This window comes from Sorex fumeus, unplaced genomic scaffold (assembly GCF_029834395.1).
Source record: "Sorex fumeus unplaced genomic scaffold, SorFum_2.1 ptg000014l, whole genome shotgun sequence".
Lineage (NCBI taxonomy): Eukaryota > Metazoa > Chordata > Mammalia > Eulipotyphla > Soricidae > Sorex > Sorex fumeus.
In genome coordinates, this window is record NW_026606071.1 from 25,602,555 (window position 1) to 25,746,733 (window position 144,179).

The window sequence follows — 144,179 nt, forward strand, 5'->3', positions numbered from 1 at the left end:
AAAAGGAAAGTCTCTTCCATATATCATGTTGTGAAAGTGAAACTAGATCACTGACACTATACACTAATAGCACTGTAGCACTGTAGCACTGTCCTCCCACTGTTCACCCTTTACTTAAGTGGGCACCAGTAACGTCTCCATTGTGAGACTTGTTACTGTTTTTGGCATATCGAATACGCCACGGGGATCTTGCCAGGCTCTGCTGTGCGAGCGGGATACTCTTGGTAGCTTGCCAGGCTCTCCGAGAGCGACAGAGGAATCGAATCTGGGTGGGTTGCATGCAAGGCAAATGCTCTACCCACTGTGCTCTCGCTCCAGCCCTACACTAAAATTAACTCAAAATGAATTAAAGACCTGTACTCTACATTATAAAATACATAGAAAAATACATAAGTGATAAGATTCCAGAATCTTGGAATCAGGGATGTGTTTGGAGACTCAATAGGCAAGAGAGATGAAAGTGAGAATAAATAAATAAGACTATATCAAATTAAAAAACTTTACACAGCAAAATAAATTACCACAAAAGCAAGAAGGAAAAAACTGGATGAGCTTTTGATTGAACAGCTTCATTTCCAGTGATTACTTAGTCTCGCTAATTTTAACTTGATACTGTTAATTTCATGTCTCTACTTCTCCCACACAAGCTGGCCCATTTTCAAAATTTAATCCTGAGTTACATACTACAATGCAAAAATCTTGCCACAGGCTGAAATTCATGGCATATACTTTCAGTTCATTAATCTTAGTGCCTCAAAATGAATAAAATGAAAACAAACAGGCAAAACCCCCCAAAACAAAAAGGAAACTGAGCCATTTGGTAGAAGATAACTGCACATCATACATCTGGCAAGGAGATAAGATACAAAATATATAAAGAATTCAAACAGCAGAATAGCAAGCAACCAAACATTGGTCAAGGGCTAGGGGTATAGTTCAGCAGTAGATTACTTACTTGTCTTACATGTGTGAGGCTATGGGTTTGGTTCCTAGCACTAGGGGTGAAGGGGAAAAAAAGTGGGGGAGAGGGACAAAACCACTAAACCAAAACTCCAACAGAGAGATCAGACACATTAAAAAAGTGTTCAACAGTTCCTCACGCCCTACCAAGGTCACCAGTTGTCCCCCACGAGTGGCTCTCCGGCAAGGCCACGGCCCCAGAAGCACAAGGACTTAATGCAGAAACCAGCAGCTTGGAGCAGAAAAGCAAACGGACTATGCGTTAATCCACACCATCATGCCGGGAGGGGAAAGGGTGTTGCTCCCCTCCGCCCTCTCCTCTCTGGAAAGAAAGATGGTGGCCACATGGGAACCTTGTGGAGAGCAGGTATGACCCGGGGGTTTGGGGGTGACGAAAACCTCATGGGAAGGGGGGCGTTCCGGCCCGTTCCTCACGCCCTACCGAGGTCACCAGTTGCCCCCCACGAGCGGCTCTCCAGCACGGCCACGACTCCAGAGCACAGAAACCAGTCTCTTAATTATCTGACTTTTAGTAGAACTACTTCCAGGGTTAATAAGTAAAATAGTAGAAATCCAAAACTGCGCAGCCACAATAGCGGCCGTGCGACAACATTTAATTCTTGAATCCAGCTGTAGAAAGCAAATCATTTCACAACGCTTTTTCAGCATGTCTGATGGGGGGGGGGGAACTCTAAATAATAATGGTGCATCTTTTATCGAAACAATGTATCTAGTCAAAGTAGATAGAGTGTTAACTAGAATTCATCTGCCTCACAGGTATTGGGAGGGGTGGGAAGTGGGGTTTTATCGGGGTTCTTCATGGTAAAAAATAAGTACTGGTAAAGGGAAATGTGTTTGATATTTGCATGACTGAGTCCTAAACCTGAAAGCTTTGTAACTTTCCCACAGTGATTCCATAAATAAACAAATTATAAAAAAATAAAATAAAATACACATAAGTAAAAAAAAAGTTCAACAGTTTCTACTGGTGAAAAAAATACAAATCAAAACTACAATGAGGTTCTACTTCATATCTGTGAGAATGTCCTACATTAAAAAAAAAAATCAGAAACTACCAGTATTGGTTAGGATTTGGAGTGAAAGAAACTCTGCTATATACTGATGGGACTACTGATGAGCTAGAGCTACTTTGGAAATTAAAATGGAAAGGGCAAAGATGTAATATAGCAAGAGAGCACTTGCCTTGCGTATGTCAGGTGCTGGGTTTGATCCATGCTTCCATAAAATAAGATAAACAAAACAAAACACATGAGGAATTTGAAAAAATAAAAAGGAAAATATCTATGTCATAATACTACTGCTTTGTGTCAAAGGAGACATTAATTTGAAAGTATATTTGCACCCCTAAGTACACAGCAGCTAAGTACTAATAACAGCTCAAACACTGACTCCACCTAAAAGTCCATCAATAGATGATTAGAAGGCCGGAGGCATAGTACAGCAGCAAAGGCAGCTGCTTGCATGCAGATGACTTTGGTTTGTCTCCCAGCACCTCAGTTCCCTGAGGACATCCAGGAATGATCCCTGAATGCAGAATCAGAACTAAGCCCTGTGCACAACTGGGTGTGGCTCCAAACTCCCCCCTCTCAAAAAAAAAAAAATCAAATTGTGCCCTTTGGAACACAATGGATGTATCTTGATGTGATTATGGTAGTCGAGTGAGCAAGGCAAACAATTAATTTTTGGCTTCATTTACATGTGCGAAATGAATGACTAAATAAACTGATAAAACCCAGGAAAATGAACAACTAACTTGGTGAAAACTCTGGTTGCTACTAGAGGAAAAGGGCAAAGGAGTAGAATGGAACTGGTTGTTGGTGGTATGGTAAGTACTAGATACACAGTGGTATAAAGTAAAAATCCTCAACTTCTGTAATGTTGTGAACCACTGATAAATCAATAAGAAAATAAAGGATAAGAGACTATTTGATTTTGTTTATGTAGCATTGCTTTTGGTCACAAGGAGAATGCAGCTATATGAAGCTTACCATTTATTACTCAAAATAGAAATGAAAGCAAACCGAATTTTGCTGATCAGCTCTTCAGTCCTGACTCAGTGAACATGGGAAGATCTGAAAGCTTCAAAGAAGCCTGTGTCTCTTTCATGTCACCTGAAACCAAGCAGACAAGACAGCAGAGAGCATGGCCATGCTGAAATCAGACTCCAGCAGAAGGCTGTATCTTGGTGGAACCACCATTACTCAGACTGTAATACACAAACTCAATGTGCATTTAGAGTAATAAGGCTTAGGGGAATCTTTTCATGCTAACCAAAAATTACATAATAAAAAATCACTGGTGATATGGGCTATTTCCCCACAAAGGTATTGAGAATCCTTTGAACCTTTCCAAACCCCAAAGTACCAAGCAACCAAGGTTGAAATGAGGTTTCCTATATACCAAATGAGAGATTAAAATGAAAAACAAAGTTGAGAAAAAGTAAAATTAAAATTGCTGTATCCCCAAGTTTGTGAATGGAAAGCTACATGCTCTAGGAAATACGAAAAAACTAGTGTATTAAAGTGGCAGAATCAGATAAACAAAGCTACTCTAAAACATAGTGTAAGAATCAGAAATGAATGATGGCTATTTAAAATCAAAAGTCAATTGAATGTCTATTTAAAAATAGAACAGCAAACAATGTCAACTGAATGATAACTTTTTCAAAGTGGTGCCAGGGAACAAACCCAGAGCTTTATACATGCAAAGCATGTGCTCTACCACAAGCCACAACTCTGTCTCTGAAAGGATAGCTTTTTAATTACAAATGTATTTTTTAAAAAGTTGTTAGAGGAAGAACACTCTGCAATTGAAATATGACTTAAGGCATAACACAACAGTTTGTAGTAAAAGAAATTCAAAAGTTTTTTTTGATAGATACATATATTCGATTCTATTTATTTATTTAAAAAAATTATTAGTGAAACACCATGAGGTACAGTTGTAGACTTACAAATTTTTGTGCTTGGGTTTCAGTTATACAATGATTGAGTACCCATCCCTCCACCAATGCCCATTCTCCACCACCACTAATCCCAGTATCCCTCCCACCCCTCACCTCCCCCATCCCACCCTGCCTCTGTGGCAGGGCATTCCTTTTTGTTCTCTCTCTCCTTTTGGGTGCTGTGGTTTGCAAAAGAGGCATTGAGTGGCAATCATGTTTGGTCTACAGTCTAATTTCAGCATGCATCTCCCATCCTGGGAGGATCCTCCCAACACCCTTTATTTGGTGCTCCCTTCTCTATCTGAGCTGCCTCATCCCCTAGCGTGTGCAGCTGGCCTCCAAGCCATGGAGTAAACCTCCTGGTACTTATTTCAGCTATTCTTGGGTGTTAGTCTCCTATTTTGTTACTTTATGTTCCCCAGATGAATGCAATCTTTCTATGTCTATCCCTCTCTTTCTGACTCATTTCACTTAGCATACTTTCCATGTAGTACCACTTGTATGTAAATTTCATGACTTCATCTTTTTTAACAGCTACATAGTACTCCATTGTGTAGAGGTATCAAAGTATCTTTAACCAGTCATCTGCTCTGGGGCACTCAGGTTTTTTCCAGATTCTGGCTATTATAAACAGTGCTGCAATGAACAAACAAGTACAGATGTCACTTCGACTATACTTTTTGCCTCTCTGGGATATATTCCCAGGAGTGGTATTGCTGGGTCAAATAGGAGCTCAATTTCTAATTTTTGGAGAATTGTCCATACTGTTTTCCAAAAGGGCTGAACCAGTCAGCATTCCCACCAGCAGTGGAGGAGGGTCCCTTTCTTGCCACATCTGCGCCAACACCGGTTGCTTTCATTCTTTTGGATGTGGGCCAGTCTCTGTGGTGTGAGATGATATCCCATTGTTGTTTTGATCTTCATCAGAAATTCAAAAGTTTTAAAATCTATATTTAGTATTGCTGAATTAATGAAGTAGAATTTGAAACACCTAAAAAATTAATTTTTCCTTGTTCAGGTGTTACTGACAATAATATTTTAGTCCAAAGAATCATTATAATGTTCATTAAAAGTTTACAGAGCTTTTCCTAGTCACCAGATACTATTCCAAGTATTTTACATGAATCAATTTACTTAACCCTCACAAAATTCTTGGGGTTAATTATTAATTACCCCCCTCTGTGGCTTAACAATAATGAATTCAGCTATCTTTTTTTCCACTGTTGAATTTAATTACTTAGAACAATGCCTATGTAAATATTCTGTTAAATATTGAGTATACAAATTTTTACTGAGTGAATACTTTTTAATTTTATCTAGAAGAAAATGAAATACAGGGCCATTTAAGAGTACTTCCCCAAAGACACCTAGCTAACAGTGGCTGAGTTGGCCCTAAGTACCAAAGCAAAAAATATAAACATCCTTTAACTTATCAATAACGCAACAGACATACGTAGGTACACAAAGATGTACCTGGGATTATATACTCACACGTTATATGTGATGACAAAAATAAAATGAACAAATGTAAGTATTAATCCATAGGTTGAATAAATTAAGATACTCTGCTTTATTGAACGATTTTTCAATTAAAAAAATCAAATGACAAATATGAAATCCAGAATTTGGGACTCGATATATATACATATGTACTTATATATTTATATGCTTATGTATTCACTATAGAGTATATACCTCTCACACTGAGGTCCCTGGTTCTGGCACCACAAAATAAATAAGCCATAAAAATTTTATAATTTTAACTACTTGCTCAACAAACATTTTATTGTAAAGCACTGTTGTAGATGTTAAGAATAAAGAAACCAAAGGAGACAGAAGTTTCTGCCCTAGAGTAGTCAGACAGATAGTAAACTAAGTAGTAGATAGTTAATCAGCTGGATAAGGGTAACTTCCCCTCAATCAGTGCTGAAGAAACACCAAACATTCATTCATTCTTTCAATCAGGAACCAATACTGAGTACCTATTATATAAAGGCTCGAGGCCCTCCCGTTGATCGTCGATTTGCTCGAGCGGGCCCAGTAACGTCTCCATTGGAGACTTTGTTGTTACTGTGTCTGGCATATCGAATACTCTCGGTAGCTTGCCGGGCTCTCCGAGAGGGGCGGAGGAATCGAACTCGGGTCGGCCATGTTGGCTGCTTGTAAGGCGAATGCCCTACCCGCTGTGCTATCGCTCCAGCCCACCTATTATATATCAGTCAGCAAAACGCAACTGTGCTGTAAGGAGTTCATGGTTCAATAAAGGATCCAATAAATGGTGACAATGTACTGTTAAAAGAAATGATGCACACATATGAAACATTTTAAATAGTGAACTAGATGTAGGAATATTAGGATCTTCTGGTGTTGTTACAGAGAAACAAAGGATTTCACTTGCTTCCTGATCCAGAAATTTTTGATGATATCTCTTGAGATTACGGGACATCTTACCAAATAAGGACATTCATTATGTAATAACTCATTTTAACTAAAAATAAACAAACCAAGATAATAAACTGGAATAGTAACCACCTAATCCTGAAGTCAGGCAAGTTGAAAATTTACTTGTGAAGTGTATTGAGAGCTGGAGAGATAGTACAATAAGACCCAGATTCCATCCTCAGTGCTGTATATAGTGTCCCAAGTTCAGCCAAGAATGATCTCTGGAGGCTGGAACTATACTAAAGCGGGTAAGGCATTTGCCTTGCACGAGGCTGACCCGGGTTCAATCTCCAGCATCTCATATGGTCCCCCGAGCATCACCAGGAGTAATACCTGAGTGCAGAGCCAGGAGTAATCCATATACAAAAAAAAAAAAATCACACACACACTGTCCTCTCTGTTCATTGATTTGCTCAAGTGGGCCCAGTAACGTCTCCATTTTGAGACTTGTAGTTACTGTGTTTGGCATATTGAATTTGTCATGGGTAGCTTGCCAGGCTTTGCTGCGCTGGCAAGATACTCTCGGTAGCTTGCTGGGCTCTCAGAGAGGGGCGGAAGAATCGAACTTGGCTCGGCCGGGCTGGCTGCGCGCAAGGCAAACGCCCTAACGCTGTGCTATCGCTCAAAAAATGATCTCTGAACAGAGCCAAGAATTAAGCCCTGAGCATAGCCAGGTATGGCCTAAAACCAAAGGAATAAAAAGAAAAACACATCAAGGGATCCGGGAGATAGTTCAAAGGACCAGAGTACATACTTTGTATGCAGGATGCCCAAGTTCAATCCCCAGAAACATGATTCTCTAAGTATCACAAAATGTGACTATTGCACCCTGCCTCCCACCAGCAAATGAAAAAATATATATTGAGCACCTATTGAATGTGAGAGAATAGTTGTAGGTGTTTGAGACATATGAATAAAAAACAACAAAAAATATAGTTTTTTTTTTTTTTAACTAGTATTGTGTTGGGGCTGCGTGCAAGGCAAACGCCCTACCCGCTGTGCTATTGCTCCAGCACAGCGGTAGGGTGTTTGCCTTACAAGTGGCCAACTATGGCCGGCCCGGGTTCAATTCCTCCGCCCCTCTCGGAGAGCCGGCAAGCTACCAGGAGTATCTTGCCCGCACGGCAGAGCCTGGCAAGCTACCTGTGACGTATTGGACATGCCAAACACAGTAACAACAAGTCTCATGATGGAGACGTTACTGGGCCCGCTCGAGCAAATCGATGAGCAACGGGAGGACCGTGATACCGTGATACTGTGATTGTGTTGGGGAAGGAAGGCAGTCAGCAAAATAGTAAAATAGAGACTATCCTTGAAGGTAATAGTTGGCGTAAAAAATTACTAACAAAATAAGAAAATTCCAGGAAATTGAGATGTTTATTGGGTGGCTGAGGTGGGTGTCACAGTACAATTGTATGTGAGTGTGTGTATTTGTATGTAGTGTCATCAATGGAGCCCAGGATTTCACATAGGCCAGATGTGTTTTCTACCATGAGCTAGTTACAGGACCTCCTGTTGTCAAGTTAAGTAGTATAGTTATGTAGTATTGTTATAGCCATGTAGTATAGTTAAGGTCTCTCTGAGAAAGTGACATTTTCCTTTCTTGTGTTTACCCTCATTTCCTCCGGATTGGATTCCCTAATGAGATGAGAGAATAGCGCCTCTGCCTCATAGTGTCCTTTCTAGGAAAAATAGAAGACAATCCAAATGCAAGAGTATAGCATTGTTTAAATGGGCCTCAAGTTCAGGAGAGTGATTTGAAAATCTAGTTTTGAGAATTGTCAGCACAGTACCTTCAACCACGAGTCTGAAGCACAAAGGGATGAACAAAAAGAGAAAGGAGAGGGGAGACTGAAGATTTTTAGCATATCTGAGAGCAGAAACAATGCATTGCTACATCCCCCATTTCTAGAGGAGCACATGGCACAAAGTAGGTGTCTAACAGCTATTTTTACAATAAATGTCACAAATATGTCACAATGAATGTCACACATACTTTTACAAACATGTCATATTGACCTTGGGTTAGGTAAAAAGGAAAATCAAGTTTTAAGGGGCAATGGACTAGAACAAGCATGGTTTATGGATCCTAAATTTGCAGTGATGGTGAAAATTAGATTCAAGAGCAGAAGAGAAAAAAAAAATAAATAACAGGAAAAGGAAGTTGTGGTTAGAGAAAAGCTCTCAGATATCACTTACTTGTTGAAACCTTTTCTAGCCTTCTCTAGAGATCTTCTTTTCCTGGACCTCTCTCAAGACACCCATCTCCCTATCTTATTTATCTTATATACTTGTCGTTATAGCCATGTGCTCTCCTCTATTTTCATTTCCCTAATATTGACCATGCTTTCTAACTGAAAACTTGAATCCAAATGGGGGTAATTTTCAAACTCCACAAACAAAAAGATGCTTTAAGGTTGATATTTCTCAATCATGATGAAGATGCTAGAGCAGAATATATGGAATTAGGGGCCCAGATTTTCAACTCTAGCGTATGTCAGGAGTATAATGAATTGTAGCACTGTGGCACTGTCCTCTTGTTCATCGATTTCCTCGAGCGGGCACCAGTAAGTTCTCAACAAATTGTGAGACTTGTTGTTACTGTTTTTGGCATATCAAATACGTCATGGGTAGCTTGCCAGGCTTTGCCATGCAGGAAAGATACTCTCAGTAGCTTGCCGGGCTCTCCAAGAGGGGCGAAGGAATCGAACACGGGTCGGATGCATGCAAGGCCAGCCCCTAGTTATTTACTCCAGCCCCTAGTTATCTACAAGTTATTTACTCCAGCCCCTAGTTATTTACTAGTTTAATGAATTAAACTAGTTTAATGAATTATACTCAGATGAGTGGATAAGTGAATGAGTGAACCAAATGAGGTGGGAAGAGAGGCCTGGAAAGGAGAATATTTTTTAAATTTTTATTAGTGAAACACCATGAGGGACAGTTGTAGACTTACAAATTTTTGTGCCTAGGTTTCAGTTATACAATGATCCAGTACCCATCCCTCCACTAGTACCCATTCTCCACCACCACTAATCCCAGTATCCCTCCCACCCCAATCTCACCCTGCCTCTGTGGCAGGGCACTCCCTTGGAAAGGAGAATATTTGACTTAATGACTCAAGGTCACTGGTCTGACAGTAAAGGAGAAGGCCTGCAACCAGAAAGCCCAGCAACTAGTAAAACAATATAAGTCCATGTATTTATGCTTTCTATTGAGAAAGGAAGGCCATGAGGAATTTTTAGAATTAAAAACATGTTAATTAGGGGGTTGATAAATGCAGGCTATGAATAAATAATTCCAAAACTTTGGTATCATATATAGGGTAAGGGTAAGAAGATGAGCAAGAAGATGAGCAAGAAGCAGAGGAGCTCAGTTTTTAAAATGCATTTTGCACAAAGATGGAAAAGACTAATGCAAAAGGATGAGATTTTAGTGCCAAAGAAGTGGTTCTAGGGTGGCACACATACCTTGCTTGTGGAAGGCGCTGGGTTTGATTCCAGGCACCATAAGTGCCCCAGCCCCAAGAGCTGTTGGGTATGGCCCCCATAACTAACAATCACAGCAACAAAAACATAAGAGCCAAGTGAAAGCTAGGCAACTTTTATTAACACCCATTATATGCTAAACACAGCTCTGAGGACACTTCACAAGAAAGGTCTTATTTTTATTTTATTTAATTGATTTATTTTTTTTGCTTTTTGGGTCACACCCGGCGATGCACAGGGGTCACTCCTGGCTCTGCACTCAGGAGTTACTCCTGGCGGTGCTCAGGGGACCATATGGGATACTGGGAATCGAACCTGGGTCGGCCGCATGCAAGGCAAATGCCCTACCGGCTGTGCTATTGCTCCAGCCCCCATGGTCTTATTTTTAATATTTAAATTTTGGGTGAGCCACACCAGGCAGTGCTCAGTACTTACTCCTGGCCCTGTGCTTGGGATGCCATATGGCAGCTTGGGATGGAACCTGGATAGTCCTTATGCATGGCAACTGCCCTGCCCACTGTACTACCTCTCTCAGGTGCTATTATCATCTTGATTTTACAGATGGGAAAACAGAAGCACAAGAGTCAACAGTTTGCCTAGTCATATAACCGAGTCTGAATTCAAATCCCCAATTATTAAGAAGCTATATTTAGGACCATGCAGATATTATTTAGCCAATAAAGATGTGATCAGAAACTCTATATTCATTGTTCAGGTTACTAGGGATAGGAGGGGAGGGGAAGAACTGATGACAAACAAGATAGTCACTGAGACTCTACACAGACCTTATTTGGACATTAAATAATTAGTTGGCTCTTCATATCCTAGAATTCAATCACCCTAAGATTGAAAATACAAGCTAGGTAGATAGGTCTACCATGGTTGTATCTGTACTGAATGAATAAACATAAGCCTATATTTTTGTCAGGATTACCTAGACAATACACTGTAACAATTATTTACAAGGTATTTACAATGTATTAAGTATTATAAACAATAGATGTGATTTAATGTGGGAAGAGATGCCTAGATTTATACAAAAACTACAGGATTTATGAGACTGAAGCACGCTCAGATTTGGTTCTATGACTGGGTCCAATTCCCTTAGTAACAGAAGGAATCACAGGTTTAATGATGAATCAAGGGAAAAGGAGAGAAAAGGGGGTATGGTAGCACGGTAGCACAGTCCTCCCATTGTTCATCAATTTGCTCGAGCGGGCACCAGTAAAGTCTCCATCGTAAGACTTGTTGTTACTGTGTTTGGCATATCAAATACATCACGGGTAGCTTGCCAGGCTTTGCCATGCGGGAAAGATACTCTCGGTAGCTTGCCGGGCTCTCTGAGAGGGGTGGAGGAATCAAACCCGGCTTGGCCAGGCTGGCAGTGTGCAAAGCAAAAGCCCTACTGCCGTGCTATCGCTCTAGCCCAATATAGATTTTCTTTTTTTTAACCACATTCAGCAGTGCTCAAGAGCTTACTTCTGGCTTGGAGCTCAGGGATCACTCCTGGTGGTATTCAGGGGATCATATCTGGTGCTGGGATTGAATAGGGTGAGACACGTGCAGGGCAAATGTCCTACCTCCTGCACTATAGCTTTGACTCCTGAAATAAAAAGTTTTATATAGCTGGAATGCAGTGAACTAGAAGTACATTGGGGAGGGTGAGAAGAAAGACAAACCTTTAATGATGCAAGTCCTGCTGTCTGTGATAAGGAGCTTCCACTGTGTTCCCAGAGGGAAACCACTGAAAGAATTCAAGTAGGCAATGACTTCATCAGATTTGTACTGTTTAAAGATTGCTCCGGTTACAATTTGCTACACTGCAGCAAACGGGGCCAAGAGTCATTTTAGAGGACAGGTTGGTGGTTATTACAGGACTTGAAGCAAAGGGTGAAGACAGCTTAAATCAGGGAAAGGGATGGAAGGGTGACCACAGGAACTGGGGCAGGTCCACTGTGCATTGCAAAATGTTTAAGAGGTGGGAAGGCCCTTGTTTAGCCAAAGGCTGTGCCAGGTTTTAGAGGAAATATAATACAGTTTGAGTTTGAGATGCCCCCATCATGCAAATGAAAGAGTAGCAAGGTAGTTGAAAATGAGGGAAGGAGAGATAGTACAGCTGGTAGGGCTCTTGCTTTGCACGCAGTAGACGTGGATTCAATCTGTGCCGACCCATATGATCCCCTGAGCATTGCCAGGTGGTAATTCAGAACCAGGAGCAACAATGTAAATGCAAAGCCAGGAGCAAACCCATATGATCCCCTGAGCATTGCCAGGTGGTAATTCAGAACCAGGAGCAACAATGTAAATGCAAAGCCAGGAGCAATCCCCGAGCATCCCCAGGTGTGACCCCCATACAAAACAAAACAAAGAAAACAGAAGATGAATCTTGAGTGCGAGAGCAAGCTCTAAGCTTGAGGTATGGAGGTAGAAGTTTTGGAGGGCGGGTCTTTGAAGGAGCAAGAGGAAGATGAGACAATCTAGCAAGTATGAGGGGCTCAAGGGTCAGGGGCTTTCAGCTCAGCCCAAAGCTAATATTTAAGAGCTGAAGAAAGCGGTAGTACAGTGGGTAGGGTGCTTGCTTTGCTTGAGGCTGACCTAGGTTGGATCTCTGGCACTGCCAGAATTCCACTAAGCCAAGACCCCTGAGCACCGAGGGAAGAGCAAGTCCTGAGCTCAGATGGGCGTGGCCCTACAACAAAAGAAAACAACAACAAAATGAGGAAGAAGAAAGAAAAAAAAAGGGAGTTGAATAAAAGAATAAAGGCGGTTAGGGAGGGGTTAAGAGGAAACTAGAGGGCCTAAGAGGAAATCTTTGCTGAGCAAAGCAAAGGAACTAGTGTCAAATGCTGGGATGCACTCTTCAAAGATGAGGACTAGAGCTGACGGTGCCAGGCCGGAGGCTCTTCAGGCCAGTGGCAGGAGCAGCAGCAACTGGACCGGAGAATTGAGGAGTGGGGCACGAAAACATGGGGATAGAGACACAAGGAGTAGGAGTATGTTTTTCCCTTAGGATGGAAAATGTGGTTAACGAGGGACCTAAGGAGAATAGCAACTGTGTTTTCTTTCTTCCTTGCTTAAAGCAAGGAGAGCGTGACCGTGTTTAGACACTCGAGGGAAGAAGGCGAGGTGGAGTTCAATCAAAGAACGGGGTGTGCTGGATGTGCGTCTCTGCCCCCCCCCCCCACCCCCCAGTTCAGAGCGGGAGATTTAGAGTACCAGGCTAGAACAGTTGCTACCTGGCCGGGCAGAGGCGGAGCTCACATTGCAGCCCCGGGGCAGCTTCCTAAAGGTGAGCTTTGCACGGCTGGGACCGACGAGAAAAAGACGCCAGAGCCTGGCAGTCCCGGGGGACCTCTGCTGAGCTCGGCAGAAGTGAAGCACTAGCAGAGACAGTCTCGAGGCGCCCCTGAGCTCGGTTTCCGCAGTTTGGAGGCGAGGAAGCCACAGCGTGCGGGCGGGAGTGGGTGGTCACGCAATGCAAACCCCGCAGAAAGCAGAGAAAGCGAGACGGGATGGGGCGGGGGGTGGGGGGGGAAAGGCGGGAGGGTGGCGCGGGGGGGGGGAGTGAAGGGGGTGTCGAGAGGGCCCCAGAGCAACCTCAGCCAAGTGCTCGGAAGCCTACCCTCCCCCACCGCCGAGGCTTTAAGATGCAACGCACCGGCTGCCCGCGCTGCAGGGCTGAATCCCACGTGGTGTCCCAAGTCCCCAGAGCTCTGTCCCCGAAATAGCAGCGCTCGGCCGGCGGCTAGCTGGCGTCTCCTGGCTTCTCCGGAGCCCCGAACCGTCGCACGCAGGCTGCACGCACAGTCCCTCGACCGCCCCGCGGCTACCACCCCCCGACCCCCAGGCCCTCCCGGGGTGGGGGGGGGGGGGGGAAGCGCCGCCGCCGCCGCCCCGCGCGCGCCCCGCCCAAACCCTCGAGGCGGCGACAGGGGTCGCGACCGCCCTTCCCCACCGGCTTCCAGAATTCTAAGTCCCACAGTCCGCGACGCCGCTCTGCAAGTCCTGGCAACGTTTGAAAAGTTGCGGAGCGCCGTTCCTTTACCGCCGCAGGGGCAGGCAGGCCGGCCCCGGGTGGGGACCGGGGCGGGGGTTTCCAGCCCAGCCGTCGTCCCCCACGACCTCGGGACTTCCCCACTGGGCTACACACCAAGCCCGCTTCCTCCTCCTAGTTTCCGCTGCCGAGTCTCGCACGGCCAGGACGCGCGGTGGGACTTCACACCAACTCCTCCCCGCGCCCCAGCTCGGTCCAGTCCCCCGCTCGGGCGGCCAGCCGGCCGCGGATCCTCCCCCTGGCTGAAGCCCGGGTGCCGCGCCCGAAGGCGCCCGAAAGCCCTTCGGCAAGTTCCGTCTCGGGCGCGGGCGGGGGGGGCGGGGTGTGCCGAGCGCCTCCGAAGCGGCGCTCGGCTGTTTCCGTACGCGGCCGCTGCGCACTCGGCACTGGGCGGCGCTGGCTGGCTCCCTGGCTGCGGCTCCTCAGTCGGCGGCGGCTGCTGCTGCCTGTGGCCCGGGCGGCTGGGAGAAGCGGAGTGTTGGTGAGTGACGCGGCGGAGGTGTAGTTTGACGCGGTGTGTTACGTGGGGGAGAGAATAAAACTCCAGCGAGATCCGGGCCGCGAACGAAAGCAGTGACGGAGGAGCTGGTACCACCGGTAAGAGGAGCAAGGAGGAGGAGGCAGGAGCCCGAGAGAGCCGTGGGGGGGACGGAGGGGGGACCAGGGAGGCGCCGGACAGCCGCGCTCGGGGCCTTCCCCCTCACAGGAGGGGCCGCGGCAAAGATGGAGCCTCCGCCCGAGCCCCACAACATCGCCGCCGCTCGCAGCGAACAAAGAATAATGGCGGCGGACTGGAGCCAGCGGCGGCCGGGGCGGCAGCGACTCTGCCTGCAGCCAGCGGCGGCGCTCATGGCGGGGGGCGGCGGGCGGGCGGGCGGGGTGGGAGCCGGCGGCCGGGGGTGTGCGTGTGTGTGCGCGCGTGTGTGTGTGTTGTGTGTGTGTTGTGTGTGTGTGTGCGCGCGCGCGTGTGTTTGTGTGTGTGTGTGTGTGTGTGTGTGCGCGGCCAGTCGGCCGCGGAGAGCTGGCGCCCGCCTTCCCGCCGCCGGGGCCGGGGCCGGGGCTGGGGCCGGGCGCGGAGCCGGGAGCCGGGAGCCGGGAGCGCGGAGCCGCCCCGGGGGAGGCCGCCCGCCGCCCGCCGCCCGCCGCCCGCCGGCCCGGCCCGGGCTCAGCCCCCCGCGCCGCCCGCCTCCTCGCGTCTCCCACCCGGCCAGGGCCGGGGCCGAGGTCCCGGGCCGCGGCGCCCGGGTGCCCCGCGGGGGGTGGAGGAGGAAAGGAAAGAGACGGTCGAGGGCAGAGGAGGTGAAGGTGCCTCTGCTGCCGCCGCTTGTCGCTGCCGCCGCCTGGCCGCTGCTGCCGCCTTGCCGCCGGCCGCCTCGGTGTCTGCCGTGCCCGCCGGGCGCGGGGGAAGCGCTGCAACGTCCCGGCCGCTCGGCGCTCCCTTCTCTCTTTTGTGCAATAAAGTTCGAACCCCAAGGTTTCCTCTCGTACTGGTATTTTTATTCCTTGAACTCCCGGGTCCCGCGGCTCCCATCCCACCGGGGGAGGGTGGGGGTGGCGGCTGGAGGGTGGAGGGAAAAAGAAAAGAAAAGGGGAGGAAAAAAAAAAGCTCTCTTTTCGGTTCTTTGCGACTTCGTGGAAATAATGGTATGAACTCCTGCTTTCCCCACCCCCCTCCCAATCCCCCCTTCCAGGATCTTTTTTTTTTTTTTTGGTCTCTTTCCCTCGCCCTCTTTTTTTTAAATTATTATTTAAAAGTCAGTTGAGCACGGCATGGCAGTGCAGCGGGGGAGGGCAAAAGGGTGCTAAGGGAAAAACATACTCGTAATAACTTTTTGAAAGGAAAAAAAAACTGTTGGGATCTTCTGAAAGGGAAGCTGGTGTTTGAAGACGGTTTCGGTTTTTAATCCCTTTTTTTTTAAGGTAATAATAATCACTTGAAGTCTATCCGAAACACCCCGTTAGGACTAAAATTTGCTGATACACTTTCGTTTTTATATCACTTTTTTTTTTTTTGGCTACCCGTGTCAACGGCGTTTGGGTTTTATGGTTTTCCCTCTGACTGCTTCACCCCAATCCACTACCACCTTCCCCCCAATTTCTGTTTAAACTTAAATGAAATGTTCTTATTCGAAAATAGGCTTTTAGGAGAATCCATTATTTGTCTTGAATGCATTAGGCAACTCCATCTGAGAGTGACAATAATTTAAGCCACAGGTTTAAATTGGCACATTAAAGACTGTAAGACAGTTTTTTAAGGACCTCGAATATGACCTCTGAGGTTTATCTTAGCGTTTTTTATTTTTTAAGAAGTCAATTGAAATTCTAGCTGCAGCTCTGCCTTCTAAAGGGTTAGTATGAGAGATACCTTTTGCGTTGAAATTGTTAACATGCAGGCCCACTTCCTGATGTAAATGTAAAACCAAAAACAGTTATTGTAGGTGGTGCAAAGGATGAACGAACGGGCTATTTTAGAAATACTTTTTGTCAGTGTGATAGTTGTAATGGATACATACAAGATTCTTCTTAGAAATGGTAACAGAAACATCTTCTGGCCTTTCTGTATTTAAGTCACTTTTCGAAATCTACTTTGCTGGGTGTTTTTCAAGTCATTGCTTTGTCATTACTGAGAGGCTTTGTAAAACCATGTAATAGCATTTTCCCATAAGAATTGGAGAGATGCAAATAAAATTTTTAAAAATGAATTGGAGAAATTATTTTATTTCCAAACACTGTGGAAATTATGGTATTGATAGAAAATTACTTTTTTTGTTCTGTTTTTTTTTTAACTTAAAGATTTTCCTTAAGGCAGCATTAGCAGCAGTTGAATAGGATTTTTTTTCCTCCTTAGAATATATGAATGACCGAAAATTTTCAAAAACTCGTAATGGGTTCCTCCAGTTTTAATCAAAAGATCTTTGAAGCTTTGTTTTATTTATAGATTCATAAACTGCTTCTTAGCAGTCCCAAGGAAGGACTTTCAAACTTTTTAAAATTAATACTTGAATACTTAAATATTGGGAGCCTACTAAATTTATACTTCTTTTCTTTCATGGCCGTCAATAAAAAAGAAATCTACCTGACCTTTTTTTTTTTTAACAGACCTGTATTCTGGAAGGAAATAAATCTTTGATACAAATTGACTGGAAAATTTTTAAAGGACACTTCTTAAATCCTGATACTACCCCTTTTGAATGATATCTTTCCCCCCAGATAACAGCCTAAGAAAAAAAATGATGTGATTTATAAATGGCATCTTTATCTGTTTTCTGAAAAATTTCTTGGTTAGAAATGATTAATGAAAACTTTAATTTCTTCACAACTATATTTTAAGAGGGCTTTATTATGATTATAGTAACAGTGTATCTTCATTTAAAAAAATCTTGCCTTTTAACCACAGAGAAAGTTACTGTAACTTAATGCTGCATTGTATCAAAATTCTTGTTTTTATTTACTGCTAGATATAGTCAGCTTGCTACAGTTTTGTAAACAAACATTCTTGATGTTACTTTCACTAATGGCTTCTTTAGTGAAAAGTTTGAACTAAAACCTGTGCAGAAGGATATAGCCGAATTAGCAAGGGTGGGGGGGGGGGGAAATGCAAGGATTTTTTCCCCCCTTAGGTGTGAGCTCACAGCTACTGCAGCATCACTTTAGACAACATTTGTAGTAATTTATAGTAATTGAAATAAATCAGTTACTACTAACCCACAGAATGCAGTTGGAGGACAGAGCATTTGGATTTTGGTTATAGACCTCGAATCCTACAGTTGCTCCTACTGTCATGTGCCACTCAGAATTTCGTGCCTACCAGAAATTTTTAGTCTCTGGGCTTCACTTTCCATTACTATGGATATTATCATCTACTTTATAGGGCTGTGAGATAATGGAGTCTCCCTGTGGATTCAGTTAGTGATAGTTATTCATGGGGAAACTTCATTTAGATTTCCTAGCTAGGGAGCTTGGAAAAAATTCTCCCTATCTCATTTCTTTGGTCATAAATGTACAATGCATAACTCAGAATTGTGGGAATCATATAAATCCAGCTTCTTAAATAAGTACATAAGAATGACATGCATTTCACAAGTTCTGACAAATGTTTCCTATTCAAAGAATTATACTGTGTTTAATACACTGGGTTAGAAGTTTCAGTGGTCCAGATATGATTTATGCTGTTATTTTTATCCTCAAGAAAACTTTTGGTGGGGGCGTAGAGATAGCACAGCGGGTAGGGTGTTTGCCTTGCACGCGGCTGACTTGGGTTCGATCCCCGGCATCCCGTATGGTCCCCCAAGCACTGTCAGGAGGGAGTAATTCCTGAGTGCAGAGCCAGGAATAACTAACCCCTGAGCATCTCTGGGTGTGACCTTAAAAAAAAAAAAGAAAAAACTTTAGGGGCACAACAAATAGAAATTATGTCATAAGACAGCAGTTAAGGGAAAGAGTTCCCATACTTGACCAACGGAAAGATTACTTCTTTCAATTTTATTTCTAATTATCATACTGTCCATAATTCATTTTTTAATAAGTAAATTATTAGGGGTTGGGCCACAGTGGTTATAGTTAGGGCTTGCTCCTGGCCGAGTGCTCAGGGGTCACTCTTAGAGGTTGGGGGTGGGCATGGGGGGATGGTAGAAGCATGCATATGTAATGCAAGGGGTAGAGCCAAGTAGGCTGCATTCCAAGCAAGTCCTTTGCATCCAGTAGTATCACTCTGACTCAAATTGATAATTTAAAACAAAACATACTACAGCAAAAATTAATGTTTTCCCCTCAGTCACACAAGTGTTTCCAATTTCTTACTTTCCTTTGTCTATAAATAAGCACATGTGCATATGTACGAGTTATACTCCACCCCTCTTTTTTTTGGGTGATGGTGGCAGATCCTCCAGTACTCTTGAGTTCTCCCAGCTCAGTTCTGGGGAAGAGGTGAAGTTGGTAGAGGTACTTGGGGGATCTCTCTTGGGATTCCTGCTCTAGCCAGTTAAACAAGCTCCCCAGCATTTCCCCTCTTGTTAATGTAGCTGATAGCATGCTGTATATCTGTAGTCCACTGTTCACTGTCTTCCCGTTTTTCATTGATTTGCTCGAGCGGGCACCAGTAACGTCTCACAACAAATTGTGAGACTTGTTACTGTTTTTGGCGTATCGAATACATCACGAGTAGCTTGTCAGGTTTTGCCGTGCGGGCGAGATATATATGATCCTATATTTTGCTTCTCCCCTTTTATATAGTTTACCAGTTGTATTGGGTTCTGAAAGAACTTTGAAAAAATTGAGGCATTTGGTCATATATTTGGTACCTGTATTAACCAATTAGTTCTATTTTGTTATATCTATTCTTTTAGTTCATAGCCACACTTAACCCCAGGCATTATGCTCAGGAATTAGTCCTGTTGATGCTTGGGGACTATACAGGATGCTAGGGATTGAACCTGGGTTGGCCTTGTGCGAGGTCAGTGCCTTATCCTCTGCACTTTTGCTCTGGCCCCAGTTTTATTTAAAAAAAAAAATTTTTTTTTTTTAGGTCACACCTGGCAATGCACAGGGGTTACTCTTGGCTCTGCACTCAGGCTCTGGCAGTGCTCAGAGATGCTGGGAATTGAACCCAGGTTGGCCCAGTGCAAGGCAAACGCCCTACCCACTGTGCTCCAGCCTCCTAAAAATTTTTTTTTGGTGCCACACCTGTCTGTGCTCAGGGGCATACTTTTGGCTTTGTGCCTAGGGATCACTCCTGGCAGGGCTCAGGAGACCATATGTGGTGTTGGAGGTTCAACTAGGGTCAGCAGTATATAAGGAGTGCTACTGGTGTACTATCTCTTTAACTCCAAGTTTTAAATCTTATATAACTTAATTTTACGTTTGGTTTTTGGACCACACCTGACCATACTGAGAGGTTACTTCTGGTTCTGCACTTGGGAATTACTCCTGTCAATGCTGAGAAATCAGAAGGGATGTGGGGGATCCAGCCCTGGTAGATTGTAAGACAACTTTTGCTCAGGCCTTTGATCTTCTAACTCTAAACTAAGGTCATCTACATTGCTTTAAGACTTCATTTAAATGAGAAATACTAGTTTTTGACCGGAAGTTAGGTACTTGAACTGCCTCATTGTCTTTTTAGCTCTGGTTTTAAAAGTTCTACATACAATCTTGTGCTTGAAGAGGCTGGTAAGCTGAGGAAGAATGAACACACAAAGTGATGTATTATTCATTCCTGTTGTTGATTGCCATCCTTATATAAAGCCCTGAACACAGTACTTCCTTCCATTGTTGTATTTCAACCAGAAAGCTTACTTTGTTTTTTGGCCATTTTTTTCTGCAGTGCTGGGGGAGGAGTACTGCTCCCTTCCTGGTGCTCACTCCCTGCCTTACTCAGAGAATCTTGCAGTACTGGGCATTGAACCAGCGTTGAACCAACTCCCAGCTTGCAAAACATGCTTTCCGGACCTTGGAGCCCTTTCCCTAGCGCCCTTAACTTCACTTTCTGAAGGAGGAAAACATCTCTTATAGTTAAGTGCTGTGGGGGGAAGGGGAAGGGTGTTGCAAAGTATTTCTCAGGTGACCCAGGAGCCAGTTCCAGTGATCTTCAGGGACTGGGTCTGATGGGTCAGTGCTTGTGCTGGGAGCTATCAAGACCATACCCTGCATTGCTGGGCAAGAGGGACAGTTGATGCTGGGATGGAACTCAAACTGTGCACTGCTGAGCTATCACTTAGGGCCCCCAGTCCTTTATTTAAAAACAAAACAAGAAAACCCGACAAGTCTCATGAAATAGTAGTAAAATATTGAGATTGCTGAGATTATAGATGTAGATAGATTTTATTGTGAAATTTCTTGGTTCAGTTGAACTGAGTCTTCAGCTAGGGCTTAAATTGCAGTGCTTCCCCCTCCCCCTTTTTTTCCTTTTCTAAGCATCATTAACTAGCATATATTTTGGGGGTGAGAGTGGGGGGCACACCTGGCAGTGCTCAGATCTTACTCCTGACCCTGAGGTCAGGAATCCAGTGCCACTGGTGGGGCATCAGGGACTATATCGGATTCTGGAGCTTGAGCCTGTCCCAACTGCATGCAAGGCAAGCCTCCTATTTGCTGTACTAACCCCTTCCCAACTGAAGTATGTTTTAAATATACACTGTATCTTTAAGATATGTATGCTTTGCTTTTAAAAGTTGATTAAGTTTGGAAACTGTTCACACAGAATCCAGCCAGAGACATATAAATCTAGTATGCCCTGGTGGTGTTCAGGGGTTCTTCTTGGATCTGTTCAGGAATAGCCCTCGGTGCTTTTATGCTATACCTCATAAGTATAGTCTAACTGACAATTACATAAGTTAAAGTTTCAAAATAAAATAACAATGTATTTTGAGGACATTCTAATATTTCATATAAAATATTAATGTTTTTACCTGCTCAATGACAAAATGTTTGCAGAACACCTTTGTAGATTTGGTAGGATAATTAAATCCATAAAGACAAGAAATATTCCTTCTAGAACATATCTGAGAACTACCAGGGAGTTAAGTGATTTCTCAGATGTGATGGAATCTAAACTCCCTTTTGGGGTGGAGGTAAAGATGACAGCACAAACAAAACCACCAATCTCATAATGTAAATGTAACTATTTGCTTTCATCAGCAGCATACCCATTTGATCATTACAAGGCTCTCCCTGGGCTTAAGAGATGGTTCCGTGAACTGAAGCACATGCTTTGCTCCAGGTGGCCAGGATTTGATCCCTGGCACGGCATGACTCCCTGAGCACTGGCAGGAGTAACACCTCACTCCCAGCACTAACAGAACCAGGAGTAGCCTCTGGGCACTGCCAGGCATGCCTCTCCCCTCAAGTCAAAAATAAGAGATTACCCCAATTAACTTATTGAAGTTGGAAGGAAAAAAGTGATTAAATTTACCCTCTACATTTTGATTGCTTTGTTTGTTATTGGGCTGCACCCTGCAGTATTCAGGGGTTACTCATGGCTCTGCACTAGGAGTCACTCCTGGTGATGCTCAGGGACCATATGGGATTCGAGGGATTGAAACCAGGTTGGCCATGTGCAAGTGATATACTATCACTCAGGTCCAGTGTAACATTTGAAACATTTGCACATTGGAGTGGCTGGAGTGATAGCATTTGAAACATTTGTGTAACATTTGAAACATTTGTACATTTAAGGGCTGGAGTGATAGCAAAGCGGAAGGGCGTTTGCCTTGCATGCAGCCAGCCTGGCCGAGCCAGGTTCGATTCCTCCGCCCCTCTCAGAGAGCCTGGCAAGCTACCGAGAGTATTCAGTATGCCAAACACAGTAACAAGAAGTCTCACAATGAAGATGTTACTGGGCCCGCTTGAGCAAATCGATGAACAACAGGAGGCCAGTGTTTGTTTGTTTTTGACAGTGTGTACATTGGATAAGAATAGCTATTACTTGTTTATCTTGTTTAGAATATTTCTGTTCTCAGTATATATGCACACACTTGTCTTGTGGTCCTGGGTGCCTTTTTGTTTGTCAGTCTTTTTTTTCTTAGTTCTGCCAGATGTGACCAAAAAATGATTTTGTTATATTTCACCTAGTTTTGCTCACCTGTCTTCTGGGCTACAAAAAAGGGGAGGAGTGTTCATTTTTATTCTTGGTTTTAGTCCAATAGTAAGTGGGGGACTATAATTTACCTTCAGTTATTATCTTTAATTTATGTTTAGTTATTTTTTGTGTATCTAGTACACAAATCTTACCTGTTGTGTGTGTATTTTTGTTGTTGTTGTTGTTTGTTTGAGGGGAAGCACCAAGACTAACACTTGCTAGTACAGGGTGTGCATGGGATACAGTGCCAACAACTGAACTCCTGACTGTGTGCAGCTGTGCACGCCAGCCCTTTTAGCCTCTTTCTGGCCCATCAGTATCAGTGCCCAAGTTGCACCCACCCCCCCACTCTCCACCCCATGAGAAAGGTAAAAAAGGAGATTACTATAAATGAGATGGGTTGTTTCTTTTCAAAAATGAGACACATATGTCAGTTTTCGTCCTGCTTTTGGTTTTGATCTCTGAGGGCAAGCACTAAGATTTGGTAAGAAAGAGGGCTGAAGTAAGGTTATGTTTTCTTTCTTTTTTCTTTTTCTCTAAAAGAAGGGCACTGGTGGAAGGATGGGTATTTGATCATTGTATAACTGAAACCCAAGCACAAAAATTTGTAAGCTACAACTGTACCTCATGGTGTTTCACAAAAAAATCTAAATAAAAAAAAATAAAGTATAGTTGGAGAAAAGTAGGAGGTTAAAATACCAAGTAATGAATGACTTTAGTGTAGGATGAATCTAAAGTTGACCTTTATCAAGCAAAATAAAAGTTACAAAAATGATTAAGATGTAATAAATGTGTTCCTGAAAGAATGAATTTTCTCAGAAACTAAGAGTATTATCAATTTAAGTGTATCAATCTGTGTTTCTGTTTATAAATATAACTCAAATTTTTCTAATTGTAATTTATTTTGGTTTGGGGGCCACACCCAGCAGTTATAGTGCTAATTCCTGGCCCTGTGCTTAGGGAACCATTCTTGAGATGGGGGAGGACCAGATAGGGTGCTAGAGATTGAACAGGGGTCAGCTGCATGCAAGGGAAGTGCCCTACCCATTGTACTATTTTTCTGGCCCCTCAGTTGTTTCTAATTCAGTTATGGCTTAATAACCATGACTATTTCTATAAGTAACAAACAACAAACAAACACTGTCTTCCCATTGTTGATCAATTTGCTCGAGTGGGCCCAGTAGCGTCTCAATCATGAGACTTGTTGTTACTGTGTTTGGCATATGGAATACGTCACAGGGAGCTTGCCAGGGTTTGCCGTGCGGGCGAGATACTCTCGGTAGCTTGCCGGGCTCTCTGAGAGAGGCGGAAGAATGGAACTCGGGTCGGCCATGGTGGCTGTGTGCAAGGCAAACGCCCTACCGCTGTGCTATCGCTCCAGCAAATTCAGAAGTATCTTTTTAAACTGCTATCATTGTAGTGAAAGTTACTGTTTGTTCTGAAATATGTATTCTAAAAGTAATATCATTTTGGTTAAACATACTGTTATTTTCCAATCTATTCAGTTAATGTGAATATTGTACATCAATTTTTGTATAATAAAAAATAAGTTGAATATAGATATAACTATTAAAAATTTAAATCAATAAATGATTTTAGTTGCTATAAAAAATAAGGTGTGGGGCTAGAGCAATAGAACAGCAGGTAGGATGCTTGCCTGTTTGTGACTGACCCAGGTTCAGTGCCCATTATCCCATATGGTCACCAAAGCCTGCTGGAAAGCTTGAGGGGCTAAGGTATGATTCAGAGAGTTAGAATACAGGCCCTAAGGTTGAGCCCTGATACCTCCACACCACAGCATCCTCGATGTGGTCCTAGTGGCTCCAATCATGGAACACACAAGTGAGGAAGCAAGTACAGAGCTAGAACCATCTGGCTCTTGAGCAGTAATGGCTTCCCCACCCCATCTTCCGCAGCACTGCTGGATGTGGGCCCTATACAAAAAAATTAAGCTTGTAGAGCCACAGAACTATTACTGGAGATGGTAAGGCACTCTTCCTTGTGTAGGGCTCATCCAATGTTTGTTCCTCAAGAACATCCCTAGGAGTGATCCCTATGCAGAGTCAGGAGTAGCCATTGATTGAGCTGAGCACCATCAGGTATGACTCCCAACCCCCCAAAATGGATGACCTAAACCTGAGTACGTGACCTCTGCCCTCTACTTTATAGTGGAGAGTATGAAAATAGCATAGGGAAAACATACAGCGTAAGATTGGTTTTTCATGACTGTCTTTAAAAGACTAGAGTTTAAAAGATTTTAAGGAAGAAATGCACCTAGCACCACACAAGGGCTACTCCAAGCTTAGGGCTCAGGGGTCACTGGTGGCTCTACTGGGGACCATATAATTATTGCTGAATAGAATCCAAGCCCGTCTCCTGCAAATCATATGCTCCAGTCTTTCAGCTATCTTCCTAGCTCCTGGCAGATTCATGATTTGAAAACAACTTTATTGAAATACATTTCTCATACCATACATACGGTTCACTCATGGCCAGTACACAATTAAGTGGTTTTAACTTCACAGACTTGGGCCTCTATCACCATCATCAGTTTTTGGTCTTTGTCATTACTGAAGAAGCTTTTGCTGTTTTTGGATCACTCCTAATCTCTCCCATCACCCAGTTCTAGGCAGCTCTTCTACTTTATCTAGATTTGCTTGGTTCTGGACAGTGAACTTATTCATACAGTATGTTTGTTTCTTTGGTGAGCTTTTAAAGTTTTCAAAGTTCACCAGTATATCAGTGTTTCATCCTTTTTTTTATTGCTACATTATATTCCATTTTGTGGATATGAATTATTTTGTGTTTTTATAGACTTTGGGACTTTTATGAATAGAAAATTCATTTATTGGACATGTTTTTATTTCTCCTGGTTTTATGCCTAGGAGTGGAGTTACTAGTTACTGTTACTAGTTACTAGTTACTGTTAACTATAGTTAACTGTTTGAGACTGCCGACTGCCAAAGCTGCTTTACCTTCTACAGTGTATGAGGGCACTTATTTCTCATCTTCACCAACAGTTGCTATTCTTTTTTTCAGTATGACTATCTCAGTTGGGAAGTGGTACCTAATTTGTGACTTCAGTTTGTGTTTCCCCTTTAACTAATGATAATCTAGCATCCTTTTTATGTACTTAGAAGACCATTGCATATTTTTGAAATATCTGTTCAGGTCCTTTGTACAAGCCCATTTTTACTTGTATTTGGGTTGAGAAAGGTGGGATGGGATGAGGGGTGCCTGTGGACCATGCCTGCTAGTGCTTGGAGCCACTCCCTGACTGCTGATTGGACATGGTAGGGGTGGGGTTCCCTTTGTGCCTGAGATCAAGTCTAGGTCTCTTGCCCTGGGTCTTCTCGTTGAGTTATATCTCCACTCCATTTTCTTTTAATCTTTCTTTAGGAGTATGTATGAACCACACACCAGGCATTGCTACAGTTTATTCCTGGTAGTGCTCAGGAAACCATATATGTGCCAGGGATCAACTGGGCTTGGCCACATGCAAGCACCTTAACCCATGTGCTGTTTCTCTGGCTTATCCAGCTCTATTTACTCCATTCTCTGGCTTATCCAGCTCCATTTAGGCATAAAATCAGGAGAAATAAAAACATGTGCAATAAATGAATGTTCTATTCATAAAAGTCTCAAAGTCTATAAATACACAAAATAATTCAGATCCACAAAATGGAATATAATATAGCAATAAAAAAATGAAACACTGATATACTGGTATTCTTAAATTGTAATGGTTCTTTACACAGAAGTTCTTTACTCAGAGAAATTATTTGCCATTGTCTCTCACTCTAGATTGTATTTTCACTTTTTCTTGGTACCTTCTAAAGAACAGAAGGTTTTAATTTTAATGATGTTCTTCAGTTCATCTGTTTTGTTATCTTAATTCTTGATTTTTAAATAAATACTTGCTAAATATTTCTGAAAGCTCAAAGAGAATATTTTAATAAAAACATCAAATGCATTTAATATATAATAAAAATATAAAAATATTAAACATGAAAATTCAAGTGCCTATTTGGATTTACATGTCACCGCCTGTTCTTTATTACGTATTCACATCCTTTACTAGGAGTGATTGATGGAAAGAAGTGAAGTTAAAAAATAAGTATTAGTTAAAACATTTTAATTTGAAATGCTACATTTTGGGAATTTACTGTTTGAGAATTTATTATGATAGTGTGGGTATAGTGCATTACTTTTAAACACTGCTGTATTGGGGGAGAAATTCACACTTTAAAAAATTTTGCCATGTAAGAAATAGTAATTCCATCTTTTTTACAGATGACCAAATTGAACTGTAGAGAATGTAATGATTTAGTTGTTGGTAAAATCTTTTCCGTGGACAAGATGTGAAGTAGATCATAGTCTTTATAACTTGTTTTTACTTGTTTATTTGGTTTGGTTTTTGGGCCACACCCAATGAGGTTCAGGGGTGACTCCTGGGTCTACACTTAGGAATTCTTATTGGTAAACTCTTTTATATTTATAGAAGTCCTTTTCTAGGTAGGTGAGGAAATCTGCTTCGTCCAGGTTTCATAATCTTCTCTATCAGGTCTGCTTCAGTAGACAGATAACCATGAGTAACCTGCTTATGTTTCCCTTTTCCCCCATAATTCATTGTTTTACTATCATTTCAAAGAAGCTTGTGGGTGTAGATCACCATTATTAAATACTTGTTTGGATGGGACTTTAGGTAAACTTACCATAAGACTTACTTCATTCTGGCCCAGCTCTTGCATATTGACTTATAGGTTTAAATGCAGATTTAGTTTTTGAAAGCCAAGGAAATTCAGTTTCAAGACTTAAAAGGTGTTTTGCTTGAGTTTTTATGGACTTCAACAGTTTACTATTATTATCTCCCCTCCCCCATCTCTGCGACACGAGAAACAGCTTGAGAGAGTGTATTAATTCATCAAAACTACAACGCTAGAAATCACTACCAAGTTGGTTAAAAAAGGAAAATAGTTTGGTTTACCTTAGAGCTTGGATATTTCTTTTTGGATTAAAGACCTGAACACAAGTCTTTTACTGAAATTGTATATAAAATCTTTTCTGTTTCCTACATGTATCAGATTGTAAAACAACCATGGCCAGTTTCTAAATATAGTTCTGCGTAATCATTAGTGTGTTGAGTGCTTGGGCTTTTTCTATTAAGCAAAATATATGATTAGCTTGTTGACGAATAGTACGTGTAATTCCATTGCCTACAAGTATTTTTTTGCTCTTTATAATATTGGAGGGTGTAATACTTAGAAATTTCTTAATGCCTTTTGTTCTCCATCTGTGAAGTCAGCTAAAACCAGAATTCCTATCTTATGACTTCTACAATAACGTGCTGTCTTAACTTCAGAAAAACAAATTTTCACTGGTTACTCTGTAAATAATGAGCCAAGTACAGCATTTGAAAATGAAGTTTAAAACATAACTATAAAATAATAATTGTTGTTACAAACTTATTTTAAAAATCACTGACATTTATTTTCCATTTGAAGGTACTATTTCCACATAGTTCCTTTGTTGAGTAAGTGAATTAGTAGGCTATAAATATTAATTTTAAGGAATAAGTTTTGAGGGGAGGTGGGGCTTTGGGCCCACACCATGCTCTGGACCCAGGAATCACTCCTAGTGAGCTTGGGGAGCCATATGGGGTGCTGGAGTTCAAACCCGGGTTGGCTTCATGCAAGGCAATTGGCTACCTTCTGTGCTAGCTCTCTGGCCCCAAGGGAATATTTTTTTATGGGCTCTTTATGGGTGTTTTTTTTTTATTAAGCAGGATTTTATTTTTATTTATTTTTTTATTAAAATGAGTCAGAAAGAGAGGGATAGACATAGAAAGATTGCATTCATCTGGGGGATATAAAGTAACAAAGTATGAGATTAATACCCAAGAATAGCTGAGATCAGCACCAGGAGGATTACTCCATAACTTAGAGGCCAGCCGGGTATCCTAGAGGAAAGGGCAGTTCAGATAGAGAAGGGAGCACCAAATAAAGGATGTTTGGAGGATCCTCCCAGGAGGGGAGATGCATGTTGAAAGTAGACTATGGACTGAACATGTTTGCCACTCAATGCCTCTTTTGCAGACCACAACACCCAAAAGGAGAGAGAGAACACAGGGGATTGCCCTGCCACAGAGACAGGGGGGATGGGGGGATGGGGGTGGGAGGGATATTATCCATGGTGGTGGAAAATTGGCACTGGTGGAGGGATGGGTATCTGATCATTGTATAATTGAAACCAAAGCACAAAAATTGTAAATCTACAACTTTAAAAAAAATAAAATAAAATAAAGGGGAAAAAAATACAAAAAAAAATTTTTTTTTTAATAGTGAGACATCATGAGGTACAGTTGCAGACTTACACATTTTTGTGCTTGGGTTTCAGTTATACAATGATCAAATACCATCCCTCCACCAGTGCCCATTTCCCACCACCGGGGATCCCAGTATCCTTCCCACCCCCCATCCCCCCCCCCCCCCCCAATCCCACCCTGTCTCTGTGGCAGGGCATTTCCCTCTGTTCTCTCTCTCCTTTTGGGTGTTGTGGTTTGCAAAAGAAACATTGAGTGGCAATCATGTTTGGTCTATAGTCTATAAGCAGGATTTTAAATTTGACGAGAATCTCACTCCAGTGAACATACAAATTGCATACCTAAAAAGTATCTGCCAGAGATAGATAATCCTTTTTTTTTGGAGCGATAGCACAGCGGGTAGGGCGTTCGCCTTACAAGCGGCCAACATGGCCGACCTGAGTTCGATTCCTCCGCCCCTCTCGGAGAGCCCGGCAAGCTACCGAGAGTATTCGATATGCCAGACACAGTAACAACAAAGTCTCCAATGGAGACGTTACTGGGCCCGCTCGAGCAAATCGACGATCAACGGGAGGGCCTTTACCTTTACCTTTACCTTTATCTTTAAAAATATTCATTTTCAAAAATCTATTTCGAGAGGGTGCTGGAGTGATAGTATGGCAGATAGGGCACCTGCCTTGCATGCAGCCAGCCTGGGTTTGATCCCCCAGCATCCTATATGGTCCTCCAAGTCAGGCAGGTGCGATTCCTGAGTGCAGAGACAGGAGTAATCCCTGAGCACCACTGGGTGTGGCCCCGGAACCAAAACCAAGCAAACAAAAAATACATTTGGTAGACTTCATTTAGAAATTGATGCAGAAAACTGGGATGAGATGGGATACAGAGTTGTTATTGGAAATAATGCTTGGTCATAGTTTGCTACTTTGCTAAGCAACAGTGTCTCTTGGTGACCAGACCCATGAAGGCTTGTTTCAGAACCTGAATTCTCTTACCTAAAGGAAAACAAAACAAATTCATTTTGCCAGTACTTTCATTTTTTTTTCATTTTAAAATTATTATTTTTAATTAAATCACAGTGAGATACACAATTACAAAGTTGATTATGTTTGGGGTTTCAGTCATATAATGTTCCAACAACCATCCGTTCACCAGTGTTTATTTCCCCTGTCACCCTTTCCAACCCTTCCCTCCTGTCTTCCTCCCCAATCCCCACCTGCCTCTCTAGCAAGCTCTTCTCTCTCCCTCCCTGCCTCTCCCTTTCCTTCTTTCTCCTCTCTTTCTCTGTTTCCCTCCCTCTCTCCCTCCCTCCCTCTCCCTTTACTCCCCATTCTGGGCCTTATGGTTTTCAATACAGATACTGAATGGTTATCAGGTATATCCCTTTACCTACTTTTAACACTCAGTTTCTATCCAAAAATGATCATTTTTCCAACTATTATTTTTATGCTGGTCCCTTCTCAATTCTTTAACTTCCCTTCACCCCCTAGACACTCTTTGGCAAGTTTCTAACCATCAGTCTCCTTTGCCAGTGCTTTTAAATGAAAAACCACTAATGCTTTCTTGAAGGTATTACAGAATCAGTCACGTGTTTTGGGATGCCCGTCATAAATCATGCAGTAAATTTCTATAAATCAGATAGCTTTTTGTTTACTTCATTTCTGTTTATTTTTTGTTGTTTTGATTTTTGGGCCACATCTGGCGGGGCTTGGGGCCATATGGGGTGTTGGGGATTGAACCTGGGTCTGCTGTGTGTGCAAGGCAAGTGCCTTACCAGCTGCCCCACCTTTCCAGCTCTTAATCACTTTATTTTTATTTTGGAGCCAAACCCAGCAGAACTCAAGGACTACTCCCAACTCTGTGCTGGGTGTTGCTCCTTGGGTGTTTGGGGCCCATTTAATGCTAAGCGTAGAGCTCTCTCTGCCACATTCAAGTCAGGTGCCCTATGCCTAGTCCTATTCTCCAGCCCCTCAAGTAGCTTTTTAAAAATAATTAAAAACCCCATTTTCATTTGAAATATGTTGATTTACAGTATTGTTCTCTAGGGTTTTAAGCATACAACTTTCTGGTACTATACCACCAGCTCCTTTCCATCACTGGCTCAGGGTTCCCCCGTCACCCTTCCCAACCATTCCCTTTTTTAAGCTCAGTTCTCTTAGGCCAGTTCTCCGATTTTGATGCCTTTGACCATTTGTTACTCCCTCACTGTTCTTTATATTCTACGTATGCAAGAGATCATTCTGTATCTATTCCCCTCCTTCTAATAGAACCCAGCCAAATAGTTTTTTTTAAAATTCACTTTTGTTGCTTTCCTTAGGATAGTATCTCACAGGATATACTATACTATACTTTCTAAAATACTGTTACTGAAAATAGCCTTCAGATTTCCTGTCGTCACAAAACTGCAATAAATTGTAAGAGTTAACTTAAAATTTCTAAAATTAGAAAATCATATTTGTATTGAAAATAGCTTTATACTGTGTTACTAGATATAGTTGAGTTATGTTGATATTTACTATTAACAAAGAATTTATAAAAGTACATAATCAAATTTCCATGCTTTTTTGTCTTATGAGTAATTCTCATCAAATTCAGAGCATATGGTGTTAAAATCATGTACAACATTCTTATTTTCTCTGATACAGAGGCTAGTGTCTGCAGTATGAATTTGTTCTCTGATAAAGGAGAGAAGCCTTTACAGACGCACAGAGAAGACTGTTTCTGAAAACTGTCAGAATTCACTTCGCTTGGTATTTTAGCTCATTACATTGCCTATTCACTGTGCTTAAAAATTTGAGGATCTCATTTTCTCAAGGTTTGATCGGTCTAAGATTTGTTGGCTTGTTTTGTTTTTGGACCACACCTGACAGTGTTCAGGATTGACTCCTTGCTCTGCGCTCAGGGATCATGATGTCTGGCTGAATCAGGGGACCCTATGGGATGCTGAGATTGATGCTCGGATTAAACCTGAGTCAGCAGTGTGCAAGGCAGGACCCTACCTGCTGTACTATTTTCTCTGACCCATGATCAGTCTAAATTTTCACAGTTGAAGTTGATATGTGTATTGAGTAGAAGTATAGATGTACATTATATATTTGTATGTATAGGTTTGTTTACCCATAAAACATTTGAATGTGCTATTTTCCTATCAGGATTCAGTGAAGACAATGCTGTATTTACACTGAGAGTTGTGTTTTTTTATTAGCATCAGGAACCTGGAGCATTGCTATATATTCAATATTGATTACATACATATCAGTTCTGCCAGAGTGGATATATGATAGAGATAAATGACAAGTACTTCAGGATTAACAGCCAAGGAAAAATTAGAGGAAAAGAGGGAGTACAACATGGTTACTGATTCCCACAAAGTTAGTTACTCTTAAGAAAATGAAATCAAGACATGTTGAGGGTTCAAAAATGTGTTAACAAGACTTTCAAACACACAAAATAGCCCTAAAAAGTAACAGTAGAAAGTCACTAAACAATATCATGTACTGCCCATAAATATTTTGGGACAAATATTCCCCTAAATATTTTGGGTGGTTTGGGTTACACCTGGTGATGTTAGAAGACCATGAAGTGCTGGGGTCAAACCAAGGTAACGAGTATAAGGTAAGCATCTTAACTTTCCAAAAATAGGTCTTTAAAAAGTAAATATCTCTTCTTATATTTTGATCGGTAAGGTGAACTGTGCAGATACAGACATTCAAAATATTTTTCATAAATATGACTGATGGGCTGGAGTGATAGCACAGCGGTAGGGCATTTGCTTTGCACGCTGCCAGCCCGGCTGAACCAGGTTCGATTCTTCCGCCCCTCTCAGAGAGGCTGGCAAGCTACCGAGAGTATCTCGCCTGCACAGCAAAGCCTGGCAAGCGACCTGTGATGTATTTAACATGCGAAAACACAGTAACAACAAGTCTCATGATAGAGACGTTACTGGGCCCACTTGAGCAAATTGAACAACGGGGGGACAGTGACAGTGACGACTGTGATGACAAAGTGGTCATTTAATAAACTTCCATGTGCCCAAATATGCCTTTTGGTATGGTTACTCTGAAGACTTGAAGATTTGGGCTTTCCTTAAATCTTTGACATATTTGACTGGTGAAAGTTCAAAACGAGTTGCCACTTAATTAGATAATAGAGACTGTCTTCTTGACAATAATTAAGGTTGTTGCATTTTTAAAATTCATGGGATATATTTTCTTTATGGATATGTTCTCAGAGATAAAATTGACAGTTTACCTTTCATTCTAGACTATTAAATATATTATAGACTTACAGAATTAAAAATAAAATTAGATGTTGAGAAGTGGGTTTATTTTTTTCTATAAATTTGTATTTATAGAATATTTAGAATGATAAGGATAGGGGTTTGCTGCCTCCCTCCACCCCCCAATTACACACACACACACACACACACACACACACACTTTCTCCTTTTTTCCTCTCACTTTCGGACTATACTGCACTTAATCAGGAACTTTTCCTGGCTCATTACTGAAGGGTTACTCCTGATACAGCTCTCAGAACTTGGCAGTGGTAGGGATTAAACTCAGTTTTCCAGCATGCAGTGCATGTGCTCTAGTCTCTTACTAGGACCCAGGAGTAGGGCATTTCTTCAAGGTCAGAATATTTCAGGGAAGGGGGTGGAAAGAAAGTACAGTGGGTAGGGTGTTTTGTCTTGCATTCCACCAACCTGGGTTTTATTCCTGACATCCATATGGTCCCCCTGAGCACTGGCAGGATTGATTCCTGAGTGTAGAGACAGGAGTAGCCCCCAAGCATCGCTAGGTATGGCCCCAAACCAGAAAATTGTAGGGTAATGAACTGGATGAAACCTAAAATTTAATTTACAATTTGATTTTTTTGTTTGTTTAAGGTTTTTTTCTCTTTTGGTGTTGTGAGTTGGACTGAGGGCCTCACATGTGAGCTATGTGCTCTACCACTGAGCTACATCCTCAGAGATTGGGTTCAGTTCCATACAGGTGCTAAGTTGGTAAATCAAATGCTACCCTATCAGAGGATTTCACTAGTGAGCTTTAAATAAAACTTCAAATCTCTCCAACATTTCTTCCTAGCTTACTTCTAAAACAACGTTTCTAGCCTTTTAACTTGCTTACTTTCTTTCCTGTTCCATTGCACTTGATACACAAATGCAAAGTTTCATTGTTTTATTATCCCCAGTTGCATTTTCAAAGTATGAACAGTGCTTGCATGTGTGCTTAAATATGGTACTTTAATGTAAGTATAATATATAAAGTGTAAAATGTGATTCTGGAGAGATAGTACCGTGGGTAGGATCCTTGCCTTGTGTGTAGCCTACCTGGTTTCAATCCCTAGCTTCCCATGTGGTCCCCTGAAGACTGCCAGGAGTGATTCCTGAGAACAGAGTCAGAAGTAACTCCTGGGCATCACCAGATATGACCCAAAATATTTTTCATTTTTGAAAAATAATTTTTTTTACTTGTGAGATCCCATAGATTAATGATAAGTTTAGTATAATAATTTAGAGTGCTAAAACAATTTATTTAAAAGATTTTTGTTTGTTTTGTTTTTGTTTGGGGGCCACAGTGCTCAAGGCTTACTCCTAGCTCTGTTTTTAGGTATCACTCCTGGCAGGCTAAGTAGACCATTATGCCAGGGGATAAACCCGGGTAAGCAGTATGCAAGGCAGGTGCTCCACCTGGCCCAAGAGACATCATTCTTCTCATTTTACTCTAGCAGTTTCTCACTATTTTCTTTTTATAACATCTTTTATCTTTTCTCCTTCTATACAAAATCTTATGCTGCACACAATAACACTCTGTTTTCTAAAGGCTTACTATAGTTTTAAGTCTTTGCTCATACCATATTTTTCTTAGGAGAAAAGTTTTAAAAACTTACTTTGGTTTTTGGGCCACACCAGGCAGAGCTCAGGGCTTACTTCTGGCTCTGTGCTCGGGTCACTCCTGATAGAATGTTGGGGACCATATGGGGTGATAGAAATTGAAATCTGGTCAGCTGTGTGCAGAACAGGCATCCTATGCACTGTACTATCTCTCCAGCTCCCCAAAATTATCTTTGTTGGGACTGGGGTGATAGTACAGCAGATAGCGTGCTTGCCTTTAACACGGCTGATGTGAGTTCAACCCATGGCCCTCCATGTGGCTCCTGAACCGCTTCAGGAGTGACTCCTGTGTGCAGAGCCAGGAGTAAACCATAATGAGCACTGCCAGTTGTAGCACAAAAACAATTATTTTTCCTCAGATTTATCAAAATCATATTCATTCTTAGGGCAGTTTTGGAATTCTCCCTTTCTCCTGTTTCTTTGGCCTTCTATTTTCCTTCAGATGTCGTTGAAGCACTCATTCAACAATTTTTGGGATGTTTATATGAATATTAAAAATATCTGTTGTCTTACTATATACTTTGTGAAGCATACACTGTTCTGGATACAACCATTACAGGTAATTTTTGGAGGTTTTCTAAGCTGGAAAGGTAAAATGGCTAAACTCTTTGAAAACTAAGTAAAAGAACGATGAAACTTACAATTTACAGCAGTTATGACCAGAACAGTGTAAGTGAATAAGGAACACCTTCCATCATGTGAAAAAATATTGAATAATAATGTGGTTTTGTAGTATTCTAGTTAACTGAAGTTGTATTATGTTCTTTGTTTTGGGGCTATACCCATTGGGTCTTTGGGTTTACACCTCTCTGTGCTCAGAGATCACACCTCAGGATGTTCAGGGTACCATATGCAGTGCCAAGGAAAAAGCTGTGGACAGCCCTGGTTTGGTCCCTGACACTACATATGATTCCCCAAATACTGCCTGGGGTCACTCCTGAGCACAGAGCCTGGAGTAGCCCTGAAACCACTGTCACCCAAACTACCCTCCTCCTCTAACATTTTTTGTTGTTGTTTGTGTTGGGGGCACACCTAGAGCTTATTCTTGTTTCTGTGCTCAGGGATCATTCCTGGTGTTGCTGGGGGGCCATATTTGTTGCTGGGATCAAACCTAGGTTGGCTGTGTGCAAGGCAAGTGCTGACTGTGCTCTCTTGGGTCCTCAAAAATATTTAAAGGAATACAATAGTAAATACGAAATACATGTATATAATGGTAATACCTTTGTGTTTCCCCAATATCAAGAGTCTTAAGAGACACAATTTATTCAGTTCTGTGCATGTCCAAGAATGTAATAGGAGTTTGAAGTTTTTATTAGATGTCTCAAGTTTGTGCAGTTTCAAAATACTATCCATGACTCAGAATATTAAAGTTTTTTGAGACTGTAGTATGTAAAGAGTAAAAGGTGAAAGCCATCATCCTACACAATTCTACCACATCTTCCTCTTTTCATAGTTGCAGAGTTTAGTATATAAATAGGCCTTGACCAATTATTTTTGTACTTTTTTTACCCTTGGTTTGTTTCCTGTCTCTGTATCTCTCTCTCTGTATCTCTCTCTCTCTCTCTCTCTCCCTCTCCCTCTCCCCTCCCCCCCCCCCCCTCTCTCTCTCTCTCTCCCTCTCCCTCTCCCTCTCCCCTCCCCCCTTCTCTTCCTTTACAGTGTTGTTCATAATAGGGGTTCAGGCATACAATGTTGCATCACCAATCCCACCACTTTTGTGACACTCCACCAGTGTCCTCTGGTTTCCTCTCAGCCCTTAGCCTGCCTCCTTCCCAGGCACATTTGGAAGTTTAGGTCTCCTGCTTGCAGTGTTGTGAGTTCTGTGGTGTAGAACATACACACATATCTTACCTAAACCACTTATGTGCTAGTGGCCACCATGTTACTTCACATCCGCCTCCTCTTTCCCTCTAGATTTCTTTCTTTTCCTGTCCTCATTTCTATAATCTAGGGTTCAGGGTAACCTAGGTAATTGCCCCTTTGATACCTTGGGGATTTTGGAGCCACACTTGGTTATTATTAACCACTTGGGGCTATTCTTGGCTCTGCGCTCAGGAGTCACTCTTGACAGTACTCCAGGAACCATATGGGATGCCAGAGATAGAAAACAGGTGCCATACCTGCTGCACTATCTCTCTGGCCCACACTCTCTGGTCCTACATTTTCTTACTGTTTTACCCTTTTTTTTTAATAATGCCATGATATTCTACAATATATTCTATAATTCATAATCATATTCTATAATTCAAAATCTAGCAATTTTTCTTAAAAGCTTTATATCAGAGATAGGCTATAATTTTCTTTGCTGTGATTTTATTTTAGTTGATTTGCCTAAGTGATAGTTGTATCCATTAATTTGGTATTGTAAAAAAGTTCTACGTTAACTATATTTGGATGTATATTTGTGAATTAGCAAATAATGAAAGTTTGACTAGTAGTTTCTTTGTACTGTAGATGTTAATGATGTTAATTATCTGTGGCATATATTTTTTAATTCATGTTTTGGTGGCTTTTGTCATATAAATTTTAAATTATGTATTTGAATCTTCTGTTATTTCCTTTTGTCATCTCTTTTGTGTTTTTTATTGCTAAATTATTTGTCCTCATATAGATGCTTTATTTTTAACTGTCACTTGTAACACATTTTCTTTTTATAGAATCCTGTGAAAGATGGCAAAATATATTGTGACACATTCTGGTGGCATGTAATAATCAAAATGAGCAGTGACAACTTTGACTACCAGTTTCAGAATTACAAAATAAATAACAAATTTTGGAAAAGCACTGAGGTTATTGTATTATTTCTGGAATCTAATTGTTCCATTACTATTAGTTCCTTTTATTAATAAGTGATGACTAGTACACAAGCAAGAATTTGTTGTGAATACTTTGGACACAGTCATTTCCCCAATTATCAGAAATGTCTTTAACCTCTCTGTAGCTCCTGGTACTAGAAGTTAATTGCTCACTTAACTTGTTGCTGTCCAGTGACAGATTATCAATAGATAATACTAAGTTCTTAGCGAAGAAGAGTTCAGATTAAAAAGGCCATCCTTTGTTAACTAAGTAAAATTTGCAATTATAAAATTTTCAAGGTTTGTGTTTAATGGGTGATTATGCTTTTGTAGTGTTGCACAGTACTCATGGGGTGCAAAACAATTTTGTTAGTGTTTGGAACCTCTAACAAGGCCCTGTGGCTGCTTAGCTCATCTTTCAAGCTTGAGACCCACAATGTGGACTTTTAAAACCTGGACTGATTTTGTGTTGCCCATCAGTGAAAGTATCTTACTGTTTTTGTTTCTTCACCTGCAGGAAGGTACTTCCTGACAGGGGGAATCGTACTGTACAAAGCCAGCATCTCATAGAACCTGTCATCAGCTCAATTCTGTTTTTTGCCCTCCCAGCATACCTGATTAATAATAAATTGAAGAAAGTGTAACTTCGCTGCTATTCCTCATCTTATTGTTAGTAAGGGAGATTAATAGAAGAGAATATTCCTTAACTCTAGATGGAGTAATACTCCATTGGGAAGAAATGGCAAGGGAAAAAATTTTTTTCTTCATTTATAAAGGGACTGAAACTTCACAACAGCAAATTTGGACAAATTTGACAACAATTGAAGCTATATTCTAATTAGATACCTGAGTGCATTTGCTAACTAGCCACTGCATACACCTGTTTATGACCTGAAACTTGCCTTTAAAGTCACAGAATGTGAAGCACGGTAGTGCTTGTAACACTCTTCCATATTATTATAGGTGACTAAATGACCATGGAATCTGGAGCAGAAAACCAGCAGAGTGGAGATGCAGCTGTAACAGAAGCTGAAAACCAGCAAATGACAGTTCAAGCCCAGCCACAGATTGCCACATTAGCCCAGGTATCAAATAATCTGTGGAGCGATTATAGTTTTTTGTCTCTTCTAAGAAAAATGTATTTTATTTTTCATTTGGGGGATTGTGGGCCACACCCAGCTGTGTTCAGGCTTTACTCCTGGCTCTGTGTGCAGGGATCCCTTTGGGTGGTGTTTAGGGGACCATAAGTGATGCTGGGTTCAAACTGCCTCTCTGGCCCCAAGCAATTTATTTTAGATGAGATTCAGTTTTATTATAGAGGTATACATAGAATGAACAGATATAATCTTAGAATTTAAAATTTCATATCTTTCTTCATTCCCCTCCTTTTTTTCTCTTCTCCCCCTCCATTCCCTCTCTCCTCTCTTATCTCTCTCCTTTCTCCTCTCCCTCTTTCCTCTCTCTTCCCCCTCTCTCCCCACTTCCTCTCTCCTCTCTGTTTTTGAGTCACATCTGGTGGTGCTTAGGGGTTACTCCTGGCGCTGTACTTGGGAATCACTCCTGGTGACTTAGGTGACCATATGGGATGCCAGGGATTGGATCTTGGTTGGCTGTGTACAAGGCTGTGTACCCTACCTGCTATACTATTTCTCCAGCTTAAAACTTCATCTTACATTCATATATTAGCCTAGTTTTAGAAATGTTAATATTAATTCACTATTATAATGAATACATTTAACATTACAATATCTGTAGTGACATGATTAGCACTGTGGCACTGTCCTCCCGTTGTTCATCAGTTTGCTCGGGCGGACACCAGTAACATCTCCATTGTGAGACTTGTTACTGTTTTTTGGCATATCAAATACGCCACAGGGAGCTTGCCAGGCTCTGCCTTGTGGGTGGAATACTCTCGGTAGCTTGCCGGCCTCTCCAAGAGGGACGGAGGAATTGAACCCGGGTTGGCATTGTGCAAGGCAAATGCCTACCCGCTGTGCTATCATTCTACCCCAGTGACATGATTAAAAATTAAAAGTATTGTAAATGATGTGTATATTTTCTTAAGGGGAAAATACCCTTTTATTGGTTTAAAGACAATTGATTTTAAAACCTTAAATACCTTCATACAGATTTTTTGGGGGGGGATATAGATATATGAAAAGATAAGTTAAAGGAATGCAGTATATTGACAAGTTAATTTCAAGAATAATATTTTTTTATTTTCAGTATATTTTGTTTATCACTATCACTATCATCCCGCTCTTCAATTTGCTCGAGCAGACCCAGTAACGTCTCCATTCGTCCCTGTCACGTGTAAGAGTAGCCCGATGACATATTGGGGGCTCCTTCAGGGTCAGGGGAATGAGGACTATATCATTGTTACTGTTTTTGACATATCGAGTACACCATGGGTAGCTTGTCAGACTCTTGCCATGAGGGCATGATACTCTCGGTAGCTTGCCGGGCTCTCCGAGATGGATGGAGACTTTTTGGGCAGTCTCTAATCCCCTTTACAGGTGTTCCTAGTCAGGCATATAGACAGGTATGATACTCTCAGTAGCCTGCCAGGTTCTCTGAGAGTGAGAACTAGAGAATAAGAGGTCGCACGGCCGCAAATGCGGCCACGCACTTCCAGGAGCTTGGTTTTATAGTCTCTGGATGGCCGTTGATGGGGTTACACGGCAGTTGGTGGGTGTAACTGTCTAACTACTGGAAGGTGGGGGAGCTGGGTGGAGGAGGCCCAGTCCCAAATAAAATATATTTTATTTGTACTGCTTCCAGTATATTTTTAAAAAAACTATTTCATTTTTATTCATAATTCTTTGATTTTTGTTTTTATTGTAAGCATTCTGTCTCTGAGGTTATTTATTTTCTTACATAATTAATGTGCTTTCCCCCAAATATTTCACTTAATTGACAGCTAATTACATATATTTGGAACTTTGGGGCTGGAGCAATGGCACAGCGGGTAGGGCGTTTGCCTTGCATGCTGCCAACATGCCTGAGTTCGATTCCTCTGCCCCTCTCGGAGAGCCCGGCAAGCTACCGAGAGTATCTCGCCCACATGGCAATGCTACCTATGATGTATTCGATATGCCAAACACAGTAACAAGTCTCATAATGTTACTGGGCCTGCTCGAGCTAAATAGATGAACAACAGGAGGACAGTGACAGTGACACTGGTAACTATGAACCCATCAGTTGAGAGTTCATTAATATTACTTTGAAAAGAAGACTCCTAGGAGAAAATTATCCTGGCAGAGGCTCTATAATATCTAGCACCGACTTTTCAAAGAATTTAAGAGCCTTTTTAGTGGAGTTGGAGTGGGTTTTGAAGAGTAACCACTCGTGATTACCATGTAGAGCTGAAATATAAGCCACATCCTTGATCTCTGGCAAAATTAGTGTGCAGTATGTAAACTGCAGTGAGTTTTGTCTTAAGATCACCAGCTTCATCTCCAGCTCTCAGGAATAACGCAAAGCTGAGATCTTTGGGGATGAATTACAGATGAGGCAGGAATAGAACAAAGGAAAAGAGCCAAGATTTTATTAATATGTGGTCAAGTTAATTATGTACAGATTGGAGAAACTTGACTCATCCACGCAATAAGCTATGGTAAAACATAAGTTTTAATTCCAATAGATGTTTGGGTGACAACAACCCTAATAATATCTTCTTTTTGAGTGGCTGAAGGCAGGGCACACCTGGAGGTGCTCAGGGGTTACTCGTGACTCTGCACTCAAAAATCATTCCTGGCAATGCTCAGGGGACCGTATATAATGCTGGGGCTTAAACCCGGGTTGGCTGGATGCAAAGCAAGTGCCCTACCCACTATACTATCTTTCCAACCCCAACTGTCTTCTTATCACAGGTCACACCATTCTTTCTGTCTGGTCTGCTGTGTAGCATCATTGTGGAAAATTCTTTCACCTTTCTTTTGTGGACTTTGTATTCTTGGTGTAATATAGCATGTTTTCCAGTAAATCCGTGAGACTGCGTTGAGTCTTACTTAGGTACAGAATTCAAAAACAAATCATTTGCTTTCAAATTGTGAAGCATTCATCCACAGTTAACTTCTAGTATTATTGAAAAGACAGTCTTTTTCTTAATTTTTATACCAGGTATCTAATAAAAAAATCTTCTATTTATGATGCTTCACTATTTCATTATTTAGACTGGTTTGGGTCAGTTTTCTTCCACTGGGCAGTGTATTCAGTTAGCTCTTCTACAGTAGGAATTATCTTCTCATGAATTCTGGGCAATTTCTTTAAATTATTTGGTTGACAATACTTTTTTCTTTTTCTAGGATTCTTGTGATGCAGTTATTTTAAGTTTAGAACAATTTACTTTTTTTTTTTTTTTTTTTTGCTTTTTGGGAGATTTGCTCAGTTCCCGTTCTATAGCATTTTATAAATTATTGAACTTTATTTCTGTTTTTCTGTTTCCAAGAATTTTTCTTTTTTCCTGAATAGTCCTTTTTGGTTTTAGTAGTAGCACTCTAGCACTGTACTCCTGTTCATTGATTTGCTCGAGCGGGCACCAATAACATCTCCATTGTGAGACAAGTTGTTACTGTTTTTGGCATATCGAATATGCCATGGGGAGCTTGCCAGGCTCTGCTGTTTGGGCAGGATATTCTCGGTAACTTGCTGAGCTCTCTTAGAGGGGTGGAGGATCAAACCCACGTCAGCCGCATGCAAGGCAAATGCCCTACCTGCTGTGCTATTGCTCCAACCCGGTTTTAGTAGTATCTATTTATATTTCACAAAAGCACTATTTTCTCCTTATCTCTGAGAATATTGGTGAGATTTTGAATTCTATTCTTGCAGATATTCTCTATTGTTTCATGTAGACACCCTTGCATTTCTTTTTGATCTCTATCTTATCTAGATTAGAGACTTTCCTCAGATATCTGATAGTTTGTGACTTCCTGCTCAGGTTTGAAAGTAAGGGACAAACTGCTGTATTGAAAGTTCCCACTAACTTTAAGCTGTGAGTTTCACTCTAGTTGTTTGTGGTGAGCACAAGGTCAATATCTTTTAAGTTGTCTTTCACTTGTGGTTGATCTGGTTCCCCAAACTAAGCTTTATTCATGCTCTCTTTGTAGGTAAGAGGCCGGGAAACCAAGTGAAAGCAGAGCTCTGAGATTTAGGATACCCCCTCACACCTTTCCCCACCACCTTCAGTGATGCCTGGTATTAGGTAGTTAAGGGCCCCTCAATCTAGAAAATAAGTCTTGTTTTCTGTCAAGGTAGGGAGTAGCTTGTTCCCCCATGGATGTTATGAAGAGGATCTCATTGCTTCTCATGGCTACGACCAGCCTTATTTTGGGCTTCTCCTTCACTTACGTTCCAGGGTGCCCATATGTCTTGAGCCTTCAAAGGATTTTGTGTTGCAAATCAAACTTTGTCTTTGCCTCATGAATCAGCCTTCTGAGGTGTTCAAGTTCATTACCATTCAACCATCTGCTTTCCAGTCTCTCAAACTCTTTTATTTTTTTCACATTCTTTTATGATCATATGATTATACCTATAAAAACAAAATCAAGTTCACGAAGTTTAATTAGTGATTCAGGAGAGAGCATAATTACATGCATATGTTCATTTTGCCATCTTTATCAGACCACCCTCTGGCACTGGGAATTTTTAAGGATGGACTAACATAAAGGAATGTTAGTACCTGTTTGCGGTTTTTTTTTCACTCCTAAATACATATTTTTGTCACTTGTTCATTCCATCCTTAACATATACAACATGTGCTGTTTCTTTCTTTCTTTTTTCTCTCTTCCTTTTAATTTTTTTGTTTGTTTGTGGTGATGGTGATTCTCAGGGGGTATTCCTGACTCTACTCTCAGGGATCACTCCTGGCTGTGCTCAAAGGACCAGATGCAATGCCAGGAATCCAACACAGATCGGCTGTAAGGCAAGCACCTGCCCACTATACTTTTTCTCTGGTCCATGCTTTTGAAATAAAAATTTTTTATTGCAACTCTTTAACATTAAAAATGAAATTGACAAATCTTAAAATTGTGATTTGATCTTTGAACAGAGAAAAACAGATTTAGCCTGCTCTGTAAAGGAAGATATGTAAAACTAATGAGATGATTCATTTTACTTTTTTTTAACAGAACTTTATGGGAATATAGACTTTTTTTTCTTAAAAAGTAGAGGTTTTGAAATGGGTGTATGTTTCATAATGGGTTTAATTATGACAAATTGAACCATTTTAATAGGCAAATAAATTAAACATCCAGTAGTATGTACTTACTAAAAACAGAATTTTTACTATTATACAGTCATTACAACCACTAAAGGACATTATTAGTATGGAATAACATAAGTGGATTTGAAAGACAAAATGATTCCATACAGTATTTTAAAAATTAAGTGTATTTATATACCTTTAAAAGGGCCATACATTTAAAGCAAAAATAGTAACAATGATGAGCTCAGAATGGTAGTAAAATAAGTAATTTTTATCTCATTTTTGTGTCTGTACTTTATAAACTTATAATCAGTTGCTATTAGAGAGAGTGATTAGGGTAGAAAAATGATTATTCATTGTATTTGCTTGTTATATCCACCCTAGAGGATGTTCAGAGCACATAATAATTACATTAGACATTAAGGGAGCTTTTCTATGAAATTTCTTTGAAATACTCCGAGGAACTTAAGGTTATGCTTTTCAGTTTTTATTGTAGGAAAAAAGAATATCCTTGGGTTCACCAGAGATTCTTGGTTTTATAAACAGACATCCCGCATAACTTCGGTGGGGGTTTTATAGGTCACACTTTGAGAATTAGGTGAAAGCAACATTTGCAACTGTTTTAGTTGAAAATGATTAGTAAAAAGGATTCCAAACTCAAGGATGGAAATTCATAGTTTTAATCTCTATTTTAAAAAGAGGTCTTTGCTCTAAGCTTCAGAATCACATATTTAACTGACTGGTAAACATTTCTGCAAATGTAGATGTCACTTCAATCCGTATTCCACCACTACCTTAAGCCTCTGGAAGCTTTTCCTTCTTGTGCTCTCTGTTTCATTCTCAAATATGAAATATGGCTCACTTTTGATTTCCTCTCTCATCTCTTCCCCAGGTCATTCATAAAGCTCTTCCTGCTCTCCTAAATTTTCATTAAATCACTTCTTATTCCCACCCCTACCAAGAGTAGTACTTTATTTCTGCATTTTTTCTCTTCTCATCCTAGTTAATTACATAGACTTTCTCAGTTTGTTTCCTTGACTCAGTTTTTCTTCTTTCATGCTACCACTAGTGTGTATTAAAATGCAAATCTCATCATATTTTCAGCAGTTGAGATGTCCTTCGTTGTCTTTCCCAATCACTTTTAGGATAAAATGCAAGTTCTTTAATGTGACATAATATGATTTTTTTCATGACTAGCCCAGCCAGTCCCTCATTACTTTTGTTTCTTGATCTCTTGCCAGATCAAGTACTTTATAGAGTAGCACATTTATGTACTCCAGTGGATTTGAACTATTGCACATCCCTGTTTATCTTGGGACCTGTCTTTCTCATTTTTTATAGTTTCAGTTTTGTAATTTTAGTTTCAACTAAAATTCTTGGCACATAAGTCTCCAGTCACTGTTTATAGAGTGAAAAATTAAACTTCTATTCTAAAATGTATTCAAGCATAGGAATAATAAATAACACTTGATATACATGTTTAGTTTTAGAGGCCTTTTAATTGGACAATGATTCATAAAAATTGCCTGTATTGTATCTCAAGGGAAAATGGGGTTTGTTTTTATTTTTTTGTTTCAGGGCCACATCCAACAGTACTCAGGGTTATTCTTGGCTCTGTGCTTGGGAATCACTCCTGGAGGGACTTGGGGGAGCCATTTGGGGTACCAGGGATTGAACCCAGGTCAACCACGTGCAAAGCATGCCCCTTGCCTGCTGGTCCTGAAAATTGGTTTATCTTATACTTTCATTTCTCCTTTTTTCCTTTAAGAGGAAAATAAATTATTAAACTATCAACTGTTCAATTTTTTTAACAATGCTAGAAATTTTCCATTTATAGTAACCATTGAGACTGTTTCAATGAAAAGTCCTATTACTTTAGCTTTAAAAAATTCGCTGTATATTACAAGTTACAGGTTAGTTCTTAGAAGATAATGCATAGCAGGTCAATTTGGTAAATTGAGAACAATTAGATTTAAGAACATGTCTTAAATACAAATGATATTATAAAGAGGCTAGGTAGCATATTTCCTGACTTTGGGCAGTTGTCTTAATTTCTTTGAGTGCTTATTATTTCTGTTTCTGAAATGAAGATACTTCTTACTATACTGACTTGATTTCTTCAATAGGAACATGACAGATTGGCTATGAGCAAAATACAGGTGGGAATGCTTAAAACTCAATTCAATAATGTGCCCTTAGTGTTGAAAAGAATGAGTCAGTATTACATATTTTGATAACATACTGAAGTAATTTTTTCTTTTGCATTTGTGATAAATTAAAAATTATGTGTGTTGTGGGGAGGATGGTTTGGGGTAGGTTTGTAGCTCTTTTGAAAAGAATGTGAAATTTAATCACTAGTTTCACACCAATGAATTTTATTTTTCCCCATATTTGGTTTTCTGGGCCACCCTAGATGTGCTCAGGACTTATTTTTGACTTGTGCTCAGGGATCAATCCTGGTAGTACCATATGTAGTGTCAGGCATTGAACCCTTTGACTTGACTATATACTATCTCTGTGGCCCACCAATGGATATTTATTTAGTGGAAAAATCATCCTGTTACTGCATAAGTAATTACTTCCTACTGCATGAGAGTACTCCTGGGGGAGTTCAGGGACTATATCTGATGGTAATTTTTTCCCCTTGTGTAACACCACAGGTATCTATGCCAGCTGCTCATGCAACATCATCTGCTCCCACGGTAACCTTAGTACAGCTGCCCAATGGGCAAACAGTTCAAGTCCATGGAGTTATTCAGGCAGCCCAGCCATCAGTTATTCAGTCTCCACAAGTCCAGACAGTCCAGGTATGTATATAAAAAGTTCTTCTCTAATTATTGTTTATAACTTTATCTGTTTCACTAGTTAATGGAAATAGGGACCCAAGCTGAGAGTTTATTTTGAATGCCTGTGTCTGTATAGTTCATCTTACACATAGAAACATATACACAAAAAGAGATGCTTATTTTTAAAGGAATTTGTTTGGAGAGAGGACTGCTCCCTCGCAGTGCTTGGGACCCCAGGGATCATTTCCAGCTATTTTTGGCACAGTTAAACTTAGCAATCACATAAGGCATTTGTAAAATTATGTTTTTAGTTTTTAAATTAAGTTATACAGTTTCAAAATAATGCTATATTTGGAAAGTATATGATGAAGTTCAAGCGCTCTATTACACATGGTCTCTTATTCTTTGGTGAGATTGTTCATTTGGGTTGCATTCTCATGGGACTAAAGGTACTGTAGCTTTATTTTTCCTTTTTAATTTCATATTTTTGTTTTGTTTTTGGCCCATACCTAGCACTGCTCAGGGTTACTCCTGGCTCAAGGGCCATATGGGCTGCTAGGGATTGAACTCGAATCAGCTGTGTGCAAAGCAAGCACTGTGCCTGCTGTGCTATCACATCGTACCTACTGTATTATTACTCTGGCCCACTACTGTGGCTCTCGGAAGTTGCCTGCATAATGTGTAGGAAACCTAGCACATAATACATCTTTGCACTGAACTTATTGACAGAAGGAAAGGGGGAAGGACACCTTGAATAGTAAGTAGGCCATAACCCCAGCCTCCATTTCATATTTTTTTGCTTCACAGTCTTCCTGTAAGGACTTAAAAAGAATTTTCTCTGGAACTCAGGTGAGTCCTAGGTCCTAGATTTGAAGAGAACTATTTTTTTTTTTTTAGAAAGGAAGCTGAGAAATTACTCTTTATGTCTTTGTCTTTCTGTATGAAAGTGAAATTTCAAGGTTTCAGTAAAAGTCTTCTTAGAGATCTTCTAGGTCTAGGCCAAGCTTAATATTTACCCAATCCCTTATTCTGTTAATTTCTTTTCCACTTCATTTCTCTCTTCTCCATTTAGTAGTCTAGCATTACTCAAACGCTTCCTGAGAAAGGAAGCTTTGTCACGGCCGGAGAAATAGTACAGTGAGTGGGTAGGGTGTTTGCTTTGCACTCCTCAAACCTCGGTATAATCCCCAGCATCCCATGTGGTCCCCTGAGCACTGCCAGGAGTAATTCCTAACGCAGAGCCAGGAGCAATTCTTGAGCATCACCTGGTATGACAGAAAAGGGAAGGCAAGGAAAGGGAAAGGAAAAGGTATTCTTCCCTGTGGTGTGAACAGTTTTCTAAAACTTTTATCTTGTCCTAGTTCTGCTATAAAAAAGTAGAAAAGCAAGTTTTTACAAATTTTCTGTTGGATTGTTTTCTCCTCCTTGTCTCTCTCATTCCTCTTATTTAAGAAAAAAAATTAATAAATCCAGACCAAAAAACTCCCATTTTTCTCCAGCCACTTATTGAATGCTGTAGTTTTGGTCCCTCTTCATCTTGTCTGTGGTGGTTTTGGTTTTTGCATTCTGATGAAGTGCCTCTTGTGTCTGAAAATGTTTATTAACGTCATCAAATGACGTGTTAGATTTTTTTCATACTGTTGAGACATTGTAACCCACCTCTACTTTATTCTGTCCTTGTGGCTTTGATTTGCTTAGATGCTTAAAGCAGAAAAAGTTTTCATGTGAAATTATCAAATTGTAAGAATTTCTGTACTGCAATTGGTTGGGGATGGACTTTTAAGCCAAGTAAACCAGTGTTGTCCGGATAAAGACCTAGGAATTTGAAATTTTCCTGGAATCATGCTGATTATGATAATGGTCTCCATCCTTTGCGTCAGCTTTTATTTCATTCATTCAATATTTGTTTCCTGTGCTCCATACCATATATATTACTAAATCCCCACTCTTTTCTTCCTCATAATAATAGTTGAAAGAACTTAACCTACAAATTAGGAGACCCAAATTCCAGAAACAGTTTGGTCATTAATAAGTCAAATGACCTCACATTACACTTTACTTTTCCGTTTTTATTTATAGTTAGAGGTCCTTTTATGCAAACGCACAAAACTTATTAGCCACAAAATTTGTGGACATTATAATTTTTGGTTATGACATATGACATTTATTGATTATATTCTTCATTTGAATATTGGTATATGGCCAAATGACTTGGACCTGAGATTCTGTGGCCATTAAAAGAAATACCTATTGATCTTTTTAGGCATAAGTTTTTCTATGAAGATTACCTTGCTTTTAAAATGAAAGCATGAATTCTATAAATACTATAATAAATTCTTTAAAAGGCCTAACCCATGGAAAACCTGTAAACCTTAATGGTCATGTCATTCGATTAACAGTGATTAGCATTAATGACTAAGAAGTAGTTTATATGAACAGAAGTGACCCCCTCATTCTTCTGGATGCAAGAAAATAAATAATCTAGACCATTTCTAATAAGATCTCGGGACTTTTGCTTATATTTTTAATGTTAAGAATATAAAAAGATTTAAGTTGTATTAATATTTCATGTATGGTTTGTCATTAGTGCCATAACTTAAGTGTATAATGTGAGTTATACATCACAGGTTATGCGAGTCACAAAAATAATGGGAGTTACAGCATAAAGTATAAAAGTTAATAGCATCCTTGGCTTTTCTCATTGTTAATCTGGCGTCATTTTAATATAAAGTAATTTAACATGTGAAACAGTATTTGTGAATTATTTTGTCTTGAAGTATTACATCTGTCTTTTCCTGGTTTTGAGGGGGTGGTTGGGGAGGTAGTGTCACACCCAGCTGCTGTGCTCAGGTTTATTCCTGGCAATGCTCAGGGGACCATTTGGGATGCTGGGGATCAAACCCAGCTCAACTATGTGCAAGGTAAAATGCCCTTCATGCTGTACTTTCGCTCTTGCCCCACTTCAGTAAATTTTTATTGATCATATGTTGTGTGCTGGTCATTGTTTTAGGTGCTATGAAAGAGAGCAGTGAATAAATAATACTTTTGTAGTCTCATAAAGCTCATGTTTGGGTGAAGAGAGACAATGAGGAAGTAAAATATGTTAGGTGAGGATCAGTGCGGGGAACATGATTGAAGCAGGAGAAAAGGAATAGGGTGTTACTCTTTATTTCGGGTAACAAAGAAAACAGACTACAAGGCAGTGAAATTAAGTCACACAAATATTAAAACTACATCTAAGGGCCCAGAAGTGATAATGTTTTGTGCATCAAGAAAAAACAAGAAGATTTAGCTCAAATAGTTAACAAGAGGAAGAGTGTCTAGATATGAAATGGTGGGAACAATGATAAAAATCTTGGCAGCATAGAAATTTAGCGGTAATTATGTATATAGTGAAGCATTTGGAAGTCATTTGACTTAAAGATGAGATGCTTTTTGCAAAGATAGGTGTTCAGTATTTCTGATATGGCAAATGCAAAGGATATGTTACCAAATAAATTTTTGGGGAAAAAAATGCATTTCAACTACCCTTTCAGGAAGAAAGTGACATTTTAACTGTGCTGAAGAGTATAATGTTTTAGAAAGCAACTTAAGATGCGGGAAGAACATTTTGAAAAGAAAGTCAGAACTAAGTTTTATTATTTTTTCATTTGTAAGAAAACATGAATTAATTGCTTATAAACTCAGAAATTTTCTGAAATACAAAATGTTAGCATTTTCTCTTGTATACATAATGATTGAAAACTAGAAAAATAAATGCCCTAGATCAGTGTTATCAAAACCTGGTATAACTGGTTGAAGAAAGTATGTTGCATTTAGTAGACAGCAAAAAATGCACTTAATTTCTACGTAATATTAGTTCTCTTTTTTCCACAGAAATAGACTTTGAATCTCACTTTATAAAACTGAGGCTTAGAATCAGGTTTTTAAATAACCTGCAAAATATTAAATGTTTAAATGCCACATATTTAATCCTGTAATACTGTTATGGAAAAGTAAATGTTTGATCTTTCGGTATCTTTGGTGTGTAGGACATACATAACAGTGCCACTCTGTTCTATGCTCAGGGCTTGCTTCCAACCGTGTTGGGAGACTATGTATGCAAAGCATATGCTCAGCCCTTTTGAGCCCTCTCTCTAGCCCTACAGGACTTATCTTTAAGAAATTTATTAATGAAGCTGGAAAAATACAGTATATCAGGTAAGGCACTTGGAACCAGCAACTCCTATGGGCAATCCCTGAGCAAGGCTTGGAGTAATTCCTGAGTACAGAGCCAGGAGTAACCCCTGAGCGTTGCTGGGTGTTACCCAAAAACTTTAAAAAAGTAATTTATAACTATATTTTTTTATGCGTACCTTGCCTAAATATTACCAGCAAATATATGCGTATTTAAACTCTTTTATTCACAAGATCTATAGAACAAAAAATTCTGGAGATCTTTTTTATGTAGATTTATTAAACTTACTCATCTATGACTTGTTGTTATTGTTTTTGGCATATTGAATATGCCACAAGGAGCTTGCCAGGCTCTGCCGTGCAGGCGGGATACTCTTGGTAGCTTGCTGAGCTCTTTGAGAGAGATGGAGGAATCGAACCTGGGTCGGCCACATGCAAGGAAAACGCCCTACCTGCTGTGCTCCCGCTCAAGCAAATCGATGGAACAATGGGAGGACAGTGCTACAGTGCTACTGATCAATGAGTTTAAAAAAAAAAAAACAACTTACCTATGTTATGAATCTGATCTCTCAGGGATTGTACTTATAAGTAGAACTCCTTATACTGTCAGAAAATATTTAATGTTTAGAGGAACTGAACACCAGAGAAGGGGGCTCTGTAAGTAGATTGGATGATGATCTGTGAGACTACAACTAGGTTATAATTCTTTATATGTTTATTTGGGGCGACAGGGGCCTTCCCAGGTGATGTTCGGGAGGTCTGGGGACGCCACTGGCAGTTCTTGTCCATTCAGGCTGTCAGTTCAGCACCAGGGCCCAAGGGTGCAGTGCTGCTTGGGCCCTGCAGTGCCAGGACCACCTAGGTCATATGGTGGTGCTAGGGGCCTTCCGGGCAGCACCCAGTCCTGCTTGCAGGACCATGTGATATAGGGGGTCAAACCTAAATTTGGTTTATACCAAGCTCTCCCGGCCACCATATGCTTTTATCTTTAATCTATTAGATATAAAACTATAATTCTTATTTGCCAGAATTTTATTAATTTGTTTTGTGGTCATAACTAGCAGTCCATGCTCTCTTTACAGAGGACCATGTGAAATTAGGGTCAAACTCTCCTGCCCGTAAGCCTGTGTTCAATCTTTTGACCTCCCTCTCCTGCCACACCAAAAGTATTTCGACTTGATTCCTATTATCTGAGAAAAAAACAGTAATTTTTTGGTTTGGTTTATTTGTTTGTTTGTTTTTGACAGTCCTAGGAATTGATTTTACAGTTCTTAGTTCTTTCTGAATAGCACTCCCAAAGAGGAAATGTTAGATGCTGAGTAGTTCTGAATTTCCTTTTCATTTAAAAAATTACCTTTAAGTCTGTGTATCTTGAACTTTAGAGTGTTTTGAATGGAGTAGGTTGTTTTTGGGTGGGTTTTTTTTTTTTTTCTTTTTGCTGTTTGGGTCACACCTGGCCAGCGATGCACAGGGATTACTCCTGGCTCTGCACTCAGGAATTACTCCTGGTGGTGCTCGGGGGACCATATGGGATGCTGGGAATTGGACCCGGGTCGGCCGTGTGCAAGGCAAATGCCCTACCCGCTGAGCTATCTCTCCAGCCCCTGGTGTAGATTATTATAGGTATATTTTATGAAGCATTCTTAGAATTAGATCCCAAACTTGTTCAAATATGTGTCTGGGCTTCAGAACCTCATCGAGAATATCTTTGGAATTGATTGTGTAACTCTGAATATGCTTTTTTTTCTTTCTGCTGTTGCTACATTTTAACTTGAAATTATCCTACACAGACCCTTTTACCTTGCTTAAATCTAATTCTCACAACAGAATTAAGTGTATTTAGTTTAGTAAAGAGCAGGGGGCTACATTTGAAAAATTTCACAGTATAACTGACGGATATGCTTGCTATGAGAGTTAACGTGTAGCCAAGAAATAGTCTAAAACTACATCTGGGCTTCTCTATCTGACCAGACTGGTTTGAGATTGGAACCAACAGAATTTTGATTTACTGGTAAGAATGTCTAAAACTGATGCCAAATGTTGACAATGACTCCATTATTTCCTAGCTTTGAGACTTGGTGAGTTACTTAATCTCTTTGTGACTTAGTTCTTCCATCTAAAAATGAATCATTATTATAATTGTACTTATTTAGACCCTGATGTTACTGTATTAGCAATATTGAGTGATATAATATAGATGTGTGCTGTAATACAAAGCCTGGCAGCACATGGTAAGTTTTCAGTACTAGTGGCTATTATTATTCCATGTGAAATCTTTATTCAATTTATCTCCACCCCACCCCCCACCCCCTTCCCTTTTGTGTCATACTGTGGTACTCTGGGCTTACTCTTGATTCTGCACTTGGACCCTTCTGGCCGTGCTCAAAGGACTGCATGGGGTGCCAGGGGTCAAATCTGGGTTGGGTGCATGCAAAGAAAGTGCCTTTGCTGCTGTACTATCTCTCCTGGCCATATCTTCATTATTTTTAAGTTCTGAGATTTCTCCTAGTTAAATTGTAGGCGCAAACTGTGAGATATGTTTGTGTGTGGCAGAGGTCTTCTCTAATTTGCTAGGAACAAAAAGCTTGAACACGGTAGGGGTTTACAGATCTTTTTTGTACTATTGTAGACAGTGATGAGGGTTTACACGTAATTAGTAGAAAATATTATATATATATATTAGGTTCAAATACGTAGTCTTCTTTCATGTCAAAAATCACCTTTCAGCTGGGAGTTTGATTCTAACAATATCAGATAATGTTGATACATTCGGATCTACTTAGATGAAGTTCTAAAGAAGATTTAGTTGGATTTAGTTATCACAAAAGTTTAGTTTTGAAGAAGCTTGGGTACTCTCTTATTGGATAAGAGGGAAAGACAAGTGATTGGTATGATTATCTCCCATAAGGACTAATTTTTTCCAATGAATATACAACAACATATCAGTTCCTTTTGTTTTTTACATTTTCTTAAAATTTAAGAAAATAAAAGTATATGCGAATGAAATTTGATAATTAATATTAAAGTTCCTATTTATTTTCAGATTTCAACTATTGCAGAAAGTGAAGATTCACAGGAGTCGGTGGATAGTGTAACAGATTCCCAAAAAAGAAGAGAAATTCTTTCAAGAAGGCCTTCCTACAGGTGTGTAATTTAATAGTTAAAAGTTAAGAAACATGACTCTTAAAATCTAGGCAAATATTAGGTAAAAGACATAAAATATTTTATGTGGAAAAAGTTACTTGCCTTAATTGGCTTATAACCTCCCCTATATCCCAGCAAAAGTTATTTAAGTAATCACACACAAGTGCCCGAGAAATGGAAGAATTAAATAGAAAATGTAGAGAAAGGGCATAAAATACCATGGTAATCCTCCATTATAATCAAACCTCCTCCTTTTGCATTGTTATGAATTCTTGAAACCTAGTCTCTTTTGGTCTTGATTACCTATAACAAGATTTATTGTTTTCCTTGTGAAATGTTTTTGAAGTTGGAGAAGTGATGTTTGGTAATTATAATGATAATTGATTGTGAAAGTGGATTCTTACTGGAGTAATCCAGCTGTATAGTGACTCAAGTATACCCAAAGGAAGTACTTTAAGGGCTCTACCACTTGATTTCATTGGCTTGGCACATTTGCAAATTACTTAACAGAAAAACTTAGAAACAATGTTTTGCAAATGGTGAAACTTGAGAGATAAGTACCCCAGTGAATTGATCAGGAGCTAGTGGTGGGAAAAAATAGATAAATACTTTAAAATATCATAGCAGCCAAGGGAGAAAATAAAAGCAAAACAAATAAGAAGAAATGTTGATGGTTTCCAAACTTGAGTTTAAAATAAACAAGCTTATTTTAAGTATAGGATTTGGGATTGATTCAGAATCATTTGAAAAAGATAATGATGTTTTTTGTCATTGATGAAATATAGTGTATATAAAGCAGTTATTGTATGACTACATTAGTTAAAATATGGAAGGGAATTCATTTTGCTTCTCAGTACACATTTGGAATATTCTTTAGGCTAAGAGAATAACCATAGTGATCTAGAGCGAGGAAACTAAGAGGGGGCTATGGATGTAGCTCAGTACTAGCTTACATGTATGAAATGTGGATTCATCCCCCAACATTGTTCTCCACCTGTGGGGCTGGAGAAATAGTACAATGGGGAAGACGCTTGGCTTGCACACAACTGTCCTGGGCTTGATTCCCCAAACCCTGACAGGAGTGATCCCTAAGCACATAACCAGAAGAAAGCCCTAAGCACATCCAAGTGTGGCCCAAGGCCAACAAAACAAAATGACCATGGGCTTTATGAATAGGAGTACACTTATGTGCAGATCAATTTGTAAGATTTTGTTTGGTTCATTGGGTCAGACCCAGCAGTGCTCTCAAGCTGCTCGCAGTTTGATGCTTGGGGGTTGCTGCTGCCGGTGGAGGACCATCTGGTGTTGGGGACAGAAACTGGACCACCAGGATGCAGAGCATCTACACAGCCCTTTGAGCCATCTCCCTTGCATGAAAAATAGCTTTAGAACATTTTTAAAACCATAGTCTATATCCTGAGTTCTTTATATGGCTCTATAATTGTGTGTGTGTGTGTGTGTGTGTGTGTGTGTGTGTGTGTGTGTGTGTAGATACAGGTGTACTGTTACATAAATAGGCATATGAAGCAAAGCTAACACAAAGACGACCATCCTTATGGATTGGTGATTGGCTGGTTTTTTTTTTGTATCAGACCCTATGGTTCTCAGGGGCTACTGCACATTGCCAGGGTTTGCTGTGATTCACCAGGTGGTGCTGGGAATAAGACCTGGGCTGCTTCCATGCAAAACATATATACTACACCTTTTGAGCTGTCTCCTGCCTTTACAGCTGTATTTTGTTATTTTATGTTGGTTGCAGCATGCATGTCTCCATGGCTCCCATTTGGGTTATGACCTCAGTCTAAAAAATAGTGCTTCGCAGCTGTGTTCGCTGTGATGCAACATCCCCACAGATGTGGACCAAGAGTTGCACACCATATTTGATGGGGTGTGATGTAGAAGGCATTCTATTTTGATAAAAAAATATATATGCAGTATGTGCATACATATGTACATATATTAGCACACAAGAGGCAACCTGTAACAACATGTTAGTATCTCTTATACAAGGACTTAATGGCTCCAGGGTGAGATACAACAATCTTCACACACTCTCCTCTAAGAAAACTTTCTGGATCATTTTTAGTGGATTATTCATAACAACAGGGCTGGAGCAATAGCACAGCGGTAGGGCGTTTGCCTTGCACGCAGCCAACATGGCCGACCTGAGTTCGATTCCTCCGCCCCTCTCAGAGAGCCCGGCAAGCTACCGAGAGTATCTCGCCCACACGGCAGAGCCTGGCAAGCTACCCGTGACGTATTCGATATGCCAAACACAGTAACAACAAGTCTCATGATGGAGTCGTTACTGGGCCTGCTCGAGCAAATTGATGAACAACGGGAGGACTGTGACTGTGATTCATAACAAGCAATACAAAATAACTTATTCAGTATGTGCTTTTGGGGCAGGTTGGGGTGGTGGTAGGAAAAATTTGAAATAATGGTGGTGAGATGGTATAATGGTATTGGGATTGGTGTTGGATTATTGAATGTAATAAATTACTGTGATCAACTTTAAAAAATTAAGAAAATAAATATTTTTTTTTAAAAAAAACAGTGCTCTAGAGAAAGACCAAGAATACAGAAAATTTGGGTAGCAAACCAGCCTGGTAAATCAGCAGTTGGTTGCAAATAGACAGTTTTGACTCATGCCTGTGAATTGGAATCCCTAGGTGAGAAATCCAGGAATTAGTGTTTTAACAGACTTTTCAGTTGCTTCTAACCAGAGCTAACCCAAAGTGTATGCCCAGCCATCAATTTATGAGCTATTTCTCACAAAGAAATAAAGGAGAGAAAAACCATTCTTAAAATCAGCATAAAAATTTATTAAAGTAGAATAGGCAGATATGGACAACAATGTGTAGAAAAACTTGAAAATGATAGTCCTAGGAATTAAAAATAATAGTCTATGGGCCAGAAAAGTAGTACAGAGTTTAAGGTACTTGCTTTGTACACAGCCTACTCCAGTTCAATCCCCAGCACTTAAGAGTACTATAAGAACTGATCCCTGAGCACAGAGCCAGGAGTAAGCCCTGAGCACCACTAGGTGTGGCCTAAAATAAAAACAAAGAAAACCAGCACCCAAACAGTATGTGGTATAAACTAGAGAAGAGTGATGAGAGAGATAGTAAACTGGAAGGGACCTGACTTCCAAATGGAGAATAGAAACCAAACATGGAACTTGAAGAGTTACGAAGAATAGAGGTGTTCTACAGAGAAGCATTTATAGAACTGGGGAGTGAGGTGGGGATTCTCTTAAAAATGTAACAGTATTTCCCATTTTATTATCTTCAAATACAACAGCAGTATTTTAGTTTTTAACCTTTCTTTTTCCCCCTTAGTCACTAACTGTAGATCTGTATTAATGAGCTCACAATTCACGAAGATGTGACAGCAGCATCATAAGGGGCCGAGAGATTGTTCAGAGGTTCAAGGGACAGAGGGTAAAAGCTTTTGCCTTGCACATAGCCAGGCCCAGTTTGATCCCAGGCTTTGCATGTGGTCCCCTAAGCACATAGCCAGGAATAAGCTCTGGGCATTGCTGATGGTTACCACTCCCCTCTGCCCCTTTTCCTTGACCCCCCAGAAAGGATACAGTTGGGTCGACTCTTGAAACAAGTTACTAATTCAAACTGGTTTAAAATTTGAGAGGTCAAAAATAAAAATTTCTTGTTTTAGCCTTTTCACATCTACTTTCTCTGATTATTTTAATTACTTAACATATGGTGGAATTCATTTCTCATTTTTTAATTCCAGTTTGACTTTTTCCAATTTCCACTTTTTCACTATGTAAACATTTAATGTGGTTCCAAAATTCAGAAATGTGTAGCTCTCCTCTCCATACACGTTTACATAATATATATGTACATACAGAACAAACATGTAAACATTCAATAGACATATATGTACTTTTTCTTTCCAACTGTGGTAAATAGTCTCATTAAGCTTCCTGGTTTTGTTTTATTTTCTGTGCCATACCTAGCTCTGCCCTAAGGAATCACCCCTGACCACATCTTGGGGAACCATGTAGGTGCCAGGGATTGAACCTCGGTTCTGCATGCAAGGCAGGCAAGCACCTTACACATGATAACTATCTCTTAAACCCTATTTCTAGTATTGTGCTGTTAACAGAGAACATTTTTATGAGTAATCTTATGTATGTGTTTATTTTTTACTATTGGAAGTATATTGTAAGGTAAATTCTAAGACATAGAGATTGCTTACTCTTCTATAGGTGTGGTCACTTTTTTTCAGTAAGGGTTGTTCCAGTTTCATACTTCCAACAGCAATATATGGAATATTTGATTCTATGTATGATATTCTGAATTTTAACTGTTCAGTTATAAATAAAATTCTGAGGGCCGGAGCGATAGCACAGCGGATAGGGCATTTGCCTTGCACGTGGCCGACCCGGGTTCGATCCCCGGCATCCCATATGTTCCCCAAGCACCGCCAGGAGTAATTCCTGAGTGCAGAGCCAGGAGTGAACCCTGAGCATTGCTGGTTGTGACCCAAAAAGCAAAAAAAAAAATAAAATAATTCTGAATTGTGAAGCTAAAAATTGAGTTTTGGGATTTTGTTTTCACCCCTCAGTTTAAAAAGGTGTATTTGTTGATTTGGGAACTACACTTCGTGGTGCTTAGGGGACCATGCTATTCATGGGATCAAACCCAAATGTTGTCCTCATCCCTGTTAATCTCTTTCTCTGCTTCTCTCCTCAGTGTGGGGAGGAAAAGGAGAGGAAGGAGGTAGGGAGGAAGAAAAGATACGAACTTTTCCAAAGAGGAAAAAGCCAAGAGTACATTTATTAGGTTAAATTGTGGGCCAGTTTTCTGGGTGGAGAATGACTGCTGGTGACAGCTGGATTTTGAATCATTCTTTACAGTTGGGCTAAACAAAATGTTATTTGATTTCGTTTGACCTTGTGTGGTGTCATTTTGATATATATCCCTGATTCATTTTTAGTTTGTTTTTGTAAGTTCTTTTATTTTTAACTTCTGGACTAAAAACTACCAACTTTCTGCCAGTTTTCTGTTTTTTTCCCAGAAATTGTATTTAACCCCTAAATGTTACATTTCACTAACAGAATTTTCTATTTTTCCAGGAAAATTTTAAATGATTTATCTTCTGATGCGCCAGGGGTGCCAAGGATTGAAGAAGAGAAGTCTGAAGAGGAGACTTCAGCACCTGCCATCACCACAGTAACGGTGCCAACTCCGATTTACCAAACTAGCAGTGGACAGTATAGTGAGTAATAGATATTTTTGTTTTGAAAATCAGGAAGAAAAAGAAGTGATCATGTCCCGCTGCAAAGAAATTAAGTACCAACTGTCCTTAGTTCTGGCTGACAGTCTTACGTTTCCTTAGTAGTTCAGTATGCAGAGGTCTGTAATGGACATTTTTCTTCAAGGTTTTTGTTAGGATTAAGAGTATATATATGTGTGTATATGTGTGTGTGTGTGTGTGTGTGTGTGTGTGTGTGTGTGTACACATATATATATATAAATGGAGGCCCAAACACTCTGAAAATTCTAGGTTTCAGTCCTCACAGAAGGTGTTAATAGAAAATGTAAGTTTTTCTTTAACATAAGTTTCTATCTTTATCTTTAGATAAAGAAAGGTCATCTTTTGTGTTTAAGAGCCAAAATGGTCTCATTCATCTTTGTTAATTATTCAGCTTTCCTTCCAATTTCCTTCCGCATTTTAAAATCCCATGAAATGTTATTTTTGAAGGTTTGGATTGAAGGATTGAAGGCTTGGTTGCTATCTTACCAGCATTTCCTTCCAATTTCCTGCCGCATTTTAAAATTCCATGAAATGTTATTTTTGAAGGTTTGGATTGCAGGATTGAAGGCTTGGTTGCTATCTTACCAGCATGTTCATTTATTATTCCTCTTAATAGAAAAGGTGGTGTAACAAATTATGATAATGTAAGCAGGACTGCTACATTAAGAAGATACTTAGCTTTCTGACTTTCAGAAAGAAAATATTTCTTTTGCAAAATTATTGTAGTTTCATTTCTGTGATGTTTTCATCTGACAGGTTTTCTTACCTTTAACCTAGGTCTGTTTAAAAGTATTTCTGAGTTTGCTTTTGTTTGAACAAAGGTATTTTTGTGAATTATACCTTTTTAATACTTGATCCATTTTTATCTAACACATAGGTCTCTCTATTTTGATTTATGGGATCAAATCCAGTGCTGCTGGCTATATAGTATTCCCTTCCTTATTTATAAACTTAAGTATATGTTAAAAATTCCTTCTGCATTATTTATACTTTAATTATATTATTATTCTTTGATTATATGATTATATATCCTGATATAGTTGATATCAGAAATGTAAGAGTTTGTAGTTTTTCAGTTAGTTACAGCTCGGCCTTGGTTTGTATTATTTTAATTTACGTTAACAGGATCTTAAGTAGTAGATATTTTAGCTGTGAAAGCAGAACATTTGGATAAAAATATAAGGAAAGCACTTAAAAATTTTTTTTTAATTAAATCACTGTGAGATAGTTAACAAAGTTGTCCATGATGGTTTTCAGTAGTACAATGTTCAAACACTCATCTCTTCACCAGTGTGTACATTTCCCACCACCAATGTCCCCAATTTTCCTCTTTCCACACCCTCTCCAAACCCCAGTCTGCCTCTACACAGACTTCCTCCCCGCCTCCCCTCTGCCCCCTCTCTCCCCTCTTCTCTCTCTGTCGCTCCCCCCCCCCCCTTTTGGTCATTAAATTTTGCAGTATAGGTACTATAAGGTTAAAGGAAGACACTTTTGACTAAGCTGTTCTTACATTCTATAAGCTTACCTGAGTTCAGTCATCTTTTTCCTACTCCTATTCTTTATTGTCAGAGATGACCACGTGTTGGATATGTGTGTGTGTGTGTGTGTGTGTGTGTGTGTGTGTGTGTGTGTGTTTTAGTTATTTACCAGATAATTTTAATTATTTAACGTGTTCTAAGACACTGAAACATGAATTTTGTTTTCCCACTTTAGCATACTTGAGGGATACAGCAAACTCCATTGTAGCAGTGATTGACTACTACAGTGGTTCTCCTTTGAAATGAAAATGCTCTTTAGGAAAAAGACATCAGATCAAATAGGGAAGCGATATTTAGAAAAGTAGAGTTTTAATTTGGCAGATGACTTTTCCAGCAACTGAGGGGGCCTGTGCAGCCCAGCAGTGCTGGCGGGCAACTCTAAAGTGTTGGTTGGGGCAAAGCCTCTCAGAGGCAGTGTTTGGGACTATGCAGTGCCAGGGATGCATCTGGTCTTCTCACATGCATATTGTGTGTGCCACCCTCTTAGCTAGCTCCCCAGCCCAGATTTTCAAAGTCTGGTTCATTATCTATGTCTTTCATTCTCTGTAGATACATGGACTTGGTTGAACTGATTCAACATACTGTGACTTCAACATTCATATTGTCATTAAGAGTCAATACAGGGGAGGTAGAGAGATAATATAGCGGGTCAGGCAGTGGCCTTGTACACATCCACCCTAGATTTGATCACTTGGCAGTACTCAGGGGACCATTTTTCTTAAGAAATGAATAAAGACTTGTGAAAATTCAAATGGCAGAAGCGTATAGTACTAATAAAAAAGTGAAAATTGGGGTCAGAGAGATTTTATAGGGGTTAAGGTACTTGCTTTCCAATGATGCCAACCCTGGTTCAATTCTAAATACTACGTTTGTTCCCCTGAATACCACCAGAAGTTATCCTTGAGCAGTAGTGGCCCCAAGCACTGTGGATATGACCTCCAAAGCAAAAAAAAAATAAAGTGAAAATCCTTTTCATTCCTCCCTCTGTAAGAGTTTGGTATAAATACTCTCATTGTTTTTCATTCTGCTTATGCATAAATGTGTAACACTTTTATGCAGATGAGAGATTTATATACCACATTCAATTTCTTTAACAATTATATTTCATTGGATAGATACATTTATTTAAACATAACCCTCCCTAGCACATTGTTGAAGAGCTGTATTGTTTAATCAGGGCGTTTTCTTTCCCATGGTTCTTCTGAGTAGCTATAAATGTAATCCTTTCATAAACTTTCTTTTGGGCTACACCCAGTATGCTTAGGGGGCACTCCTGGCACCGCTCACATGACAATAATATGGTGTCAAGGATTGACCAAATGGGTCACATACAAAGCAAGTAAGTATCTTACTCCCTGAGCTATCTTTCTGGCCCTCACAAACTTTTTAAAAGATATTAGTGCTGTCATCAATTATTCATTCTTTGTACCCATTGATAGTTGTTTTTGTTTTTTTTTTTAATTTATTATGGGATCACACCTGGTGGTGCTCAGGACTTATTCCTAGCTTTGTCCTCAGGCATCACTCCTGGTGGGGTCAGGGAACCATATAGGGTGTCGGGGAGTGAACCATATCCTGGTGCGTGCAAAGGCTAACACTCTGTTCACTGTACTCTGGTTCTGGCCCCAGCCACTAGTAGTCTTATTACAAAGTTCTATTTTTAGTCTGAAAAACAAGTTTTAGCTGCAGATGTTGCTCAGTTGTAAAGCACATGTTTATGTATGAGTCTGTCAATTGGATTTTCCAGATAAACAATAAAAAAAATTGGATATGATTTTGAACTTGGTTATTTAGGTTAGATTTTTTTGTTGTTGTTTTTTGTTTGTTTGTTTTTTTCACTAAAATTATAGCCCATGATGTTTTTCTTTATATTGGCTACGCAGAATTTACCTTAATTTTATGCTTTTAAATGAACATTTAAAGAGTTTTCAGTTATTTGACTTCTGTCTTCTTTCCCTGTTTATTTTCTTTAAAGCCCTCTAAAATCTTAGTCATTTATATAAATAATACAAAGAAAAACACATTTGATGGGATCAGACTGCTGTTTTCAGAGATTTTACATAATAGATGATTTCAGTTGATGTTTATAGCAGTTGCGTTTAGTGCCTAGAATCAGGTTGTTTTGGGTAAAATAAATTCTGTGATAAATCTTGGATTGACACCTAGTTTCCTACTTACTTTTCCTCCAGACCTGAGTTTATTGGTTCATAGCCAGAAGAAAGCCATGTGCATTAAGTACAGTGAAGTTTGCTTACATTTCTTTTTTTATGTTCCTTATATCATATTTCTTACTCTGAAGAAATTAATTTACTAACAAGGCAACAGATATCACAATGTTAGCAGTAATATGCTAGAAGAAAGAAAATAAGTGATGTCTTCTCAGAACCAAACAATGTAAAGGAATTTAGGATTTTCTCATTTATCTACTTTCTGCAACAGTTTAAAGATATGAATAAATTTTATTTAGATGTATTTAGTTGCATTTAGATGTATTTAATTAGTTGGTATTTAGATGTGAATTTTCTGAGCAGAAGTCATCTTGAATATACCAAATCTTTTTTGTCAGTGTTACTTGCTATTGAATTTCTCCTATATTATGTGCTGAAAATTGCTCTGCATTGAATTAAAATTTACATTACATAGTTGTATATGATATTAATTACATTTGTAACAGTAAAATCTATTGGGTTTTAGTTGCCATTACGCAGGGAGGAGCAATACAGCTGGCTAACAATGGTACCGATGGGGTACAGGGCCTACAAACGTTAACCATGACCAATGCAGCTGCCACACAACCGGGTACTACCATTCTCCAATATGCACAGACAACTGATGGACAGCAAATCTTAGTACCCAGCAACCAAGTTGTTGTTCAAGGTAAGAGAATTCAGAGTTCACAGGTGTGGTACATTCTTTGAAAGATAAAAATTTTTATAAACACTGAGGAAAAAGTAAGTATGTTACTGCAAATCACTATTAAAATATAGTTACTTTTTCTTCATTTTAGATACGATTTTCCATAAACTCTTCCATTATTCCCGTTGGACTAAAATGTCATGGCATAAAAACAACTATTTTCAGTAAAAATATAATATCTGACCTTTAAGATCTTTAACATTTAGGGGCCAGAGTGATAGTACAGCGGGTAGGGTGTTCGCCTTGCATGCTGCCAATCCAGGTTCTCTTCCCGGCATCCCATATGGTTCCCCACGCACCGCCAGGAGTAATTCCTGAGTGCAAAGCCAGGAGTAACCCCTGAGCGTCACTGGGTATGACCCACAAAGCAAAAAAAAAAAAAAAAAAAACTTTAACATTTAGAGGAAGGAGAAATGAGATAGGTTAGAGAGAAGATCAGGGGTTAGACTCTAGATCGCACTGTATATGTGCTGTGTACATTTACTGCAATAAGATCCAGACTCTGGACTTCAGTTTTTTTCCCCCATATGTCAAAGGGGTTTTGTACTAAGTCACTGATAAGAAATTTTGGAGGTTCAGAATTCTGTTTCTCTGCCTTTTGATTTAAAATAAATTTGTATCTTCTAAGGCTATTAGTTTTTATTTTAAATGAAAGCATCATAATTTGAAAAAAGTCACACCAGTATGTAAGTCTGCTGGTCTGTAGCCGAGAAGGTAGTCGTTTACTCATTGGTCAATAATACAAATTGTTTTTGTTCTGTTTTGTTTTAATTTTTGAATTTTTTTTTTGTTTTTGTTTTAGGAATCTTTGTAGATAGGAGTTAACTATTTTTCTTTGAATTCACTTGAATTATTTTAAAGATGTGATTTAAGGTAGATTGGAATTTTGCATATTTAGAAAATAAAACTGTTTCTAAAAATATTTACATTTACAATACCATGTTTGCCCCTGGTGTAACGACAGTTGTGTCCCTTCACTGTGAATAAAAACTTAATAATTTTAAAACATCAACTAAAGAAAGTCATAATTTATCTAGAGGGACCTATGTAGTTACAGAATATATTCTGTTACTAAACAAATACTATTTGAAAAAGGTAATATTTTGCTTATTAATGGGAGTAAAACACCTTTTTCACTTTACATGCAGGTACTCAAAAATTGTAAAGCAGGATGTCAGTGAATTTGAATTCTGAACGTCAGTTTGAAGATGGTAACATGTTTAGTATATGAATCTTTTACATTCAACCACACATTTCAACATTGAATATAAAAATTGAATGATTTTATAAAGAATTTCAAATTATTTCAGATACTTTAGGTTCCTTATTCTAAGAGGGTCATATTGTTAAATCTTTACTAGAAGAAATTTTGACAGATAGTGATTGTGTTTTTTTTCCCCAAATGATGAATTATTTAATTAAATAATGTAGAACTTTAATTCAGAGAGAAATTAGTTGAGAGAAAAAAAGCTTATTATTTATATTAAAACAGTGTTTCAAATATAATTGGCATCAACAGCTATATTTTCATGCTTAGGTTTTGTTTCGATGGGAAACTTAAACGTAGTTGACTATAATATCTATTTTCTCTTCCATTTTGCTATTTTATGACAAATCATGGTCGTTTTTATGTCGTGGCAAGAGTCTACTTGAATTTTTTTATATGAATTTACCAATAAAGGAAGACATTGAGGACTATGTTCTATCTAGGAAGATCATCCAAGCTGTGCCCTACTTTCCTTTTAGACTTAAGGTTGGTAAGCTTGTTAACAGAATGGAACTGCATTCCAATGAAAGATAATTTTAAGACCCAGCATCAGTTAAAACCTCTCTCAGCCAGAGACTCTATAGAAATATATTAAGTTGGGAATTATTTTTCAGTCATGACCAAAAGAGGGCCTATTCTTTCAACGTCTAAGTCAGGCTCATCTATTCCTTCACCCTGCCCTATATTTCAAATGACGTTGCTGTACATTGTTTAAACAAGTTGCAGCGTTGCAGTTTTTTACCCCATGCTGACTGTTTTTCTTTCCAGCTGCCTCTGGAGATGTACAAACATACCAGATTCGCACGGCCCCTACGAGCACCATTGCCCCCGGAGTTGTTATGGCATCCTCCCCAGCACTTCCTACACAGCCTGCTGAAGAGGCCGCACGAAAGAGAGAGGTTCGCCTAATGAAAAACAGGTACCGGAACTCTGTTTGCTTAGATTTTTATAGGATAAACACATCTAAATATTCCAAACTCGTTTTAACATCTGCAAAAATAGTTTCTTTGCATTGAGGGCTTTTTTTTCCCCTCACCTCTGGTAAAATTGATAAATCTTATTGGAACTGGAGCAGTACTACAGTTTCTTTGCATTGAGGGCTTTTTTTTCCCCTCACCTCTGGTAAAATTGATAAATCTTATTGGAACTGGAGCAGTACTACAGTGGATAGGGCATTTGTCCAGCACAGGGATGACCCAGGTTTGATCCCCAGCACTCTATATGGCTCCCCAACCCTGCCAGGAGTGATCTGTGAGCACCCCAACCCTGCCAGGAATGATCTGTGAGCACCCCAACTCTGCCAGGAGTGATCTGTGAGCACAGAGCCAGGAGTAAGCCCTGAGCATCGCCGGCTGTGGCACAGACACCCCTAAAATAAAAATATATAAAATGATTTTCCTTATTAACAGAGAGAAACCTTGTTAAAACATAATACGTTGCCCTTAGGAGATGACTAATGGGATCATGGATCGCTATCAAATCAAAGAGTCATTTTCTTTTGTATAATTTCCCTGTAAGAGATTTTATGTATAGCTTTGCTATATTTTTCACTATAACCAGTATACTTTAAAAGTTGTGTATCTTCATGAATAGTGTTATTGGAGCAAAAATGGATTTTCCTGTGCTGGTGGGTTCTTGAGAATTGTATGGAAGATTTGCGTACAAAACTCAAAAGATTAAAAGTTAGAGTTTAGGGGCCAGAGCAATAGTACAGTAGGCAGGGCATTTGACCTGCATGTGCTGACCTGGGTTTAATCCCCAGCATCCCTTAAATAACGTGAACAAAGATTTTTTGAAACTAGATTAAGTCTAGTAATAACTTGTTACTGATGAATTTTCATAACATTCTTCAGTAATGGGAATGCCATGTATCAAAAATATATACAATGTAGTCAGAGTAATTCTTGTTTTGTTTTGTTTGGGGGGGTCACACTTGGGGTGCTCAGGGTTATTCCTGGCTTTGTGGTCAGGGATCACACTTGGCAGGCTTAGGGAAGACCATTTGGGATAACTGAAGTTTGCCACTACCAGGCAAATGCCCTTCCTACTGTCTTATTGCTCTGGCTGTGAGCTTAGAATTATTTATTTATTTATTTATTTATTGAATCGCCATGAGATACACTTACAAAGCTTTTGTGATTTTCAGTCATACAATGATTGAACACCCATCCCTCCACCAGTGCACATTTTCCACCACCAGTGTCCCCAGTGTCCCCCTCATCCCACCTCTCACCCTGCCTCTATGGCAGACAATCTTCCCCACACTCTCTCTACTTTTGGGACTGGTAGAGTTATAGGTTGCTCAAATTTTCCCACCACCGTTCAAGTTTGCCTGCCAGAGGCAGATGCTAGGTAATGTATTTTCTATTGCTTATTATCAATATCATGAGAGATTTTGCAGCTGCACGCTTCTGGAATTCTAAAATTGCAAATGGGGTCCAGGGACATCTCTGTAGGGAGCTAATCCATTCTGAGGTTCAAGGCCGTTGATGGTGTCCAGAGCCAGGACCCCAAGCAGGCTGGGAGGCAGGGAGGGACTGTCAAATATCCACTGCCACCATGTGACCTGGAGTCTTAATCCTGGAGCCCGCATACCTGAGTTTTGCTTCTGGAAGCTCGTGACCAAGAGGGTTTCATCTGGAGTAGGCAGAGAGGGCACACCTGCTCTATCTGAGGTGTCCCGGTAGAATTGGCTCGGTAAGGGGTCTGGAGTGATCTCTAGCGAGCTGCTTTCTTCCGGGATTCACTGCTGTGTCTCTGGATCAAGGCCGTTGATGTACTCCGAGCTTGGAATTTTTAAATGGAAATAACCTAAGAGAAAAGTGAAAATAAGGTATATAAATATAGAAGATTTTGAAAATAGTTAAATTATTCTTCTGGTTTTCATAACAAGTTTTTTTTTTTTTAATACTGATGAAGTGGAAAGAAAAGATAATAAACCAGAATAGCTGAATTCAAATCCTGGATCTGTCTCCTTTTGCCATGACTTCATAAGAACATATTCATCTTTTTTAATAGGGTCACATGCAGTGGTGCCTGGGAGAAGAGAGCGCATTCCCAGTGATGTGGCTCAGGCTCAGGCTCAGGCCCGGGCCTAGCCATGTGCTTCTAGGGCTCCAACCCAAGGCCTCCGTCATGCTGGGCATGTGCTTGACTATTGAGCTACACCTCCCCCAGCCCCATAGTAACCTCTGCTTGTGGAGCAGGTTGCACACCTGACAGTGCTCAGAGGGCAAGCCTGCTAGTACCAGGGATGGAGTCTGGGTCTCCTCCATGCAGATCAACTCTAGTCACCCGAACCATTTCCCCAGCTTCCACATTAACTTTTTAATCCTGTTTTCTCCTTTGTAAAACAGGATCCTGACACTTAGCCAGAGAGTCAAACAAATGCTCCAGAAGCTCTTTGTCACTCCAGAGTGCACTGTTACGTTTTTATGCAATTTCATGTCTCAGCTTGTATTCTTAGTTCTTGTAGTGTATTCAGAAATTTTACCAGAGTTTTTTAAAAAATGGCAGAGCCTTCTAGAAAGGTTGAAAGTAAGTTGCAATGTTTTCATTTTGTTTGTGCTCGTTGTCGCTGATTATCTTTAAGTCTTTTAATTACAATAACGAACAGAGTTGGCTTAAAGATAGAGCCTTGCACTTGGGAGGCCCTGGGTTCAGTTCCTGGCACTGTTACACAAAAGAATTCTCATACTCAGCAGAAGAATAAAAGCTGCATTCATTTTAATATTTGAAATATTTTAAAGATGCAAACTAAAGCATGCATTTAGATAAGTTTTTAAATATAAGGATATATTTAACCCTTTCTAAAATTAGAAGCAAGTCTGTTCCATGTTGTGAAATTTAACACAATAGCACTACTAAGGAAACCAGTTCTAAATAGTTACAGCCAAGTAATAAAAAAATAATCTATTGGGACTAAATAGATAATATAGTGAGTCTGTTGCTTGCCGTGCACACAGCAGCCTGGCTTTGATCTCCAGCACCCCGTGTGGTTTCACAAGCCCCATCTTGAGTGATCCCTGAGCAGAGTCAGGAGTACCCTTGAGCACTGCCGGGCCCCTAAAACAAATAAGCAGAAATCCTCTTTATCACAAAAACAACAAAAGGACTTTAGGTTTTATCTATGAGTTTGGTTCTGTGGAATGTGAGTTGTACACCATACTAAAGCAGTGTAACTGAAGTAGGTGAAAGATAGCACGGTAGCTTTTCCCTCAGTACTACTGAGGCCGGCCCAGAGGACTGCCTACTCTTTTGTGTGGAAGTAGTTTGTGAAACCTACTTCATTCGACTAGCAGACCGAGTTTTATTTTTTCCTGATTCACTTGATTCTAACCATTACTCCCTGTCTCCCCTATACAACTGAGTTAGGAGCAGGGCACATGTCAGTTACCACCTTTGCTCACTGAAATCCTCAGAGAAGCTACCTGACTGACCGTGTAATTTTTGGTACAACGCTTTTGATCTCTGGCATCCCATATAGAGACTAGAACCTCACAGAAACTGTGACCACCATAGCGAATTGTTACATCTGAAAAGGTACAGAGTCCCTCCCACCTGCACTGGCAAGTCTTCTATTCTCATTATTTCATTTTACTTTTAATTAAGAAGTATTTGACACTTTTAACTGCTCTCTTCCCCTAAATTTCTTGGAACTCTACTCACCTGGATTTCTGTTTACTATCAAATTTTCACTCTAAAGCTTTTATCCTTGGGCTGGAGAGATAGCACAGCCGGTCGGATGTTTGTCTTGCACGCAGCTGACCCAGGTTCGATTCCCAGCATCCCATATGGTCCCCCGAGCACCGCCAGGAGTAATTCTTGAGTGCAGAGCCAGGATTAACCCCTGTGCATCGCCGGGTGTGTCCCAAAAAGTTAAAAAAAAAAAAAGCTTTCATCCTTATTCATGTATATTTCACACATAATATACATGTTGATACTAGCCTTAATTCTAGATATTTTGGCACTGACCTTTCCCCTGAAATACTGTTAAGATTCTCATTGTATACTAGAAAATACACCTACTTTGTTACATATTATATTCTGTCCAGAAGGAGGTAAAGGCTTTCACTTAGTAAAAGAGTTGTATTTCAGGGAAAAAGGCAAATATTTGGGGAAAAGGGTACATTTTTAGAAATTGCTGGAGCTGAGGTGTTTGCCTGGATCTGACAAGACTCTATTCCTTGTAAGTAACTGTCCCTGCTCTGCCTCTTAAAGCACATAGCAGTACCCTGAAGATATGTAGCTCCAAGAGAAAAATATAGAATGCCTTCCCTAATGTTTATTTTGCTTTTAAAACAAAAAGGAAGCTTCACCCCCACCCCCCACCCCCCCTCAGCTTAGGGTGGGAGGTGGTTTGGGCTGCATAGGTGCTTAGAGCTTACTTGTCTTAGGGATCACTCATGGCAGAGCTTGGGGACCAGATGGGGTGCTAGGTCAACCATGTGCATGGCAAGCACCTTAAGTGCTGCACTATCTCTCCCGCCCCAGAAACAGGCATTTTTAAGATTAGCACTGTAGCACTGTCCTCCTGTTGTTCATCGATTTGCTTGAGCGGGCACCAGTAAGGTCTCACAACAAATTGTGAGACTTGTTACTGTTTTTGGCATCGAATATGCCACAGGTAGCTTGTCAGGCTTTGCCGTGTGGGCAAGATACTCTCGGTAGCTTGCTGGGCTCTCTGGGAAGGGTGGAGGAATCAAACCTAGGTCGCCGCATGCAAGGCAAATGCCCTACCCACTTGAAATTCAGACCAGTAGTGATTTACTTGGCAGTGTATCTCCAGAATTCTTTATTTAAATTTTCTTTGCCATTATAGGTACTTGGGTTAAGAAAAGATAGAAACACTTCTTTCCTGAATGTATTCACTATTAACAACTATCCTTTTTGTGCCTTACATAAGGCTTATCATGAAAAGTTAGCTTAGGGGCTGGAGTGATTGCACAGCGGGTAGGGCGGGTAGGGCGTTTGCCTTGTAGGCGGCCTGACCCGGTTTGATTCCCAGCATCCCATATGGTCCCCTGAGCACCACCAGGAGTTATTCCTGAGTGCATGAACCAGGAGTAACCCCTGTGCATCGCTGGGTGTGACCCAAAAAGCAAAAAAAAAAAAAAGTTAGCTTAAACTGTGATAGCAAAAGGCTGTGAGGGCCAGAGAGGCCTTGCATGTGACGAACACAGCTTCAATCCCCAGCCTTTCATATGGTCCCCTGAGGAGAGAGCCAAAAGCAAGCTGTGAAAACCACTGGGTGTGGCCCACAAACTAAAAAAAAGAAAAGGCCATGATCCCACAGTTCATAGACCTCTTAAATGGCCACTTAATCAAACTGAAGATACCTGGTTAAGATTATTAGAAGTTCAGGTGGTTGCTACTAATTGTGTTGCTGCAATAATAGGGGGAAATCATAAAGTCTTGGGTTTACAAAAATTATTTTCCTCATTTAAATTCTATCTCAGCATCCTTAGACATGTGCTGTGCGTCTCCTCCACCTGCGCACCCGGTCAGAGAAGGAGCACTTCTCAGAGGCATGGAAAGAAGGGTAGTGCTTCTGAGCATCTCTGGTTAAGTGTGGTAAACATCTTATCTACCTTGTATACCACTCGCCAGATCACACACAAAGACAGGCACTGCGTCAGTGGGAGTGAGTGGGAAGGTGGATAAAAAAAATGATGGAAGTAATAAACCCTCAACACTTAAGTTAGAGTTTTAGAGTATAGAAGGATTTTAACAGATGTCTTTAAAAACAGAGCATTCAAAGAAAAGGCGAAATAGAATGAGAGAAAAAGGGGAGGTGGGGAGGAGAGAGGGGGCGGGAAGGAGGAGGAGGAGGAGAGGATGAGACAGAGAGACGGTGGGGGGGAGGCAGGGAGGAGGAGGAAGAGGAGAAGGAGGAGAGAGAGAGAGAGAGAGAGAGAGAGAGAGAGAGAGAGAGAGAGAGAGAGAGAATCGGGTAGGACATGCATCAGACTCTGGTTCTATCTCTGCCATCCTCTATGATCCCCTACCACCACCAGGAGTGATCCCTGAGTGCAGAGCTAGGAGTAAGCCCTGAGCACAACTGGTGTCCCCCTCTCCCAAATAAAACAGAAGGGGAGGGGGGGAGAATATGTCTAACGTATATGTAAGCTCTATTTTAGCCAAGAAGGAGATGAAGTAGCAAAGCAAATAATAAGCTACGAAAGTTTAAGAAGACTACTGAGTTGGGCTGGAGAGATAGCACAGGGGTCAAGGTACTTAACTTTCTCATTGGTGACCTTTGTTTGATCCCCCACACTGCATATGGTTCCCCAAGCATCGCCCGGATTTATCCCTGAATTCAGAACCAGGAGTAAGCCCTGAGTGCTGTCTAGGTTGGCCCAGAAACCAAAAGGAAAATAAAAACCAAAAAGACAGTTACTGAGTTTTTGGGCTGGAGCAATAGCACAGTGGGTAAGTCATTTACCTTGCATGCGGCCAACCTGGGTTCGATTCCTCCGCCCCTCTGGGAGAGCCTGGCAAGCTATCAAGAGTATCTCGCCCACACCGCAAAGCCTGGCAAGCTACCCGTGACGTATTCAGTATGCCAAAAACAGTAACAGTAAGTCTCACAATTTGTTGTGAGACGTTACTGGTGCCTGCTCGAGCAAATAGATGAACAACGGGAGGACAGTGCTATAGTGCTACTGAGTTTCAGGTATGAGCAGACAGATTATCAGAGAAAATGAATTAAAAATGAGTAAAAAAATGCTTTTTAATAAAGTATTATATAAATTGAAATATACCCATTTACTATTTTTTTATCTTTTTATTTTGGAAGAATTTTATACTCTACAAGTTCCATATTCATTATTCTGCATCCCCTTTGCATATTTTATAATTCTTGCATATTTTATAACCAAGCTTCATTTATCAGAACTAAGAAGTTGGACTAGAGATAACTAATCAGGCTAAAGGGCATGCTTCACATGCAGGAGGCCTGCGTTTGATCCCTGGCACCGAATGGTCCCCAAGCACTGCTGGTAGTGGTCCAAAACTCAAAAGAATAAATGTATTTGTACATGCTAGGCATCTGTTCAGCTGCTTGGAGCAGTTTGAATTGCTGTCTTCCTGGCTTCATGACCTTGTTAGTCTTTTTTGCTTGTTTTATTTGTGGGGGTCACACCAGGCAGTTCTCAGGGCTTACTCCTGGCTTTGCTCTAAGGGATCAATCCAGGTGAACTTGCTGGGGGATGGGGGGCGGGTATGGTGTGCTTGCGAGCTAACCTGGGTTGACCTTGTGGAAAGCAAGCACCATACCTACTGTACTGTACTATCATTCCAGTGATTTGGGCAGCTGCAAACACACCACCACCACCACCACCACCACCACCACCACACACACACACCACCACCACCACCATTACTTTTTAAAGAGTGGTAGCTAGGTTTCTTTCAGGAGTACCTTTCAGTTTAGGATTGTGCATGGGTGCGGATGGGTATGCTCAGGACTATTCCTGTATCTTTTCTCAGAAGAGACCCCCAGTGGCGCTTGAGGGGATCAGATGCAGAAGCCAGGGATTAAACTGGGTCAGCCACATGGCAAGGCAAGCAGGTGTACTTGAGAACCTTAAGCCTGTCTTTTTTTAATGACTAGATTGACGTGACAGGTTTTGGAGAACAGAATAAAGGTGTAAGTGTGGTGTGCCCTGCTCATCACAGCAGGAACACGTTACCAGTATGACTCATACTGGTAATGGTGTTCATTTCTAGAGCTTGATTAAAGTTGGTATTCCACTGCTAACTTATAACACTTTGTAGATGCCCTTTTACTTTTTACACTCTGTTTCTTTGAGTAAAAGGAATTCCAATCTGTTTATTTCACTTTGTTCCTTAAAAGTGAGTCTCTAAATTTAACCCTCATTCAAAAGACGGGGGGGTTATAAAAGAATCAGTAGTCATAAGTGAAAAATCACCTAGTATTTAGTATTTTGGGAGGAGATTATGCTGATACCCTTTTTTGCACTTTTGGGCATTTTTTGGTTTCACTTCTCAGCTTTCGTTTTTTTCTTACAGACTCTGGAATTCACCATTTCTTCATTGAATCTTTCTCCCTTTTATTGGGCAACAATATTTATAAATCAAAGAAACAGAAATTGTTATACTCTGATTTTGGAGTTTTTTGCTTACTAGACCACCCTGAAGGATAGAGCTAGAAGGAAGTACGTTAGGTGTTCTAACCTAGTGAATCCTTACGTTACTATAATGTCAGTTCATACTGATATTTCTGCCTCTGTAGCCAGAGATCATTTTAACTTTTCCTTTCTCTTATTTGTAATTTTTTAAAGTAGAAAGTTGTCTTCCCATTAAGTAGTTAATTTATATATTTGCTTAACTATTGTATGCGTAACTCTTGTAGCACTGTTGTCCTGTTTATCGATTTGCTTGAGTGGGCACCAGTAATGTCTCCATTCATCCCTGTTGCGTGCTTTCGTGTGCTAGTGTAGCCCAATGACATCTGCTCGCTCCAGAAACACGAAGTGAGACTTGTTGTTACTGTTTTTGGCATATCGAATACACCCCGGGGAGCTTGCCAGGCTCTGCCGTGCCGACGGGATACTCTCTGTAGCTTGCCAGGCTCTCCAAGAGCAATGGAGGAATCAAACCCAGGTCGGCTGCATGCAAGGCAAATGCCCTACTTGCTGTCCAATCATTCCAGCCCACGTAACTCTCGTATGCATAGCAATTTCCTAACTACTGACTCATACCATAGGAGAAACAGTTTTATCAATGACAGTTCATAACCTTTTTGTATAGTTCATGTACAGTAAAGCATCATTCGAGGGAAAAAAAATTTTTCTGAACTCAGGTGGGCTATACGCAGTCTGGCAACTAAACCTTAGTAATTTGTGGTCACAATACAGGTAAGGGGTTCTAGAGCCACTTAAATCAGAGTCTGACACTGAAGTTCCTTTTCAGTACTCTGTTGCTTCAATTGCCCGTGAAAAATTCCAAGCAATTACTTTTTTGTTATGTTTTGTTCTTTGCAGTGCCCAGGACTTACTCCGGGCTCAGGAATCACTCTGTGATGAGCCTCTGGGGACCATTATGGGTGCTGGGAGCAAACCTGGGTTGGCTGCTTGCTAGGCAACTGCCCTTCCCGATGTACTACATCTCCTATCCACAACCCCACTGCTTTATTTTTTCTTTTTTTTAATGTTTTAGAGGCTTAGGATATTTTTATAATCTGCTGGATTATCTAAATAATTACTTTTAGTTTGGGGTAAAAAAAAATTTTTTTTTTTTGTCTTGGAAAACTGGAACTATTAAGTAACTTGCATCTCCCCACTCAGTCCTTGGTAGTCATCATTCTTTTTGTTCCTGTGAGTTTTACTACTTGAGATACCTCACGTTTCTTTTTTTGTCACTTTTATTCCAGTTAGTGTAGTAGCCTCGAGTCTCATCCATATTGTAGGCTATAATGAAATTTCCTTTTTAAAAAAAACTGGTGACACCTCCTATGGTTCTCAGTGGTGTGGGGCTGACTGTGCTGTGCCCACACTTGTCCGGTAGGGGCCAGACATACAGAGTGCTGCTGGTGCTGAGGATGGGGTGGGAGAAGGAAGAGTAGGAAGTCCTGGGATCATATCCAGGGCCCTGCACATACTAGGCATGTGCTCTATTGCTTGAGCTATCTCATACCATGCTCAGAATTGACTTTTTTTTTTTTGCAACTGAATAATGGCCTATTGTGTTGACAAACCACAGTTTGCTTATCTATTCATCTGTTGGTTCCCCCCCACCCCCCCCTCAAGTGAAGAATACTGCAATAAACATAAATATACAAGTATCTCTAGGTGGTAATTATTTGTGGAATTGTGATGCATGTTTTCTATACTATTTGCTTCATTTTACCAAGGGTAAATGTACCACCAAGTGTAAACCAAGGGCTCAGATTTTTTCACACACTTGCCAGCTTTTTATTTTATTTTATTTTAAATTTTGGTTCTTTGGGATTATTTGGGGTTTTTTGATAGTGGCCATCCTAATGTTGTAAAGTGATGTCTCATTGTGGTTTTGATTTATACTTCTCCAATGATTAGTGATGTTAAATATCTGTTTGCGTGCTTATTATGCAAACAGTTTAACTTGTTGGGTTCTAGAACTTCATATATTCAAGATACTGCTTTCTTCTTTTCTTTTATCATGGGGACCACTTTTGGTGGTACTTAGCAGGCCATGCCGTGTTGGGGGTTGAAACCAAGGTCTCAAACATGGTTATTAATGTTTGCTATATTGATCAGACCTTATCAGACTTACGATTTGCAGATATTTTCTTCTTTTTTCTTTAGGTAGCCTTTTCAATTTAAATAGCCTTTGATTTGAAGTTTTACTTAGTTCCATCAATTTTTGCTTTACTTTCTTATACTTCTGGTTGTATATACAAGAAATCACTGCCAAATTTATTGTCATAAAGGTTTTCCCAAGTTAAGATCTAGAAGTTATTATTGGACTCGGGCCTCCCAAGCAGTACTCACTCAGGCTGTCCAGGGACAATTCCTGGGTTATACCCATTTAGACCAAGTCTCTGATTGAAGCCTCAATTAGAAGCTTCCGTGTTGGGCCCCCCAAAATGGGGTGCTTGGGTGACATATCAATGCCAGATCTCATGCTCGGTCTCACTCATGCAGAAGTACTCGCCCCTGACCCATGTTTCCCCCAGACTCTTCTAAAAGTTTAAATCTTAGATTTAGACCTTTAATGATTTTTGTTGTTGTTGTTCATTTTTGTAACATGATGTAAGGGCCTATTTTCATAGTTGTTTTCATAGATATTCAAGTTTTCCCAAAATTTTTTGTTGAAATAAAAGTTAGTCTTTTATTTTTTTTTAGTGATCTGGAAAAGAGTTTGTGAGCTTTCACGTGATCATTCAGCTCTTTTGTTTGACCGTGTTTATTTTTAAAAATTAATCTTCTATGCTATTTGAAAATTAAAGTTTTGTGTAAGGCAGTTTACAAGTAGTCATTCTGTATGTTTTTTCAAAAGTCTATTAGACTAAAAGATTGTTACTTTGAGCAAATTCTCTAAAATTGTATTGTGACATTACATGGTTTTTTTTTTCTCATTTTACTTGTAGAGAAGCAGCAAGAGAGTGTCGCAGAAAGAAGAAAGAATATGTGAAATGTTTAGAAAACAGAGTGGCAGTGCTTGAAAACCAAAACAAGACACTGATTGAGGAGCTAAAAGCACTTAAGGACCTTTACTGCCACAAATCAGATTAATTTGGGATTTAAATTTTCACCTGTATGGTGGAAAAAAAAGACTGGCTTGGCCACAAACAGAAAGACAAAATAAACATCTTATTTTCTAAACATTTCTTTTTTTTCTATGCGCAAAACTGCCTGAAAGCAACTACAGAATTTCATTCATTTGTGCTTTTGCATTAAACTGTGAATGTTCCAACACCTGCCTCTCCACTTCTCCCCTCAAGAAATTTTCAGCGTCAGGAATCATGAAGAGACTTCTGCTTTTCATCCCCCCCACCCTCTTCAAGAAGTAATCATTTGTTTACCCATAAATTGATGGGGGAAATGAGGAAAAGAAAATTTTTTTAAGTGATATCAAGGTTTGTGCTGAGCTCCTTGATTGCCTTAGGGACAGAATTACCCCAGCCTCTTGCGCTGAAGTAATGTGTGGGCCGCATGCATAAAGTAAGTAAGGTGCAATGAAGAAGTGTTGATTGCCAAATTGACATGTTTTCATATTTGCATTGTGAATTATGTAAAACTGTTAAGATACCTACCCTCTAAAAAAGAATTTTAGTATGGTGTCGAAGAAGTTAAGAATGAATTCCAAGTGCTTTTTAATGTATATTCTCTTCAATACTGAAAACTTGTCCTTGGTTCTCAAAAACATTCTGTATTAACACAGCTCTTCCATATGGCAGTTGTTGCTTCTTAATTCAGGTCTGTGTGTTCAACATTTCTGAATACATTAGAAGTAACTAACTGAATAAAAAGCATGGTATTTGAATTTTTAATTAAATTGAAGTAAATAAAAAGACAAAGCTTGTTTTAGTTTAGTACTAAATTCTTAGTTTTTAAAAAAAAGTATGCTCACTAGTAAACCAACCCCTTGAATTTTATAATAAGGTTTTAAAATAAATGTCATTGTCATCACCTTCAAAAATACTTAGTGTCACTCATTACTTAAAAATATATTCTGAACCCCATTGCACTTACATTATATCACCAACAAAAAAGACTTCAAGATGTTAAATAAAGCAAAGTGATATATTTGTTTATAAAATGTGTTATAGAATAATACTGATTTAAATTTTTTTCCATATTAACATACTTTAACAGTAGATTTTTTTTTTAATGAAAGAAGTTGTTAGGATATAGTTCTAAAAAGTACAGTAGTAGTTATGCACAAGGAAATTTTCTTTAGACATTTGAATGACTGCTGTACTACAGTGTTTGGGTTATCGTTCTTACAACACAATTTTGTCTTTTTTCTTCTAAAAAAGAATAGTTATGCATTAGCATTCTTGTATGCTATATATAGCCTTCATCATTTTAAAGGAGCAACTTGTTTTAACTATAACAGTTTGTATTTGTATGTATCATACATTGTTTTCCATATTATTTCCTATTGTTACTCCTTTTGTTCACTAAGCCTCATAAATTTTAAAGTTACCTTTTAAAAGACTTAAGGTGAATTTTAAAAATTGGAGACAGATATAGTTTAAGTTATAATTTCTCATTTGAGAAGGATATTCCTTTTAATGAGTCTAGGAGAGTGATGTTTTATATTTAGTCATGGGTTGCTTTTAAAAGTTGTTAATGTGTTAACAAAGTATGCAGATATGGGTGTTAATTTTGGGTCTGTTTTGAAAGTATTTTTAATTAATGTTTGTAAATGGTATATTTTTGTTTGTAACAAACCATTGTCTTTTTTCAAGGATGAACAGAGTTTATGAAGGAGCTTCATTCTAAGAATTGAGTGATGTAGTCTTATATTTGGACAATTCACCAGTCTCAAGAAGGCTTTCAAACGACTGTAAAGTTTGATGTTTATCCTGCTGAGCTAATGGGGAAAGTTATATAGCATAAAAATTATTTGTATACCAGCATATAGTTACATCATTTTTCAAAACTGGTTTAATAGAAACCAAGCAAAGTCTCAAATCTTTTCACAAACTACAGTTCTTTTTAATGAGTCAAAATGTCACAGTTGAACATTTTGAATGTTGTCAGCTTTTTATAAATGGAAATAACCCAATATTTAGCAAGTTGTACTCTCTAAAAGTTCAATGTTTTGCATAAGTTCAGACTATATTTTATTAGAAAATCAGTGGTCCTGGTAGTCTCTGATAAGTCTCAAGGCAATCACACTCAAACTAGCTGGTTGGGTTTGTAAGTTATAAAGAACTTATATAAGTTATATAAGTTACCAAGATTTCTTGTGAGGATGATTTCACTGGTTTGAAGTCAGTTAATGGCGAGGTAAGCAATGTATACTGTGGCTGAATCTGCTTTAGACCGTAAGACTTGAAGATTTCAGTTTATACAGATAGAAATTAAGCATCTTTTGTGCAGAATTTTTTTATGAGAATTGGGAAAAGGTGTTTGTTTTTACGCATGCAATTTTGCGAATCTTTATTAAGAAAATAACATAATTAAAAAAAAATCTTGTAGCCAAGAACATGCGGCCATGTTACCTGTAAAAATGTTTTTCTTTATTGGCCAAAAAAGATGAAAATGTCATCATAGGAATCTGTACATAAGCTACTGATTTGCCTAGAAAATAGCAAGTTTGGTATTGCTCACTTTGCAAATATAGGGCCATGTGGCACTTTTATCTATAGGACAGATTAACTCTAATAAAAATGAAGTGGGAGGGGTTTATTTTTGATATATTACTATTATGAGTTTTCAAGTTTTGATAGTGTTTGAAAGTGATTTAGAAAGGGCTAGATTCAATGTGTTCACATTATTAAAAGGTGTGGGATATAATTTTACATTCTTTCTTTTTAAACTAAGTACCCTATTGACAACCGTAACATTGTCAAAGGTGCTCTGTTCATTTAGATACTCTTGTGGGTTGGGGGTGGGAATAGCATTTGTATAATATATGTGTACATATTATATATATATATATATACATATATATATACATACAGTATATAATCTGAAGCTCTGAGAGCTCTTAAGTCAGGAATGCTGAGTATTATAGTATATTGAGGTCAGATGAAATTTTACATTTTTGTGTGTTCTGTTGCATCCTTTCTATAGTTTATTGGACTGCATTACTCCAGCACTCATGATTCATTTTTTAAATCTAATTTTCTTCCAAACACTTTATTTTTATTGTTGTTTTTCTTTGGTTACTAGTCACTTGAAAACTCCCCTACTCCACCCCCTCCGAAGTATTTGGTTTATATGTTTTGTCTCTGGCAGCTATAACAGTGGTAAGAACATTTTGAAGATAGCTTCTAAAAGGTACCACTGGGTTTTTTGTTGTTTTTTTTTGTTTGTTTTTTTTCAAAAATCATCCTGGGGGAGGAATTTTGGCATTTTCATTTGAGCAGGGATTTTGTCCAAAACCGTGTTTGGGTGGTAGGTCAGTGGCAGTGCTAGAATCTGGAAGCACAATACCAGTCAGGCAGGCTGTCCCGTCAGGAGTCATCTGGCTGAAGTTATCTCTGTCTCTCGGGCCTAATCCCCACTATCATTTTGACCATTTGGGGTGACATGTGGAACCATACAAAGGCTTAGAAAGAAACAAAGTTTAAACCAGGATGCTTGTATTTTTTTAAAGTGACTTCAATCTAGTTTTTTTTTTTGTTTATGTTGTTCTGTGATCAGTCATTCTTAGCTACTAGCATTAAGTATCATCTCTATTTTGGAAAGCAAAAAAGCTGCTTCATTTTGCAGGATTGAGTAAGGTTAAAATATTAAGATTTTTTAAAAAATTAAAATGGCTTTTAGAACTAGTGGTTACATACCGTTTTGGTTGTTTTTCAAGAGCCTTCATTTCATTGCCTGAAAGCCACAGGTATATTGTTTCCCGTTAATCTAATACAAAAGTTGTATATTTATTTGGATTATATTTACATTATATTTTTTTGTAAATGTTTGGTGTAACTTGCACTTTTAAAAATGACCCAGTTTGGGGTATAAGCAACTTGAGACTCTCCCTTAGTTATCAATTTTTTATGTTTTTTTCCTCCCTTTAAATCATGTGACTTTTGTCATGGAAATTTTTCCTTGATTGAAATATTCAGCACCTAAGGGCTAACCTTAGTAAGCCTCAGTAGCTGTAAATGGAAAATATCAGGAAATTAGATTTGACTTGCCCATCTAAATGAAGAATGGGTTTGAACCCTATTTTACTCTTTTTCATCATAGAAGGAAAGCAACTCAAGCGGATAAATAACTCTAATTTTAAATGAGACTATCCTTCCCGTAACATGAATACTGTTTATTGAATGCCAAGACATTCATTTGTTCACAAACAGTAAAATATTTTACTAAGTCATTTTGGAGATTATGTGTAATTTTTGTACCTTAAATTGCTTTTTAAAATCAAAGAAATTGGTAAGTTTGATTTCAGATGAGGAGGGGTAAAGTGAGGTGTGCTTAGCAAGCCCATGGGTGATGAGTTAGGAGATAAATTTGCTCACTCTTGTACAAAGCACAACTAGACTTTATTGGACGGCTTACTTGGCATCTTGAATACTTTCAAAATTGATATTTTAACTTTTTTTTTTTTTTAGTTGACTGCACAGTCACAGTATGTACTAGGAACTGGTTTCCTTGACAGTCTAGAATCATGGCAAGGAGAGGCACTAATCCCCAAGGGGTTGAACATATCATGAAGCTGAGTCAGGATGGAAGAATTTCAAATAAACAGGGTGCTGAAGTTCCATCTGTCTCATCTGCTTATGATAAGTTCTTACTGATTAGTGAATGTAGCTTAAGCCTTTGTATGTGTCCTCAGGGGGCAAACAAACTTTAAGAGGGACCAGATAACATTTGGAGGGATTATATATTTCAGGTGTTTTAGCTTGAAATTTATTTTTTAAAAAAAATTAAAATAAAAAAAAAAAAGAACGTAGCCTGTGAAGCAAGTTGATATTATAAACAGGCAGAGCTGTTTAGCACAGAGAAAAATATTGACCTGTCTGCATTCTGGTACTGTGGGTGCAGGTCCTAGCTGGGTGTATACATGATACATTTTGAATTTTTTTTCTCACCAGCATGTAAAAGAAAAATGAACAATCTTCAGGAAATGCCTTTGCGAAGGATCAAACAGTAGGAAATTCAAATTTTACCTACATTTATGTGGCATTATTTAATACTTGTATACAGAAGTATGGCATATTTCCGTACTTCTCGTCTAAGAAACATCTCAGAGATGTAAGAGGAAATCTGAGATAGTTTAAACATTGCGAGGGAAGGAAGAAAATCCCTGCAGATAACGATCTTGTGTTAGTTGGCCAAGTGAATGATCTATCATTGTCTTTGGGAGGTTTTATTTTCTTAACGTTTTTTAAAAATTGGTAAGTGCTTTATAGAAGTATTTTTATCCAGGTGCCACTCCAATTTGTGTATGTAAAATTATTTATATTAAGAGTGGGAAATAATTTGTCGACATTTTTATTTGAGTATAGGTTAGGGGTGGCAAAGAGAGCTAGTTAGCAGTTTTCCATGTAAAGTTGTCCCCAATCAATTGTCCATTGTCAGTTGTCATTCCCTCCCAAAAAAATATTTCAAACCTAGATATATCACTTGAAACTTTTTAGAAACAAAATAATCAGGGAAGTTTCTAGAGAGAAAAGTTTTCCTTTCTTTTTTTGGGTGATATTTTCGCTTTGCTTTTTCCTTTAGATTGGGGTAAAGAATATCTCCCCAAAAAAACTATCAGCACAAAACAGGGTATTGATTTTTTTTAACTCTGATGTTGCTATTGGAGTTGAATACTAAATAAATAACTATATGAGGGAAATACATTTCTAATAAACTTCCCTACATTCTAAAAACATCCCTGTTTTATTTTTTTTAGCCTAAATCTTTGTGCTTTGTGTAAAGAGAAAAATGTACTGAGTTATAATGCATTTTATTAACACTATGTACATATTAGCTGCTTTATGTTCAGAATGGTAGCCGTTGCTTTGTATATTAAAGTGATCCTTGTGAATTTGTGAAATATTGTCATAAAGTGCTTTTTCTTACTGTTATCTTTGTGGTATCACCTGTCATAATGCCCTTTTTTACACAAACATTTATGTGCAGTCACATAAACATGCTTTTAAAAACTCTGTAAGTCTCTTTTTTGGGGATGGGAATCTCATCTTTTTCTTTTGTTGACCTGGTAAGGTATATTTTCTTGAGAGAAGGTATGTTACTTTGTTAAATGAGTACAATCTGTGTTAGAATGTATCACAAGCTTGTGTTACCCAGCAGCAAAATGAATTCAAGCAATAAGATACTTTCTTCACACATTCTATAGTTATTTAATTTTACTGTATTTCTGTTTGCAGCACACTTTTCTCAGTAGGACTGAATAGTGCCTATTTTAGGATTTGGGGATATTGCCAGTCTCCTATTGAGATAGCCAATGGGCGAGATAACCTGCTTTCTCTTGACATACAATGCATGTTTGCACTAGAAGAATTTCTCAGGTCCTCCCTGTAATTCTTAAGTTCTGTGATCATATCAAACAAGGGAATGCTCTTTGCTTAATGCATAAGAATAAAAGTCTCATATACAATTGATTCAATTTCTGAAAATAAGCAATTGCATTTATTTCACAGTACTTTTTGCCATGCTTATTAAATCTCTTATACTTGCCATTGTTGAACAAAATACCTAATTTTTTTTTCTACGAAGAGTGTCCACATAGTTTATTTTACAAACAGTCATTTTGGAAAGTAAGGGTGATTACATTAATCCCATAGGGACTAGAGTATAGAACTGGATTGTATTGTGAAAAAATCAGGATTTGTGGACACCTTCCTTATAAACTGTTCATGTGCTTTTCAGCCTCCAGCCGCACAGAGTGCCTTTCTTTTCACCAATGCCTTTGCTGCCACTCTGTTTTCACAAGTAACTGGTGAATAACTCAGGACACTGAAAAGTTTGTCCTCGAGATAGACACCTATGGAAACAATCCCAGTGCTTTGTAGGCTTGAATTCCAGGCTCATTTATATTTCCATTCAGATTGTCAATTTAGAAACAAAACTTTTATTTTCTCCTTCAAGCTGGTGATCGTCTCACCCACCTCCCTACCCCCATCTCGTAGATGATATCATTAACCACCAAAACATTTAAAAAACCCAGAAAATGGTGGCTCAAGAGATAGTACAACGAGTAGGGCATTTCTCTTGTATGCACCCAACCTGGGTTCAATCCTGGCACCCTATATCTTCCCTCAAACCCCACCTGGCAGAATCCATTTGTCAGCCAGCAGTAAGCCCTAAGCTCAGCAGGTTGTGGCTTCCACCCCACACTCCCATTACAAAAGAAAAAAAAAAAAACTAAGCCAGAACAACTGTTTTAATGAATGTTTTCTTCTCACTCACTGAACCTTTTAATTTTTCTAAAGTACATTGGCCAAGTTGAAATAAAGGAAGACAGTTTTTGTTTTGGGGCCCCACCTGACTGCTCCGATCTTATTCCTGGCTCTGTGCTTGGAGATCACTCCAGACAGTGACTTGTGGGACTGTATGTGGTGCCAGGAACCAACCTCAGGTCTGCCACCTGCAAGCCAAGTGCCTGACCCACTGGATTCTTTTCCAGCACAAGGAGAACCTAACAAGAGGAAAGCTGTTTCTAAGAGTTTGGATGCTATTATTGTCATTAGAGGTGCAAGTAAAGTTAATGATCTTTTTGTTTTGTTTTGGTTTGGTTTGGGGCTACATCTAGCAATGGTGAGGGGACATGGGATGCCAGGGATAAAACCCAGGTCAGCCACTTGCAAAGTACTAACTCTCAGAGAACTAACTCAGGCCTGCCCACCCTCGCTCCCTTTGTATTTGGTCTGTACCCAGCAAAGCTCAGGGCTTACTCCCTGAGATTTAGGCTCTGCACTCAAGAATGACTCCTGGCAGTGCTTGGAGAACCACACACCTTACTATCTCTCAGTAAGCATTTGTTTTGGTTTGGGGGCCAAACTCTGGTGCTCAGTGTTTACCCTGGCTCTGAGCTCAGTGATCACTCCTTGTTGGGGTTCAGGGAACCATACGGAGTGCTGGGATTGAACCCAGGATGGCCGTATGCAAGGCAAGGGCCTTAACCGCTGCACTACCTCACAATAATTTGTTACTGAGAGAGTGCTTTATACTTTGTTGTCCCTGAGTGTGCATTTGACTCCTTTTATGAAGAGGGCACTGGGCTAATTTTTGAAATAAAAATGTAAGCTTCAGTCCATGTCTTTAGGAGCACACATTGTAGTTTGTAGGATAAAACATTACAAACCCAGTTTGTTCAAACAATGTCTATCTGACTCTCCACTAGGTTAGCAGATTCTGTTGTTCATTATTATTGCATTTTTCCAAGATCTAAAATCACAGAATAAAACCCAGTAAATGAGTGCTCAGTATGTATTGACAGACAGGCCAATGTTATTCTGCCTAAAAGAGTTGCCAATGATTTAGTAGTATGAGGTTAATTTGGATAAATTTATTCTAAACATAATTTTAGGTAATTTAGACCTTGATCTGTCTATGAAAGAATCTTCTACTGGAAATGATTTCACATGGAACCAGGGTTCAGACTGCTCTCTCATGAAAACAGAGTAAAATACCTTTGAGAGAGAATTTGCTGAGAAAACAATTGCCATTCTAGGAACCTGATAATGTACATATATTTTAACATGAGCATCTTGGCAGCAGCATTTGATTTTGGCTGGGGTAAAATTAAGAATAACTACTCTGAGAAAAGAAACTTCTGTGAGAATCAAAGCTTAGTGAAGTAGGGTTAGACTTAAGTTTCTATTAGGGACAAAAGCACTGAAAATTCAACAAAACTGAAAAACAATTTTATTGTCATTTTCAATGAGCATTTATACCATCATATACCAGTTTTTCCCATACCCTCACATAGCCCTAAAGCTTCTATGAATGTTGGTGATTCCACGGAGTCCGCTCTCCAGGAACTGAAACTTGGAACTTTTTTTTTTCCCTTTGGTTTTTTTGGGTCACACCTGGTGATGCTCAGGGGTTACTCCTGGCTCTGCACTTAGGAACTACTGGCCGTGCTCAGGGAACGAAATGGGATGCTGGGGATTGAACCTGGGTCAGCCATGTACAAGGCAAATGCCTTACTAACTGTACTATCGCTCTGGCCCAGAAACTTGGAACTTTCTGCCCATGCATCGACCCTAGGGATGGTCCTCACAAATATGTCCCTGACCTCGGCATAACCAGTGCAGGGCCACGTTGGCTCCCAAGAGAGAGCTGGGAACTTTTCTGATTGCACCTTGATTCAACTCCCCCCTTTTCTAATCCCTCCAATATCTTAAAAGCATCCCCATTTGAACAACCTGTACCCCAGCCTAGATTTGTTTGGTTTTGGTTTTGGTGCCCACAGACTATTCCCAGCCATGTGCTTGTGAGTCGCTCCTGGCAGGGCTGGGGCAGTGAGCCTCCTGCATGCAAAGGCTGCATTCAGTCATCCTACTTTCTGGAGCCACTGTGACACTTTAAACCCATTTTCACTTAGACAATCTCTGCCACTGGACTTTTAGCCTTCTACTTGAGGTACAAAAAAAAAAAAAAATTACCGTAAACATTTTCTGATCTGGGGCTGGAGCGATAGCACAGCAGGTAGCAGCAGGTAGGCTGTTTGCCTTGCACGCAGCCGACCCGGGTTCGATTCCCAGCATCCCATGTGGTCCCCTGAGCACCGCCAGGAGTAATTCCTGAGTGCTTGAGCCAGGAATAACCCCTGTGCATCGCCGGGTGTGACCCAAAAAGCAAAAAAAAAAAAAAACCCTTTTCTGATCTTAGTTAATTATTAATCAAATCCCTGCTGACTGCATTTAGCAAAACACCCAGGAATCTCAAGGATTCCCCACTCTGACTCCAAACCACTTCAATACCTATCCCCAAGTTACAATGTTAAGCTAAACCGAAATACATTCATTTCTTCCACACATCTGTAGGATTTGGGCTTTCATTATCGCTGTTGATAATGCAGGACTTTTACTTGTTTCAGAAAACTTCCTTCTGAATTACAATATCAGTAATGCAGTAACAAACTAGATTCTGGATTTGGTAAGGGATAATTCATTTCTGAAGTATAGTATTAGAATTGTGTTGAACTGATAAATCACAGAATGCTTGCAACTTTTTATTCAACTTTATCAAAACCTCTACTTGAACATATGTAGGAAATAATGTATTTTTATATCCAGAACATTTATTTAAAGATTCCAGAAATGAAAATCTGTCTAGTTCCAAATACCATACTGCAATGTTAATGATCTTGTGGCCTAAATGTGTGCTGTTGTTGAAGTTTTTACATTTTCTAAAATAAAAGGTGTATATAACTTCAGAGAAGTCTACCAAAGATAATCATTAAACAGTGTAGCAGTCACTTAACCCAAAGATCATCATCACCTTTATATTCTAGATGAAATGTGTATTTTCTTATTCAAGAAAGACAACATGAGATACTGAAGTGGCAACAATGAAAGAGTCCAGACATTCCTGGCCCCTAAGAAAGAGTTCTAGGGAACAGGGATACTGAATAAGCAATAAGCTAAAATTGAAAACTTCTTAAATTTCATCCCATTTATAAGGATGCAGGGAAACCTACAAAGAAGAATTACACAGCAGGGATGTAACTCAGAAGGCAAAGCAGAAGTCTTGCAAAGCCTTGGGTTCGATCCCTGCCATTGCACAGCCTCCACGCACTGCTAGGGGTGGCCCCTCAGGGCCAGGAGCTATGTGCCCACAGAGGAACCGAACCAGCCTTATGTAAGGTCACTCGAATGGGATCTGCATCTTCCCCAACTCACTTCTGTGCAAAACATTTGGGTAAAGGTAAAGCAGGAGAGGAAATGATTAAAAGATAACATGTTCACAGCACGTGGAAATCCAAGATGTTGGATGTTTGAAAGAAGTAATCAAGGGGCTGGCGAGATAGTAGAGTGGTAAGGTGCCTGCCTTGCACATGGCCAACCCCAGTTTGATCCTCAGTATCACATATGGTCCCCTGAGAAACACCAGGAGTAATTCCTGAGCACCCCCTGAGTGTGGCCCCAACAAAACAAACAAACATAAATAAAATCTGCTGGGGGGAGATCAAAAAAGGGCTGAAGCATGTGGGAGCCCCAGGTTCAATTCCTAGTATGCATGGCCCTGTGCATTGCTGGGAACAGCACCATCCCCACCCACCCCCAACACCCCACCAAAAGAAGGGATGTAAGTAATCATGATTTTACTTTTATTTATAAAGATGCATCTAAAATTAAGCCAGAAAAACATGACTCAGAAAACTCACATCCTGATCTGAAAGAACCAAAAATTATTTTAGACATAAGTGACCAGAAGACGTCAGAGATTTGCAAGTATTCTAACAGCCCAGAAAATGTATGTTCAACCTACTGTTCGAAAGTCAGAAAGTGAGGAAACTGACCTCACCATCTCTCTCACAGTGTGTTTTAAGCTGCTCGCATAAAGCCTCAACCCAAACAAGTTCGAGGCTTTGCAGATGCCCTCGTACCAGTCACTGCATCTTTCATGAAATCTGTGCTGGCAGGGAGCAGGATGGCACACAGAAATGAGACGAACAGAAATCTTGCACCTGCTTTATTAGCTGATTTTCTGAGTGAATGAAGTACAGCCAAAAGGTCACAGCACTCAGATACAGTGCTGCTTTGTTTTCAAACTCCTCATGTGCTTTGTCTCTTGAGAACCTGCGGTGATGCTACTTTTCTATTCAGTTCGGGTCCAAGACTTCAACGTCCCTCAACAACTGTCTTCCAAATTATAGCCGACTACAAGTATTCCCTCTGAGTTCTCTTCTGGGCTTTGTAAATATGGACATCTTTTTCAGGATCATAGTGAACCTTACTCACAGTAAACGGCCTCTCCAGCATCGCTAAGAAGCTGTTATCACGCTCATAGCGGATTCGGCAAGCTAAGAGAATCACAGAGTGCTGGCTACAGAGATGTTCCAATGTTTGAAGAAGATCAGCGAATGTTTCTTCTAAATATATGATATCAGCTCCCAGTATCAGGTCAAATTCTCCTGGTGGGAAACTCCCCAAATTCTGTCCCCAAGTCAGCTCCTTAACAATGGCTCGGGCTTGAATAGGAAGAGGTAAGTTGGCTTGAACATTTGATTTGAGGAACTCTAAGGCTACTTTTCGGTCCGTGATTGTCACATGAGCACCTAGAAGGTGAGACAAGAGATCAAGTAATGTCCACATCAGTACAATGGGCAAGAAGTCAAGTTAAAGGCAGGGTAAGCACCTCTTGACAGTCAACAGGTCATACACAAGAGCCCCGCTTCATGGAGGGCTGCAAGAGAGCAAAACAGTGATCAAGTACATTTGTGGGTACTTTCTCCTGGTAAAAGTGAGCTTCAACTTGTCTGGATGACAAACCTACTTTTTGCTAAGGAGGTGCTCACAGAATGGGTCACTGATCCCCAAGTGACCATGAGTGGATAATTCTGAATTCTTTCAGCTGACCCCCATACCCATGACCCTTCCCCCATGATCCCCAGCTGTCTACCACTAAAGTGTCAATCTTTATTTATTTTTTTATTTTATTGAATCACACAGTTACAAGCTTTCATGTTTGAGTTATAATCATACAATGATCAAACACCCACCAGTGCATATTCCCCACCACCAATCTCCCCAGTGTACCCCCCCTTTTCCACCCTCCCCCTGCCTTCAGGGCAGACAATTTCCCCTCTACTCTCTCTCTACTTTTGGGCATTATGTTCTGCAATACAGATACTGAGAGGTTATCAGGTTTGGTCCTTTATCTACTTTCAGCACACACCTCCCATCCCGACCGATCCCTCCAACTATCATTTTCTTAGTGATCCCTTCTCTATTCCATCTGCCTTCTCCCCCAGCTCATGAGGCAGGCTTCCAACTATGGAGCAATCTTCCTGGGCCTTGTGTCTACTGTCCTTGGGTGTCAGTCTCATGTTATTTTATACTCCACAAATGAGTGCAATCATTCTATGTTTGTCCCTCTTTTTCTGACTCATTTCACTTAGCATGATACTCTCCATGTCTATCCACTTACAAGCAAATTTCATGTAAAGTCTCGACCTTCAAGTCAGTAGGCCTCAGGGTAACATGAAGTCCAAAGGAGAAAAAATTTGAAAGCAAAAAGTTTATCAGTCATCCTTGATCCCTTCCTTTACTACCTGGCATGACACAACACTCCGGACCACCCTCTTCCTGCCAGCCACCCAGAGGTAGGCCTGAGAACAGCAGCCCTTCCCACCCCTCGGCCCCCATCCCTTGGTTGGTGTCACTGCTGTGATGACTGGGGCCGCACACCCCCACGGCCGTGTGCACTGAAGGGAAGTGCTCACACGCCCCTGCTACAGTGCTCCATAAATGCCAGAGGGAGGTGCTCACACACATCTGCTACAGTGCTCCCCAGTCATACTGGAGTGTGGTACTCACACCGCCCCCACTACAATGCTCCAGGGTCACACACCAGAGAGAGGTGCTCACAGTCCTGGGAGCTCACTCTGGTGTGGCCCCCAGAACCCCAAACCGACAAACGAAAAACAACAAACCCGTAGATCAATTCAAAACTGTCTAGTGTTTAGGTCCAGGTCAATGGCCTGGAACGCACATTCTGTACGCGATGGGCCTGGGCTCAATCTCTAGTACCACATGGTCTGCCTGGCACTACTCAGAGCAACCGCCAAGCACCATGGGAGGAGTAGCTCCAGAGTACCTGAGTATGAAACTCCTACTCAAAAACAAAATTGAAACTGTATACGACCTTACTATGTCAGTAACAGTGGGACAGCTGTCCCTAGATGGAAAAGCTCTGCAAAGTTTCTTAGCACTGCAAGAGAAAATAGCTATGGTGCCTGTCTTTCAGGGTTGAATCCAATAATGCATGGGAAAGCACATAAGCTGACAGCAACTACGGATATGAATGAGAGAATTTTCTTCAAATTCAAAATTGCCTTAAGATGACAGTTCCAAAGAGAAGGGATCACTAAGTCAATGATGGTTGGAGGGATTGCTCGGGATGGGAGATGTGTGCTAAAAGTAGAGAAAGGACCAAACGTGATAGCCTCTCAGTATCTATATTGCAAACCATAATTCCCAAAAGTAGAGAGAGAGTATGAGGGAAATTGCCATAGAGGCAGAAGGAGGGTTGGGGTTGGGGGTGGGGGGTGGAGGGAAATACTGGGGACATTGGTGGTAGAAAATGTGCACTGGTGGAGGGATGTGTGTTTGATCATTGTATGACTGAAATTCGAACATGAAAGCTTTGTAACTTTGTAACTTAAGGTGATTCAATTAAAAAAGAAAAGATGACAGTACCCTTACAGAGGGCCAGTAGGCACATGAAAAATGCTCATCACTTCCAATCAAAAAATTGCCAACCAAAACCACAATGGGAAAGCATCTCACACCTGTGCAAATGACAGAGCAAGCAGCAAGAGCTAGTGAGAGGGAGAAGAAAAGGAATCTCGGTGGCATCAAGATGAAAAAACAGTAAGCTGTGCACCATTCCTCAAAAAACTCAACGCAGAAGTAACATGAGATCTAGCAATTCCACTTCTGGATATTGATCCAAAACACAAGAAGTCATTAACTCCAAGGGTTAAATGCACCCCATTTAAACTGCAGGACTATTTACAATAACTAAGACAGGGACAAAACCCTAGGCTCTTTGAGAGATTTAAAAAAGGGATGACACAGAGGCTGGAGCAATACCACAGTGGGTAGGGCATTTGCCTTGCACGCAGCCGACTCAAGTTTGATTCCCAGCATCCCATCTGGTCCCCTGAGCACCGCCAGGGGTAATTCCTGAGTGTAGAGCCAGGAGTAACCCATGTGCATCACCGGGTGTGACGCAAAAAGAAAAAAAAATGGGGGGGGGGGGGTGATATATATGCAATGCCATGCTATTCAAGTATAAAAAAGACAAAATGTTGCCACGGTAGTAAGGGAGGGAAAGGAAAGAGAGACGAGGTCCTGGTGCAAGAGAATGAGGAGACGGGAGAGAGAGAATGAACCAATCCAACCGAGGTAAAAGCACCAGTAGGTGGTCCATAATGAAAAGTGCAGGGGAAAGAAAAATAACACAAACAATGGGTCTTGCCTCCTGAAACAGCAAACAGAGGGGACACGGACATGGCTTGTCAGTAGAGCACTTGCCGTGCATGCTGAGGCCCTGGGTTGGACTGCTGGCACCACACGGCTGAGTACTGAGCTGCAGCGCTACCAAGTATGCCACCCTCCTCCCTGCCCGCACAGAAAACCGAGGCCAAGGCGCCTCAGCCAGGAATGCATCCACATGTGGCACTCACCCAGCAGTGCAGCCACTATGCCCACCAGGCCGGTGCCAGCACCCAGTTCCACGGCAGAGCGGCCCTGCAGCTCCACGGCGCCCGTCTCCAGGTAGGTGGCAAGGACGACGGCCTGTGGCAGAACACAAACAGGGCACGGTGATCAAGGGCCACAGAGCAATGCACACTGAAGAGACTCCCCAAAGACAGAGCAGAGCAGGGTGCCAGTCCCCATGGAAGGGCCTCCCCAGCTTCGACGGCAAGCGGACATTCACCCGGCCCCACCAAGTTCCTAAAGGGGATGGCAGTGTCTCAGTGACACTGCCCACACGGGAGAGCAGTGACACTGCCCATACGACTTCACAACCAGAAGGAGAAAGACTCTCACCCGCCTGCCAGTCACATTCAGCTCTGCTCCCCATTGCACGCCCCCCTCAAAGGTTAAGTCTTGACTTGAGGCTTGCGTTAGTATGTACATACACTCTACTAACACAGAGCAAGTGGGAATACAACATTTCAATGGCCACTATCAATAAAACTGCCACGTCCGAGAGCTAGAGAGAGATAGCTAAGAGGGCTGCGTATATGGGAGGCCTAGGTTGATGCCCTGAACCACACGGTCTCCAAAGCACCACTGAAAACAGGAGCAGCCCCACACGAAAGCAATTCCATCTTCCAAAATGATCTCCAGTGAGCATTTAGAAAGTTCACCTGTTCCACAGTTACTCTTAATTCTGTTTCTCAAACACTACATGTAGCTACTTCAGGCTACACCCCTAACAGTAATGTTGCCAGGTTAAAATATATATGAGGGGCTGGAGCAATAGCACAGGGGGTAGGGCGTTTTCCTTACAGGCGGCTGACCAGGGTTCAATTCCCAGCATCCTATATGGTCCCCTGAACACCGCCAAGAGTAATTCCTGAGTACAGAGCCAGGAGTATTGCCAGGTGTGACCCAAAAAAAGAAAAAGAAAAAAAATATATATATATATGAGCCTCTTTATTCCTGTTTTCCTAACATCCTTATTAAGATCGCAGAGCTGGATCTCTGCCTTTCCCCCAGCAGGAAGTGAGCTCCCACTGAGTGGTGCTTAGAGGCCACTGCCACAAGCAGATGAAGGGCAATGGGACTGGAAGAAGTGGAAAAGCCAGCAGAGGGCCTGTCCCTAGCCCACCTGGGATGATCCCCCACATATGATCCCCTTGCCCTGCCCCCAGTGATCCCTGAGCCAGGAGCACCAGTAGGTGCGACAAAAACTCACAGGTACACCCGTCTTAACAATCTTCCATGGGGACTTCCCCACTTCACAACAAACCTTCGATGATGTTTTTAGCTTAAAAGTTCACGGAAATGAAAATCCAAAGTGGGGGCAGAGCTTCTGCTGTCCTCCCTCTACCCCAGCATGATCTGCAGGTTTTCCACCCTCTTTCTTCTCTCACCCTTCAATTCCTCGGGAGCTGGGGGGCAGGGGTAGGGTGGAGGCAGCTGAACAGTGAAGTGGGTAGAAATTTTTTAGAGGGGGTTAGCGAAGATGTTCTAAGTAATCGCAGTGGTTGCATTACCGTGAATTTACCTCCACTCTTCCCGGTCCCCCCCATCCACCCCCCCCCACCCCATCTCAAATAGTTTTAAAAGGTGAAATGGGCGGTGGCACATAAGTTGTTTCACCCACGCGATGGCATGCGTGTACATCATTCAGATCATCTCCCGGGACCCACGTTTTCCAGGCCTCCCCCACGCCGGACTTACCGCGTCCCAGACCACCGCGGCGACCCCCAGCTGCCTCCAGTCCTGCCGGATGTGGATCGCGCGGTTGGCAAAGGAGAAGGTGGCCAGCGGCTTGTGGAATTTCTGCAGCCCCGTCCCCGCGTTCTCCTCATAGGGCACCAGGGCCATGTCGGGTCGGCGCCCGGCCCTCGGCCTGTCGCGCAGACCTGTCGGTTCGGGAGAATCAGGTGCGGTACTCGGAGATGTAGGCTGCAGCCCCGCACCCAAGTAGCTCCCTGACGGGGGAGCAGACGCCTCTGTCCCACTCCCTCCTTCCTAGCCTGTGGCGCGCTTCCTGGGAAGGGAGGTGCGGCTTCGAATTCAAATCAAAGGGCGCGGGGAGGGGAGAAAAGCGGGAGGCGAAAGGTTGGGAGGGGGGGTTCGAGGCCCTGAGGGGTGCGCTCGGCAGTTAGCAGCCGGCGTTCGGAGGCTCGAGAGGGCGGCGACTTCTACTCTCCGGCCCGCAGCGCACCCACCTTCCGCGCCGGGGCTTGGGCCGTTCCCTGCACCCCAGCTAATTCGTGGACCCCTACCTGCCCGTGCACCCAGAGGCGAAGGGCCCGTGCACCCAGAAGACTGCCCTGACTTTTCCACTGCACCTAAGCGGCCGGCGAAGACCCTCCTCCATGACTGGAAAATGGGAGACATGCGGAAAGGTCCCCCAAACCCGCGCCCGCGCGCCCCTCCAAAGGGTTCCCAGGCGCAGCCCCGCGTGGCAGACGCTGCCAAGGTTGAGGGGTGGGGGGGCGATGGGGAAAGGGCCTCCCGATGTGCAACCTCCCCCACTACCAGGCCACTCTGAGGCAGGGGCCCCCAGACTCTACCGAGAGAAATCGTCCGGGTTCATTCGGAGGCCCGACCCGTCTGCGCCGTCCCCGCCCCACTCCGCTCTCCACGCTCGGGTCTCCGGGTCCCGCGCACCACGCTCCGCGCCACCGGCCCCGCCCCGCTCCGCTGGCCCCGCCCCTAGCGCTGCGCCCCGCCCCGCTTTGCTTTTCCGGCCCAGCTCGCCCCGCCTCTACGCTGGTCCCGCCCTATTTCACTGGTCCCACCCCGCCCCTCTGCACTGACTCCACTCTGCTCGCCCCGCCCCGCACTGTCAGTCCTGCCCCATTCGCCCCGCCCCTCTCGGCGAGACCCACTCCGCTCGCCCCGCCCCGCCCCGCCCCGCTGTCCCCGCCCCTCGCTCTACATCCTGCCCCGCTTCGCTTTCCCGGCCTCTCTCGCCTCGACCCGCCCCGCCCCGCCGCTCTCCACTGGCCCCGCTCCGCTTGCCCCGCCCCTCTCCACTGGCCCCGCCCCACTCTTTTTGCCCCGCCCCAAGGGCGGTGCCGGAAACCACCGCCCTGAAAGGTCGCGTGCTTCCGGTAGTCTCGACCTTCTTCCGGGCCGGTGTTCCTGCCACGCGGGGAGTGGCCGTGAGCTGAAGGAGAACGTTCAGGAACTCTGTTTGGGGCGGACGTCCCCGACTTCGGGCACGTTCCTGGGCTTTAGAGCCGGCAGCTCTGTTGCTCCTGGAGCCGCGGGTGCGAGGTTGCGCAGAGGGCAGGAAGGGGAATCTGGCGCTCGGCGAGAGGGGGCGCCACCGACCCGGCGCCGGCCGCTGCTGTGCTTTTCTGTGTGCGTTTGTGTTTTGTGTTGTCAGAGGTGCCCTTGCGGGTCGAAATGATCGTACTGCTAGTGCCGCGGGTTAGAGCGCTTCGCTGGCCCCGGGCCCCGCCGGGAGTCATCCCAGGAGCGTAGAGCCAGGGCTAAGTCCTGAGCCCAGCAGGGTGTGGCCCCCCCCAGAAAAAGCAAGCTGCCCAGCGTGGTAGGTGTGGGGAAAAGGTCATTCCGATCAAAGTATCTCCGGCCGGCCTTCCCCACGCCCCCCAAAGTGGTCTGAGCCGGGCTGATTTGGCCTCTTGGTGGCCACAGAGTTAGCACGTGCTCCCCGGGCCGTGAGCTGGGCGGCGTCTCGGGATCGGTTACTGGGTCGCTGCAGACCCGCACGCAGTCTCCTTCCCGGGAGGATTCCGCTTTGGGACTGCTGGGTGTGGGCGCGGACCACCACGTGGCGCCCCAAGCCACGTGCCCACGGGAAGCACTGCGGTGGGCGCGAGCACAAGTGCGCGCATACTCGCAGCTCCTGGTTCCCGGACCCTCGTCCCGCCTCCAGGGCTGCCTGGGCGGGAGTCGGGGGTGGGGGAAAGGGTGTGCTGCGCTTTCCTACTCCCCGGAGGGCAACTTCGCCACCGGAAAGCAGGTCTCTAGGCGGCGGCTCCCGAACGTCCCAGAACTTCCCGACCGTTATTGCTAGGCGGAAACCACCCCCTTTCCTGCCTCTTCCATCCTGCAGGGTGCGCGCAGGCCCCGCCAGACCTCCTGGACAGCCCAGAAGGGGACCAGCCCACCGCAATAGCCACTTGAAGCAAAACTCTGAGGTCACCAGTGAAAGGACTTTTTATAATTTTTTTCTCAGTATTTAAATGTGTATGTGATACAATTCTTTCTCTCTTTTTTTTTTGGGTTTGTTTTGGGGGCCACGCCCGGTGGCTCAGGGAACCATTTGGGAATACTGGGGATGGAACCTGGGTAGACCTCATGCAAGGCAAAATGCCTACCCATTGTACGTACTATCTCTCCAGCCCCACAAGTACTTTTTTAAAAAAGCATTTCCTAGTGCGCAGCAGAATTTGAAGACGATAAGTGGTTCCTGCTCCCATACTCGGAGCCCACCAGATGCAGCCTTTGTCCCCACTGATGAACCTAGGTTGACTCATCATCATCAGACTATAGCTTGTTTTTCGTTGGTGATTGGTGTGGTAGATGTTAGGAATGTGGGCTAATGCATAATGACCATTGTGTATCATCCCCTAAATTCTCTTGCTATACCTCTTCATGCTTCTCTCTAATCCCGGACAGTCCTTGGGGTAGATAGCAAGGAATGTGATTATGAGTCCCTGTTAGTTTCATTAAATTTTCTTTAAAAAAAATCTTTTTTTGTATGTTTTTGGGCCACACCCATCGATGCTGAGATTGCTTCTGGCTCTGCACTCAGGACTTACTCCTGGCAGTGCTCAGGGACTATATGGGATGCCAGATTGAACTGGGTTGGCTGCATGCAAGGCAAGCTCTCCGCCTGCTATACTTATCTCTCTGGCCCTAACAGTTTTTTTTAGTGAAGCTCAACTTATTAATTTCTCTCATAGATGGTCGAGACTTTTGTGTTACAACTAAAAGAAAAAAGTCACCCCAAATCCTGGTTGCCTTCTGTTACCTTTTAGGAATTTAATTGATGTCTGATGCACTGAATGAGTTTTTGTGAGGTGAAAGGTCTTATGTCAGGATTCTGGTTTTTTTGCATGTGGCTGGCCAGCTATTCCAGCACTGGGAAGACTTCCCCTTGGCACTGCTTTGCTACTTTCTCAGATATTTGTCTGCAGACCTTAGCACCACCATCTCTGTTAATGTTGCTTGAGGTGAAGCCTTGAAGCCCTCCGTCTTTGCTTTTTTTTTTTTCTTTTAGTATTTCTTTACCTTTCCTTCTCTCCCTCTCCTTTTGATCTCTCCTTATATTTTCTTTCTTTTGCTGCTCTCATTCTGCTCCTGCCTCTCAACTTGTTTACCATTTCTTATTTTATTTTTTATTTTTGTTCCTTTTCTTATTTTAAAGCCTCTCTTCCTTCACCTTATTTTCACCTTCCCTTCTCTATTCTCATTCCTTTGGATAACCAAAGGGCATCCTTGGGTACAAGAAGAGATACAAGTCCCAGTACAAAACATTGGAACTCCAAGGAACCACAAGGGGTGCGAAACCCCCCCCCCCCCAGACCCATTAATTGGGATGGCCCTATGTAATTCCTAAAACTCCCTAGATCCCAGGTCTTCCTCCACCTACTTCCATTGAGATTCTGGCTCTGCACCATTCCTCTCCCTGCAGAACCTGCGATGTTGCTGCTGAGATGACACATACAACCATGCAATAGAAAACAGAACCATCCCATCCTCATTGGCATTCTAGTAACCTAGGACTCACTGTATCATTATTGCACTCTCAGTTGTAGATGTCACTTTTCCCCCAAGGGAACAGACCAGAAAGTTGAAGCTGACCAGTGTTTTCATGGGTGCCAATGTGCTCAGAAGGGGGCTTTGGGAGACTCTCAAGCAGCAGAGCACAGGCCTGGCATGTCATGCCCTACCCCACCAGCAAGGCCAGGCATAGCCCTGGTGAACCTCCTCTGTACCCCTGAGAGTGATCCCTAAAAAAAGTGATTTTAACGATTTGACTCAGCACTGAAAGGAGACTTTAGAAATGTGCAGCCTGTCTAGCAGGGCAGGTATTCAAGCAGGGACCTCTTTTTATAGAGAGAAACCAAAACCAGAACAAACAAACAACACCCAGATCCCAAAATAAAACCAAACAGGACCCCATGGAAATACATGAAAATAAATTTTTCATCCTCAAAAATTTGTAAAAAAACAAGTCTTCTGTAGGTCTTGGTATATGTAAGACAGACACCTTGGGCCAGACAGCACAACAGGTAGGGCATTTGCCTTGCACTGGATGACCTGGGTTCAAGCCCCTGGCATCCCATACGGCCCTCCAAAACCATCAGAAGTAATCCCAGAGTGCAGAGCACTGCCAGATATAACCCCTCACAAAAACAAACAAAACTAAAAGAAAAATACCTAGGATCCCTCTACCTAGGCCTGTTCTGTGGGTTCCTTCCCCAAGAAGTGGTGGGTCAGAGGTCAGCTTGGTGAGGTGCCTGGCATTGGCCAGTGGAATGTGGGGGAAATCACATTTGCCCCCTTGGAGGGAGGGCTCGAGGTTTTCCCAGCATGAAATGACCCCCTCACTTGACCCCATCATGGGAGAAACCATGAGCCAGGAGTAAATTTTGGTTGAGATAACAGTTGTCATTATAGCAGGGGACAGCAGAAGCTGATGGTAGGTACCCGAGCGGGAAGGAGGTCATTTCTAGTGAGGACAGCTGAGCATGATCTCTCTAGAATAGATGCTCTTCCGGTTTGCCTGGACATCCTCACTCCCCTGTTTCCCTCCCCTGGGTCCCACACGACCTCCTGTTCCACCTCTTGGGAAAGGTCAGAAAGCTCGACTCACTGCCTGCCTTACCTTTAATTTCAAGTGCAGTTTCAGGCTGGAGAGATAGTACAGAACATAGGGCACTTGCCTTGTCTGCCCAAGACCCTAGTTCCATCCTCAGCACCCCATATGATGCCCTGAGCCCCACCTGCAGTGATCCCTGAGCAGTGCCAGGAATAAGCCCTGAGTACAGTCAGGTGTGGCCCAGAAAACCAAACCGAACCCCAAAAGCCAACGAGAAGCTTTCTGATACTGCAACAATTGGTCTGCAACCTGCCTTCTGCTAGCCAGGCCTCAGCTCATTTCCAGGGCTGCTCCTGGGCTCGGGGTCTGAGAGGGGAACGAGCCTGGGCTTCCAGGTGCAGTGGGTTCCCTGCACACTTCCAGCCCCCTGCAAACCCACTCGGCCCCCCAAAATGTGGAGAGGTGATGTGGTGGCAGGAATATATGTAAGTAAGTATATCCAGAGGTATTTCCTTGATCCTGTTTCTTTTGTCCCCATGGCTAAAATAGTCCTTCCCCCACAACTCCTCACCAGAGAGCAAAGTTGTTGGTAAGGGGGTCGATTCTCCCATCCCTCCTGTTTTCTGGAAGGAGTTTCTGATCCAAGCCAGGTGGCAGCAGTTTCTGAGCCTGGGGCCAAGGTGGGTATGAAGCCCAGAAATTGCAATCTCTGCAGAGCAAGGATCTAGACGAGGATTGTGCTTTTCAGTTTATCTGTACTGACCCAGTGTCCCCTGCCGACTTTTTCCAACCTCACTTCCCTGATGCCCATGGTCAGAAGAGCTGCTTCTGGGGTCCAAAATTCTAGCTGAAATCCTCTGGCTATGAGACATTGCGTTAGATGTGTACCTGTGCCTCAATGTAACCATCTATAAAAGGGCAAGAATGTGCTGATTAAAATGAACAAAGAAGGGGCTGGGGTACAGTGGGTAGGGCATTTGCCTTGCATGCGGCTGACCCGGATTCAATTCCCAGCATCACATATGGTCCCCCAAGCACTGCCAGGAGTAATTCCTGAGTGCATGAGCCAAGAGTGTCCCCTGTGCAACTCCGGGTGTGACCCCAAAAAAAAAATATTTGTGGGGCCAGGGAGATGACTGAAATTATGAAAGCACTAGAGGAGATCCAAGTTCAATCCCTGACCCTGACTGCCTCCCCAAGCAACACCAGGAGGGACCATCCTATCTTGTGCATCGCCAGGATGTAGCCCAAAATCAAAATAAGAAGCTAGCAAATACTACCATGTTTTAACTGATCTAAACTAAACCGAAGATGCTGCTCAGCAAACAGTAAGTAAACATGAGCAGCCTGTGCTTTCCTGGTGTGTCGGGTGGAACTGACCTGACTCGCGCTCTCAGGCACACTGGCCAGGCCTTCTCCATTATTGGAGTTGCTAAATTCCTCAGTGAGCTTAAGCCACCTTGAACTGCTCGTTCTGTTCCCTGCTAGAGGAAAAACAACCCTGCTAGCCTCAATCTGGGCTGGTCCATTGAACAAAGACATAGAACATTGCATGTTTTGTGGGCCCAACCTATGCCATGTGGAGTGTGCAGAAGTAGGCCCCAGGAGCTTGGGGGCGGGGAGAGGGCTTCCAAAGGCGTTCCTGTCCTGAGCCTTTCCTGGCTGCACCTGGACTCTGGGGCCCATGGGACACCCGTGTAATCTGATAGCGTTTCCTCTCTTGCTAAAGCTGGCTTGAATGCAGCTGCGTGTAAGTCGGATTCCAATAGTGTTTTCTGTTGTTCATTTGGGTGGTGTATAGAAAAATTATGCACGTTCTGTATGGTCTTCATGGGTACACTTAAACCTTGGATGACAGAGATTGGGAATATTTCCTATGGTGGGGTGGGAGTGTGGGAGGCTCTACTAATGGATTCTGTCAACCAGAGATGTCAGATCCTCCGGTGCAAGCCTTTGGGGGTTGGAAGGCTGACTTTGAGGGTCTTGAGATTTGGGGGTTCCTCAAGCCACCCCCCTTAAGGGACCACTGGAGTTTCATTTTGAGAGTCAAAACTTATATTTGAATTTTCGACCATTTGCAGGGATAAGTACCTCCCAACCCAAAATTGTTCCGCGTCAGTGGTGGATTTGGTGTCCGTAATACAGTCCAATTTGCCTCCCATCACCTTTGCTCTCTATTGTATTTCCCGCGTGGTCATACATTTGGAGGACTAGAGTACTGGAGAGGTTGTTCCAAGGGGACGTACTCATGCCCGCATGCAGCAGCTCCAGCCTGGATCCCCACGTCATCTTGATTTGTATTTCCCTAATAATAAGTGATGAGCACCTTTTAGTGTGCCCATATTCTTTCTACTATCAGAGAATTTGTAATGAAAAGTACTTGGGATTTTTTTGATAGGTTTTTGTTTGTCTGGTTGGTTTATTTATTTATTTATTTGGTTTTAGGGTCACACTCAGTGAGGCACAGGGGTTATTCCTGGCTCTGCACTCAGGAATTATTCCTGGCGGTGCTTGGGGGACCATATGGGATGCTGGGAATCGAACCTGGGTGAGCCACGTGCAAGGCAAACACCCTATCCGCTGTGTTACCACTACAGCCCCATGGTAGGGTTTTAAATACCAAATATAAATACCTCATTGGCTAGAAGTAACAAGGACAGGGGTGGAAAGTCTTGGACACTTTGGTGGTGGTATATACAGCAACTGTGTAACATCAAAAATTCTCAATGTTAACTTGATTTTAACCAGGCTACCTAAACTATAATAATAATGATAATGGTCATGGTCCTCCCATTGTTCATCAATTTGCTCGAGCGGGCCCAGTAACGTATCCATCATGAGACTTGTTGTTACTGTGTTTGGCATATCGGATACATCACGGGTAGCTTGCCAGGCTCTGCCGTGGGGGTGAGATACTCTCGGTAGCTTGCCGGGCTCTCCGAGAGGGGCAGAGGAATCAAACTCGGGTCGGCCATGTTGGCTGCTTGTAAGGCAAATGCCCTACCGCTGTGCTATCGCTCCAGCCCAATAATGATAATAAAACTGAAAAATTAATTTAATTTGAAAAGTAACCTTCAGATTAACAAAAATAAAATAATTTCAATATAAATAAACAAATGCATCATTGATATATTCTCCTTTCCCTTATTATCTCTCACACAGAAGCAATGCAGGTGATACAGTTTGTGCTCTGAATGAACTCCAGACTCTGGGCATTGGGGAGGGGCAGTGGGCTTTCATCCCAGCTCCAGTCTTTACCTTTGTGGCCTCCAGTGGGCCTCAAAATTTTGTCTGTGAAGTGGGCAGACTGTGCCAACTTGGGCCTGCCCTGCAGATTACCTCTGCCCAGGAAGGCTGTCTTTCAGCCCCTTTCAGGTAACTCCAGGTCAAATTCCTCGCTCCTAGCCACTGGGATGCAGGCCCTGGTGCCCAGCCTGGAAACCCTCTCCTGCCCTGCCCATCTTTACATCCTCACAGGTGGACAGGCAGGAGGATCAGGGAAACCCAAGCCTCTGGACTGTGACATGAGCAAGCAATACACCTGTGTAGGGTAAGCCTGTGGTTTGTTTGGAGTTCACTCACATACTGCAAAGCACCTGACCTGTCTTTCCTAATACCCAGGACCAGATGCTGGAGCGATAGAGAGAGAGAGAGAGAGAGAGAGAGAGAGAGAGAGAGAGAGAGAGAGAGAGAGAGAGAGAGAGAGAGAGAGAGAGAGTGTGTGTGTTGTGGAGTGGTAGTGGGGGAGGGCTCTAAGGAATCAGTTTTGGAAATTTAATGGAAATTCAAAAAATTGCAAGCATGGTTGGAAGTCTGCCTCAAGTGCTGGGGGAGAAGGCAGCTAGGATAGAGAAGGAACCACTATGACAATGATGGTTGGAAATGACCGCTCTGGGTAAGAACTGCATGCTAAAAGTAGGTAAAGGAACAAACATGATGACATCTTAGTACCTGCATTGCAAACCATAATGCCCAAAAGGAGAGAGAGAAAGACAGAGAGAAACAGAGAGAGACAGAGATGGTGGAGGGAGGGGAGAAGAAAAGTGCCTGCCATAGAGGCAGGCTGAGAATGGGTGGGGGTGGTGTGGAAGGGAAACTGAAAACATTGTTGGTGGGAATAATACACTGGTAGAGGATGGGTGTTGGAACATTGTATGACTGAATCCAACCATGAACAGCTTTGTGACAGTGTATCTCATGGTGATTCATTTTAAAAAAAAAAAGCATAGAAGATTAGAAGACTGGCACAGAAGGGTGGGAAAGCCATTGAAACCATGGAATAGAAAATGTGGGAGTTCCCTAAGCAGAAGACAGAAACCAGAGACCAAACCCTTGCCTAGAGCTAGGGGTGATGGCAGATGAGTCTGAGATGTCATCAAACCCAGGTCTGAAACTTGTGCACAATTTGCCTACTTAGAGTCATTGATTGCTTCCTGAGCTCACCCCATACCAAGGGATGATACCTGGGAAACTCAGACCAGCCTTGATGGTGCTGATTCATAGCCAGAGAGTTTTGAGGTCTTCAGCATAGTACTGAAGGGTATTTCCATTTAAAAAAAGACAAACATGTAACTATAGAGATTGAAGATTAAAGTTGAGATATTTTTGTAAGTGCCCAGAATATCTACATTAGAAATATTTTGCTTCTTTTGTTTACTTTTGGTTATTCCTAGCTCTGTGCCCAGGAGTGACCTCTTGTGATGCTTGGGGGACCATATGCTGTGCCTAAAAAGTAAACTGAAGTTGGTCACATGCAACCTTGTATACTCTCTGTCTGGTCGGAAATATTTTTTTTTAATTTTAGACTTTTAAATTTAGGTACTGTGGTTTATAAAGCTTCTTATAACAGGCTTGTGTTATAAAAGTCTTGTGTGGAACACATTCAAGTGTTCCAACTTCAAAGCCACCACAGGTGTCTGCATCTCTTGGTGCTGACCGAGAGAATGGTGCTGAAGGGTCCCTCCTCATCACCCCACCTTCTTAGCAGACTCTTTTTTTATTTTTTATTTTCTTTTTACAATTTTTTTTATTGAATCACTGTGAGATAGTTACAAAGCTTTCATGTTTGAGTTTCACCCACACAATGATCAAACACCCATCCCTCCACCAGTGCACATTTTCCACCACCAATGTCCCCAGTATCCCCCCTTTCCATCCCAACCCTCCCCCTGCCTCTATGGCAGACAATTTCCCCCATACTCTCTCTCCACTTTTGGGCGTTATGGTTTGCGATATAGATACCGAGAGGCTATCACATTTGGTCCTTTATCCACTTTCAGCACACATCTCACATCCCGACCAATCCCTCCAACCATCATTGTCTTAGTGATCCCTTCTCCATTGCAGCTGCCTTCTCCTCCAGCTCATAAGACAGGCTTCCTATTATTGGGACAATATTCCTGGCCTTTGAGTCTACTGTCCTTTGGTGTCAGTCTCATAAACAAACTCATTTTTTTAAAAACTTACTTACTGCGGGACCAGAGAGACAGTACAGTGGATAAATTGTTTGCCTTGCACATGGCTGCCCTGGGTTCGTTTCCCAGCATCCCATATGGTCCCCTGAGCCCCTCCAGGAGTGATTCCTGAGCTCAGAGCCAGGAGTAACCCCTGAGCATTGCTGGGTGTGACCCAAAAAGCAAAAAAAAAAGTTACTTACTGGGACTTAGGAGAGAGTACAGAGGTTAGGATTTTTACCCTGCATATCACTAACTTGGCTTCAGTCCTCAGCACCTTATATAGTCCTCTGAGCACTGCAAAATGAAACCAAAAAAAATTGCTGCTATTTGTGGCATCTGCTTACAATAGTGTTATAGTAATAGTGTAATAATAGTACAGTAGTGTAATGAACTCAACACAACTGAAATATTCAAGACCATTGACCTATGCTCCTTTGTTATCACCAGTTGCCTCCATCATACTAACTGGGAGAAAGCAACAAACCTAAGGAATAAGCTCAAATTGATGCCGTAGAAAGGTCGTTCATGCAGAGTTCTGGTGTCATCATATTTACCATTATTTACTGACCTACCCCTCTACCATCTATGCTTCTATCATTTATCCTCTCATTCTGTCTCTATCATCCATCTACCGTCTACCTCCCACTCCTCTTTCTCTCTCTCATTGCACCACACACTGTCTGTGTCCCCTCCTCCTCTGTTGTTTCAGTGATTGGTGGGGGTGGGAAAGTGTCTCAGCTGTGGTACTCAGCAGAGGTCATCCACCACCACCATTTTTCTTAAGTTCTCCAGCTTCTCAATATCCGACTTTCCATAGGAACTCAGCACCTGGAGAAAGGACAGAGCTGCCCGGGACCACACAGAGGCACAACACAAATCCCAACCATGGGATTGTTTCCTTTTGCCAATGAAATCACACTCACTCACAGATGCATGGCGGGTGCCCGGAGCCTGATTCTCATTCAGCAGCACAATAGGAAAAAGCAGATTGGGGAGATGTTTCCAGCCCTGAGTTTTGGGTTTGGCAATCCCAGATGTTGGTTTTAGAGAACTGCTGACCAAATATTTGTTGAATGAATGTTATGATTCAGAGCTCTCATCACCAAAGAATTCTCTCCCCACAGCAGACTCAGAGTTTTTAAGTTCGCATTCTACTTCCTTCGCACCTTTATGCCAAGGATGCTGACATATTTAATTGTTGCTTTTCTTTGGGCCTGTATTTCACTTGGGGTTCATTCAGATTCACAAGGGTGGAATATACTTGGACAAGAAGCTCCTTGCTCTTTTTTTTTCTTTTTAGTAATTCCAAGGAGAGGGGTGAAGCCCTTTGCCTTTTCATACTTTATGCTTAATTTTTCTCTACTGTAAATGTGGTGTGGGCTGGAGTGATAGCACAGCGGTAGGGCATTTGCCTTGCGTGGAGCCAGCCTGGCCGAGCTGGGTTCGATTTCTCCGCCCCTCTCAGAGAGCCTGGTAAGCTACCAAGAATAGTTCGCCCGCATGGCAAAGCCTGGGAAGCTACCTGTGACGTATTTGATATGCCAAACACAGTAACAAGAAGTCTCAAAATGAAGACGTTACTGGGCCCGCTCGAGCAAAAATCAATGAACAACAGGAGGACAGTGGACAGTAAATGTGAGTTTATTTGTTTATTTTTATGATGTTCGATTTTGCCCCCTACCTGGTGGTGTCCAGGTGGTATGAGTGCTTGAGGGAGCTCCTTTCTGTACTGAGGAGACTGTGGGGTGCTGGCCATCAGTCTTGGGACTGTTTGCTGCATGCAAAGAACAATGTACTTAGCCTGTTGACCTACATCCCCTTCTAACAAGAGTGAAGATATTTTGAGTCAGACCCAAAGATACGCTCACATGGAGAGCAGCCACTTACCAAGTGGAAATGCCAACTTCATTGTCCATATACTCCTCTCCTTAACATAGCAGCCTCCTTCCAAAGACACAGGTCATTTGGACTTCAAGTTTTCCTGCTGGGGTAGAAGCAAGTTCTTCTTTTTTTTTTTTTTTTTGGTAGCAGGGGGCATGGGGTGTTTGGAGCCACATCCAATGTGCTCAGGAGTTACTCTTGACTCTGTGCTCAAGGATCACTCCTGGCAAGGCTTGGAGAACCACATATAGTGCTGGGGGTTAAACCTGGGTCCAGCATGTATCAGACAAGCATTCTACCCACTGTTCTATCTCTCTAGTCCCTGGAAGCAAGTTGTTCAGCTGGGACAGTGGAAGTAGAAGTACATGCCAAGGGGACCTGGACAGGTGTGTTTGAGGCCCCTGGAATGTTCTGGGCACAGCTGTCCCAGTCAGCAGCCCTCAAACAGCTGGAGTCGACAGGTGTGTATGGTTGTTCTACACCAGATCAGCCCTCCTGGTGGTTTGTTTGTTCTAGTTTTGTTGTCAACACTTAAAAATAGGAAGCTGGTCAACAAAAGTCAGATGTCTGGCTTTCCTTGACATTTTTGGAATATCTTGGACCAGCAAATGTTGGTCCAAATGTCCACAACACAGCAGTGAACAAGAGCTGAGCCTCCTCTCTTTTGAGGGTAATGTTGGCCCCAGTCCCCACCACTCCTTATTGTTAGCCCTCGCCAGCTTCCATGCTAGATAATACCATTGGGATCTTTGTAGGGATCCCCAACACATAGTAGCTCTCTTGATTCTTCTCTGGGTTCTAAACAAACTGAGAAAGAATACCTTCCAAAAGCAATAGAACCCCTTACTTTGGTGAGAAAGAAGAGGTTTGGAGGGTGTGCAGACAGAGCCAGGCTAACTTACCCAGCTCGGCTGGCTTCTAGGTGACACTGGATCAGGGCAGATTTCCCACGTAATTCTTGCTTGGCGTGGGAGCAGCGGCGCTCAGAGCAGAGGCGTTGAGCACAACCTGTCCCGGGGAAAAGGCACAGATCACAGCCACGTGTCAAGAGCTTGTGGTTGGGGACGGGTGTCAAGGGCAGAGAGCCCTGCCACCAGCACCTTGCTTTCTTAGAGAGAGGAAAGAGTTCTTCTGGCTGGCTTGGTCCTCAGAGGCAAACTGAGAAGAGTTCCTAACCTGCCACACGAAGAAAACCCAATGCTTCCCCTGAGCCACGGAGATCTTCCTGCTGCATCTAGCTCAAGGTAAGCGAGTGTAGAAACACTCAGTTTCTAGAAGGAAAAGAGCAAAATCTGTCATCCACCAAGGTAAATGAACTGGTGGGTCAGACGTTGAAATTGTGGCCAAATGGATTTTTCTTTGTAGAGGGTCAGAGCCTGGTGCTGGGTGGAGGAGAGAATGCAGTGCCTGGGGAGGGAACTCAGTGATGCCCACTGGCCCACTTCCTCCCTGGGCCCACAGACAAAAGTGTTTTCTTAAAAAAAAAATGGCAGAGAACTTGGAAGTACAAAGGTTAAAGTGCTTGCCTAGCAGGTGACTGCTGCTGAGATTCAAATCCCAGCACCATATAGAGTCCCCCAAGCACTGTCATGTGTGACCCCTGAACACAGTCAAGTGCAGCCCAAAGTACAGCCAGGTGTGCCCCCACCTCCTCCAAAGGAAAAGAGAGAGAGAGAGAGAGAGAGAGAGAGAGAGAGAGAGAGAGAGAACTCAAAGGGAACCCAAGAGGAGCTGATGATTTTCTTTTGCTTATTTGTTTTTTATTGAATCACCACGAGATGCAGTTACAGAGCTTTCTTTCATGTTTGAGTTTCAGTCTCACAATGATCAAACACCCATCCCTCTACCAGTGTACATGTTCCACCATCAATGTTCCCCAGTGTCCTCACCCCCCATCCCATCCCTCCCTGAACTGAGGATTTTGATGCTGGAATCATAAAAGGCGAGTCAGCAGTCAGGCCCAGCCCATGGCTGCCCTGGGATCACAGCATTTACTGAGGTACTCAGGGGACACAAGAGGCCATTTGAGATGCAAACCCTCTTAGACAAAGAAAGCTGAGGCCCAGAATGATCCCAAAGTTCCAGGACTGGCCTAGTTGGTTCTGAGACCCTCAACCCTGCCCACCACAGACACTGTAAGTAGGTTCCTGGAACCTAGGGACAGCCTGCGGCCATTGGGGGGGACCCACAGCAGACCCCACAAAGATCTGTAAGTCGCCTAGTCAGGGTCTTCACTAGCCAAAATACCCCAGTCACTCTGAACCTTGTGTCAAGAGGATTCTTGCCACTGATAAGGGGGCCCCCTCTAGCTTGGGTGCCCTGACCTGCCCTGACCTTTCCCATCCCCATCTGAAGCAGGGGAAGATGGGAAGAGCATCCAGCTCACCCCCATGGATGCAGGTAGTGACACCAAGTTAACAGCGCACACTTTCCAGAAAAGGGGGTGAATTAAGCGTGGCAAGAGATCTCAGAGGGGCTTCCTGGCTCTTCATGTCATTCTGAGGCCTCGGGGGACAAACTTGGTTGACACCTACAGTCTCGCATACCCAGCGGTTCTCCAAGAGATCAACGATCGAAACTTCCTTAGTAGGGAATGTTTTTAGAAGGAACATATGGAGAAATCAAGACGGGCTAAATATAAGCCTGTATTTACAGAACCGAATAAGGAGCAAAGAAAAGTTGAACAGAACAAGCTGGATGGAGACGTGTTCTCCTAAAACAGGTTTTCTTAGTGAGTGTGGGTGTGCTCTTTCGCTGTGTGTGAGTTTCTAGAACGCTAGCGTTACCTGTGATTTTGATAAAGAAAAGAAACACTCAGCGGAGGAGGCCCCAAATAATGCTGCTGTCAGTCTTCATTAGAGAAGTACCTGGGGCTATCTCCACCGAATCCGAAGGTGTACATCAGGACTCCAGCCTTTCGGTTACATAACAGACTTAGAGATGATCAAATAGAACATAAGACTTTTAAAATAGAAGTTTCTAATTTTAGGTAGAGCAACTCTAGGAGAAAGATTTTACTTCATTAATGCTAAAGGGGGAAATAAAAAGAGAACTTGAAAGTTAGGGTATTAAGCAGGCACGAGAGACAGTCCCTGGCCTTAAAAAAAAGGTGAGGAAGGAATGAACATATTTATTGAGCGACCGCCATATACCAGATGGACATTCTCTTGCATGATTCTTATAATGTTGCTAGCATAACCTTCTTTAAGAACTAAATAAATTTTGGGGCCAGAGTGATAGTATACCAGGTAGGGTGTTTGCCTTACACCTGGCCAACATCAGTTCGATCCCCAACAGCCCCATATGGTCCCCTGAGCTCCTCCAGGAGTTATCTCTGAGCATGAAGCCAAGAGTAAGTCCTAAGTACAGCCAGGTGTGTCCCTTTCGTACCCTAGTAAAAAGAACCCAGAAATCTCCATGTGAAGACACAGCAGGTAGACAGCAGACTTGAGGTTCTGAGCTAGTTCTTAAGGTTCTGAGCTAGTTTAAACCCAGTTTGTATAACTCCCAAGCCAAAGTTGAAGAGCTTTTGTTTTTCTTCTATGCAGTGAATTTCTATGAAGATTTTGCCATTGAGAATCTCGTGGAGAATTTAGAAAAGAGAGTGGTGAATATGGTTAAACCAGGACTCTATATTATAAGCTTTCCATGACACCAACTCTAGCTTTATTTTTTAGACTACTTGTTCCTTTTCATCCAGTTAATATCATTAATGTATAGTTCTAACTAATATCATAATTGGAAACATTTTTACCTTTTTTTTTTTGGCCATACTAGCTGTAACCTCTCCTGGAGATGTTCCAGGACCATATGCAGTGCAGGAATTTGAACTGGAGTCGGCTGTATGCAAGGCAATCACCTTAACCTCAGTGTTACATCTTTGGCTCTATCTTTGAATATTTTATAGCGATGTTTTGCTTTTAATTTTTTTTTTTTTTGCGTTTTGGGTCACACCCGGCGATGCTCAGGGGCTACTCCTGGCTCATGCACTCAGGAATTGCTCCTGGCGGTGCTCAGGGGACCATATGGGGTGCTGGGAATCGAACCTGTGTTGGTCCTGTTGGCTGCGTGCAAGGCAAATTCCTTACCCGCTGTGCTATCGCTCCAGCCCCTGCTTTTAATTTTTATCTACATAGTTAGATTTTTTTCCTTGAAATTGAAGAAGGCTTCTTGAATATTCTAAGGACTGTAACCCTTAGGCTACATATGGACGCCATCCAAAGCTGTCAGCCTCATCACCAGGGTGACTCACCTAGGTTTCTATGACTCACTCAGGCGTTGGGTGTCAATGGGGCAGAGATGCCTCTCCCATTTGCTGTGAGCTGCTAGTGGATAAGGCGCTGCATCTTAGACACTCAGCAGACTTCTTGAGGGATCAACTCAAAGATACACACAGAAAAATCAGTATAGTCAAACTGTCTAAACCATGGATGAGGAGAGAATCTTTTCTTGTTTGGTTTTGTCTGGGGCACCACACCAATCAAGACTAATTCCTAGCTCTGCATTCAGGGATGACTCCTGAGGGACTCAGGGGACCAGATAGGGTGCCAGGAATTAACCCGGATTAGCCACATGCAAGGCAAGCACCCTATCCACTGTATACTTCAATTCTAAGGAGATAATCTTGAAAACCCCTTAGGAACTAATTTCTTCAGTGAAATTAGTAGCAAACATGTCATCTGAAACTGTGACCTGCTCTTGTCAATGAGACAGCATTTTCAAGTGCTAAGAGACTAGGAAATCCAACAAAATAGACTTTAGAAGCGGTGAGGACATGTAAATGAATAAAACTAAGTAAGAGTTGAGAGGTCTGGAGTGATAGCACAGTGGTAGGGCATTTGCCTTGCACGCGGCCGACCTGGGTTTAATTCCTCTGCCCCTCTCAGAGAGCCTGGCAGGCTACCGAGAGTATCTCGCCCACATGGCAAAGCCTGGCAAGCTACCCGTGACATATTTGATATGCCAAACTCAGTAACAACAAGTCTCACAATGGAGATGTTACTGGGCGCACTCAAGCAAATTGAGCAAGAGTTGAGAGAATTTGCCTCAAGAGGTATGCCCTACAAGAAATTAAGCATCATTTGTGTTACATGATAGGACAAGAGACAATAATTGACTGCACACAAAAAGATAGTGATGGTCGTATGACCATACTCTGTATACCAGGATTATGGAGGGAAAGGCCAAACACACCACAAGCCTGGGCAGCTCCACTATAGTCTCCCTCCTTTTTTCCTCTAGGACATTATCACAGGATCAGGAGAAACGTTTGACTTTTCTGATTGATCCCTCACTCAGGGATCCCCGTTTTCTAAGTCACAAAATATTGTATGAATATATCTGTGTATTACTATGTTGTATGATGCTATTTATACAAAATACTCTGAATGGACAACAGAAAATAGAATAATGACTGATTAGGTCTAGGGAAGGTGGGGAATGATATAAAATTCCTTTTTTGGTGATGGTGGGGCCATATCTGGTGGTGCTTAGAGATTGCTTCTGGCACTGTTTGGGGATCATATTCAGGAGTTACTCTTGGCTCGGGAATTACTTCTGGTGATTCTCAGGGGACCATATGGGATGCTGGGGTTGGCCTTGTGCAAGGCAAGAACCCTACGCACTGTACTATCTCTCTGGTTCTGAAATTCCATTTCAAAAAAATCTTTGCTGCTGTTTGTTTGGCAAATGGCACTACTTGAATTCTTGTTTCTTTTTGATGCGATTGTAAATAGGATTGCTTTCTTAATTTAGTTCTCTTCCTATTTTTTTTTTTGCATTAAGAGGTGTAACATATTTTTGTACACTGATTTTTATAGACTGTTACTTTCCTATAATGGTCTACTGTTTCTAATAATTTTTTAGTGGAGTCTTGTAATGGGCTATCTCCCCCCACTTTCCAATACTCATGGAAGCACTGGCAGTCATCCCCACAAACCAACTTCAGCATCACCTTGTAAGCTCTACTACTGGCCTTGCTTCAGAGACCCATAAATTAATCTCAAAAGAGATCAAAAACCTCAGTTAAGCTCAGACTGAGCATGGCTGAACAGACTGGAGTAAATTGGAGGGGGGGTGGGTTGGCCTTTGCCCACCCAATTAGAGCCTCTGGCAGCTGCTTGCTTCCACAGTCCAAAATTTCCATTGTACACCTGGCCTGACTCCACCATCTCAGGACAGCCCTCAACCAAGATATAATCTGCTGAAAATTTTGGTATGCATGTTTTGTGACTGAAGTAGCCAGACTTTCTCAGGGTTGGGATGGGCTATCTCTCCCCACCTCCCTGTACTTCTGGAAGCCTTGGAAGTTACATCCACATCCCAAAGCTTCCACTCAATTAAAATCTATTCCAGCTTTACTGTCCCAATAAAAATACTGAATGCACTGAACAAACACCATGACCTCTTAGCACCTGTTTTGCAAACCATAACGCATAAAAGGAAAAGGAGAGAGTAAGAAGGAAAGTGCCTCCCATAGAGGGAGATTGGGGGTAGGGAGTGGAGGGTTGGGGGATGGTGATGGGGAAACGGGGCACAGTGGTGGTGGGAAATGTACACTGGTGGAGGGATGGGTGCTGGATCATTGTATGATTGAGACCCAATTATGAACAGCTTTGTAATGGCCTATCTCATGGATATCCAATTAAAAAAATCTTTTAAAAAGTAATGTGGAGTTCATGCTCAATTCAATCAGCTTAATCAATGGCTGAATAAAGAGCAGTACTCCTACAGTAAAAAAAAAATAGTGGAGTCTTTAGATTTACCTATGTATTCCGTTATGTCATCCACAAATGGTGATAGTTTTAATTATCTTCCAGTTTGAATCCCTTCTTCTTGTTGTTCCTTCTTGCCTAATTTCTGTGACCAGCACACTAATACTATGTTGAATGATAGTGAAAAGACATCTTTTGCTTGAGCCTGATCTTAAAGGAAAATCTTTCTGGGCCAGGAAGATAGCTCAAAACCTGTAGCTCTTGTTTTGAATATGGGAGCCCTGGGTTTGATCCTTAGCACCATATGGTTCCCCAAGCACTGCTGGGACCAATCTGTTTTTTTCTAATTAAATCACTGTGAGACACACAGTTATAAAGTTGTTCATGGTTGGGTTTTGGTCATACAATGTTCCAACATTCGTCTCTTCACCAGTATACTTTTCCCACCACCAATGCCCCAGTTTCTCTCCTTCCATCCCATATCCCTAGTATGCCTCTATGGCCAATTCTCGTGGGACCAATCCTTGAGCACTGAGTCAGAAGTAGTCCACAAGTAATGCTGGGTGTGCCCCAAAAATAAGAAAGTCTTTCACCATGGGATATGATTTTAATGGTGGGTTTGCTAGATATGACCCTTACTATGTTGAGGTATGTTCCTTCTGTCTCCAGTTTATTGAGAGGTAACTTTTTAGAGGTGGGGGAGAGGGAGATCAAACCCAATGGTGCTGGGGTATAGGGGTAAACACTGCTCTTGGATCATTGCTCCCTGATAGTGCCTAGGGGGACCATGCATTGCCAGAGGTTGAACCTGAGGCTCCCACATACAAAGCATGCACTTCAGCTTTTTGTACCATATCTTCAGCCCCTTTTAATATATTGTTGAATTTTGTTCATTAAGGTTTGGTTGAAGATTTCTATATATGTTTATCAGGATTATTGCTCTACATTTTCTCTATTTTGTGATCTCTCTGTCTATTTTTGAGGTCAGGATTATAGTGGCATCATAGAAACTAGAGGATATTCTATTTCCACTTTTGGGGAGAGAACATAAAAAGGATATGAAATTGGTCATATTTGAAAACTTGGTAGAACTCACCAGAAAATGGCTTTTGAACAGAGAGGAGTTGGTCTCCAAGGGGAAACACTTGCTTACTGAGATGGAAGAGAAAAAAAATTAAGGTGTTAAAGAATATGAAGCTCTCTGATGGGAGATTAAAAGTAACTCCAAGAAAAGCTATGTGACACATTTCTTGTTATCTTGTCTCCTCCTTGTTACTCTTCAAAAAACTCTAAAAAAAATTAAAAGTCAATTTTATTTAAATCTCCCGTAATTATATCCAATATGCAAATTGTATTAAAATATATATTTCATGGTTTACATAGTGGTTTTATTAGTTCATCTTTCTTTTTCATTTTTTAAAATCTCATCTTTATACAGGTCCTCAAGAGAAGCCAGAATCTTGCATGGCCCAGTTTGGAGCCTCTGACCTATTAATTCTGATTAAGTTTCTTCTCAATACTCATGGCCAACATTTGGCTTTTAAATGAGAGGCTTTTAGATTTTTCAGCCACTTGCTGATGGGATGAGACAACATTGTTATTACCCATAACCACATGACTCAACTTAGAATCAATCTTGGCTTCCAGTCTTGCGTTTCTAATCAAATTTACAATCCACCTCCTAGCTTCTTCTGAAGTCATATTCAGTTTCTTTGCCAACATGTTAATACTGATACACTAGTAGATGCGACAAAAGTCTCAAATATGAAGAGATAGGCATTGTCAATGAAAGCCTCAAGACAAGCCACCAAGAAGTCATTTACAAGCACTAATTCATACTCCCACAGATTTTTCTGAGCCCCTCCAAAGCCAGTATTAGAAAATTTTATCGAAAGCTATCACTCCAAGTGGACTATGTTAATAAATTAAAAATGCAAGTTAACCAGAGAATTGAACAACACTACTTGGTATTTAGGATAAAGGTGACTTGACTGGTTCTAGAACAAAGCAAAACCTGTATCGGTCATTCTAGTCATAATGATTTGTAAAAACATCAAGTTTCCTGTCGGGAAATTATTCTATGAAAGTCAGTAAATCTTGGCCAAATTTCACATCTGTAACATAAGGATAAGGCTACAAGTGTCTTGAAGTCTAACAAGATGTGAGATCAGAGAGATTCCTAGCCATAAGATAAAAAGGATTGCACGTAATATACGCTCCCTGACTCCTAGAAAGCTGCATGTGCGTGATAAAGTTGCTGAAGAAGTAATTGGAATAGTTCAGCAAAATTTCCATGGTGCCATGACTTCTAAAACCCCGAGAATGGTGTGACCCATCAGGTTTTCATTACGCTCTGTACCCTTCATTTAATATGCCCAGAGATAAAAGCAGGCACGATTGTAAGAGTAACTATAGCCACAGCTGTTGGCAGTATGTCTGCAATCTGAGAGTCCTTCAGTCCATTGACATTTTGTCCTTTAATTCCACAGATGTTTTTTTCTGTGCGAGCTCATTTCTGGCTACAGAACTTTCACTGTTGACATTATTTTCTCCATTTTAATGAATAAAACCGGGGCTGGAGCAATAGCACAGTTGGTAGGGCATTCGCCGTGCATGCAGCTGACCTAGGTTCTATTCTCAGCATCCCTGAGCACCGCCAGGGGTAATTCCTGAGTGCAGAGCCAGGAGTAACCCCTCTGCATCACTGGGCCTGACCCAAAAAGCAAAAAAAAAAAAAAAAAAAAGAATAAAACCAACATGCCCAATACTGTCCTATGTGGCAATGGTTCGTTCAAAGGACTTGTTATGAGTGGTCCTCATAACTTCTCTAAAAGCCTGTTGGAGCAGATTTTCCCATTGGTGGGAAATATTTCATCACCAAATCTCAGGCCAAGCAAAGAGGCTGGAGAATTTACCTGGACTAGCTGAACAAAGATACTGTTATCTACTGATTTAAGACTGAGCCTAATGTTTCCATCTTTGTTCTTGTACAAAATGACTTCACAAATCCCTTGCTTAATTTCTTCTTTACAGTTTCCAGCATCATTAATAGTAACGTACTGGAGGGTACTACCAACTGTACCTGAATTGGTGCTCCAGGGATCACAGCCATATTTGCACATATTTCCTTTTCATTTAGACTCAGGCCCACACTGAATGCACTTTAGGAGAGAGATTTCCATCCTGAGAGAGGAACAGAAGTTTCAGACAAAATAGCTGTGTTGGCAGATTTTGCAGAAAGAGCAGTTTGAGCCTGAATTACTTTGTCTACCTACAAGACTTCAAGACATTTCACAGGATTTCTAGACTTCAGAATTTTCAAGATTTCACCCTCCTGCAAATATTCTTAAGCGATCCAAGGATTCTTACCATAATCTTTTTATTTGATTGTGGGAGGTGAAGAGTGGGGTTTACACAGTGATGGTCAGTTATACTCCTGGCTTGGTGCTAGGAATTACTTTTCAACTGTGCTTGGAAAACCCTTAGAACAATCTCTTTTGCAGAGAGAGAGAGAGAGAGAGAGAGAGAGAGAGAGAGAGCAAGTGTGTGTTTCCAGAAATTAAACCTAGGGGCTCACACATGCCAGGCATATAGTCTACCATTGAGTGTAAGCCATAATGATGATGATGATGATGATGATGATGATGATGATGATGATGGTGATGATGATGGTGATGATGATAATAATGATGATTTTGCTTTTTGGGTCACACCTGGCGATGCACAGCAGTTACTTCTGGCTCTACACTTCTACACTCAAGAATTACTCCTTGCGATACTCAGGGGACCATATGGGATGCTGGGAATCGAACCCAGGTTGGCCACATGCAAGGCAGACGTCCTACCTGCTGTACTATCACTCCAGCCCCCAAGCCATGATCTTAAAAGTAGTATTTTCTCAAATTTAGGCGAAAGTTAAATGCCTGGAAGTCATGCTTTGCATGCAGGAGGCTTGGGTTCATTTCCTGGTGCTGTGTGGTCCCTCAAACACTGCAGTTTATACCCTCCCCCACCAAAAGCACTATTTTCTCATTAGAAAAAACCCACAAATATAATTTCAAAGATAAAACTATCTATTGTCCCACTACTGAGAGATAACCGCTAATACAATTTTCAGGGGAGAAAATCTTTAGGGAAGAAGGGGAATTTTGATGTTTGTGTGTATATAGAATCAAGATAAACGGAATGGATATTCTGGGGGGTTCCATTGACCCCATGTGCTCAGGGGTCAATCTCATTGGTGCTCAGGGAACCATATTTGGTGCTGGGGATCAAACCCAAGTCTCTAGTCTTCAAAATATGTGTTCCAGCCATTGAATTATCTCACTGGCTCTGAAACAGACATTTTAATACCTTGGGTGTTTTTTCCCCTTAATTGTTTTGTGAAAAGCTTACTCCTGTTTCAATTCAGATCACCATGAATGAGAATTGAGAGATCTCACAATACCCTCACCAACAATTTCGCTAATTTTAGCAAAGTGGTGTGAACTAATAAAAATATTTATTTTTGTGAAAAATTAATTGTGGAGAAATAAGATTCAGTAGCTCATCAGAGTCCTGTGCAACTCAGCTCATGCCTCATTAAACTATGTTCAACCAAGAGAACAATGGCTTACTGATGGTTCTGCACAACTGCCTGAGAGTAAATAAAATCAAAGAACGAGAAAGAACCGTGCAAGGCAGGCCAAAGAGCCTTCAGCAAGACTTTCAGGGAAGAGACGATGACTTCATCTCTCTGTAATTTATTTGTATCCTTCTTTTCTACAACGTTCCAAAGAGGGGAAACATCTTATGCCTGGGTACAATGTAAAATCAATATTTCTTAAATGTTCCACTTAAGTATATTTAAGACCTACCACCAATTTGCAAGAATGTTTGTCAAAATCACAATTCAAAGAACACCAAAGTTGGAATCTTAGACAGCTTTGAGAAAATTCTGATTTCTGGTCCAGTTAACTCTCCACTGCTGCCATAGATGCCCCTCTGCTTCTGAACTTTTATAGACTTATACCCAATAAACTCCAGAAAGAACCATGCACTGTCACTGACCTTGTGTTGGAACAATGCCTCCTGGCAAAGAGAGAGAGCCCATCTGTGGAATATGTAGAGTTTGATTTTGGTACTTAGAGCTCGTGGCACTGGGGAGGAAGGTACTCAGCCCTACCAGCAGGGAAGATCACTGGTTATGATGTGAGTGTGTAAGGCTGCCCCGGGCATTTCTGGATCACTATATGAGATCATTCAGGAGAAGGAGCAGGAGGGAAGTGAGAATGTTTGGAATGTGTTTTGTGAACATTGAGATACATGGAAAAAAATGAAATACTTTTGTAACTGGTTACAGTCCATGAATGCAATTCAATGCTGTCATTAGTGTCACCATCTGAAAACTGAAATTCCTTCACACTGAACACATTTTTTCTGGTCCATAACTCTTACTTGTCAGTGATGAATGCTGTGATTGTTTGGGGGCCTTTGTCTTAAAAATGTGTGAAATCCTGTTCAGGGAAGCATGGAATTCAAGTACTTCCTCCTGACATTCAAGGTTTAACTTACCAGTAACCTTCCCAAGCAACCTTTGAAGTTTCATCTTTCCCTCAGTAAAATGAGTTTCTGCACATTGCCTCCCTTTTCTCCATGCTTAATGCTATTGCTCCCTCTGGAAGGTCCCTCTTACCCAAGCTGTCAATCAAAGATCATGTCAAATGCCAACCACCTACCTCCACATTCTCCCAGAACTTGATTCCTTACTTCAAAGAAAGGTTTTTGAATTAAGAAAGATACGCCCTACACAATAAAGACAGAGATCTTTGGTTTGTCCCACTGCCTCTTAACAATAAAGTTATTACGAGGGAAGTGGCTATCAAGGACAATATTATCTATCCAGAAAGTCAAGTGACTTGTTTTTATCAGTTCAATGGAAATAGAAGTGACATTGCTTGCTGTTGGGCTGGGAATTTTAAGAAAGATGTATGTGTGGACCAGGGAGATATCTCAAGGGGATGGAGTGAGTCTTGCATGTAGTGAGTCCTGAGTTTGATCTTCAGTAGCACGTGACCTCCTAAGGACTATCAGTTGACACTGGTCACCCAGCAATGATGACCTTAGTAGCACCACTTTGTGGACTGAGTAAAATTGGGATCTGAGCACTGCAGGGAGGTGTCCTTCTACCCAAGAAAGATGCATGCCTTCTTCACTCTTCCACCTACAGGCAGCTGGAAACAAAAGCCTCAAATGCCCTGGTGTGTGGCAGGAGCTCAAGGCAGGAAGAACCTGAATCCTTGAATTCCCAGCTGGAAGGAATGTGCCTGTAGGCTTACAACAGCTTCCTCAGCTCCTTAAGGGGCAGGAGGCAGACATGTGAGTTTAGCCACTAAAGCCACTGAAATATGATGGCTTCTTTCTTAAAGCCATTTTCTTGACTAATACAATCTGGTAACTTCTTCATGCTTGACTCACCATTCTACTTCGTAAGACAGGTGCTCAGAAAAGTATTTGTCACATTTAACTGGAAACTCAGAGACAACTACAAAGGAACTAAATATTAGATGGTACTATTAAGAGTAGTTTAAGGTATCTGGTGCTAGGGAGATGGTACAGGAGTTCATTGACTCTGGTTCAGTCTACCACACTAACCCCCCCACCCCCCGACAACTCCACCTCCACCTCCAGCTCCTTCAAGTGCATCCCTGGATGTCTTTGCCTCAGCTATGACCTGACAGTACCCCATCCTTGGGACCTGGAAGTGAACCACTAGTAGTACCATTGTCTAGGTATTATCAGAGGTGGCCCTGGAGCCCCTTAAATACTACTTGAGGTCCCACTCTCAATCTGAAAAAAAATCTTGTATCCCAAAAAAAATGCTCTTCCAAACCTCTATCCATTTTCCTACCCAAGTCATTGGTGTTTCATGATAAGTTCTTAGATTTTTAGATCAGTGGTTACTTTGTTCTTGGCAAGGAGAAAAGACGTTTTGAGAATTGTCAGTCATTCTGCTTGAATAGGTGTGCCAAATTTTCTGCTGGTAATAGGATACAGATGGCATGAATGAAAAAATACTGGCATGATGAAAGCTATTTCTCTTTGATTGTCAGATATTTGGGTCATATTTTCAAATGAGACAGAGTGAGTGGTTGGGGCCTCTTGGCTAACAGCAGTTTCATTCACACTTCAACTATACTCTCATTGTGAAATGAAACACTGGTAGTATTCTTAGGTTGAGATAAGTCATGCAAAAGGAAGGTATCTATTAGCTCAAAGCCCCAAATCATACTAAAACAGAGATTGGTTACCAGTCCTCCAAACCAACATCACAAGATTACTACCTATTACATTAGAAAATCAGAAGGCAACTCTATATTTACAGTTGCTAACAGAGTTGATCTTGAAATTTTTCATCAGGGGCTGGAGAGATAGTACAGCAGATAGGGCATTTGCCTTGCATGCAGCCAACTCAGGTTTGATGCCCAGGATACCATATGGTACCCTGAGCACTACCAGGAGTAATTCCTTAGTACAGAGCCAGGAGTAACCCCTGAGCATAGCCAAGTGTGATCCAAAAAAATGCATTTTTTAAAAATTTCATTAAGTCTCTTTACTAAACATACAGCTAACATCATATTCAACAACAACAATAACAACACAAGAACCACAAAAAATAATCCTAAAAACCTTTCCTCTAAGATCAGGCATAAGACATTGCAGGGCATGGTCCAAATCTCTCCTTCCTTCTCTCCTCCATGATTAAAAAAGAGAATGGGGACAGGAAACAAAGAGACACTTCTGTGAAGAGGATATATGGGTAGCAAGTAGGCATGTGGAAAAGTGTTCTTCATGAGGGAAATGAAAATCAAAACAGCAATGTGATATCATCTCACACCAATGAGATTAGTGCAGAAATAACCAATGATGACAGGAATGTGAGTAAAAAGAACCCTAATCCATAGTGGATAGGGTAGACAATATTTGTCTACTTCAATCTCTTTGGTAAACAGTATGGAGACCTCAAGGAATTAGGAACCAAACTTCCACATGACGCAACCAGTCCACTTTTGTTATCTACCCCCACAGTTCAAAAACAATATTTTTAAAAGGTACTTGCACTTCTATGTTTATTGCAGCATTCTCCACAATATCTAAGATCTGGAGGCAACCCAAGTGTCCAAGAGTGTGTGTTTTCAGAAGGTCCGGTGGTGCTCTATCTCTCCCACCTTAGTCTCGAGCCATTTCCCCCACGCCAGGGAGGTCGATGGCGATGGGCAGGCGAAGGAATGAACGAGGGCCAGGCTGGTAGGTTTCAATTGTGGTTTATTCCAATCTTCACTCTCACCTCTGATTCTGCCCTCTGGAGCCCAAGCTCCTGAGCCGGAGCCCGTGTCTCAGCTTGAGCCTCTGCCCGAGCCTCAGCCCTAGCTTCAGTCTCTGCTCTCTCGAGCCCAGGCCCCCTTCGAGCTTACAGTCTTCGTTTATATAGCAATCACATAGGGTGGTGACACAAAGGTGGGTTGAACATTAACAAATCAGCAAAGAGAGGTAAAACCACTCAAGGATTAAATCTCATTTATTCCAGAGACTATAAAAACCAGCTCCTGGAGGGAAAACAGTGCAGTCTCCTGCCCCCGCGCCTGGCTATTCCTCGCCGGGGCCCCTTGGAGGGGAGCGGGTTGAGCTTTCCTCCCCACCCTGACCAGGGCCCCGGCAGCCAAAGACCTCCAGGACCAGCCACCACCATGCTGAGACCACTCTCCGCACACCTGAAGGTACCGGCAGAGGGACAAAGCCACGTGGGTTCGAGACCGAGATCTCCAAGCCTACTCGGATTGGAGTCGAGCATCCTCCACCCAGATCCTCCAAATTCCAGTAGGCGGGGGTCACACCCACCAACTGGCCCCCTGGTGCCGTGTAATCCCATCAGCGGCCAAGACTCAGAGACTATAAAAACCAGCTCTCGGAACCGCGCGGACACATTTGCGGCCACGTGACATCTTATTATGACATCTCATTCCTACTTTGACAAACTGGCAGGCTACCGAATGTAGCCTGCCCACACGGCAGAGTCTGGCAAACTCCCCGTGGCGTACCCAATATGCCAAATACCAGTAACAATGATGGGTCTCATTCTCCTAAAGAGCCTTGAATATAATCTCAGGGCTAGGATGAAGGAGACGTTACTGGGGCCTGCTTGAGGCAATCGACGAATAACAGGATGAGCAGCTGTGAGCTGTCATTCTGTATGAGCCCAGTAAGAGATAAACTTACAGTTTGGTTCTTCCTGATGACATCTCACTATATATATATATATATATATATATATATATATATATATATATATTACAGTCCTCAGGCCAGGTTAGTCTTCCTAGCCCCGGCAGGGTCCTAGTCTCGTCGTTACTTACTTTTGGATCATGACAGCATTTGTCCATGATCATGCCCTCAACTTAGAGTTGAGTATCATGGTGCTTTGGCCTGGCCCATTTTGATGCCAGAGTAGTTCACAGCTTGCCCTGGGTCCATTCAGTCCCTCGTTGGGACCCTGCTTTTGGGGTGCTAGGAACTAAGGGCAACTGAGTCAAGAAAGCAGATGCCCAGCAGTAAATATTATTCAGAGTCAATCAACTTCCAAGTTACAAAGCATAATATTAACTGTCTCCCTGTGTCCATACAGAAAGGACATTGCTTTAAGGTAAACTATGCAACGGACATAACTTACAATACAAGCTCAGTGTCCTTAGAAGGATCTGATCTTACAAGCTAACAGAATCTGATTAGGGAGAAAAGGTGATTAACTGGCTGGGGAGGAGAGCACAGAGAAGAGTTTACAGATAAACAGAGGAATGGGAGTGACTGGGGAGCACTGTGATGGGTGTAATGGATAAACCTGAGCTCCCTATGGCAGTGTTATTCTACACAAGAGCAGATGAGAAGATAAAGAACTGTGGTATAACTAAATGCTATTCAAGCTATAAGGAAAATTGAAATCCTGCAACTTGCTGCTACATCGTCGGAACTATTAGGTATCAAGCTGAGTGAAGTCATCAGAGGGACAAATACAGAATGTTCTTTCTCCTATGTGGAATATAAAGAAACAGGGCAATGGAAATGAAGACTGAGACTGCCAATGGGAACAGTCCCTGAGAGTCTGGCCAGGATGGAGAAAATGGAAGGGAACCTGGAGGCATTGCAGGAAGGAGACGGGCACTCTGGTGGTGGGTATGGTAATAGAGCATTGTGAGCCTAAAGAATATATAAGTGTTATTTGGTATATGTAGGTTGCAAGAGATTATCATTAAAATTTAACTTATGCTTAAACTATTAATTGGATTGATCATCTAGAATAAAAGCCAAAATACAATGATTGCTGCTTTAAGAAAAACTTCAAATGTAGTTCTCTATTGAACTGAAAAATAATAAATAAATAAATAAATAAATAAATGGAAGCGTACACTAGTTCAGAGCAACATAAAGGTATGTGCTCATCATTCATGTTTAGTTTCATTTCAGATTTTTCTAGTCGCTGTATAGTGGGAATTTCTTTCTTTTCAGAGTTACTGTTATTTTTTCTGAAAAATAAATTCCTATGTATTTAATGTAAGAATTCTTATGTTAAGTAGAATAAATTTACTCTTTTTCAATTGTACATTAAGTGTGACAATACCCAGCCCTGGCATTTCACTCTGAACATTATGTAACCTATTATCTGGCTTATCTGGGTCTTAAGAATTTGACCTGAGGGGCTGGAGCCTTAAGGGGCACAGCGGGTAGGGTGTTTGCCTTGCACACAGCCAACCTGGGTTAGATTCCCAGCATCCAATATGGTCCCTCGAGCACCGCCAGGAGTAATTCCTGAGTACAGAGCCAAGATAACTCCTGAGCATCGCTGGATGTGACCCAAAAAGGGAAAAAAAAAAAAGAATTTGACTTAAGAGAATTTGTTCTGTTTTTCACTCCTCCCTGTAAACAAAATAACATAATATTTTAACCTGGTTGTCCCTCTCTTTGATTTATGCCTATCCTATTTTAAATAGAAAAGTATACATCTAAATTTTAGTTAAGTTTATAATTGATTTCAAGAAAAACAATGTTCAGTGAAGAGTATCATATTAAGAGTATAATCAATTAATTATATAAATGCATATGTACATACAAACATATATAAATATATAACCATTTACCTCATAAATACATCAAGTCTAAAGTCATGTCTATAATAAGTGTTGATATTATTAGAATATGAATTATGAATTATTTTGAATTTACATTTTTCTTTAATTTTCAGTTTTTCAATTCTTGACTTATAATACTTTAGTATTTAAGAAAATGACACTTAAAATCAAACACAAAGGCTCTATAGAATATGATTATATCAAACATTCATTATGCAGTTTACAAATCATGTCAAATCATCAGCTTCCTCATTTATAAATAACAGAGTAAATTAAATGTTTTCTGTGATATACCTTCTATCTCTAAAAGCCTCTAGGTCTCTGAACTATGTAGGCAGCACCCAATAAGTAAAACCAAAACAGTAGATGATGTCTCTGATAAATCTCAAAGGACCCAATCTTGGGGTGTCATGTTACAGTAGTCAGAGTTTGTCCTGAACATTTGGGACACACACCTAGTGTCCTGGCTAGATCTTATTTTCCTCACTTGACAAGTGGGGATACTATTTCCCCTTAAAGATTGTTCAAAGTGTGGAAATGTGATTAAAAAAAAAAAGGTCTTTGCATGTTGGCTGGCATGCAGTAGAAGTTGCATGAATGATGGTTTTCTCATCAGTCTAAAATTTGATCTGTTTACTTGCCCAACTTCACTTTTTTTTTTTTATTAAAAAATTTTTAAATAGTGAGACATCATGAGGTACAGTTGCAGACTTACACAATTTTGTGCTTGGGTTTCAATTATACAATGATCAAACACCCATCCCTCCACCAGTGCCCATTTCCCACCACCACGGATCCCAGTATCCCTCCCACCCCCCATCCCCCATCCCACCCTGCCTCTGTGGCAGGGCATTCCCTTTTGTTCTCTCTCTCTCCTTTTGGGTGTTGTGGTTTGCAAAAGAAACACTGAGTGGCAATCATGTTTGGTCTATACTCTACTTTCAGCACCAACTGCACTGGTTTTAAACTGTGTTGACTTAAATTCTCATTTTGAACCCTGCTGCTGGAAGCAGAGACTCACCCCTGTGAGCATGAAGCCATGTTCAGCTTCAGGAAGTAGACAGGTTCAGACTGGAACCTGAGGGCAGCACCCTGTGAGGTCAGTGTCCAGGCCAGCAGGTGTCCAGGTATCCAGGGCTCCATGTGTCTAAGCCTCCAGGTGTCTGGATGTCCATGTCCCAAAGCCTCCAGGTCTCTGGGTACCCAGGTGTCTAGGTCTCAAAGTGTCCAGGTCTCCAGCCTTCAAACCTCTAATTCTCCAGGTCTAGGTCTCCAGACCTCCAGGTGTCCATGTCTAGGTCTCCAGTTCTCCAGGTCTCCAGGCCTCCAGGCCTTCAGGTCTCCAGGTCTCTAGGAATCCAGGAATCCAGGTATCCAGACCTCCACATCTCCAGCTCTCTAGGTCTCTAGGCATCCAGGCGTCCAGGTCTCCAGGTCTCCAGGTCTCCAGGCCTCAGGGCCTTCAGGTCCTCTCTGGTCCTGTGCAGAGTGAGCAGAGCAGGCCACGGAGAAGCCTGCATGCAATAGGTCTTCCTTTATATTTACTACTCAACCAACTACAGCCTTTCTTCCTATCTCCGACCCTTCCTACAGAAAATGTTTGACAGGACAGATTATGAGCCAGACTCCATGCTTGGCACCAGTATTTAAATAATAAATAAGATATTGACTCTGAACTTAAGGAGCTTATAAGTCTGGATGGAGAGACAGATAGAAAAGTAGCAAGTTTGTGTAATGACCCTGAACATACAGTAAGTGCATGGCCCAGAGGAGGAGGACTCAATTCGGTTTAGCTGTGAACAGGTCACAGGACATGATGAGAGTTGATTCCTTCCTTCCTTCCTTCCTTCCTTCCTTCCTTCCTTCCTTCCTTCCTTCCTCCCTCCCTCCCTCCCTCCCTCCCTCCTTCTCTCCCTCCCTCCCTCCCTCCCTCCCACCCTTCCTTCCTTCCTTCCTTCCTTCCTTCCTTCCTTCCTTCCTTCCTTCCTCTCTTCCTCCCTCCATTCTCCCTCTCTCTTCCTCTTTCTTTCTCCCTTTCTTTCTTTCTTTCTTTCTTTCTTTCTCTTCTTTATTGCTTTTCTTTCTTTCTTTTTTCTTTCTTTCTCTTTCCTTCTCTCTCCTTAAAAAGTGTTTATATTTGTTAAAACATCATGATTTACAGAGTTTTCATAAAACAGTTGTTTCAGGCATACAGTGTTCCAACACTAGTCCCAGTGTCAGTGTGACTTTCTCCACCGGTGCCCCCAGTTTCCCTCAGTTTCCCCTTTAGCAGGCACATAGCAATTTTACTTTACATTGCTTGTTTCAACAAAACTTGTGACAGAAGTAGATTGTGTCCCAATACTAAAGATGTGTTTAGAGAGGGATGGGAAGTACTTGCGGAGGTTTTTCCATTAGGAAGATTCATGGAACTTAGTTTGCCAAAAGAAGTGTGTGAAATAGGGAGAGAACATGAAGGACATAATTCATGCTTACGATTATTAACAAAATGAATTGAGAAAATAGTCTTTGGATATAATTTACCAGAAGAAATCATATAAATGACGAAAAACTTGAAGATACATTCAACTTCACTAAGCATGAGGTAAGTGCCAATCAAAACCTCAGTAAGAGATCACCCCATCAGTTAGGATGAGTTTTCTGAAACAATCCTCTTCTTCCTTCTCCTCCTCCTCTTTAACATATCATATGTTGGCTGATGTGAAAAATGTGAAATTTCTGTACACTGTGGTTGTGAATATGAAATGGTGTAGCAACTATGCAAAATCATAGGTCAACTACTTTGTTTTTTTTTTTTTATGTAGGAGTACTGCTATTTATTCAGCCACAAATTAGCTGATTGAATTGGGCATAAACTCCACCTTACTTTTTAAAAAATTTTTTATAATTGTATTTATTGAATCACCATGAGAGCAGTTACAAAGCTTTCGGGTTTAAGTCTCAGTCATACAATGAAACACTCATGCCTTCACCAGTGCCCTTTCTCTATCACCTAAAACCCCATTATACCCCCATCCCACACCCTCCCCCACCTGTGGGGAAGATGATTTTCATATTACTCTCTCTCTCTACTGTGATTACATTCAATATTTTTACACCAGACCCACCATTATTATTTGGGATTTTACCCCAACACTCAGATCTGCTGATAAGGCAACAGTAGACAATTTGTTTTCTATTGCTGGTTATGAATAACATATGATGTCGCGTGGGTGTGGCTGTAGTAGTGGCGGCGTGATTTTGAAATTTTGAAATTTTCAATTAAATCTGGAGGGATTTCTGCCAAAACCTGCAGAGTTTCGAGATTTGTTTCTGAGTCTCTGGGATCATGGCCGTCAAGCAGCTTGATCAGGAGCCAGAGAGGCTGTTCGTGGGCAGCGACTTGGGGTCTCATTGGGATGGGGAGGAAAGGGCCAACTCCACCCTCATCCCATGAGGCCTCACGTGTCTTGTCACTGTGGGCCCAAACCTGACTGTCCAGTGGCGTCTGGAGGATTGCGGTCACCAGGCCGCTAGGGGAAACAGGCCAAGGCACAAAACCTATTCTCACCTGGGGTGGCCCAGCACATGTAACTTACTGCAGGGACTGGATGCATTTCTGCCAAAAGCCGTTGGGTTTTGAGATTTGTTTCTGAGTTTCTGGGATCATGGCTGTTAAGCAGTTCGATCAGGAACCAGAGAAGCCACGCCTCCAATTATATAGCTGAGCCCAAGGTGGTTTGTGGGTGTGTCTCTCACATACCTAACTTTTGGCCATTTACTTTCTTGGTAGACTTTTCTCTAAGTTTTTGGGGTCTGGCCAAAGGCACAGCAGCAATTTTGGGGCATCTGGAAGTCTGAAGTCACCATCAGGCTGCTGATGTACTCGCCTCAAAGGTACAGATTGACCTGTTGGCTGCACCGTACCCCCTCAACTACTTAAAAATTAAAAATAAATTACAGGACTGGAGAGATAGTATAGCAGGCATTTTTCTTTCTGCCTTGCTTGCATCTGACCCTAGGCACCCCATGTGTTTCCCTGAGCACCACCAGGAATGATCCCTGAGACCCTCGGAGCAAGTCCTGAGCCTCACTGGGTGTGGCCTCCAAAAAGAAACAACCACAAATTAAAATTATCATTATTATCCAGCAATCCCCTTTCCTGGTATATAAATGGAATAATTAAAAGCAGAATCCTGAAGAAATATTTGTACACCTCTGTTTATTATAGCACGCACAAGAGCCAAGAGGCAAAGCCATCCACAGATGAATGGGCTAAGGAAAATGTAGCATATCCCTACCTCAATGAATAGAATTCAGCCTTTACAAGGAGGTACTCTGGCCATGCTCAAACATGGGTGAATCTTGAGGATGGAGGGCGAAGTTACTTAGCCACAAAAAGAGCAGCAGCACGTGCTTCCATTTACATGAGGTATCTGAACTCTTCACAGAAACTGGAATGCTGATGACCAGGGTCTGGGGAGGGGGCTATGGAGAGTTGTTTAATAGGACTAGAGTTTCAGTTTTACCAGAGATAGTTCTAGAGCTCTATTGCATAACAACATTCATATAGTCAACACGAATGTAGTAAAAACGTATTGATGGTTAAGATAATAATTGTCATGTGTCAATAATGGCAGGGAATGATCATGCTGGACAAGAACTGAATGTTAAAAGTAAGTAAAGGGATAGTCCTGATAACCTGTCAGTATCTGTATTGCAAACCACAATGCTCAAAAGGAGAGAGAGAGAGAGAGAGAGAGAGAGAGAGAGAGAGAGAGAGAGAGAGAGAGAAGAAAAGCATCTGCCATAGAGACAGAGGGGGGAAGGTGATGATGGCAGGGAAACTGGGGACACTGGTCTGGTTTTGGGAAATGTACACTTGTGGAGGGATGGGTGTTGGAATACTGTATGACTGAAACCTAATCATGGACAGCTTTGTAAGAGTCTAGTTCACAGTGATTCAATAAAAAAAAAATTAAATAAAGAAATGTCATGTGTTTCCTTTTAACCACAATTTTAAAAAAAAATAGAAAAAAACTGGGAATGGTCTCTTGAAGGCCATGTGGCTCTGTGTGTTTTATAATAGGGACACAGGTACACCTGCATTTTCTTTTCTTCTTTCTTTCCTTCCTTTGGCTATTTTTGGGGGGGGGGGGTTTACACCCTGTGATGCTCAGGGGTTCCTCCTGGCTCTGCACTCAGAATTACCCCTGGCAGTGTTTGGGGGACCATACAGGATGGCGGGAATCAAACCTGGGTCGACTGCATGCAAGGCAAAAGCCCACCATGCCATACTATTGCTGTGGCCCCACTTTAGAATGAACAGGGTCACAAACACTTGGCTGCAGTGTTCACAGGCTGTTTTAGTTTTGTCATGGTGCTGGATAATTCTCATGTGTGGGCTGGTGCTGGGAATTGGACTTGAGGCCTTATACTTGCAAAGCAGGTGTGAAAGCACTCAAACCTGCATTTTAGACAGCGCTGCCAGGAGAGTTTCTGGACTGACTACGTGGACAGATTATAGAGCCTAGAAAGCAACTGCAACTGTGCAGATGGTGCTAAGGAGCAGTGAGAAGCTCCAAAGAAAAAATGGAAAAAAGATGTGTACTTAGCCAGGACCCAGGCATGGCCATTCTGAACATTTCCAATGTTGCAATGATCCTTGAGCCAATTAGAAAGAGTAGTGATTGGGAGAATGTATCAGAAATTCAGAACCTTCCCGTTACTCTTCCTTCTGCCTCTATGCTATGGAATTTACCAGCAATGGTACCACACTCTACAGAAGTGCATCCTTGGGGAGACTTTTTTGAATTTCCACATTGGAGAAAAACTTTTTCCTTGTAAAAAGGCATTCAAGTGTGACTGCTCAGTGGGGGGTGCGGTGGTGGTGTCACTGTGTGTGTGTGTGTGTGTGTGTGTGTGTGTGTGTGTGTGGACTGTAAATCCCTGAAATTCAGGAGCATTCTCAGAAGGAGTTCTACCAAGTCTTGGCACAACTCAGATTTTGATGCCACCAAATAATAGCTCAAGAACTGAAGGCCCAGAATCATTTTTTAATGAATAATCTTTGGTAAAATAGTATTAAGAAATCTACTTTATTATTATAATTTACAAGTGATCAATTCTCTTCTTTTTGTCCTTTGAAATTTCATTGCTTCCAAACCTAGATTTTATCATTCCCCTAAGAATATCCTAAATGCTGTTTCTGCTTCCTGTCATTTAGCTATGATTTGATTTGACCTATATGTTTAATTGTATATTTTGGGGGAGTTGGTATCATATAAATTAAATTGTTTTGTGATATTGCTAGTCTTAGGAAATAAAACCAAGAGTATTATGTCTTTACAAAGTAGATGATTTGCATGTTTTGTAAAGTGCTTAGAACAGTATAAACATGAGATAATTTAAGTTGTGAGAGGCGGGAGTAGGGGAAAATTTCATTTCCCTTCTCCCTTGAAAAATATTTGAGGTTTAGTAGTCACATCTCTCTCTGTTTTTTTTTTTCAATTGAAGTTGCTTTGAGATAGGAACCAGGAAAATGGCCCCCTGTAAAAGAGATAAATGTATCATCTGAAAATTTGGTCCACTTAAAAGAAAATTAACTCCCATACATGTTTAAGTGTCCTTGTTAGTTACTGTGGTACAAATTATATTCAATAGAGGTTTCATGCTGAGAAAAACATGAAGTACATAAGATGAATGCATTCACTGTGATTATTCTTTTCAAGAGCTAGAAAATAACTACTTAGAAAGATTATGCATGAGTGTAATTGCTGTTTAATGAAGAAAAACTGAGGAAAATAATTATAAGAGTAAAGAAGATATTTCCTAACCATCTGTCATTTAAAAATAAGAAACAAAAAAGAAAACATCGTATTTCCGTTTTTTCCCCCCCAGAAAGATTTGGAAGTGATGCCTAAAGGCAGTACTGAGATGGAATATACACAAAAGAACGTTGCACCAAGAAATTGGAGATTTCTGTATAACTAATGAAGAAATATGAGATTTCTCTATATGTCAAAGATCTCGCGAGAGCCAAAACCAAGTTGTGTTTTACCATTTCAATCAATCACTTGCATCTGACATTTCGATATTGCCAAGGTGAATGAATATTCCCAACTAGGAGGCCAAAAGAAAGTCATTTCCTCCTATGGGGGAAGGAGAGCCGGTGGCAGTTTTTCAATTTCTTGTTTTTTTTCAAAAAGTACTGAAGAAATAGTAGTAATCCAAGAAAGCACTATATTTATTAGCCTAAGAAAGCTTTTTTTTTTTTTTAAAAAGAAACACATTTTGTAGATGTTCTCTGCTGTTGAAGTCGATACTCCTCAGCCAGGAGGTATTATTAGCCCCTACAATCTGCCTATCAGAGTCCTCCAGCCTGGGAGGAGCGGATGAGGTGGCTGCAGGGGGGAGGGCGGCACCGGGAATTCTGCATTGTGATGGGGGTGCTGTTGTTCTCCAACAGGGGAGTTAATCACCAGACAAGAAAACAATGCAAGCGATGTGGCGAGGCAGTATGTGATTAAGGGTGCAGCTGGAAGTCGTCTCTCTCTTTCTCTCTCCTGAATTTCCAGTGTTCTTCATCTGTGCCTCTCCAGGCACTTTCCCCTTCCTCTGCTATTTCTCTTTTCTCCCCCTTCTCTGCCAGGGCAACCCCAGCTGAACTCCAGCAGGGCCAGCTCCCGCCCCGTTGCTTCAGGGGATCCTCACTCAGAACCTCCTTGGCTCTCACCCTGCCCCCCACACTGCCAGCCCACCCTTCTTTGTTCAGTACCAGGGCCACGAAGAACCAGCTGGGCTGTGAAGGGGATGAGGGCAACGGTGTGGGTTTGCATGGAGCTTCTCACTTGGAACAAGAATAGGTGGAATACAGTAAATGTCTGAGACAGACCGTTTTGGCCTCTGGAAGCATCCTTCCGTCCCCTTCGGTGGGGGGGGGGGGGGATATGAAAATGCCTTGATTTCTTTTCTGGGATCCATCTGTTTCCTATTGTCTGCCTCAGGTGGGACTGTCCTCCAGGGCAATTACACACAGGGACCTGGACAATCCCACTCTTATGAAGACTGATTCAGCCCTAATAAGGACAGAAATGGGGTGGTGGGGTGGTGGAGGGGTTGACTCATCCCAGTGTTTGCCTTCCAGTTGATGAGGAATATTCGTTGAGTGTCATCCTTTGGAAGATTAAAGATGGTTAGCTCATACAGAGACGGAGTTCATACCCCTTTCCTTTTCCGTGGGCATGTACTGTGGTCACCTGAGCAACAGAATCCACAAAAAAAGTGACTGGTAAGGACTAGAGAATGTCTGGTGAGTCCTTCCTACTTCCTTTCTTTCAGGAAGTTCTCTCAAAGCCCCTAGCTGTCATTTAAGCCCAGTTACACGGAGGGTAGTCCTGCCTGCTGTGGAGGAGCACAAGCTAGCTGTATGGAGAATTCTCAGGGACAAACACGTTTCCCACCAACACGCTACTCTGTCACCCTAGTTCAAGTCACCACCCTATGAGGGAGGTCATCCTCACAAGACTTCAGTCTCAAAAGCCACCAGACCTGCCCAGTAAGAACAACCCAGATAAACCCCATGCTCACCCCAGGCATGAGTGGTAATAGTCACGATCACGATCATCCTGTTGTTGGTCGATTGCCTCGAGCAGTCACCAGTAACATCTCCTTCGTCCTAGTCCAGAGATTTTAAAAAGTGCCATAATCAATGCTCTTTCAGGGGTAGGAGAATGAGACCCATCATTGTTACTGGTATTTGGCATATTGAGTATGCCACGGGGAGTTTGCCAGACTCTGCTGTGCGGGCAAGATACTTTCGGTAGCCTGCCGGATTCTCCCGGTAATAGTGATAATAGTAAACGGTTGTTTTCATCTGCTAAGGGTGGAGGTGGCTTCTTCTTTGACAGTGGCAGATAACTGAATGACACCTAAACTCCCAGCTCCTCAGAGGAGTTTTGCTACCCTTTCCTCCCGAGTATTTTCAAAGCTCCCTTTCTCCCAGTATGGCTATAGTGCTGTCTACTGTTCACAGCTCCCAGCCTGTTGTCCTCAGCTTGCTAATGCACTTTCTTTTGTCTGTTCTTTCTGTGTCTCAACTTCCCTGGGATTAGAAATCTATAGAAGAGAAGAGAAGAGGGGTTATAGGAACTTTCATTATAGGGTTGATGTGAAGGAAAAATGAATCAAGTATCTGTAAATCACTTCATGCGTTACTTAGCACAAAACCAGAGCTTAAGGAGTGTGGCCTGGCTGGCTGCCATTTTTAAAAAGTATTGATCTGAAGGGTTAGGGAGATGGCTCAAAGAATTTGTGCTTTGCATGCATGAACTCCAAATTTGATCCCTGGGACTCAGTGATACCCTGGCACCATCAGAAATGGCAACAGAGCAATGTGCTGGGAACAGCCAAAAAGCAACACTAAGAGTGGAGCCCCCTAAAAATATTAATCTATGAAATAGATTTATCTGTGAAATAGCCCCATGATTTGCATGAGATAATTATGTCTAAAGAGTCTCAATCAGAGAGGAGGATCAAGCCACTTCTCGTTGCCCTGCACAACAATTTAAACAAATATTTGAGTGAGTTGCATTTGAATGAGCATTTTCACTAGAATATTGTAGAATTCTGGCTTCTTGGTGAAGTGGGTGGCTCTTAGCTGCTTCTCCTGGGAAAGCCCTGGATAGATTGGCTCTTGCTGCTCCAGCTCCCCCTGAGATGGAACCTGTGCTCTCCTGTGCACCACATCCAGTTTTCCAGACACTTCCGGCTGTCACCTTGACTCACTAACACCCCCTGTCTGTCCCTTACTTAACCAAGTAACTCAGGGAAGACGGGAAAGTAGGGAGAGAAGGCAGGAAGTATTCTTTGGCAGGTGGGTGAGCTCTTCCGGACTATGGCTACTCTGGCAAGAATTTTAATAAAGAAAGCATGCTCTCTTTTGTAGGAGAATCAAATCCGCCTTTGTAGAACAAAACCTTATTTCATTCACTAGGATGAAACAACTGCTTGATTTGGAGATGAGATGTGCTCTCATTCAAAGACTTGTAAACTATGATTTCTTCTTGTCTGGGAGAGCCTGGAGGGAAATATCTCTGAAAATGTTGTAAAAGGAGCATGGCACCAAAATGTTTTTTCCTTCCTTTCCTTTTGTTGTTGTTGCCATGCCTGGGAGTGTCTCGCACTTACTATGCTGGGGAGTCATACACCCTTGGTTACGTGTGCTTCGTGGGTGGGGGAGGGGTTGTTTTGTTGCAGTACGGAGGACTACTATGGCTGTGCCAGGGATTGAACTCATAGTCTTATGTTTTGCACTAAGCCACATGCCCAGAACACTAAGCCAAAATGTTTTGAATGTGTGTGTGTGTGTGTGTATACATTCATACGTATATATGTGCTAGTTAGCATAGCCCAATGGCATATTGGGGGCTCTTTCAGGGTCTGGAGAATGGGGCCTGTTATTGTTACTGTTTTTGGCATATCAAATACGCCACGGGTAGCTAGCATGTGACAGGGACGGATGGAGACATTACTGGCACCCACTTGAGCAAATTGATAAACAACAGGATGACAAGTGATACAAGTGATACATATATATATGTGTGTGTCTATGTATGAGTTCCATACCTGGTGTCAATCAGAGATTACTCCTGCATCCGTGCTCAGGTATCATTCCTGGTGGTGCTTAAAGGGTCATATGTGGTGCTGGGGATTGAATCTGGCCAGCCATGTTCAAGGCAAGTGCCTTACCCTCTGTACTCTTTCTCAAGCCCATGAAATATTTCTGTATCAAAAGAACAGATGCTTCTTTTAGTGTGGGGAGGTGCTTGGGAGCTACTCAAAGCTCTGTGCTCAGGGGCCACTCCTGACAGTGCTCAGGGACCATGTGAGGCCAAGGAGTGAACCAGGGCCTCTGACATGCAAAGCATGTGCCCTTTAAAGTTGACAGAATAGATGCTTTTAAAGGAAACTTCTTATTTGAATTTCTTAGCTCTCCTTTGCAATCTAACTTTTCTATGTAAGTCTCAGTCAGCATTAAACTTACACATACACTCACACAAATTCTCGCCCACCCCCAGAGCTAAGATTTCTACCCTTTTAGAAAGGGAGTGTATTCAAAGGGATTCTGTGCTCTTGCAGTAAATAAAATTCTTTTAGGATCTCTTGACTTGCTGTTTTGTCCGAGATTATTGAAACGACTCATCCTAGTGGAGGCTACAGATAAAGATGCTCTGTCAGCCCTGTGAGTGCATTTGCCAATGTCCCCCCTCACAGACCCCAGTTTCCTAGCTGGGACACTCTGTCCGGCACTGGCTGTCGAATGCAGCCAGTTGAGTGGCTGTGTTTCTCTCCAGGTCAGGCCTAACCCTGGTCTACTGACAGGCAACAGAGAGAATCAAAGAAGGGCCCTTTGTTTCACTTGGGGTATAAGAGGGCACTTCCCTGGTCCAGAAGGGGAGAACAGTTGATCCACAGTTGATAGCAGATTTAACAATCTACCAGTGAGTCATCACCTAGGAGATATGCAGGAATATGAAAGCAACTTTTGGGAAAGATTTCTGTCAATGACTACAAACGTGAATAAAATTTGAAGGATAGCAATAATTTAAAAACGGTTTGGAGCTGAAGAGATAGCACAACGGGTAGGACGTTGCCTTGCATGCAGTTGACCCGGGTTCAATTCCCAGCATCCCATATGGTCCCCTGAGCACTGCCAGGCGTAATTCCTGAGTGCAGAGCCAGGAGTAACCCCTGTGCATCGCCAGTGTGACCCAAAAAGAAAAAAAAAGGTTTATGGTCTCATCCTCAAAGTAATTGGATTTAAGATCTTCATGTAGTTTTTGCCAAGCTGTTTTTTTTTATAATGGTTTACAGACATAGTAATTTTGAATTTGATCTTTTCACCTGATATGCTCTGTTAAACATTTTTCCTTGTTATTATCTGATAATATTTGCAGACGAATATTATTTGTTTCATGGAATTACTTTCCTGATACTTACACATCTCATTTGTTTCCCTTATTTGTTTTCTGGACCACACCTGATATGCTCAGGGCCAACTCCTGAAGCACAGCAGGCACTCGACCTGCTATACTATTTCTTCAGACTCATGTTTCCAATTTTTATAACTAAAATGCCATTAGTGTTTTGTACTGTTTGGATCATGTCTGTATGTCTAATCTTCAGAAATTCAATAACCAAGTAAGAAAAAAACACAGAGACTATTATAGGTCTTAATGACTAGTATCACGTTATTTTTCAGGATTCTTTAAACCAGTTTCAACTGTCACCTCAAATATATGAGAGGGAATGTGTTGTCATGCTCTTCCAAGTAATGACTATAATCAGATTTTAAAATCTTAAATTGGTTAACATAGTACCTATTAATTTATATTACCTTGACTCTGTTCATAATGAATGGTCTTATAAGTATTAATATTTGGGTTTTCATATGACTGACAGTCAATATCTTTTGTGCACTTGATATGAATATTTTAGTGTTTTCTTATCTTCCTGTGGAATTTCTGTATAAATTACTATCAAATCTTCCATTACGTTGTTGGAAACATTTTTTATAATGGTGCAAATTTATTTATATATTGAAAATGTAGAAATATTTGGGGAATAAAGTAGGATAATTTCACAAACCTATGTCCAGCTTTATCAGGCAAATATGTTTTTGAAAAAAATTAGGAAAATGGATCCTGGGAGATAATTGCTTTGCACATGGCTGATTCGGTTTCTAACCCCAGCACCCCATATGATCCTCTGAGCCCCTCCAGGAGTGATCCCTGAGGGCAGAGCAAGAAATAAGCCCTGAGCACCACCAGGCATGGGCCCCAAATACACACACACACACACACACACACACACACACACACACACACTCAGTAACCACTGAAAAATGAAACAGTTTGTTGAGAAAAATGAAATAGGCAAGAAATAAAACCTATTTGAAAATAAAAGGGATAATGCAGTGAGAGTTGTTCTACCTGATATTAAGTCAATAAATCTGCGAGAAGTGAAACAGTGGGCTCATGGAAGATGGCTAATGGTCAGTGAACAGAACAGGGAGACAACTCAGGAATCACCCTTCACAAAATGATCCCAAGAACTGAAAGGTGGGAGCTTGGGAGTAGTACAGGACTTAGGGTGCTTGTATAGCACATGGCTAACCATCGTTTGATCCCCAGAACCACAGGAGTGTTCATCGTCGGGATTGATCCAAGAGCAAGAGCCAGGAATAAGACCAGAACCCATAATATGGCCCAAAACTTCTGCAGTCCCACACACACTAAAAATGAGAGAAGGAAGGAAGGAAGGAAGGAAGGAAGGAAGGAAGGAAGGAAGGAAGGAAGGAAGGAAGGGAGAAAGAAAGAGCAGAGAGGAAGGGAGGAAAGGAGGGAGAGAGTGAGGAAGGGAAGGAAGGAGAGAGAGAGGGAAGGAGGGAGTGAGGGAGGAAACAACTTCAATACTACGGTAAACTGTCATCCCTCAACTGAAAAAAAAAAAGAAATGAAAATATTTTGCAATAAATGATACTGAGAGAACATTTCAGTTCTTAAGAAAATTCCGTATCTCTGGTGGTGGAAAATGCGCACTGGTGGAGGGATGGGTAATTGATCATTGTATAACTGAAACCCAAGCACAAAAATTTGTAAGTCTACAACTGTACCTCATGGAGTTTCACTAATAAAAAAAGGTAAGGTAAAGGTAAAGGCCCTCCCGTTGATCGTCGATTTGCTCGAGCGGGCCCAGTAACGTCTCCATTGGAGACTTTGTTGTTACTGTGTCTGGCATATCAAATACTCTCGGTAGCTTGCCGGGCTCTCCGAGAGGGGCGGAGGAATCGAACTCGGGTCAGCCATGTTGGCTGCTTGTAAGGCGAACGCCCTACCCGCTGTGCTATTGCTCTAAAAAAAGGGAAAGAAAGAAAATTTCGTATCTCATGCTTTATTGTAAGATATTTTTTAAAAGAATTCCAAAACTATGATTAGTAAATTTCAACTGATGACAGGAAAGGAAGCTCCAGTAAATATATGTATATATATGCAGTAAATATATATATATATAATATATATATATGTTTAACGCTCTGTTTAACGTTCATTGATTTAAAGAAGTCCTTTGATTCTGTTGAGATGGAAGCGGTCATTGAAGCCCTAGCCAATCAGGGCATTCAAGCCCAATACATCAAGATCCTCCGTGAGCTGTATTGCAGATTCACTACCAGGATCTCACCATTCTACAAAGAAGTGATCATTGATGTCAAGAGAGGGGTGCGGCAGGGTGATACCATTTCACCGAAACTCTTCAGTGCCACCCTCGAGAACATCATGCGACGACTGGAATGGGAAGGAATGGGAGTGAAGATAGATGGTCGGCAACTACACCACCTCCGCTTTGCTGATGACATTGTTCTAATAACACCAAACATCAGCCAAGTGGCACAAATGCTGGCCAACTTCGACCGTGAATGTGGAAAGGTCAGTCTACAGCTAAATCATACGAAGACAACGTTTATGAGAAACAGCCTCATTCCTGACATCCCATTCGCTCTCAACGGAACGACCATCTCCGAATGCAACAGCTATGTGTACCTAGGTCGAGAAGTCAACATGACAAATGACCTGGCACCCGAGCTGTGCAGGAGGAAGAGAGCAGCTTGGAACGCCTTCAAGAACGTCGAAGAAATAGCTAAGAGATCGAAGAACCTCCGGCTCCGGGCACATCTCTTTGATTCCACTGTTCTTCCTGCATTAACATATGCCTCAGAGACCTGGGCCCTACGCAAACAAGATGAGAATGCTGTTCAGGTCTCCCAAAGAAGAATAGAAAGAGCTATGCTTGGAATATCACGTTTCATTCAAATGAGAGAAAGAATCCGGAGTTCCGACATCCGTGGATGATCAAGAATCAGGGACGCTGTCTCATTTGCCAAGGTGTCAAAAATCAGATGGGCTGGTCACGTAATGAGATTTAAAGACGACCGCTGGACTAGAGCTGTTACTGACTGGATTCCACGAGATGTCAAAAGACCGCGTGGCCGCCCACCTACCAGATGGTCAGACTTCTTCATCAAGATCATGAACGATCGGTTTGAGGTTCTTCATGTTCCCAGAGAGAACAGATGCCATTGGGCTACACTAGCATGCGACAGGGACAAATGGAGACGTTACTGGTGCCCGCTCCAGCAAATCGACGACTAACAGGAAGTTAAGTGATTAAGTGATATATATATATATATATATATATATATATATATATATGAGAGACTCTGGCTTGGCACTTGAATCTGATGATAGTGTTGTGTAGTGCTCCAGGTATGTGTTCCTCCACTTTGAACCATATCTGGTTCATATCAAAGACAAGCTCTGGTCACATTCACTTTTAAAACTTTTCTAGGTTTTTAATGCTCTTCTTTCACTTTTTTGCTATTTAAAAAATATATAATTAATTGTAATCTATAGGACAATTCTATCTTGTTGTTTCCATATTTTTGTTACTTTAATTTATGTCTTTTTACTTGTTTTGCTCTTTTGGGGGAGGGCATACTCAGTAGTTTTCAGGGATCAGTCCTCGAGGAATTGAGAATCAGATGAAGTTCTGGGGATTAAACCCACATTAACTCTGTGCAAGGCCAGAGCCCTCCCTACCCAAATTACTTCTTCAATCCTCCTTCTTTTTTACTTAATAGTGAAAGCATTTAAATATATGCCCTTTTTTGCACTCAGAAATTACTCCTGGTTGTGCTCGGGGGACCATATGGGATGCTGGGAATCAAACTCAGGTTGGCTGTGTGCAAGGCTAATGTCCTACCCGCTGTACTATCGCCTTGGGCCCTATATCTACTTTTTCTTCTTCTTCTTCTTCTTCTTCTTCTTCTTCTTCTTCTTCTTCTTCTTCTTCTTCTTCTTCTTCTTCTTCTTCTTCTTCTATGAAAAGCATAACCATGTATTTTATAAAGCAAGCTATTCAGGATATTTGGGTTTTATTTCTGATTGCAAAAGGAATAACCCTTATAGAAAATAATGAAACCCCAGAAAAGAAGGAATGCCTGTAACTTGGAGACTTGTGAACAGACTTGTTCATTATGTCTTTTCTTTGAAGATGTATCTTAAAGAATGGATATTTCCCAGGGGAGTTAGGAGTAAGAGAGCTGTAAGGATATTACAAAAAGAAAAATAATGCCAAAATGATAATACTCATCCTGACTCAGAGGATGTTGTCACATGGATTAAGAATGGACATAGATAAAGCTAGAAATGAGTTGGTGTGAGATCTTGGAGATCTCAACTCATAGGCTATGAAATTTAGCAGCTACATTCAACTTGGAAATTAAAATCCAAGTTCAAAATTTGTCTCTAAAAACCTTTACTTCCAGAACACACAAAATTCCTGTAAAGTTCTTTTCTGTACTACAGTCCACAGACTCACAATTTGAGAATCACTATTTGCTCATTTCCTGTAAGACATGTTTGAATGTAAAATGGGAGGAAAAGCCTTGTATTGGACTTCCTTCCTGATTCTCCTCCCCAAGGGAGGGAGGAGCATGACACATTCACCTTCCTCAATTGAACTAAATCAGAACCACGCCCACCGAAAAATGTTGCACCAAAACAATATTGCTACAAAAAACACAGAGGAAAGGTCTACATTTTTAATAGAGTCAGTAAAGATTTTTTGCAGTGTTACAGAAAACCTGCGATGTCTGTAGTTTTGGTTGTTTTTCTAGTAATTTGAAAGGACCTTATTTTACTTAGTTTTTAATCTTGGGTTTATTTTTTCTTGGTCTCAGTCCCAACCAGTCACAGGGGTAAGTCAGAAAGGATGACTCAGTGTGTAAGTTATCTGCTTTCATGTCTTATCTTCCTTGGATGACCAAGAACACTCCTTATTCATGTCTTTACTTCATACAAGTCCGACAAAGTGTCTCTGTATTAAATATTTGTGGAATCAAAGGAAAGACTTTCAATTCATCTGTCAAAGCTGGGAGTTGACCAGTCGTTTGTGATGGACCTGCTGTGCGAACTCAAGGCTGCTGGTTAGAGGCATCATGGCAAAACTAACCCAGGAGCTTTCTTCTTACCATTCTCTGTCTAGGAATGGCCTGATGAACACTATTATCTAACAAGGAAACTGCTCTTTTTTTTTTTTTTGCTAGTCACAGCCAGCGATGCTCAGGGGTTACTCCTAGCTCTGCACTCAGGAATTACTCCTAGTGGTGCTTGGGGGACCATATGAGATGCCAGGAATGAAGCCCAGGTTGGCTGCATGCAAGGCAAACTCCCTACCTGCTGTACTATCACACTGGCTCTTCTTTTTTAATTAAAAACATTTTTAATCACTGTGAGATAGACCATTACAAAGCTGTTCGTGATTGGGTTCCAGTTATACAATGTTCCAACACCCATCCCTCCACCGTGTACATTTCCCAGCACCAGTGTCTTCAGTTTCCCTCCCACTCCTCACCCTCTGCCTGCCTCTATGGGAGTAACTTTTCTTTCTCTCTGTCTCTTCTTTTGTGCATTATGGTTTTGCAATACAGATACTAAGGGGTCACTGTGTTTGTTCAAGGGGTTCAGTATTTTTATCAAGAAGGTACTGCTGAAGTAGCTTTTTTAATTGGGTGGCAGTTTTGAAATGTGAATAGGACTCCTGGGGCATCCAGAAGTACAGAGAGGTGGGGGAGGTAACCCATCCCAACTCTGAGAAAGTCTAAATATTTGAATTTTAGGAGCAAGCAGCTGCCAAAGGCTCTGTTTGGGCAGGCACAAGGATAGTTCACTCTGTTCCAATGTGCCCTGGATTATTCAGGCATGTGTGGGTCTGAAGTTTACTGTATCCTTTTTTTAAAAAATATCTTTTGAGATTTAATTATGGGTCTCTGGAGCAAGGCAGGTAGAAGAGATTACATGGTAGTGCCTGAGTTGGTTCATGGGGGTGACTGTCGGGGCATCAGGATTATTGGGAAGTGGTGGGGACTCTGAGATGGTGGGGACTCTGAGACTCGGAGAAAGCCTGGAGATTTCAGTCTCAAAACTCGGATACCTGAATTTTCAGCAAGTTAATTTCTCGGTGAGGTCCACCTGGAGATGGTGGAGTCCTCCTGGAGACATGTCGGTGATTTTGGACTGTGAGAACAAGTAGTTGCCTATGGCTCTTTTTGCGTAGGCACTTGGCTAACCCGCCCCCTCCCATGTAATACAGATTATGCAGCTATGCAAGGGTCTGAGATTTGCTGCATCTTCTTTTTTATTTTTTTTATTTATTTTTAATCTCTTTCAGGATTTATGTATGAGTCTCTGGATTAAGGTGTATAAATGAACTTGTAGGACTAAGCCAGAGGTGGTTTGGGGGACATGGCTCCCACATACCTACATTTTGGCAGTTTGATTTCTTAGAAAACTTGGTCCTGAGTTGTTGGAGTCTGCCCAGAGGCGTAACAGTGACTTTTGAGTGTTAGGAAACCAGAAGGTACCGGCAGACTGGCTGCTGATGCTCTGGCACTGTAGGTCCAGGTTGACTCGCCAGTGGTGGTACTGTGCTGTCTGGGTCCCAGTGGTGGTGGCAGTAGCAGCAGCCCAGCCAGGACCAAGACTGGGGCTGAGGCAACTACTGTGCATGGTTCAGGAGCTCCAGGTGGGCTGCCACTACCAGTCCAGCAGAACCCAAACAAGGAGCACTTTTTTTTTTTTGCTTTTTGGGTCACACCCAGCGATGCTCAGGGGTTACTCCTGCTCTACACTCAGGAATTACTCCTGGCAGCGCTTGGGGGACTATATGGGATGCTGGGAATAGAACCCGGGTCGGCCGCATGCAAGGCAAACGTCCTACCTGCTGTGTTATTGCTCCAGCCCTTCCAAAGGGCACTTCTCCCCACCCCCGCTCCTTGAGTCCGGTCTCCAAGCAGCTGGAGCTCAGGGAGATTTTCCTTCAGAGTGTGCTGCAGGGGCCGGAGCGATAGCACAGTGGGTAGGGCATTTGCCTTGCACTCTGCAGACTCGGGTTCAATTCCCAGCATCCCATATGGTCCCCTGAGCACTGCCAGGAGTGATTCCTGAGTGCAGAGCCAGGAGTAACCCCTGTGCATCACCGGGTGTGACCCAAAAAGCAAAATAAATAAATAAATAAATAAAAAATTAAAACAAAATCTGCTGAAGATGGTGATGGTGGTGCAAGCTGACCCGGCGGAGCACTGGCCATGGGGATGCCCTGCTGGCGGCAAGTGCCTGAACCTGGGCCTCCACGGTGAAAACCCGAGGTGTATTTCAGATTTTCGAGTCACTGTATAGCTGGCACTCAGCAGTGGAGCCAGGTTGGACCCAAAAAGCACTATTCATTCACACAGAAATTCTGCAGCCGCCATGGCCTGCTGCTCATAGTGCCAACAGCTATCACAGCTCCTCCAGCTTTTCTGCCTGCAGCCATGCTGCCGCCAAATTCACAGGTCCCACTCTGGGCCAGTGCTCCATGGCGGGGGCCAGGCTAGTTTTGAAAGACACTCTTTTTGTGGACACCTACACTCATTACGTAGAAATTTCTGACCCCAGCAGCCCACTGTTCAGAGCGCTGAAAGCTACTTTCAGACCACCAGCTCTGGTACCTAATGACAAGCTGTCACTATCTTCCAAATCCAAAAATGTTCTTTCTAGAAATATTTTTCCCCTTAAGATAGTAATAGGCCTCTTCCATGAATTGGGTTTAAGTGGTTTCAATATGGTGCACTCTTGGCTGGATGCTGAAAAACTGATGAAATGATGCAAATCCAGAGGCTTGAACATTCATGCTTCCTTCAAGAATACTTGGGAAATGACTCAGGTCTCAGGAGCATGCATATCTGAAAAGTCACTAAGTATCTCAAGGATGTCACTCTGCAGA

General features: G+C 41.8%; 2 protein-coding genes and 1 pseudogene across 8 annotated transcripts; 1 reads left to right on the forward strand and 2 right to left on the reverse strand.

Annotated features, from left to right (window-relative positions):
* The first annotated feature begins 14,266 nt into the window (after positions 1 to 14,266).
* CREB1 (cAMP responsive element binding protein 1) lies at positions 14,267 to 83,092 on the forward strand. Of its 5 annotated transcripts, XR_008792081.1 has the most exons (10): positions 14,267 to 14,506; positions 38,455 to 38,576; positions 46,357 to 46,503; positions 47,290 to 47,331; positions 53,702 to 53,802; positions 58,907 to 59,049; positions 63,321 to 63,503; positions 65,578 to 65,728; positions 76,904 to 77,477; positions 78,731 to 83,092. XR_008792081.1 is itself a non-coding variant. In XM_056111541.1 (9 exons), the coding sequence occupies exons 2-9, from the start codon at positions 38,463 to 38,465 to the stop codon at positions 77,046 to 77,048; spliced, it is 1,026 nt and encodes a 341-aa protein (XP_055967516.1). In that variant the 5' UTR covers positions 14,267 to 14,506; positions 38,455 to 38,462; the 3' UTR covers positions 77,049 to 83,092. The 5 variants fall into 5 exon arrangements, 4 of the variants coding, with proteins under 4 accessions (XP_055967516.1, XP_055967518.1, XP_055967517.1 ...); XM_056111541.1 differs by having other exon boundaries at positions 76,904 to 83,092; XM_056111542.1 differs by having other exon boundaries at positions 14,301 to 14,390; positions 76,904 to 83,092.
* METTL21A (methyltransferase 21A, HSPA lysine) lies at positions 67,396 to 94,965 on the reverse strand. 3 transcript variants are annotated; one of them, XM_056111546.1, is made up of 4 exons: positions 94,877 to 94,925; positions 94,040 to 94,224; positions 92,311 to 92,422; positions 88,338 to 89,175 (listed from the first exon to the last, which is right to left on the reverse strand). In XM_056111546.1, exons 2-4 carry the CDS (start codon positions 94,184 to 94,186, stop codon positions 88,778 to 88,780), a joined length of 657 nt encoding a protein of 218 aa, XP_055967521.1. In that variant the 5' UTR covers positions 94,187 to 94,224; positions 94,877 to 94,925; the 3' UTR covers positions 88,338 to 88,777. The 3 variants fall into 3 exon arrangements, with proteins under 3 accessions (XP_055967522.1, XP_055967521.1, XP_055967520.1); XM_056111545.1 differs by having other exon boundaries at positions 88,339 to 89,175; positions 94,882 to 94,965; XM_056111547.1 differs by lacking the exons at positions 88,338 to 89,175; positions 94,877 to 94,925 and adding an exon at positions 67,396 to 67,620 and having other exon boundaries at positions 94,040 to 94,295.
* Positions 94,966 to 115,522: 20,557 nt separating this feature from the next.
* Positions 115,523 to 125,839, reverse strand: LOC130021162 (syntenin-1-like; annotated as a pseudogene).
* Between the last annotated feature and the right edge of the window lie 18,340 nt (positions 125,840 to 144,179).

What these genes read in the sequence shown, in the direction of transcription:
- METTL21A (XM_056111546.1), bottom strand. Translation starts at nt 94,186, where the DNA reads ATGGCCCTGGTGCCCTATGAGGAGAACGCGGGGACGGGGCTGCAGAAA. An exon ending in CCGCGGTGGTCTGGGACGCG is followed by an intron (nt 92,423 to 94,039) that starts GTAAGTCCGGCG and finishes GTTCTGCCACAG; the next exon opens with GCCGTCGTCCTTGCCACCTA. An exon ending in CATAGTGGCTGCACTGCTGG is followed by an intron (nt 89,176 to 92,310) that starts GTGAGTGCCACA and finishes CTCACCTTCTAG; the next exon opens with GTGCTCATGTGACAATCACG.
- CREB1 (XM_056111541.1), top strand. Translation starts at nt 38,463, where the DNA reads ATGACCATGGAATCTGGAGCAGAAAACCAGCAGAGTGGAGATGCAGCT. An exon ending in AACTAGCAGTGGACAGTATA is followed by an intron (nt 59,050 to 63,320) that starts GTGAGTAATAGA and finishes ATTGGGTTTTAG; the next exon opens with TTGCCATTACGCAGGGAGGA. An exon ending in CAACCAAGTTGTTGTTCAAG is followed by an intron (nt 63,504 to 65,577) that starts GTAAGAGAATTC and finishes TTTTCTTTCCAG; the next exon opens with CTGCCTCTGGAGATGTACAA.